The sequence below is a fragment of the Procambarus clarkii genome, chromosome 3 (assembly GCF_040958095.1).
Source record: "Procambarus clarkii isolate CNS0578487 chromosome 3, FALCON_Pclarkii_2.0, whole genome shotgun sequence".
Taxonomy (NCBI): domain Eukaryota; kingdom Metazoa; phylum Arthropoda; class Malacostraca; order Decapoda; family Cambaridae; genus Procambarus; species Procambarus clarkii.
The window spans coordinates 37136506-37280684 of record NC_091152.1 but is presented as its reverse complement, the minus strand read 5'-3'; the positions used below and the strand labels follow the sequence as shown (position 1 = coordinate 37280684).

The 144179-nt window shown below is 44.9% G+C and overlaps 1 pseudogene; it reads left to right on the top strand.

The window, feature by feature from the left end:
- Nucleotides 1-73268: 73268 nt before the first annotated feature.
- On the top strand, nucleotides 73269-94328 carry LOC138368219 (NADH dehydrogenase [ubiquinone] 1 alpha subcomplex subunit 11-like; annotated as a pseudogene).
- The last annotated feature ends 49851 nt before the right edge of the window (nucleotides 94329-144179 follow it).

Below are 144179 nucleotides of genomic sequence, written 5' to 3'. Positions count from 1 at the left end.
TTCTCGCCCCTTACCGTAACTCTTTGGGTCCTTCCTGTTAGGTAGTTCCTTATCCTTGCTAGGACCTTTCCCCCCACCCCTGCCTGCCTCTCGAGCTTGAACAGCAGTCTCATGTGTGGTACTGTATCAAAGGCTTTTTGGCAGTCCAGAAATATGCTGTCTGCCCAACCATCTCTGTCCTGTCTTATCCTCGTTATTTTATCATAGAATTCCAGAAGGTTTGTTAGGCACGATTTCCCTGTCCAGAACCCATTTTGATGTTTGTTCACAAACCTAATGTTCTCCAGGTGTGCAACCAGTCGTAGCCTAATTATTCTTTCCAGTATTTTACAGGGATGCTTGTCAGTGATACAGGTCTATAGTTAAGTGCCTCCTCCCTATCACCTTTCTTGAAGATCGGCACGACATTTGCCTTCTTCCAGCAACTGGGCAATTCTCCTGACATAAGTGACTCATTAAAGATCATTGCCAGAGGCACGCTGAGGGCCTGTGCTGCTTCTTTTAGTATCCACGGTGATACTTTGTCTGGTCCAACTGCTTTAGTTGCATCTAGAGTTGTCAACTGTTTCATTACCTCCTCTGCTGTCACCTCTATATCTGATAGTCATTCATCTAGGGTAACCCCTTCCAACAATGGGAGCTGCTCAGGCTCGGTAGTGAATACTCCATGGAAACTGGCATTCAGTGCCTCGCAGATTTCCTTGTCACTTTCAGTATATGCCCCCTCTGTCTTCCTTAGTCTTGTCACGTGGTAGTTCACCGACATTTTTCTTCTTATATGACTGTGTAGTAACTTAGGTTGTTTTTTCGCTTTGATTGCAATATCGTTCTCATAGTCCCTTTCCGATGTTCGTCTTATGTTAATGTAATCGTTCCTAGCTCTGTTGTATCTGATCCTGTTGTCCTCTGTTCTTTGTCTTCTGTACTTCCTCCACTCCCGCCTGCTGGCCATTTTTGCTTCCTGACACTGTCTATTAAACCATGGGTTATTATATTCCTTCTTATTTTTTCCCTTTACTGTTGGTATAAATCTCTCTTCGGCCTCCTGGCATTTCTGTATGACTAGGTCCATCATATCTTGGACTGTTTTTCCTCTAATTTCTTCCTCCCACTGCACTTCACCCAGATAGTCCCTTATCCTCTTATAGTCCCCTTTCCTGTAGTCAACTCTCCTTTCCCAGATCTCTTGTCCCATGGTCATAAGTTTGAATTCCATCATGTAGTCAAAGACTAAGACACAATGGTCACTGGCCCCTAGAGGTATTTCATGCTCTAAATTCTCGATATCTTCTACGTTCTGGCAGAAAATCAGGTCTAATAGGCTCGGTGCATCTCCTCCTCTTTCCCTTGTGTCTTCCTTCACATGTTGTGTTAGGAAATTCCTGTCTATATCATGTACTAAATTTGTTCCCCACGTTTCATCCCCTCCATGGGGATTCCTTGATTCCCAATTTATCTCTCCATGATTTAGGTCCCCCATGATCAGCAGCTTCGCTCTCATTATGTGGGCTAGTGTTGCTGCCTTCTGCAGTTCATCTATACATCCTTTGTTGTTGTCATCATACTCCTGCCTGGGTCTTCTACTGTTTGGTGGGGGATTGTAGATTACCAAGATCACAATCTTCCTCCCATCTACTGTCAGAGTTCCATGTATGAAGCTTGTGCACTCATTGGTAACTCGATTTCCCAGGTCTTCAAACTTCCATTTCCGCTTTATTAGGAGTGCTACTCCCCCTCCCTGTCTCTGTGTCCTCTCTTTTCGTATCACCTGGTACCCTTCAGGAAAGATTGCATCTGAGATCATGTCATTAATTTTAGTTTCCACAATTGCAACTATGTCAGGATCTGCTTCACTCACTCTTTCTTTTATCTCTTCTGCTTTATTAGATACCCCATCAGCATTGGTGTACCAAACCTTGAGATTCTTCATGGAAACTCTAGTACCAGAGTTCTCCCTTTCTCTGGGGGTCTGGGGGGTGTCTGGGGGGTGACTGGGGGCAGGGGGGATCTGGGGGATCTGGGGGATCTGGGGGGTGTCTGGGGGATGACTGGGGGCAGGGAGGATCCGGGGGATGTCCGGGGGGATCCGGGGGGGGTCTGGGGGGTGTATGGGGGGTGAAAGAGGTCAGGAGGGGGGCTGGGCTTCTAGGAAGGTAGGTAGGAGGGTCTGGGGTAGGGCCTGGGTAGGTAGGTCTGGAGTAGGAAGGGCATACTGGGTCTGAAGATTAGGGAGGGCATAGAGGGGTTGGGAGATAGCGTAAGGTTGGTAGTCAGATAGAGGTTGAGAGGTTGGGAGGGGGAAGGATAGAGGGGGTGGGGGGAACCTTCCCCCCCCCCCCTCGCAAGGGTGGGGGGTCACATAGAAGGAGAGGGGATGAGGAGGGGTGAGGGCTGGGTAGGTTTTGGGTGTTGAGGGGATGAGGGTTTGATGGGTTCTTGGGGTCGAGGGGATGAGGGCTGGGTGGGTTTTGGGGGTTGAGGGGATGAGGGCTGGACGGGTTTTGGGAGTTGAGGTGATGAGGGGGTCCTTGGAATGTGGGATGAATTTGACTGCAGTGGGGTCAGAGGGGTCAAGGGATGTGTTGGGGAGATAAGTAGGGGCTGCTGATTTGGGGAAGGAGTGACCTGAGAAGCAGGTGTGAGCTGGTTAGCATGGGGTGGATTAGCACTGGGGTGTGTAGCTACGCTCAAATGGGAAGAGTTGTATTGTTGTTTGCTTGCTCTGTGGGCTATCTGCTTCTCCTTCGTCATGAATTTGTCAATATATACGTTGTACGTGTGTATGTGTGTGTGTGTGTGTGTGTGTGTGTGTGTGTGTGTAGGGGAGAGGATGCCTAGGGAAACTGGGGGTGGGAGGGGGCAGAGATGAAGGAAGAATTTTTTTTTTTAATTTTGCCCCGAGGGGTGAGTTTATTGGGCAGCGCCACTCATCTTGTGAGTGGACACACCGCCATAGCAGTAGGTACAACACTCTCCAATAGGAAGAAAACCCACTGGGTTGTTCATCCTGTCACTTGTACCCAGACACAGCTGAGACTTCCTTAACTGTCTCAAGTGAACAGCTCCTCAAACAAGAAGATTAACATCTATCAACCCTTAAAAGCTTACGTTATCTTGCGGGTGCAAAATGGGGAAATCTTTTAAGAACAGCATCAATATATGACAAATAGTGTTTTACTAACTCAAACAATGTGGGGTTTATTATTCTACACATATTTCTGATATCTCTCAGGTGTTCACATTCACGTAGATAGTGGTCAAGGTGGAGTCCGTCACTCTCACCACAGATTCTGCAACTTCGCTGATCAACTGTTGTTTCCATTCCATATCTCCAAGGATATTTGTATCCAAGACGGATTCTTGCTATTACTGATTCCCTCCCTCGTCCTCCTCCTCTTCGGCCATAACGATTGGGATTGCCAGTTGCAACCATGTTGTACCATCGTATAGATTCACTGGTTTGTGCTTCTATCCTCCTTTCCTCAGTTACCTTGTCACGGTGATGTTGCCTGACAATACCTCTAATTTGTAGTAGAGTCTTGGGTATGAAGTATTCAATATGGTCTCCTTCAGCGCCTTCAACAGCCAGCACATCTGCTCGTTCATTCCCACATATTCCAACATGGGAGGGGATCCACAGAAACTTGATGACTCTTCCCTGATTGGTAAGTACTCTCACAGCTCTCTTAATTTCAGCGACTATTGCAAGATTTTCTGCCCGATTTTTACTTAGGCTTTGCAGTGCTGCTTTTGAATCGGTGCAAATCACTGCACCATTCACCAAATCACTGTGTTCCGTTCAAGAAACCTTAACGCCATAACAATGGCAGTTAGCTCTGCTTGCGTTGAAGAGGCATAGTTCTCAATACGTGCTTTTTCTTCATTTCTGCGTTGGAAAGTATTATCCTTGATTACCGTGTATGCTGCACCAGCCCTGCCATTGACAGGATTAGATGACCCGTCAGTGTAGATTTGTTCATCTCCGGCTTCTTTATAAATTTCCTCGAGATACTTGTGCCTCATTTCTTGTGGTATTATGTTGGATTTTTTCGTTGCCATTTCATTGATGATGATCTTGCATGAGTCATCCTCCCAGGGAGGTAACCTCTCTACAGGCAGGAGCTCACGGGCTTGCTCAAGCAGGTGAAGCTCTTTGAGGTAGCAGACTGATCTGTGATGCCATTTTTTGCTTCTCCTGTTTCCCTCTGAAAGTAGCACAGAGCTCAGTTTTTTCTTAGCAATATCATTGTAATAGGGATCTCTGGCTATCCTAATTACAAGCTTAGCATTCAGCTCCTGAATTCTGCTTTTAACACTGGGAAGGGACAACTCCTCTCGTAGATTAGACGTTTTGGCAGTCCTTGGAACTCCAAGAGTGATTGTCATGGCTTCATTTTGAATGCTTTCAAGCCTTTTTATATCGCTTTGGGAGTAGGTGCACAGAACTGGTGCGGCATAGTCTATGACGGAGCGCACATAGGCTGTGTACATCATTTTAAGCACGGCAATAGAGGCTCCATGTCCATTCCAGGTCATAGCTTTCAGTGCCCTGAGTCGACTTTTGCATGTTCCTATGAGTTGATTGAGCTCCTCTTTCTTTCCCTTGTTAGAGCCGACAGTGACGCCAAGGTACCGATAGTGGTCAACCCATTCAAGTGTTACACCATTAATTTGCAGTTCTTCATTTGCTCTCCGCTTGCGATGGGAGTATGCCTTCGTCTTGTTTGTGGAGAGAGTGAAACCGAGCTCAATACATTTCCTTCCAAGGAGTTCAATGGACTGTTCAATTTTTCCCAAGGTGGGAGCTTGTATTAGGACATCATCTGCATATCCCACTTGTTGTGTTCCTTCCGGAAAATCAATATTTGCAATGGCGTTCATAAGTACATTGAATAGTGTAGGGCTTAAGACTCCGCCTTGGGGGGTCCCGAGTTCCATATTCATTGTTCTGGAGACTGCTCCATTGAAGCAAACCTTGGCTTTCCTTCCTGTGAGGTAGTCTTCAACCCATTTCATGAGTCTCCCCTTGACACCCATGTATGCAAGCTCGTCCAGGATCGCAATCCCCTGTGCTTTGTCAAAGGCTCCTTTGATGTCAACAAATACAGAGTACCTAGCCGTGTCATTAGCCAAGTAATTGACTATACAATTTGGTGTGCTCCGTCCTTTAACAAATCCATTGACCCCCTCCCCTAACCTGCCTATTTTGTGCAACAGTCGGTTTAGGATGATCCTTTCTAGCATCTTGCAAGTGCATGACACGAAACTGATAGGTCTGTAATTACCAGGGTCATTAGGCTTCGGTATGGGAACAATTATGGAAGAGAGAGAGGAAGGAGAGGGGGAGAGAGAGAGCGGAGGGAGAGCGTGAGAGAGTTAGAGAGAGGAGGAGAGAGGGAGATCTGGGAAGAAGGAGAGAGAGAGAGAGAGAGAGAGAGAGAGAGAGAGAGAGAGAGAGAGAGAGAGAGAGAGAGAGAGAGAGAGAGAGAGAGAGAGAGAGAGAGAGAGAGAGAGAGAGAGAGAGAGAGAGAGAGAGAGAGAGAGAGAGAGAGAGAGAGAGAGAGAGAGAGAGAGAGAGAGAGAGAGAGAGAGAGAGAGAGAGAGAGAGAGAGAGAGAGAGAGAGAGAGAGAGAGAGAGAGAGAGAGAGAGAGAGAGAGAGAGAGAGAGAGAGAGAGAGAGAGAGAGAGAGAGAGAGAGAGAGAGAGAGAGAGAGAGAGAGAGAGAGAGAGAGAGAGAGAGAGAGAGAGAGAGAGAGAGAGAGAGAGAGAGAGAGAGAGAGAGAGAGAGAGAGAGAGAGAGAGAGAGAGAGAGAGAGAGAGAGAGAGAGAGAGAGAGGTAGAGAGAGAGAGAGAGAGAGAGGTAGAGAGAGGTAAAGAGGGGTAGAGAGGGGTAGAGAGGGGTAGAGAGGGGGGAGGGGGTGAGAGAGAGAGAGAGAGAGAGAGAGAGCGGGTGCGAGTGAGTGTATTGTGTGGTGTGGTGTGTGGGGAGAGTGTGTGTATTGGGGATGCGTGGGTAACTGGGGGGTGGGAGGGGGCAGAGATGGTCACTTCTGGTCAGGTGTGTATGTGTGCGTGTATTTGTGGTCAGTCGTGGGGGGGAGTGGGAGTGGGGGGAGTGTATTGGGTTAGTGCGATGGGGGGTTAGAGAGGGGGTGGAGTATGAGTGAGGTCTTATCCTCTTTCCACAAAGGTGTTAATCCTTTCTACCCTGACTGAACGTTTGTGTGTGTGTGTGTTTTTGCGTGTGTGCATGCATACGTACGTGTGCATGTGTGCGTGCGTGTGTTACGAGGGTCCTCAACCTCTGTGTCAACTGTGTTGACACTGTGTTGAAGTGTCAACCTCTACCCAAAATGAGCCCCTTTGAGATTTTATATATATATATGATATACTGAACAAGAATTTGATAATATTTTACCTCACTCTGTACACCTGAATAATTGACTAGAGAGGGGTACCTACCAGTCAGCCTCCCGCTCGCCCAACTAGATGAATAAGGACAATGTCTGGATGACGAGGTGATCCGTCGTCGCCTCCCACGTGGTGATTCACTAAGTTCCAGTATATTAGTGATGGCGGTTCTTCTCTATCTAACACAAAGCTCTGGAGTCAGTCACTGTATCATTGTGTCTATTGTATTACAGTTCACTAATGTACTGTACCACTGATCACTGGAGTCCAATATGTAAACAAAGCCTCGTGGCCTTCCCACATGGCTTGTCTGGTGAATGATCACTGTTTAACACAAAGTTCTAGTGATGACATAGTATTTTTCTTTCCTATGCGCAGCGGTTATTCACTTTGTGATACCCCTAGATCTGTGATCTGTCACTGTAGCCTTAATTATCCCAAAAATATTGTTGTTTATCGTAGAGCGTGACCCTCCCTTGACAGCTGACTCGACTTGAATCCAGTCCAGTCGAGTCAGACTTGTGTGGAAGACGGTGCCCGCAGCTATAGTGGTGAACGTAATCTTCATTGAGGATTTGTCGGTGTTGCAGAACTCTAGGTTGAATACAGACAGGTTTGGATTTCCGTCCTCGATATTGTCCACGATATTATGTTGAGGTCGGTCACACACATTTCCGTCGGGGTGTGTGTTGAGATGGCCTCATGGAGGCCACCTCACCAAACTCCAACGACAGCACTGCTCAGCCAAAGTCGCAGGCAAAGAAAAAACGGAAAACCTAGAGGTCTACACTAACCCCACCAGCTCCATAACTGGTATAGCCAACCCTCCAGGCTGAAAACCATCATGAAGACCCCCATCCATCGCCAGATCTCTAGTATCAGCTATTGATACAGATAATGGCTCCAAAGAGCCTCCACTTACGGGCTCACCATAACCCGTGCTACTGGAACTTATTGTTCTGAGTAGCTGAATCTGAAACAACAACAACATAGACACAATAGCCAGCTGTTCTTAACTTGCACTATAACCACCGAGGAAAATAGTGTGCTCCATTCTTCAGTGTGTCTGTTCTTGCTTCAAAACGAAGAGTGACTCTTCAGTGACACAGTCTGAAGATTTCCAACGCGGCCAGAACAAGAGATGTCCCCAGGAAAACCCTCCTCAAGATATAAACAAATTTACCTCTCTTGTAATGCCCTATAATCTCAAATTCGTTAAGCTGCCAGAGTTGACCAGCACACCAGTAATTTACATGCCAAAGAAGCCTCTCATGATAAAAACAACATAAGAACAAGGTAACTGCCGAAGGCCTATTGGCCCATACAAGGAAGTTCCTATCTATAACCACCCAATCCCACTCATAGACATGTCCAACCCACGCTTGAAACAATTGAGGGACCCCACCTCCACCACGTTACTCGGTAATTGGTTCCACAAATCAACAACCCTGTTACCGAACCAGTATTTACCCAAGTCTTTCCTAAATCTAAACATATCCAATTTATACCCATTGTTTCGTGTTCTGTCTTGTGTTGATATTTTTAATACCCTATTAATATCCCCCTTGTTATGTCCAATCATCCACTTGTAAACCTCTATCATGTCACCCCTAACTCTTCGCCTTTCCAGTGAATGCAACTTAAGCTTTGTTAATCTTTCTTCATATGAAAGATTTCTAATTTGAGGAATTAACTTAGTCATCCTACGTTGGACACGTTCAAGTGAATTTATATCCATTCTATAATACGGCGATCGAAACTGAACTGCATAATCTAAATGGGGCCTAACCAAAGCAAGATGTAGCTTAAGAACCACACCAGGTGTCTTGTTACTAACGCTTCGATTATTAAATCCCAGTCTCCTATTCGCCTTATTAAGAACATTCATGCATTGATCCTTTTGTTTTAAATTCTTACTAATCATAACTCCCAGATCCCTTTCGCAATCCGACTTTGCAATCTCAACACCATCTAGCTCGTATCTTGTAACTCTATCATCATTACCTAGCCTCAGAACTTTACATTTATCAGCATTAAACTGCATTTGCCAATCCTTTGACCATTTCAAAACCCTATCTAGATCAACTTGAAGTGATAGTGAGTCCTCCTCCGAATTAATTTCCCTACCGATTTTCGTATCATCGGCAAATTTGTAAATGTTGCTACTCAAACCTGAATCTAAATCATTTATATATATGATATAAACAGCAGAGGACCCAGGAGAGAGCCCTGAGGTACTCCATTAACAACATTATCCCACTCTGACTTAACCCCATTTATACTAACTCTCTGTTTCCTTTGGAATAGCCATGCCCTATTCCAACTTAATATAGCACCCCCAATACCATGAGCTTCTATTTTTTTTAATTAGTCTTTCATGTGGCACTGTATCAAAAGCTTTGCTAAAGTCAAGGTACACAACATCACAATCCTTACCACTATCAACTGCCACAACTATGCTGGAATAAAAAGTTAGCAAATTTGTTAAACATTAACGGCCATTTGTAAAACCATGTTGCGACTCATTTATTAATTTATGTTTTTCAAGATGGAGACGAATTGTATTTGCAATTATTGATTCGAGTAACTTTCCCACAATAGACGTTAGGCTAATTGGCCGATAGTTTGACGCAAGTGATCTATCTCCTTTCTTAAAAATTGGTACCACATTAGCTACCTTCCATGACTCTGGCACTCTGCCTGACTCTATTGTTTTATTAAATATGGTAGACAGCGGCTCGGAAAGCTCCTCTTTGCATTCCTTAAGCACCCTGGCAAACACTTCATCCGGCCCTGGGGATTTGTTTGGTTTTAGTTTTTCTAATTGTTTAATTACATCCTCCCTGGTAACTGCTAAACTAGTCAACCTGTCCTCATCCCCACCCACATAGACTTGTTCGGCTGAAGGCATATTGTTAAGTTCTTCTTTAGTAAATACAGATATAAAATATTTGTTAAAAATACTACTCATCTCCTTGTCATTATCCGTTATTTGACCTGTCTCAGATTTTAATGGACCTATTTTTTCCCTAGTCTTTGTTCGATATAACTGAAAAAAACCTTTAGGATTTGACTTTGCTTGCTCTGCTATGCGAACTTCATAGTTTCTTTTTGCTTTCCTAATCTCTTTTTTAACATTTCTAACCAGTTGTATGAATTCCTGTTCTAAACTGACTTCCCCATTCATAATCCTTTGTACCAAGCTCTTTTTTTACCTATAAGGTTCTTTAAATTATTTGTTATCCACTTTGGGTCATTAGTATTCGATCTATTCAATTTGTATGGTATACTACGTTCCTGTGCTTTGTTTAGAATATTCTTAAATAAGTTGTATATTAAACCCACATCGAAATCCCCTTTTACGTCACTGATCGCTGGGTTCATGTCTCGCTCCAAGACCGGCCCACACCCAATACTTTCCAATCTATTTACATAAGAACAAAGGTAACTGCAGGAGGCCTATTCGCCCATACGAGGCAGCTCCTATCTATAACCACCCAATCCCAATCATATACTTGTCCAACCCGTGCTTGAAACAATCGAGGGACCCCACATCCACCACGTTACGCGGCAATTGGTTCCACAAATCAACAAACCTGTTACTGAACCAGAATTTACCCAAGTCTGTCCTAAATCTAAACTTATCCAATTTATACCCATTGTTTCGTGTTCTGTCTTGTGTTGATATTTTTAATACCCTTATCCCCCCTGTTATATCCATTCATCCCATCATTCATTCATAATTCTATCCTCGTATTTGACCCAAAAAATTTCTTAGGCTATTAAAATCAGCTTTTCGAAAATCTGGCACTTTAACAGAATTTTCTCCTACAGGTCTATTCCATTCTATGCTAAATCTGATTACTTTGTGATCACTGTTCCCTAGCTCACTCCCTATTTCGATGTCATCAATTTGTGTTTCCCTGTTAGTTAACACTAAATCTAAAATATTATTTTCCCGCGTTGGTTCCTTAATGTGTTGCGTAAGAAAGCAATCGTCAATTAATTCTAGAAAATCTTCTGTTTCACTATTCCCTGTTTTGTTCACCCAGTTTATTCCACTAAAATTAAAGTCAACCATGACATAAATACTGTTAGATCTAGATATTTCATCCCATAGATGCTTTGCTTCCATTCTGTCTAAATTTGGTGGCCTATATGTAACTCCTATTATAATATTATTTGCTTTTTCGTTTAATTCTATCCAAATAGTTTCTGTGTGTGGCTCAGTTTTGATTCCCTCTTTGAGACTACATTTCAAATTGTCCCTAACATATATGGCTACTCCCCCTCCTCGTCTAATATATCTATCTGTGTGAAATAGTTTAAATCCATTTATTTGATATTCATCTAATAGTTCTCTATTTTCTACATTCATCCACGTTTCGGTAAGTGCAATAATATCTATTTTTTTTGTGTGAATTATTATTTTGAGGCCCTTTCTCTTTCCCTGACATTTTGCCTATTTGTTTCTCCAACAAACACATACTTTTATTACCTCCTTCCTCCCTATAAATTCCCATACTACTATCTACTAATAGTTTAAACCCAAACAAACACCTCTAACCACTGGTTCCAACGAGTTCGCAACAGCAACAACCCCAGCTCTCGATAGATGCACCCCATCACGAGCATACATTTCATTTCATCTAAATACCTCACCTGAAAATCTCCCTCAACCAAAATTTGCTTAGGTACTTCCTTTACTTTGTTCGCACCTTGATCAACAGGTCGGACATCGTTGCCTAGTCTTTCGAGCGAACTGCAGACTCTGTACAGCGCTCTTCCTACATGGCGAATGGGTTGGAATTCTTCATTACATTTGTAGGCGGCTTTGTCAGAGTCTTTTCAAGACCCCTGTCCTCTACGACATTCCAAGATTTTCTATTGCTGCTCTCCTCATTTGTTTCCCTTTGATGTTGTTTCGTCTGTCTTAGCTCCTTCATCTGTCGTAGTTCCTCCCGCAGAGAATCAATCTCTGCCCTCAGAGCTCCCTCTCTAGCACAAGTTCACTCACTAGAACTTACATTTTCAAGTGTAAAGAAGGAAATGTATATGTTTTTCTCTCAAAATGATCGGTAATACGTTTATTGCTTGTGATGTGTGTCTGTGTATGTATTATCTCGATGTACTGAACGGGGTGAGAAAAATAGCTTGAGCTACCTCATCCTTTTGTGTATTTTACCTCAATAAACTTTCAATTTCAAATAGAAATTTCAATTTTCAGTATTAGGACAATTGGAGCTCAAATGAACACACTCTCTCACTGACAATGATGTCAACCCTAATTCTTCACCTTTCTGGAGAAGGTAAATTATGCTTTGTCACTCTTGGACTGGAAGGTTTCTAATTTGCGCTATTAACTTTGTCATCCTACGACGGACGTGTTCCAGGTATATATCCATTCGATCAAAATGGGGCCTAACAAGATATAGCAGATAACAAGATAAGAAGAATAACACCAGGCGTTTTATTACTAACGCTTCGAGAAATAATCCCAGTGTCCGATATGCTTTATTTCCAACATTTATACATTGATTTTTTTGGTATAAACTCTTACTAATCATAACTACCGGATCCGACTTAGCAATCTCAACATTTAGCTCGTATCCTGTAACTGTCATTATTACTTAGCCTCTAAAAATTACATTTGTCAGCATTAAATTACATACCATTTCAAAATGGTAAGTTTAATCTATCCTACCTAAGATATTTCTTAGCCCATTAAAATAGATTTTTCAGAAATGTGGCATCTTAACACAATTGTCTTTTTCAATATTCCATTCAAAACTTCAAGGTCTAGATGTTCGAAATAAGTAAAATAAATCCTAGCGTTATGTTAGTCTGCATCATGATCTAGTTAAATTCCATTTAGATTATGCATCAAGTTTGGCCGCCATACTATGGAATACACTTAAATTAACTAGAACGCATCCTACGTAGAATGACAAAGTTAATAACAAGTATAGTGTTGGGATTACAGCTAAATAACTAATAATTAGATTATTAAAGTACTATTTAATTTCTCCATACTATTTAATAGTAAAATATAGTATGAAACAACTTTTTGTAATTGTAATTACGCACTTACAAAGTGCGTAATATTGTAACTTGACGCTGACAAGTCAAGTTTGGCTGACTTACCGGCCACGTTATTGACCAAAACAATAACGTTTGGTCATCAGTCACGTGATGACCAAACCACACACAAGAAATTGAAGAAAAACAACGTTTCGGTCCGGAGCATTATCAAGCCGTGTGGTTTGAGAATGGTGAATATTTTTAAATCTATGCGTAATATATTTATATCAGATCAAGAAATTTAAATAATATCTAGAGTTATTCATAGTTAGAGAACCCATCCCACATGTGGTATGGAAATATCCCACAAAAGCTGTAAAATGGTGGGAAAACCCGGAACTTAGGGCACGACAAATGAATGAAAAGTAATGAGAGGTTTATATCAAACACCATCAGCAGCATTTCTTTGGCTACAATGTCATCACACAAGCCATTTCGAATATTTATATTATGTTCTTGTATGGTGTTCAGATTGTATGGCTCATTAGAAGGTGAGATATAAGTCTCATCCTAATCACTCACTTAGACCTTGATGTACTTCACTTTCGCACTCAGGAGAATGCGAAAGACTTTCTTTAAATTCCTTACATAAATTTCACAGTGTGGATTTGATCACATTAATAAAATAGGATTTAAAGAGGACAATATAGTTTTTATTTTAAATACACTCAAGAACACAGCACAGAGCATTACATAAATAAATAATGTAGTTTTTATTTAATTACATTTTTGGGGGGGGGCTACATTTCAATTTTGTTTTAATTTTTATCAAAAATTAATGTTTGTAGGTATGGTAAACTACATTACATCAAACTACACACAAAATTACTACAAACTAGGTAAACTACATTACATTGTATTGTAGTTTTACAATATTTAATTACAACAACCTCGTATTACCTCCATTATTCAGCCTCGTCAAAATACAATTAAAATGTCACCAAACACACGAGAAAATTTAAATTTAACATAAAGTATTGCCACTTCATTTCTTAAGCGTCGAGCAAACCAATGAGGACAAATTTGAAGCTATTGACGAAGAGAAGGGTAAAGTTCCTTCTGAAGCATAAAAGGAAGGCATTTGCTCTAAGTTTGAAAATTCATTACTTACATTACAAAATTCATTATGTGATAGATAATGACAGATAAGTTACCGACGGATAACTTATGATAGACGGAATGCTGATATAAGAGGATACAGCAGAGCTAACGTCGCAATCCCTGTCTCCTGAGAATAAAGGACGCTGCTTTGCGAAAACGATCTTACTCGTTTTCTGTTATCCTAGATTCGTAGAGAGAGAATATTCCTGTAATGAGTAATCATCGCTCTCTGTGTCCGAAGCAGAAGTGACGCCGCTGAATGATGACGATCTCTCACTGAGACTTAACTGAACTCTGACATCTTGCAGTATTGAAGCAAGAGAAGGTTCCTATGTTGAGTTATTATCGCCTTTCGTTTCAGAAGCAGTGGTGACGCCGCTGGACTCTGACAACGATCTCACACTTAAATTTAATTGTTCACTTATGGGCTCCACTCGTGGGGCAAGAGAATGTTCTTGTGTTGCACGATTTTCGTTCCCTGTTTGTGACGTAGGAGTGGTGACACTGGAGATCGACAAACTGCTTTCACTGTACACAGTAAGGTCTTGTACTGGGCTCGGAAGGATAGGAGGTCTCTGCGGTCCACGGTTTCTTGGTCCTTCCATGTAAAAGGATGAGTCACTGGAGTACGACGAAAGGTTAACAATGTCGTGATTCAAATGCTGGACAATACGATCAGCATTTCTCGGTGTTGTCGGGATAAAATGCCTTTGACCGTGATGATCATAGTGAATATCCGGAGTTCGAACAGTTGAACACTGCTTCTTACTTCCTCCACAACAGCCAAAACACTCAAGAACGGAACAGTTCACCATCTTGCTCAGCGGACAGAACAGTACTGCACGTCATGCAAGGTGGAGTCATTTATAAACCTGGGAGCAGGAAAAGTGTAGATGAGGTGACGCGCTCAGTCACCTTCAAGATCGAAAAAGCTTAACTTATAATCTCTTCTTGGGATGCATGATTGAGGTGTACAAGTGGATGAATGGGCAAAATAAAGTGAGAATTAATAAAGTATTAAATATATCAACATAGAATATAACAAAAAAACATTGATATAAGTTGTTTTGATGTTTGATGTTTTAGTATACATTTAGGAGAGTCCAGGGAAAATATTATTTTGGTAAATGGGTTATAAATTTGTAAAACAAATTACCAGGTAACATAACAGCGCATAACACATAAGAACTTTTTGTTCCCCGTAGCTGAATCTTAAACAACAACATAGACACAATAGCCAGCTTTTCTTCACTTGCACTGTAACCACCGAGGAAGATGGTGTGCTCCATTCTTCAGTGTGTCTGTTCTTGCTTCAAAACGAAGAGTAACTTTTCAGCGACACAGTCAGGAGATGTCCCACGCGGCCAGAACAAGAGATCTCCCCAGGAAAACCCACCTAAAGATAGAAACAAATTTACCTCTCTTGTAATGCCCTATAATCTCAAATGCGCTAAGCTGCCAGAGCTGACCAGCGCACCAGTAATTTACGTGCCAAAGAAGCAAGTTCAAAAGAAGGTTCTTCAGCTATATCTTGCTCTGGTTAGGCCCCATTTAGATTATGCAGTTCAGATTTGGTCGCCGTACTATAGAATGGATATAAATTCACTTGAACGTGTACAGCATAGGATCTACCTTGAGGTTATCTTGAGATGATTTCGGGGCTTTAGTGTCCCCGCGGCCCGGTCCTCGACCAGGCCTCCACCCCCAGGAAGCAGCCCGTGACAGCTGACTAACACCCAGGTACCTATTTTACTGCTAGGTAACAGGAGCATAGGGTGAAAGAAATGACTAAGTTAAGACAGGATGACTAAGTTAATTCCCCAAATTAGAAATCTTTCATATGAAGAAAGATTAACAAAGCTTAAATTGCATTCACTGGAAAGGCGAAGAGTTAGGGGTGACATGATAGAGGTTTACAAGTCGATGAATGGACATAACAAAGGAGATAATAATAGGGTTGTTACGAACCCGGACCCAGCGTCCGAGCCTGGAGCAGTGACAAACACGCCATCTGTGGGTCAGCTCCCGAAACCCCCGCCAAACGAACGACGACACCTAGTGAGGACAGCGTGTACTGGCCTCGAGGACCAGTTTCCAGTCTGGTTCAGCGCTCAACACCGCCGCTCCTGACCTCTGGTGAGGTGGTGCTCCGACGACAGCGCCATCTATGGACTGGATACGTCAGGTGTTTGCGCCCGCCACCGTAAGTGAGGAGTATTAGTGTCCCGGTTATTAATGACGTGTCTGCTTACAGAGCCAACCTGGGACCACTGTGTTGAAGGTGTAGTCAGTCTACCCGAGGCAGCCAGTCTCCATACAGTGAAGTTTGCTGCAGCTGTCGTGACGTCGTCCCCCCGGAAGAACACTGTGGTGTGTTAAGCCTGCCAGTGGAGTGGCAGTGGAAGGATTTACCCGGGACCGACGGTTGGAGACGATAATCCACTGGGGTATTGAGGACAGGAGGGTGATTGGTGATATCACACGAGACTCCTGTCTAGGGCGTACCCCTTTTATCGTTCGTGGAGTGGCCGTACCAGCCTTGGTGGCTCAGTACCTGCCAGCAGACCTGCTGGACGTGTGGTTGACGGCCTCCACGACGGTGCCCCCAGTGGACCTGTGTTGTGGCTGACCTGTGGCCAGGGTAGACTCGGCGTTCTCAGAGGACACGTCTTGAGGCCACGAAGAAAGCACCGCGGACTCAGCACCTAGCTTCGAGGATCCATAGTCTCCAGCAGAAGACTACAGTGTTGATCCCCTTTGTAAAGTGTTAATACCCCTCCCCCTTGTGTACGTTTTACTTTTATATATTTAAATGGTGATGGTTATATTATATTATATTAAGTTCTTACCTTTCTTTCCCTACTCCCTTTAAGTTACTTGCGTCACGGATCACATCCCTTGATAGCCTCTACTGGCTTGGGGCCGGATATATATCTTCCTCTAACTACATCAGAGTAAGAACCCCGTTGTGTCCCGAGAGGGCCGTAACAAGGGTATTAAAAATATCAACACAAGACAGAACGCAAAACAAGGGTATAAATTGGATAAGTTTAGATTTAGGAAAGACTTGGGTAAATACTGATTCAGTAACAGGGATGTTGATTTGTGGAACTAATTACCGCGTAACGTGGTGGAGGTGGGATCCCTCGATTGTTTCAAGCGTGGGTTGGACAAGTATATGAGTGGGATTGGGTGGTTATAGATAGGAGCTTCCTCGTATGGGCCAATAGGCCTTCTGCAGTTACCTTTGTTCTTATGTTCTTAACTGCATAATCTAAATGGGGCCTAACCAGAGCAACATATAGCTAAAGAACCACAATAGGTGTCTTGTTACTAACGCTGCGATTAATAAATCCGAGTGTCCGATTTGCCTTATTACGAGCGTTTATGCATTGATCCTTTTGTTTTAAATTCTTGCTAATCATAACTCCCAGATCCCTTTCGCAATCCGACTTCGCAATCTCAACACCATCTAGCTCGTATCTTGTAACTCTATCATCATTACCTAGCCTCAGAACTTTACATTTATCAGCATTAAACTGCATTTGCCAATCCTTTGACCATTTCAAAACCCTATCTAGATCAACTTGAAGTGATAGTGAGTCCTCCTCCGAATTAATTTCCCTACCGATTTTCGTATCATTGGCAAATTTGCAAATGTTGCTACTCAAACCTGAATCTAAATCATTTATATATATTATAAACAACAGAGGACCCAGGACAGTGCCCTGAGGTACTCCACTAACAACATTATCCCACTCTGACTTAACCCCATATATACTAACTCTCTGTTTCCTTTGGAATATCCATGCCCTAATTCAACTTAATATAGCACCCCTAATACCATGAGCTTCTATTTTTTTTAATTAGTCTTTCATGTGGCACTGTATCAAAAGCTTTGCTAAAGTCAAGTTACACAACATCACAATCCTTACCACTATCAACTGCCTCAACTATGCTGGAATAAAAAGTTAGCAAAGTTGTTAAACATGAACGGCCATTTGTAAAACCATGTTGCGACTCATTTATTAATTTATGTTTTTCAAGATGGAGACGAATTGTATTTGCAATTATTGATTCAAGTAACTTTCCCACAATAGACGTTAGGCTAATTGGCCGATAGTTTGACGCAAGTGATCTATCTCCTTTCTTAAAAATTGGTACCACATTAGCTACCTTCCATGATTGTCCATCAAACAAAGGCAAGAAAAAGTTGTTTTTATCTATGATATCCTATTTGCTTTATTACATAAATTTATTTATTGATTTTCAGGCTTAAGAATCACCCCTAATCAAGAACCGTACATCGTTCTCACATCCAGACTTATACATTATTATTATTTCAGTAATATCCTTGTGGATTCTATTTTATAAATTTATTACATAAATTTATTTATTGATTTTCAGGCTTAAGAATCACCCCTAATCAAGAACCGTACATCGTTCTCACATCCAGACTTATACATTATTATTATTTCAGTAATATAACCCAGATTATCAGATTATTACTGTATCAGATTATCAGATTATTATCAGTAAATCAGATTATTACTTATTATATTACTGAAATAATAATAATGTATAAGTCTGGATGTGAGAACGATGTACGGTTCTTGATTAGGGGTGATTCTTAAGCCTGAAAATCAATAAATAAATTTATGTAATAAAGCAAATAGGTCATCCGTCCGGGTGCATCCCAGACGCTGCCTTAATCGACTGAGCTACGATTTGATCAAATTTGAGTTCCAATTGAGTCAATAATATATCGGACATTTAGTGACAAGGGTCATCTCAAATCTCAAATGTAATGTGAAAAAAAATATTCTAAATTGTCTTTAATTTCGCCTTTATTCAAATACAAATTTTGACACAATAAATATAAAATAAACATGAAATTTCTTGCTAACGCCATTGCACGTTTTAATTGTTGCAAACGTGATAGCAGAATCCACAAGGATTACTTGATTACAAATCCACAAGAACCATGACAAGGGTTCGATCATGCGTCCGGGAGCATCCCAGACGCTGCCTTAATCGACTGTGCTACGATTTGATCAAATTTGAGTTCCAAATCTGAGCAGATTTGGAACTTTATCTTGTTATGCTTCTGACAGGAAAGTATACATGTTATGTACACTTACAGTATACTTTCATATCACAAGTATACATGTACTTTCAGTATACATAATGTATAATCATTAAAGTATACATAATGAGAAACTGTTCATAAGTTTCTCATTATACTGTTCAGTATACATAATCGACTGTGCCACATGGTAGTTCCACAACCATGCCCATGCCAGCTTCGTGTCGATTTAGGCGCGTCTAGGATCCTCTCGGACGTAGGTTCGAACCCTCATCACGGCCCTTAGGATATTAGGATTTCTGTATATAACGAAATGTATACTTCCACTATTCCTAATGAGATACTTCTCCATTTTGAGAACGTTGTGACAGTCCCAGCAATTAATGCTTTATCAAATATTACTTTATGGGAGACGGAACTTTGGAAGGAGAGACAAAGGTCCTTCAGAGAGCAGCAGGAGTTAGTCTCTCTGCTTCTGACAAGTTGATGTGCACTGTATGTGTCTCGCGGGCAGCAGGAGTTAGTCTCTCGGCTTCTGACAAGTTGATGTGCACTGCATGTGTCTCGCGGGCAGCAGGAGTTAGTCTCTCTGCTTCTGACAAGTTGATGTGCACTGTATGTGTCTCGCGGGCAGCTTGCGAGATTGCCTGGAGTGGAAGCTGTTGAATATATGTTGGAGATGAAGGAAATAATTTTACAAAAGGCTGTGTTGATGAGAACATCTCCTGGCAGATAGCGTTGACAAAATACACGACGATGGGAAGGGCGGTGAAAAAAAAGATTACACTCAAAATGGTAAGACCCAAAATTGCCAAACTGATATCCATCTTTCTGACTATCAATATGTTGTATACGGAGACCAACAAGTGTGTAATGAGCTCTAACTCAAACAGCGGATTATAAAGGCTGCGTGAATCAGATGTACACCTGACTTGCAGGCGATGAGTTACAATAAAGTGACTGAAGAATGTTAACCAGAGCAACGGGCTGGAAAGAACTTTCTCTATGTTAACCAGCATTACACACTTGTTGGTCTCCGTATACAACATACTGATAGTCAGAAAGTTAACCAGCACATCTCTCGCCAACACATCACGAGGCGCAGTGTGGTCACAATGCGACCCAAACGTCTTAAGGTCAGAGCTACTCCACTTGACGGTCATGCTATCGGAAGAAGCAATACTTTAAAGGTCCTGAAGGACGTAACCGGCCTCAAACCCGCTGACATTAGTCAGGAAGGTGAAGATATCGTGCTCTACTTTTCATGTGAAGAGGAGCTAGAAAAACTCCTCACTAACGATGCCTTTCTTCGCAAAGAGCACTACCTACATCCTCACTTCCCACGTCAGTTCCTGGCCGGAAGAACTGTCTTTACCAGCAGGACCAGCCGGTGGATCGCTGAGCGACCTCAACATCATATCATAAACAATATCGAGGACGAAAATCCAAACCTGTCGGTATTCAACCTAGAGTTCTGCAACACCGACAAAACATCAATGAAGATTACGATCACCACCATAGCTGCGGCCACCCAGGCTGCCACACAAGGATTCTACTGCTTCGGCCTAAAAATACCACCCTACCAAATAAAAAAGGAACGATACCATGAGATCCAGCAGTGCTTTAAGTGCTACGAGCTCTCCCACCCGACCAACAAGTGTCAGCACCCTGTCCAGAAATGCAGCCTGTGTGCACTGGACCATCACTACTCCATATGCAAGGCAACAGTCCATCACTGATTGTTCTGTGATGGCAATCACCCCGCAATTTCCTACCGCTGCCCCCGCAGACAGGAAATCATCAAGGCCCAGGTTGAAGCCAAAAGAAACAACTCGTCTACCACCTCGACCAGAGCCCCAAGCGTTCAACCCACCACCTTAGCTCTCACTAGTCGACCAGATGACTTTCCGGTCCTACCAACATGTGGCTCCTCCCAGCAGGCGACACAGCCTTCTCATTGGGGACCCAAGGTCCCACAGGCTCCTTCACAGCCCCCTGCATCACGTGCAGGCATTATCCCTGGTCTTCTTAAACTAGCGGAAAGGCTTACAGGACCAGACAACCAGCGCTTTGTCAGTGAACTAAACGCATTATATAAATAGACAATGGCCGGGCCCCCATCACTGCCTCCTCTACCACTCCGGAGACTACCACCAGGACGACCAGGTGGTCAACTTCAACACCGACTCTAGAACCGCCCATGACCCGGGCGACACAAACAGAGGTAATTCCTTCTCCAGCTCCCAACACTCCTACCATCACTATCTCAGCAGCCGCGCTGTCTACAAACGATAACAGCACCACCAGCGCTCCTGAAATAGCTACAAACACCAATCAACGACACCTAAGCCTACTTAAGGCTGCGAGGCGAAAGACAAAAACGCCCACTACGGAGGTTACGGACTCCTCAGACGAGGAAATCATAGTAGGAGCTCCACCGCCGCATCACAAATACGATACCTACACGGTTCAAGACTTCCTCATGGAGGCCACGTCACCAAACTAACGACAGCACGGCTCAGCCAAAGTCGCAGGCAAAGAAAAAACGGAAAACCTAGAGGTCTACACTAACCCCACCAGCTCCATAACTGGTATAGCCAACCCTCCAGGCTGAAAACCATCATGAAGACCCCCATCCATCGCCACATCTCTAGTATCAGCCACTGATACAGATAATGGCTCCAAAGAGCCTCCACTTACGGGCTCACCATAGCCCGTGCTACTGGAACTTATCGTTCTGAGTAGCGAATCTTAAACAACGTTGACCAGATTACGGGCTCACCATAGCCCATGCTACTGGAACTTATCGTTCTGAGTAGCGAATCTTAAACAACGTTGACCAGATTACGGGCTCACCATAGCCCATGCTACTGGAACTTATCGCTCTGAGTAGCGAATCTTAAACAACAACAACAACAGTTGACCAGATGCTGGTAAATTTGTTTCCATTCTAAGGTTCTCTCTACGCGTCCATATAGGTGCTCCCAGCATTGTTCTCAGAGCATCATTTTGAGACGCTTCCAGTTTCTCCCATTGGTTATCACTGAGGGGCAGGGGCAGCATAGTCCATAGGGGCAGCACTCTCTAAGACTGGTCAGAGAGTGCAAAGCTGAGTTTCTGGCTTTACAGCGTTGCCGAAGATATTCAATTTCTTGAGTGAATTTCAAATGGTTGTCTATTATGACTCCTAGGCATTGAAAAGAAGTAACCCATTCAATTTCTTGTCCTTGTATTGCGAGTCTGATGTCTTGAGTTCTCATTTTAACGGCCATAGCTTTTGTTTTATTGCTGTTTATTTTCACTGCTATGCGTTCTGCTTCCCTACTGCTCTTGGCATTTTTGTGCATGGTTTCTTGCACCTTTGCCATTGATGATGAACACAAAGTCGTCTGCATAGTTAAGAAGTTTGGCTTTTGGTAGCTTGAGCTTCATGAATTGTTCCATGAGACAGTTGAAGAGGAAGGGGCTTAGTATTCCTCCCTGCGGAGTTCCATTTTCCAGCCTCTTTGAGGTCGATGTTTTTCCTTGGAATTTGACTTTAGCTTCTCGGTTAAGCAGGCTTCCTTTGGCAAAGGCAAGCGTGTCCTTTGATTTCCTTATCCACTAGGCCGGACAGTGTAGCTGGGTCTTTAGGTTTTAAAATGGGAACTATAATTGCACTGTTCTAAGAGAGTGGTCGGGTTTTTGTCACCCCATACTCTGTTGATGAGATTCAAGAAGGCTTCTTCACCCTTTTCTCCTAGCTTGGCTTGCATGTTGTAAGTGATTTTGTCCTCACCTGGAGCTGCATTTTTAGTTATCTTTGTAGCATTTTTGAGTTATTTCAGATTGAAAGGTTGGTCTAGTTCGTCAGGTACGGCTAAAGCATCATCTATTTTTTTCCATCTTGCTGCATGAAGTCTTTGTTGGTGAGTCAGAGTTGCTTGAGGAAGTTGAGTGGAACTGACTCTTGAAGCAAATAGATTTCCTAGCCTTTCTGCTTCTTGCTCTGGATGAACATGGTGCGGCGAAGCAGGAGGCGATTTTCCTTTGGCCTTGTTGATCTGCCTCCAGATGTCGCCCAAAGATGTATGCTGATTTAGCTTGGCACACCACTCGAGCCATTTTTCTTCTGTGATTTTTGCTGTTTCTTCGTGCACATGATCTCGGACAGCTCTAAGAAGTCCTAGATTAGCCTCGGTTCTATCTCTTTTGAAATTCTTTCGTGCACGATTTAGTCTGTTATGTAGCTCTTTGATCCTATCACAGTAATACCAATGGTCCTTAAGTTGTTGGGTAATTGTTTTCCTCTTGGGGATGGCGTGATTTTCTGCTCTATGTATTGCATTTACTAAATCTTTTTCCATTTCTTCGGTGTTGTCAGGAGGAGTGTAGTTTTGGTGCCAAGTTTCGAGAGCTTCCTGAAACTTCGTCCAATCTGCCTTGATAAAGTCCCATCCGGGCTCGGGAGCTGGAGGTCTAGGAGATAGTGCTATATTAATAACTGTTCTTGTAGCAAAGTGGCCACTGGTCAGAACATGATCAACTGGCCAATGACACAACTCATAAATACTGGTGGAAACAAACGTGAGATCCAGCTTTCCCCCACCAGTGTGGGTTGGTTCCGTCGAATTAAGCAGACTGATTTCTGGTACTTCATCCAAAAGATGTTCAATATGTCTTCCGTTGGCGTCGGTTCTTGGTGAATCAAGTAGTAGTTCACTATGAGCGTTGAAGTCGCCAGAGATGATAGTAGGTGTAGTGATTGCTATTTCAAAGATTGTTGAGAGATCCATGTCATGTTGGCTCTCTGGCTCTTGTATACATTGAAGATGGACAGCGTTGAGTTCGTCATAGTGAGCTTAACTCCCATAATTTCGACGTTCTCGCCACAGTTGGGCAGGTCTGTGATTGCCGTGGCATTGATATTATTTCTTACTAGAATTGAAATGCCTCTGGTTCCGCCTTGTGAGATAGGGTAGTGGAATCTTTGATATCCTGGGATATTGATATATCTGCCAGTCCTGGTGAGTGTTTCTTGAAGTAGAACAATATAATGCTATCCTTGAGAAGCACTGCTCTGAGTGTTTGTGCTTTGCTTTTGAATCCTTGAATATTCCATTGTATAATTTTGAGATTGTCCATTTTCCGCAATAGTGGAATCATTGAGTCCATGGTTTTTACAGTACTGGTTTTCCCGACGGTTTGCGTCTTCTTGGCTGGAGTGGAGACTTTCTTCTTGGTGGGTGAGGAGACTCTTGGTTGGGTTGAGGTGTCTTTGCTGCTTCCAGCTACTGGGGCATTTGATGATGTAGGGATCATCATTTCTGCTTGGGAGGTCTTGGAGGCAACGGCAGGTATGTTCGTTTTGCTGCCTTGATCTATTCTGTTGCTGTTTCTTAGTGGAGTAGTTCTTCTTTGTTTCCTCCAGTTGTTGAAGGCCCTGTCCTTGCTCAGACTAGAAGGATTTGGTGCGTCAGACTGTTGCTGATCTTCATTTATTCGGACTTGCCGAGGGGTGTACCACTGGCTTTTTACCGAGGGTCTGGTCGATTGGGGTCTAGAAGTTGTTACTTTGGGTTGCTGGGTTGATCCGAAAGCTAGTATTCTTTTTACCCTTTCTGGACATCGTTTGTTCCAGGCGTGATGTGTATCCCCGCAGTTCGGGCATTTTGCTTTCGTTTGTTTGCCTTCTTTATGCAGATTCTTGCATATGTCGGTATTGTGGAGCTCGCTACATACACCACATCGTTCCGGGCCTCTGCAGCCATCTTTGTGGTGGCCGAAGCGCTGACATCTGTAACAGCGCATGGTTTCTGGGTTGTACAGTCTCAGCCTGAATTGACCGTAGATCCCAACACTCAGAGTGTTGATGCGAGGTCCTTTTATTGTTACAAGAACCTGTCTTGTTCCTATATTGTTGTGCTTGCATCTTTCCGCCGTTGTGACATTTGGGCATTTTAGGAGTCTGTTTGCATGGACTTCGACCAGGAAATTTTGAACTATCATTTTGGTGATTTTTTCTTCTGGTTTCAGTTCCACTAGGTGTTCTGTGTTCCTGAGGTTTGTGATTAATATCCGGATTAGCTGTGGATATGTTATATCTACCTCTAATGTCGGGCTTGGCTCTAAGATCTGATCCTGGATTATTCTTTTCCAGTGCGGCAATGTTAGCATAAGTGGGACCATCCACTGGTTTTTTGGTTTTGAATATGGTCCTTGGCATTGGTCTGGGTGCTGCTCTTGAGTTCTGGTTGGCTTCTAGTTTGGTTTCTTTGGACGTTTCTTCGGTTCTTCTTCGTTCGTTTGCCTTTCCGTTGCCTACAAGTTGCCACAGTGCTTCGTTTAGGGTTGGATCGTCTTCAGCAATTTTCCTTCCTCTTGCTACTAGATCACTGTGTCCTTCTGACGTTAATAATTCAAGAAGGATGGTTAGGAAAGTCATATCCTGGGGAGACATGGTTACACTGTACTAAAAGAGTAACTGAAGGAGTGACTGTAACTGTGTACTGCTGTTAATCTTAATCTGTTCACCCTATCTCTGGCACAAAACGTTCTGTCTAAATACCTCACCTGGGAATCTCCCACAACCAAAATTCGCTTCGATTCTCCCTTTTTCTTTCGAGCAGTTTGAGGGACCTGCGCTTCAATGCTCCTCGTTACTTTGTCTTTGCCTCATCGCTAAACAACAGGTTCACCACAGCACTCGTCCTCTAATACGTCAAATGCGTTAAAAGTCCTTAGGTGTAGGCTATTAGTTGTCGGTTTTGCCAAGGTCTTCTTAAGACCCCTGTCTTTCACAACTTGCCAAGACGAGGTCTTCTTAATACTGGTCCCGTCAGTCCTTCTTAATGAGGTCCAGTCAACACTGGCCTCCTCCTTCGTTTCCTCCCGAAGTTTCAGCAGTCGTACCTCCTCCCGCAGGGAATCCATCTCTGCTCTCAGAGCTCCAACCAGACTCACCAAATCCTTCACTAATCCTTCCATTATTGCAATAATATAACTCCTATTATAATATTATTTGATTTTTCGTTTAATTCTAGCCAAATAGTTTCTGTGTTTTGATTCCCTCTTTGAGACTACATATCAAATTTTCCCTAACATATATAACTACTCCCCCTCCTCGTCTAATATATCTATCTGTGTGAAATAGTTTAAATCCATTTATCTGATATTCAGCTAATAGTTCTCTATTTTCTACATTCATCCACGTTTCGGTAAGTGCAATAATATCTATTTTTTCTGTGCATACAAGAGCATTTAATTCGTTAATTTTATTTCTTAGACTTCTACTGTTAGTGTAATATACCCTAAGTGAATTGTTATTTTGAGGCCCTTTTCTTTCCCTGATCATTTTGCCAATTCCTTTCTCCCACAAACACATACTTTTATTACCTCCTTCCTCCAAATCAATTCCCATACCTCTATCTACTAACAATTTAAACCCAAACAAACACCTCTAACCACTTCTTCCAACGAGTTCGCAACAGCAACAACCCCAGCTCTCGAAAGATGCACCCCATCACGAGCATACATTTCATTTCTTCCATAGAAGTGTTCCCAGTTGTCTATGAAAGAAATTGCATTTGATTTGCAATATCTTTCCAGCCGGCAATTGACACCAAGTGCCCTCGACATCCATTCATTTCCCACTCCCTTTCTTGGAAGAATGCCACATATGATCGGGATTCCTCCCTTGCTCTTAACTAATTCAATGGCTGTCCTAAATCTCTGTATTAGTCCCTCACTCCTAACTCGCCCAACATCATTACCCCCTGCACTAATACAAATAATGGGTTTGTTCCCATTTCCCGTCATAATATCATTCATGTTTCCAACAATATCACCAATTCCAGCTCCCGGATAGCAAACCCTTAATCTGTTCACCCTATCTCTGGCACAAAACGTTCTGTCTAAATACCTCACCTGGGAATCTCCCACAACCAAAATTCGCTTCGATTCTCCCTTTTTCTTTCGAGCAGTTTGAGGGACCTGCGCTTCAATGCTCCTCGTTACTTTGTCTTTGCCTCCTCGCTGAACAACAGGTTCACCACAGCACTCGTCCTCTAATACATCAAATGCGTTAAAAGTCCTTAGGTGTAGGCTATTAGTTGTCGGTTTTGCCAAGGTCTTCTTAAGACCCCTGTCTTTCACAACTTGCCAAGACGAGGTCTTCTTAATACTGGTCCCGTCAGTCCTTCTTAATGAGGTCCAGTCAACACTGGCCTCCTCCTTCGTTTCCTCCCGAAGTCTCAGCAGTCGTACCTCCTCCCGCAGGGAATCCATCTCTGCTCTCAGAGCTCCAACCAGACTCACCAAATCCTTCACTAATCCTTCCATTATTGCAATAATATAACTCCTATTATAATATTATTTGCTTTTTTGTTTAATTCTAGCCAAATAGTTTCTGTGTTTTGATTCCCTCTTTGAGACTACATATCAAATTTTCCCTAACATATATGGCTACTTCCCCTCCTCGTCTAATATATCTATCTGTGTGAAATAGTTTAAATCCATTTATCTGATATTCAGCTAATAGTTCTCTATTTTCTACATTCATCCACGTTTCGGTAAGTGCAATAATATCTATTTTTTCTGTGCATACAAGAGCATTTAATTCGTTAATTTTATTTCTTAGACTTCTACTGTTCGTGTAATATATCCTAAGTGAATTGTTATTTTGAGGCCCTTTTCTTTCCCTGATCATTTTGCCAATTCTTTTCTCCCACGAACACATACTTTTATTACCTTCTTCCTCCAAATCAATTCCCATACCACTATCTACTAACAGTTTAAACCCAAACAAACACCTCTAACCACTGGTTCCAACGAGTTCGCAACAGCAACAACCCCAGCCCTCGATAGATGCACCCCATCACGAGCATACATTTCATTTCTTCCATAGAATTGTTCACAGTTCCAGCCGGCAATTGACACCAAGTGCCCTCGACATCCATTCATTTCCCACTCCCTTTCTTGGAAGAATGTCACATATGATCGGGATTCCTCCCTTGCTCCTAACTAATTCAATGGCTGTCCTGAATCTCTGTATTAGTTCCTAACTCCTAACTCGCCTAACATCATTACCCCCTGCACTAATACAAATAATGGGTTTGTTCCCATTTCCCGTCATAATATCATTCATGTTTCCAACAATATCACCAATTCCAGTTCCCGGATAGCAAACCCTTAATCTGTTCCCACTATCTCTGGCACAAAACGTTCTGTCTAAATACCTCACCTGGGAATCTCCCACAACCAAAATTCGCTTCAGTACCTCCTTAACTTTCTTAGCAGCCTGAGGGGCCGGCGCTCCGCCGCTCCTCGCTGATTTCCTCGCTGCAGGCGCACCACAGCACTCGTCCTCCAACACGGCAAATGAATTTGCTGTCCTTAGGGCGTCTGTAGGCGGCCTTGTCAAGGTCTTCTTAAGACCCCTGTCCTTCACGACTCTCCACGATGAGGTCCCGTCAACACCATAATAATGGTGTTGACGGGACATTAATAACATCATCCCGTTATTACCTTTCTGGCTGTAGAACACCTAGCTCGCTCCTCGTGCGTCGACTAGGCGTGACCCTAGAATTTCCAGGGAAAGTGGCCAAAGGGGATGGCCAAGGCATGTGGCCACCACGTGGCCCTAAGGGGGGGTGGCCACGGGTAGCGCGGGACGTCACAGACCCCACCCGAGCTGAGCTGGCGCACTGGGGTGGCACGGCCTGGGGCGGGCGGCGCTGGGGTGGCCTGGGTGGCCTGGCGCGCGGATGGCCTGGAGGGTGGCCCCCTCGGGCGGCAGGCCAAGGTGGCCGGCGCATGGGTGGCGCGCACATGGGGCTTGCCTCTGGCTGGCTGGCTGGCATCCACAGGCATACAGAATGGGGATGAGAGAACCATCAAACACCCCCATCAAAACAGAGCATGCCTCGCTCATACACTGGAGTGACAATGGCCGGCGGCGTCAACACATGGCGGACCCAACAAGGTGGAATTCAAAGTCCAACAGGGGCCTGTAATATCACCACAATTACACTGCCCATATTCCACCAATTGTCCATTGTCCATTAACACTAGACAGGATACTCAGACCCAATGTGAGGGATCAATCTTATACACCATGAGGCCTGCCAGCTGCCTCATGGGTGAACACTGTAACTATCTCTTAGTTTGTTACTGTTCCTACCGTACTCATCGGCCCCAATTTCACGCAAATTGGGCCTTGACTCAACCCAGGATGGCAGGAATGCCATGCACGATGAGTAATCAGGATGACACAGCAATTAACAGGGGTGGGGGTGGCAGGCTGCCACCCCCATCACATTCGGCTTCACCCTGAGGCGTCCTGTGACGTCACAAGGAGGGGGAGGCCTAGGACTGGTGCGATGTCGCACATGGTAGGGGGGGGGGGGGCGAGACGTTCACCCATCTGTCCTTTCCCCCCCCCCCCCCCCCACCTAACGGTTTGAGAGTCAAGTACCTACTCACACCACGTCACTCTCAACTCTTATCCAATTTCCCAGAAACAGGAAAAATTCTGTAGCTCCCTCTACAGAGTAATCACAGACTTCTGGCTAGTCTTAAATGATAGTCCATAACATTAATGTTATGTTAATGTAATGTAAGAATTAATTGACGATTGCTTTCTTACGCAACACATAAAGGAACCAACACGGGAAAATAATATTTTAGATTTAGTGTTAACTAACAGGGAAACACAAATTAATGACATCGAAATACGGAGTGAGCTAGGGAACAGTGATCACAAAGAAATCAGATTTAGCATAGAATGGAATAGACCTGTAGGAGAAAATTCTGTTAAAGTGCCAGATTTTCGAAAAGCTGATTTTAATAGCCTAAGAAATTCTTTGGGTCAAATTGATTGGAAAGTCTTGGGTATGGGGTGGGGGCCGGTCTTGGAGCGAGACATGAACCCAGCGATAGGTGACGTAAATGGGGATTTCGATGTGAATTCAATATATAACTTATTTAAGAATATTCTAAACAAAGCACAGGAACGTAGTATACCATACAAATTGAATAGGTCGAATACTAATGACCCAAAGTAGATAACAAATAATTTAAAGAACCTTATAGGTAAAAAGAGAGCTTGGTACAAAAGGATTAAGAATGGGGAAGTCAGGTTAGAACAGGAATTCGTACAACTGGTTAGAAATGTTAAAAAAGAGATTAGGAAAGCAAAAAGAAACTATGAAGTTCGCATAGCAGAGCAAGCAAAGTCAAATCCTAAAGGTTTTTTTCAGTTATATCGAACTAAGACTAGGGAAAGGATAGGTCCATTAAAATCTGAGACAGGTCAAATAACGGATAATGACAAGGAGATGAGTAGTATTTTTAATAAATATTTTGTATCTGTATTTACTAAAGAGGAACTTAACAATATGCCTTCAGCCGAACAAGTCTATGTGGGTTGGGACGAGGACAGGTTGACGAGTTTAGCAGTTACCAGGGAGGATGTTCTTAAACAAATAGTAAAACTCAAACCAAACAAATCCCCAGGGCCGGATGAAGTGTTTGCTAGGGTGCTTAAAGAATGCAAAGAGGAGCTTTGTGACCCACTGTCAACCATATTTAATAAATCAATAGTCAGGCAGAGTGCTAGAGTTTTGGAAAGTTGCTAATGTGATACCAGTTTTTAAGAAAGGAGATAGATCACATGCGTCTACCTATCGACCAATTAGCCTATCGTCTATTGTGGGAAAATTACTCGAATCTATAATAGCAAATAAAAATTCGTCTTCATCTTGAAAAACATAAATTAATAATTGAGTCGCAACATGGTTTTATAAATGGCCGTTCATGTTTAACAAATTTGTTATCTTTTTATTCTAGCATTGTTGAGGCAGTTGATAGTGGTAAGGATTGCGATGTTGTGTACCTTGACTTAAGCAAAGCTTTTGATACAGTGCCACATGAAAGACTGATTAAAAAGTTAGAGTCTCATGGTATTGGGGGTGCTATATTAAGCTGGATTAGGGTATGGCTATACCAAAGGAAACAGAGAGTTAGTATAAATGGAGTCAAGTCAGAGTGGGAAAATGTTGTAAGTGGGGTGCCTCAGGGCTCTGTCCTGGGACCTCTGTTGTTTATAATATATATATAAATGATTTAGATTCAGGTTTGAGTAGCAACATTTGCAAATTTGCCGATGATACGAAAATCGGTAGGGAAATTAATTTGGAGGAGGACTCACTATCACTTCAAGTTGATCTAGATAGGGTTTTGAAATGGTCAAAGGATTGGCAGATGCAGTTTAATGCTGATAAATGTAAAGATCTGAGGTTAGGTAATGATGATAGGGTTACAAGATACGAGCTAGATGGTGTTGAGATTGCGAAGTCGAATTGCGAAAGGGATCTGGGAGTTATGATTAGCAAGAATTTAAAACAAAAGGATCAATGCATAAATGTTCGTAATAAGGCAAATCGGACACTTGAATTTATTAATCGCAGCGTTAGTAACAAGACACCTGGTGTGGTTCTCAAGCTATATCTTGCTCTAGTTAGGCCCCATTTAGATTATGCAGTTCAGTTTTGGTCGCCATATTATAGAATGGATATAAATTCACTTGAACATGTCCAGCATAGGATGACTAAGTTAATTCCCCAAATTAGAAATCTTTCATATGAAGAAAGATTAACAAAGCTTAAGTTGCATTCACTGGAAAGGCGAAGAGTTAGGGGTGACATGATAGAGGTTTACAAGTTGGTGAATGGACATAACAAAGGGGATATTAATAGGGTATTAAAAGTATCAACACAAGACAGAACACGAAACAATGGGTATAAAATGGATAAGTTCAGATTTAGGAAAGACTTGGGTAAATACTGGTTCAGTAACAGGGTTGTTGATTTGTGGGACCAATTGCCGCGTAACATTGTGCAGGTGGGGTCCCTCGATTGTTTCAAGCATGGGTTGGACATGTATATGAGTGGGATTGGGTGGTTATAAATAGGAGCTGCCTCGTATGGGCCAATAGGCCTTCTGCAGTTGCCTTTGTTCTTATGTTCTTGTAAGTCAGACATTCGCAGTGAGAGGGTGTGTTAGCCGGAGCTCCTGAGTGTAGTTATATTATCATAACAACATGGAAGTTGTGGTGAAGGAACTGATGAGTCTGGTTGGGGCTCTGTGGACAGAGTTGGACTCTCTACGGGAGGAACATAAGAACAAGGGCAACGGCAGAAGGCCTATTGGCCCATACAAGGCAGCTCCTATTTATAACCACCCAATCCCACTCATATATTTGTCCAACCCATGCTTGAAACAATCGAGGGACCCCACCTCCACAATGTTACGCGGCAGTTGGTTCCACAAATCAACAACCCTGTTACTGAACCAGTATTTACCCAAGTGTTTCCTAAATCTAAACTTATCCAATTTATACCCATTGTTTCGTGTTCTGTCTTGTGTTGATACTTTTAATACCCTATTAGTATTACCTATTAGTGTTGTTATATTATATGTTGTTATATACCTATTAGTGTTGTTATATTATCATAGCAATATGGAAGTTGTAGTGAAGGACCTGGTGACTCTAGTGGGAGCCCTGAGGGCAGAGCTGGACTCTCTGCGGGAGAAGGTGCGTCAGCTGAGAGAACAACGAGAAGTAACGAAGGAGGAGACCAGTAGTAAAGGGACCTCGTCTTGGAGAGTTGTGAAAGACATGGGCCTTAAGAAGACTTTTATAAAGCCGCCTTCAAACGCCATAGCAACTTCTAATTCATTTGACGTTTTGGAGGACGAGTGCTGTGGTGAGACTGCGGATAGCGCAAAAGGGAAAGAAACGAAGAGCAAGGAAGCGCAGGCCCCTCAGCGAGTAAAGGAAGTACCTAAGCAAACTTTAGTTGTACATAAGAACATAAGAACAAAGGTAACTGCAGAAGGCCTATTGGCCCATACGAGGCAGCTCCTATTCTATAACCACCCAATCCCACTCATATACTTGTCCAACCCGTGCTTGAAACAATCGAGGGACCCCACCTCCACAATGTTACGCGGCAATTGGTTCCACAAATCAACAACCCTGTTACTGAACCAGTATTTACCCAAGTCTTTCCTAAATCTAAACTTATCCAATTTATATCCATTGTTTCGTGTTCTGTCCTGTGTTGATACTTTTAATACCCTATTAATATCCCCCCGGTTATGTCCATTCATCCACTTGTAAACCTCTATCATGTCACCCCTAACTCTTCGCCTTTCCAGTGAATGCAACTTAAGCTTTGTTAATCTTTCTTCATATGAAAGATTTCTAATTTGGGGAATTAACTTAGTCATCCTACGCTGGACACGTTCAAGTGAATTTATATCCATTCTATAATATGGCGACCAAAACTGAACTGCATAATCTAAATGGGGCCTAACTAGAGCAAGATATAGCTTGAGAACCACACCAGGTGTCTTGTTACTAACGCTGCGTTTAATAAATCCAAGTGTCCGATTTGCCTTATTACGAACATTTATGCATTGATCCTTTTGTTTTAAATTCTTACTAATCATAACTCCCAGATCCCTTTCGCAATCCGACTTCGCAATCACAACACCATCTAGCTCGTATCTTGTAACTCTATCATCATTACCTAACCTCAGAACTTTACATTTATCAGCATTAAACTGCATCTGCCAATCCTTTGACCATTTCAAAACCCTATCTAGATCAACTTGAAGTGATAGTGAGTCCTCCTCCGAATTAATTTCCCTACCGATTTTCGTATCATCGGCAAATTTGCAAATGTTGCTACTCAAACCTGAATCTAAATCATTTATATATATTATAAACAACAGAGGTCCCAGGACAGAGCCTTGAGGCACTCCACTTACAACATTTTCCCACTCTGACTTGATTCCATTTATACTAACTCTCTGTTTCCTTTGGTATAGCCATGCCCTAATCCAGCTTAATATAGCACCCCCAATACCATGAGACTCTATTTTTTTAATCAGTCTTTCATGTGGCACTGTATCAAAAGCTTTGCTAAAGTCAAGGTATACAACATCGCAATCCTTACCACTATCAACTGCCTCAACAATGCTAGAATAAAAAGATAACAAATTTGTTAAACATGAACGGCCATTTATAAAACCATGTTGCGACTCAATTATTAATTTATGTTTTTCAAGATGAAGACGAATTTTATTTGCTATTATAGATTCGAGTAACTTTCCCACAATAGACGTTAGGCTAATTGGTCGATAGTTAGACGCAAGTGATCTATCTCCTTTCTTAAAAACTGGTATCACATTAGCAACTTTCCAAAACTCTGGCACTCTGCCTGACTCTATTGATTTATTAAATATGGTTGACAGTGGGTCACAAAGCTCCTCTTTGCATTCTTTAAGCACCCTAGCAAACACTTCATCCGGCCCTGGGGATTTGTTTGGTTTGAGTTTTACTATTTGTTTAAGAACATCCTCCCTGGTAACTGCTAAACTCGTCAACCTGTCCTCGTCCCCACCCACATAGACTTGTTCGGCTGAAGGCATATTGTTAAGTTCCTCTTTAGTAAATACAGATACAAAATATTTATTAAAAATACTACTCATCTCTTCATCACTATCTGTTATTTGACCTGTCTCAGTTTTTAATGGACCTATCCTTTCCCTAGTCTTAGTACGATATAACTGAAAAAACCCTTTAGGATTTGTCTTTGCTTGCCCTGCTATGCGAACTTCATAGTTTCTTTTTGCTTTCCTTATCTCTTTTTTAACATTTCTAACCAGTTGTACGAATTCCTGTTCTAAAGTGACCTCCCCATTTTTAATCCTTTTGTACCAAGCTCTCTTTTTACCTATAAGGTTCTTCAAATTCTTTGTTATCCACTTTGGGTCATTAGTATACGATCTATTCAATTTGTATGGTATACTACGTTCCTGTGCTTTGTTTAGAATATTCTTAAATAAGTTATATATTGAATCCACATCGAAATCCCCATTTAAGTCACCTATCGCTGGGTTCATGTCTCGCTCCAAGACCGGCCCACACCCCATACCCAAGCCTTTCCAATCAATTTGACCCAAAAAATTTCTTAGGCTATTAAAATCAGCTTTTCGAAAATCTGGCACTTTAACAGAATTTTCTCCTACTGGTCTATTCCATTCTATGCTAAATCTGATTTCTTTGTGATCACTGCTCCCTAGCTCACTCCCTATTTCGATGTCATTAATTTGCGTTTCCCTGTTAGTTAACACTAAATCTAAAATATTATTTTCCCGTGTTGGTTCCTTAATGTGTTGCGTAAGAAAGCAATCGTCAATTAATTCTAGAAAATCTTCTGCTTCACTATTCCCTGTTTTGTTCAACCAGTTTATTCCGCTAAAATTAAAGTCACCCATGACATAAATACTGTTAGATCTAGATGCTCTAGATATTTCATCCCATAGATGCTTTGCTTCCATTCTGTCTAAATTTGGTGGCCTATATATTACTCCTATTATAATATTATTAGCTTTTTCGTTTAATTCAATCCAAATAGTTTCTGTGTGTGGCTCTGTTTTGATTCCCTCTTTGAGACTACATTTCAAATTATCCCTAACATATATGGCTACTCCACCTCCTCGTCTAATATATCTATCTGTGTGAAATAGTTTAAATCCAAAATATTTGATATTCAGCTAATAGTTCTCTATTTTCTACATTCATCCACATTGTGGGAGATTCCCAGATAAGGAATTTGGATAGAACGTTTTGTGCTAGAGATAGGGGGAACAGGTTAAGGGTTTGCTATCCCGGAGCTGGCATTGGTGATATTATAAACAACATGAATGATATTATGGCTGGAAATGGGAACAATCCCATTATTTGCATTAGCGTGGGAGGAAATGATGTTGGTCGAGTTAGGAGTGAGGAACTGATTCAGAGGTATAAAACAGCCATAGAATTAGTTAGGAGCAAGGGAGGAATCCCGATCATATGTGGCATTCTTCCAAGAAAGGGAGTGGGAAATGAATGGATATCGAGGGCACTCGGTGTCAATTGCCGGCTGGAAAGATATTGCAAATCAAATGCAATATCTTTCATAGACAACTGGGAACACTTCTATGGAAGAAATGAAATGTATACTCGTGATGGGGTGCATCTATCGAGAGCTGGGGTTGTTGCTGTTGCGAATTCGTTGGAAGAAGTGGTTAGAGGTGTTTGTTTGGGTTTAAACTGTTGGTAGATAGAGGTATGGGAATTGATTTGGAGGAAGGAGGTAATAAAAGTATGTGTTTGTGGGAGAAAGGAATTGGCAAAATGATCAGGGAAAGAGAAGGGCCTCAAAATAACAATTCACTTAGGGTATATTACACTAACAGTAGAAGTCTAAGAAATAAAATTAACGAATTAAATGCTCTTGTCTGCACAGAAAAAATAGATATTATTGCACTTACCGAAACGTGGATGAATGTAGAAAATAGAGAACTATTAGCTGAATATCAAATAAATGGCTTTAAACTATTTCACACAGATAGATATATTAGACGAGGAGGTGGAGTAGCCATATATGTTAGGGACAATTTGAAATGTAGTCTCAAAGAGGGAATCACAACTGAGCCACACACAGAATCTATTTGGATAGAATTATACGAAAAAGCAAATAATATTATAATAGGAGTTATATATAGGCTACCAAATTTAGACAGAATGGAAGCAAAGCACCTATGGGATGAAATATCTAGAGCATCTAGATCTAACAGTATTTATGTCATGGGTGACTTTACTTTTAGCGGAATAAACTGGGTGAACAAAACAGGGAATAGTGAAGCAGAAGATTTTCTAGAATTAATTGACGATTGTTTTTTTACGCAACACATTAAGGAACCAACACGGGATAATAATATTTTAGATTTAGTGTTAACTAACAGGGAAACACAAATTAATGAAATCGAAATAGGGAGTGAGCTAGGGAACAGTGACCACAAAGAAATCAGATTTAGCATAGAATGGAATAGACCAGTAGGAGAAAATTCTGTTAAAGTGCCAGATTTTCGAAAAGCTGATTTTAATAGCCTAAGAATTTTTTTGGGTCAAATTGATTGGAAATCTTGGGTATGGGGTGTGGGCCGGTCTTGGAGCGAGACATGAACCCAGCGATAGGTGACTTAAATGGGGATTTCGATGTGGATTCAATATATAACTTTTATAAGAAAATTCTAAACATATCACAGGAACGTAGTATACCATACAAATTGAATAGATCGAATACTAATGACCCAAAGTGGATAACAAAGAATTTGAAGAACCTTATAGGTAAAAAGAGAGCTTGGTACAAAAGGATTAAAAATGGGGAAGTCAGTTTAGAACAGGAATTCGTACAACTGGTTAGAAATGTTAAAAAAGAGATTAGGAAATCAAAAAGAAACTATGAAGTTCGAATAGCAGGGCAAGCAAAGACAAATCCCAAAGGGTTTTTTCAGTTGTATCGTACTAAGACTAGGGAAAGGATAGGTCCATTAAAAACTGAGACAGGTCAAATAACAGATAGTGATGAAGAGATGAGTAGTATTTTTAATAAATATTTTGTATCTGTATTTACTAAAGAGGAACTTAACAATGCGCCTTCAGCCGAATAAGTCTATGTGGGTGGGGACGAGGACAGGTTGACGAGTTTAGCAGTTACCAGGGAGGATGTTCTTAAACAAATAGTAAAACTCAAACCAAACAAATCCCCAGGGCCGGATGAAGTGTTTGCCAGGGTGCTTAAGGAATGCAAAGAGGAGCTTTGTGACCCACTGTCAACCATATTTAATAAATCAATAGAGTCAGGCAGAATGCCAGAGTTTTGGAAAGTTGCTAACGTGATACCAGTTTTTAAGAAAGGAGATAGATCACTTGCGTCTAACTATCGACCAATTAGCCTAACGTCTATTGTGGGAAAGTTACTCGAATCTATAATAGCAAATAAAATTCGTCTTCATCTTGAAAAACATAAATTAATAATTGAGTCGCAACATGGTTTTATAAATGGCCGTTCATGTTTAACAAACTTGTTATCTTTTTATTCTAGCATAGTTGAGGCAGTTGATAGTGGTAAGGATTGTGATGTTGTGTACCTTGACTTTAACAAAGCTTTTGATACAGTGCCACACGAAAGACTGATTAAAAAGATAGTCTCATGGTATTGGGGGTGCTATATTAAGCTGGATTAGAGCATGGCTATACCAAAGGAAACAGAGAGTTAGTATAAATGGAATCAAGTCAGAGTGGGAAAATGTTGTAAGTGGAGTGCCTCAAGGCTCTGTCTTGGGACCTCTGTTGTTTATAATATATATAAATGATTTAGATTCAGGTTTGAATAGCAACATTTGCAAATTTGCCGATGATACGAAAATCGGTAGGGAAATTAATTCGTAGGAGGACTCACTATCACTTCAAGTTGATCTAGATAGGGTTTTGAAATGGTCAAAGGATTGGCAGATGCAGTTTAATGCTGATAAATGTAAAGTTCTGAGGTTAGGTAATGATGATAGAGTTACAAGATACGAGCTAGATGGTGTTGAGATTGCGAAGTCGGATTGCGAAAGGGATCTGGGAGTTTTGATTAGTAGGAATTTAAAACAAAAGGATCAATGCATAAATGTTCGTAATAAGGCAAATCGGACACTTGGATTTATTAATCGCAGCGTTAGTAACAAGACACCTGGTATGGTTCTCAAGCTATATCTTGCTCTATTTAGGCCCCATTTAGATTGTGCAGTTCAGTTTTGGTCGCCATATTATAGAATGGATATAAATTCACTTGAACGTGTCCAGCGTAGGATGACTAAGTTAATTCCCCAAATTAGAAATCTTTCATATGAAGAAAGATTAACAAAGCTTAAGTTGCATTCACTGGAAATGCGAAGAGTTAGGGGTGACATGATAGAGGTTTACAAGTGGGTGAATTACGTCACTTTTACGTCACCCAGCGATAGGTGACGTAAAAGGGGATATTGATGTGGATTCAAAATATAACTTATTTAAGAATATGCTAAGCAAAGCACAGGAACGTAGTATACCATACAAATTGGATAGATGGAATACTAATGACCAAAAGTGGACAACAAAGTATTTGAAGAACCTTATAGGTAAAAAGAGAGCGTGGTACAAAAGGATTAAGAATGGGGGAAGTCAGTTTAGATCAGGAATTCGTACAACCGGTTACAAATGTTAAAAAAGAGATAAGGAAAGCGAAAAGAAACTATGAAGTTCGCATTGCAGGGCAAGCTAAGACAAATCCTATAGGGTTTTTTCAGTTATATCGAACTAAGACTAGGGAAAGGAGAGGTCCATTAAAAACTGAGACAGGTCAAATAACAGATAGTGATGAAGAGATGAGTAGTATTTTTAATAAATATTTTGTATCTGTATTTACTAAAGAGGAACTTAACAATATGCCTTCAGCCGAATAAGTCTATGTGGGTGGGGACGAGGACAGGTTGACGAGTTTAGCAGTTACCAGGGAGGATGTTCTTAAACAAATAGTAAAACTCAAACCAAACAAATCCCCAGGGCCGGATGAAGTGTTTGCCAGGGTGCTTAAGGAATGCAAAGAGGAGCTTTGTGACCCACTGTCAACCATATTTAATAAATCAATAGAGTCAGGCAGAGTGCCAGAGTTTTGGAAAGTTGCTAACGTGATACCAGTTTTTAAGAAAGGAGATAGATCACTTGCGTCTAACTATCGAACAATTAGCCTAACGTCTATTGTGGGAAAGTTACTCGAATCTATAATAGCAAATAAAATTCGTCTTCATCTTGAAAAACATAAATTAATAATTGAGTCGCAACATGGTTTTATAAATGGCCGTTCATGTTTAACAAACTTGTTATCTTTTTATTCTAGCATAGTTGAGGCAGTTGATAGTGGTAAGGATTGTGATGTTGTGTACCTTGACTTTAACAAAGCTTTTGATACAGTGCCACATGAAAGACTGATTAAAAAGATAGAGTCTCATGGTATTGGGGGTGCTATATTAAGCTGGATTAGGGCATGGCTATACCAAAGGAAACAGAGAGTTAGTATAAATGGAATCAAGTCAGAGTGGGAAAATGTTGTAAGTGGAGTGCCTCAAGGCTCTGTCTTGGGACCTCTGTTGTTTATAATATATATAAATGATTTAGATTCAGGTTTGAGTAGCAACATTTGCAAATTTGCCGATGATACGAAAATCGGTAGGGAAATTAATTTGGAGGAGGACTCACTATCACTTCAAGTTGATCTAGATAGGGTTTTGAAATGGTCAAAGGATTGGCAGATGCAGTTTAATGCTGATAAATGTAAAGTTCTGAGGTTAGGTAATGATGATAGAGTTACAAGATACGAGCTAGATGGTGTTGAGATTGCGAAGTCGGATTGCGAAAGGGATCTGGGAGTTATGATAAGTAGGAATTTAAAACAAAAGGATCAATGCATAAATGTTCGTAATAAGGCAAATCGGACACTTGGATTTATTAATCGCAGCGTTAGTAACAAGACACCTGGTATGGTTCTCAAGCTATATCTTGCTCTAGTTAGGCCCCATTTAGATTGTGCAGTTCAGTTTTGGTCGCCATATTATAGAATGGATATAAATTCACTTGAACGTGTCCAGCATAGGATGACTAAGTTAATTCCCCAAATTAGAAATCTTTCATATGAAGAAAGATTAACAAAGCTTAAGAGTCATTCACTGGAAAGGCGAAGAGTTAGGGGTGACATGATAGTGGTTTACAAGTGGGTGAATTACGTCACTTTTACGTCACCCAGCGATAGGTGACGTAAAAGGGGATATTGATGTGGATTCAAAATATAACTTATTTAAGAATATGCTAAGCAAAGCACAGGAACGTAGTATACCATACAAATTGGATAGATGGAATACTAATGACCCAAAGTGGACAACAAAGTATTTGAAGAACCTTATAGGTAAAAAGAGAGCGTGGTACAAAAGGATTAAGAATGGGGAAGTCAGTTTAGATCAGGAATTCGTACAACCGGTTACAAATGTTAAAAAAGAGATAAGGAAAGCGAAAAGAAACTATGAAGTTCCCATAGCAGGGCAAGCTAAGACAAATCCTAAAGGTTTTTTTCAGTTATATTGAACTAAGACTAGGGAAAGGAGAGGTCCATTAAAAACTGAGACAGGTCAAATAACGGATAATGACGAGGAGATGAGTAGTATTTTTAATAAATATTTTATGTTTGTATTTACTAAAGAGGAACTTTACAATATGCCTTCAGCCGAACAACTCTATGTGGGTGGGGCGAGGACAGGTTGACTAGTTTAACAGTTACCAGGGAGGATGTAATTAAACAAATAGTAAAACTCAAACCAAACAAATTCCCAGGGCCGGATGAAGTGTTTGCCAGGGTGCTTAAAGAATGCAAAGAGGAGCTTTCCGAGCCACTGTCTACCATAATTAATAAATCAATAGAGCTAGGTAGAGTGCCAGAGTCATGGAAGGTAGCTAATGTGGTACCAATTTTTAAGAAAGGAGATAGATCACTTGCGTCAAACTATCGGCCAATTAGCCTAACGTCTGTTGTGGGAAAGTTACTTGAATCGATAATTGCAAATACAATTCGTCTTCATCTTGAAAAACATAAATTAATAAATGTGTCGCAACATGGTTTTACAAATGGCCTTTCATGTTTAACAAATTTGCTATCTTTTTATTCCAGCATAGTTGAGGCAGTTGATAGTGGTAAGGATTGTGATGTTGTGTACCTTGACTTTAGCAAAGCTTTTGATACAGTGCCACATGAAAGACTGATTAAAAAAATAGAGGCTCATGGTATTGGAGGTGCTATATTAATTTGGGTTAGGGCATGGCTATTCCAAAGGAAACAAAGAGTTAGTATAAATGGGGGTTAAGTCAGAGTGGGATAATGTTGTTAGTGGAGTGCCTTAAGGCCCTGTCCTGGGACCTCTGTTGTTTATAATATATATAAATGATTTAGATTCAGGTTTGAGTAGCAACATCTTCAAATTTGCAGATGATACAAAAATCGGTAGGGAAATTAACACGGAAGAAGACTCATTATCACTTCAAGTTGATTTAAATAGAGTTTTGAAATGGTCAAAAGATTGGCAGATGCAGTTTAATGCTGATAAATGTAAAGTTCTGAGGTTAGGTAATGATGATAGAGTTACAAGATACGAGCTAGATGGTGTTGAGATTGGGAAAGGGATCTGGGAGTTATGATTAGTAAGAATTTAAAACAAAAGGGTCAAGGCATGAATGTTCGTAATAAGGCAAATAGGACACTGGGTTTTATTAATCGAAGCGTTAGTAACAAGACACCTGGTGTTGTTCTTCAGCTATATCATGCTCTGGTTAGGCCCCATTTAGATTATGCAGTTCAGTTTTGATCGCCGTACTATAGAATGGATATAAATTTACATGAACGTATCCAGCGTAGGATGACTAAGTTAATTCCCCAAATTAGAAATCTTTTATCTGAAGAAAGATTAGCAAAGCTTAAGTTGCATTCACTGGAAAGGCAAAGAGTTAGGGGTGACATGATAGAGGTTTACAAGTGGATGAATGGACACAACAAAAGATATATTAATAGGGTATTTTAAGTATCAACACACGACAGAACACGAAACAATAGGTATAAATAAGATAAATTTAGATTTAGGAAAGACCTGGGTAAATACTGGTTCGGTAACAGGGTTGTTGTTTTGTGGAACCAATTACCGCGTAACGTGGTGGAGGTGGGGTCCTTTTATTGTTTCAAGCGTGGGTTGGACATGTTTATGATGTTGTTGTTGTTTAAGATTTGCTACTCAGAACAATAATTTCCAGTAGCACGGGCTATGGTGAGCCCGTAAGTGGAGGCTCTTTGGAGCCATTATCTGTATCAGTGGCTGATACTAGAGATCTGGCGATGGATAGGGGTCTTCATGATGGTTCTCAGCCTGGGGGAGCTGGCTATACCAGTTATGGAGCTGGTGGGATTAGTGTGGACCTCTAGGTTTTCCGGTTTTTCTTTGCCTGCGACTTTGGCTGAGCAGTGCTGTCGTTATAGTTTGGTGACGTGGCCTCCATTAGGAAGTCTTCAACCGTGTAGGTGTCGTATTTGTGATGCGGCGGTGGAGCTCCTACTATGATTTCCTCGTCTGAGGAGTCTGTAACCTCCGTAGTGGGCGTTTTTGTCTTTCGCCTGTTATGATCCCAGGTAGCTGAAAAACGAGTCTCCCCTTTGACAATTATTCTATCAAGCCTGACCTGACTAGGAGGTCGGAAATACAGACATGAAGATTCATATGTAAAAATAATTGGGTAAATTTTACACGGAGTTTAAGATTATGGGCAGTGAATAAGAAAACAGATAAATGACTGGTTAGGAGATGTGGATAATTTGCTGGAGGCGTGAGGCTCGCTTCTGGAGGGCTTTGACCTCACTTGAGCGCCAAACATCGCAGGGGAAAGCCGCGCTCCATCTGAGCTCCCGTCAGAAAGGAACCCCTAGTGATATATCTCCAAGAGAAGAGAAGTGTGCAGACGTGCCAGCTGTGGAATTGAGCTGAGAACGTTGTGGTCTCAAGTCCTGGACGGCGAGGAGTGTTTATTAAGCCGCCCAGAGACATTATTGTGGGCTGTGGGAGTGCCCTGACCAGCCTCAGTCAGAGGGAGGAGCGCCCTCGACCAGACAATCTGTGGTAAGCACGATTTAAGCCGGTTCATAGTGACTGCTTGTAGTTGGTCGTGTGCCCTGCGACAGTAGCAATGTTTATTGATAAGTTAGACATGTTTTGATAAGGCAGAAGGCCTAAAATAAGAGAGTGGAGAGGGAGAAACAGCTGGAGGGACGAGCAGCGCGTCCTCTCCTGTCGACCGCCTGAAGCCAACTGACGGAGCCCAGCTCCTGGCGGCGGAGGACCCTACCAGAGAGAGTGAGGTGGAGCATGGACCCGCCCAAAATGGGGAAGTCCATTCTCACAGTATGTAGAGAGCAGATAGATGTTGGAGAGTGTTATGACCCTGGGTTCCTCAGTGGAAACCAGAGGTCAAAAATGAGCTAAATAAACTGCCTTATAGTAGGGAAACGCATCACGAGGTGCATTTGTTTGTATCTTCCCTGCCAGACATAAGACTATTCTTGTTTCTCAAAGAGCATTTAAGACTGAGCTTGGGGTTGATTATTAAATAATAAAATAGGCACCAACTATGTTTACTAATACTTTCTAATCATTTGTAAAGTAAACCTGAGTAAACTTGGGATAGGAATGCTGTACGATTAGTTGAGTAGTCTGCTGGCAGCGGGTGAACTGGGGAAGAAGACTGGAGACGGTCGCTCTTCTCTGCTGGCTGGCTGTGGTGAAAGGAACCTCCTCCCTTTCCTCTCGTTTCTTTATTTCTGTGTCTTTGATACCCAGCTAAGTATACTGTGTAGTGTTCTCATTGTCTGGCATAGGCGTGTTCTAATGTGTAGAATATTATACCGTGCATGAATTAGGTGTTCCTAGTGTTTGTATTATTAGTTATTCTAAAAGGGGTCCAAGTGGAACCACGTGGTCTCCCTACCCTAAGCTGACTCAAGCTTCTAGCTCTTCACTAGTAGTACTTTACCCTAGCTTGTTCTCAGTGTAAACCTTGTATCCTGCTTAAGTGGACCAAGGCTTTTAACGTAAGATTGTGTGGTAAAGTAAATATTATTGTTATTGGTGTGAATGTATATGGGGGGTTGTTAAGGGGTTAATAAATAAGTAAGTTAGTAAAGGAGTATCCATTTTTCCTGTGTAGGAGATCTATGATTAACCTCTAAGCTGACTATTGCTGCAATAAGCCACTACAAGTTTATTTCTATATATTTCTATATATTTCTATATAGTGGGGGCCGGGCCTTTGAGATCTCCCATATTTGATAACCCTTAATGCTAACTACTACCCCTACATCCATGTTATTCTAGATCCCCCATAGTACAGACACCCCCTTATATAACAGAGGCAAACATATTGTGTGATTATTTTTGTTTATGTGTTTAAGGGGAAACATTTTTATTGGAGTGTCGATGGGTTGCAGGTTTGTCTTTAGGGAAGAAGTTGCTGAGAACTTCGAAGCCAGCACAGAGGGAGTAGTTGATGAAACTCCAAGGTAGTGGAGGAGAGGACCTCGAGCTGTGAGGAGAAGCAGTGAAGAGGAGTGTCACGTGCTTCTGTATAGGTGGTGAAGCACCATAGTTGTTCGAGGAAACTTCATGGTGTAGCAGCCAGGAGAGCTGTGGAGGACCCTAGCAGAAGGGTGAAGCACCGTAGTTGCTCAAAGAAACTTCATGGTAGCAGCCTGGAGGAGCTGCAGAGGATCCTGGTAGTTAAACCCGGAAGAACCTGAAGAGATCAGGGTAGTGAACTTCCAGATATGGAAGGGAAGTTCTAAGTGATTACTTGTAGGGAAGTGATAGAGTGTTTGGTTGTCATTAGCTTGCAAGACGCAGTGAAAGGTGAGTGATTGTTTGCCGTTCTTGTGCCGAGGAGTGTCTATACTGAAGCGTAGAGTTACAGTCGTAGGCTGGATTACCTACAGATGCATGTGTTCTAGGACTGATGGGATGATCGATGGATCTTTGTTGTGTATCAAGGAACATTTATACTGATATATATGTTATTGCATTCATACGCTGATTTTCCTTGAACATGTTTATGGATATATATATTCTCTTGCTGATAGTGCAACATTGTATTATAAGACTTGATCTACTTGAGAAGATTGATAGTATGAGGTGGTGAATCAGAAGATAGGATACCACTTGATAAGCTGATGATAAGAGTTCTGATGGTGTTGGAGAGCAACCTGATTGTAATAGTATAGAGTATAGGATTCATTATTATTATATGTGAGTATGTATTGTGTATGTGCTTTGTCCAGTAAATGTATTCCAATTTGCTGGTGTTTGCCCTTGTCCTAGTGAGGCTTCCCAGGAAATAGTAAAGAGAGAGAGAGAAAGAAAGAACCAAGAACCACTGCTGTGGACAGGGTAGGACGGAAAACTAGTAAGTCAAAGGGGATTGAGGAGATCATATCACATAAGGAGAGAGTGGGGAGTCACAGCGGCTCGATTGGGTGTGCAAGTGACAACGAGGCTAAGTGTTGGAGCCGCATCCCCTAAACGTGTGACGTTGAGCCCCTCTCCAAGAGCCAGAAGCGCCTAGTGTGGTCTCCTAGTGAAGTATAAGCACTCTACCGAGTTGTGGGTTGGGTTGTCCAGAAAGAAGGATCGACAACGACAACACCACCAACCCACACTACAATACCTCGCAACCTTAGGTAGGCTTAGGTGTCGTTGATTAGTGGTTGTAGCTATTTCAGGAACGCTGGTGGTGCTGTTATCGTTTGTAGACGGCTGAGATAGTGATGGTAGGAGTGTTGGGAGCTGGAGAAGGAATTTCCTCTGTTTGTGTAGCCCCGGGTCATAGGCGGTTCTGGAGTCGGTGTTGAAGTTGACTGCATGGTCGTCCTGGTGGTAGTCTCCGGAGTGGTAGAGGAGGCAGTGAGATTTACGCTAGTGGCTATGATGGGGGCCAGTCCATTGTCTATGTATAATGCGTTTAGTTCACTGACAAAGCGCTGGTTGTCTAGTCCTGCTAGCCTTTCCGCTAGTCTAATAAGACCAGGGATAATGCCTGCACGTGATGCAGGCATTATCTGTGAAGGAGCCTGTGGGACCTTGGGTCCCCAATGAGAAGGCTGTGTCGCCTGCTGGGAGGAGCCACATGTTGGTAAGACTGGAAAGTCTTCTGGTCGATTAGTGAGAGCTAAGGTGGTGGGTTGAAAGCTTGGGGCTCTGGTCGAGGAGGTAGAAGGGTTGTTTCTCTTGGCTTCAACCTGGGCCTTGATGCTTTCCTGTCTGCGGGGGCAGCGGTAGGAAATTGCAGGGTGATTGCCATCACAGAACAAGCAGCGATGGACTGTTGCCTTGCATATGGAGTAGTGATGGTCCAGTGCGCACAGGCTGCACCTCTAGACAGGGTGCTGACACTTATTGGTCGGGTGGGAGAGCTCGTAGCACTTAAAGCACTGCTGGATCTCGTGGTATCGTTCCTTTTTCATTTGGTGGGGTGGAATTTTTAAGCCGAAGCAGTAGAATCCTTGTGTGGCACCCTGGGTGGCCGCAGCTATGGTGGTGAACGTAATCTTCATTGATGTTTTGTCGGTGTTGCAGAACTCTAGTTTGAATACAGCCAGGTTTGGATTTTCGTCCTCAAAATTGTCCTTGATATGATGTTGAGGTCGGTCAGCGATCCACTGGCTGTTTATGTTTATGTTTATGAGTGGGATTGGGTGGTTATAGATAGGAACTGCCTCGTATGGGCCAATAGACCTTCTGAGGTTACCTTTATTCTTATGTTCTTATACAGGCCACCAAACTTTAACAGGATGGAAGCAAAGCACCTATGGGATGAAATATCTAGAGCATCTAGGTCTAGCAGTATTTGCGTCATGAGTGACTTAAATTTCAGTGGAATAAATTGGTCTAACAGAACAGGGAATAATGAAGCGGAAGATTTTCTAGAATTAATTGACGATTGCTTTCTTATCTAACACATTAAGGAACCAACGCGGGAAAATAACACTTTAGATTTAGTGTTAACTAACAGGGAAACACAAATTAATCATATCGAAATAGGGATTGAGCTAGGGAACAGTGATCACAAAGAAATCAGATTTAGCATAGAATGGAATAGACCTGTAAGAGAAAATTCTGTTAAAGTGTCAGGTTTTCGAAAAGCTGATTTCAATAGCCTAAGAAATTTTTTGGATCAAATAGATTGAAAGTCTTGGGCATGGGGGATGGGCCGGTCTTGGAGCGAGACAGGAACCCAGCGACAGGTGACATAAAAGGGGATTTCGATGTGGATTCAAAATATATCTTATTAAAGAATATTCTAAACAAAGCACAGGAACGTAGTATACCATACAAATTGAATAAATCAAATACTAATGACCTTATAGGTAAAAAGAGAGCTTGGTACAAAAGGATTAAGAATGGGGGAGTCAGGTTAGAACAGGAATTCATGCAACTGACTAGAAATGTTAAAAAAGAGATAAGGAAAGGAAAAGGAAACTATGAAGTTCGCATAGCAGGACAAGCGAAGACCAATCGTAAAGGGTTTTTTTCAGTTATATCGAACTAAGACTAGGAAAAGGATAGGTCCATTAAAAACTGAGACAGGTCAAATAACGGATAATGACGAGATGAGTAGTATTTTTAACCCAACTTATACTAACTCTCTGGTTTTCTTTGGAATAACCATCCCCTAATCCAACTTAATATAACACCCCCAATACCATGGGCCTCTATCTTTTTCATCAGTCTTTCATGTGGCATTGTATCAAAAGCTTTGCTAAAGCTTTTCAGTGTTGTTATATTATCATAGCAATATGGAAGTTGTAGTGAAGGACCTGGTGACTCTAGTGGGAGCCCTGAGGACAGAGTTGGACTCTCTGCGGGAGGAGGTGCGTCAGCTGAAAGAACAACGAGAAGTAACGATGGAGGAGACAAGTAGTAAAGGGACCTCGTCTTGGAGAGTTGCGAAAGACAGGGGCCTTAAGAAGACTTTGATAAAGCCGCCTTCAAACGCCATAGCAACTTCTAATTCATTTGACGTTTTGGAGGACGAGTGCTGTGGAGAGACTGTGGATCGCGCAAAAGGGAAAGCAACGAAGAGAAAGGAAGCGCAGGCCCCTCAGAAAGTAAAGGAAGTACCTAAGCAAACATTAGTTGTGGGAGATTCCCAGATAAGGTATTTGGATAGAACGTTTTGTGCTAGAGATAGGGGGAACAGGTTAAGGGTTTGCTATCCCGGAGCTGGCATTGGTGATATTATAAACATGAATGATATTATGGCTGGTAATGGGAACAATCCCATTATTTGCATTAGCGTGGGAGGAAATGATGTTGGTCGAGTTAGGAGTGAGGAACTGATTCAGAGGTATAAAACAGCCATAGAGTTAGTTAGGAGCAAGGGAGGAATCCTGATCATATGTGGCATTCTTCCAAGAAAGGGAGTGGGAAATGAATGGATATCGAGGGCACTTGGTGTCAATTGCCGGCTGGAAAGATATTGCAAATCAAATGCAATATCTTTCATAGACAACTGGGAACACTTCTATGGAAGAAATGAAATGTATGCTCGTGATGGGGTGCATCTATCGAGAGCTGGGGTTGTTGCTGTTGCGAACTCGTTAGAAGAAGTGGTTAGAGGTGTTTGTTTGGGTTTAAACTGTTAGTAGATAGAGGTATGGGAATTGATTTGGAGGAAGGAGGTAATAAAAGTATGTGTTTGTGGGAGAAAGGAATTGGCAAAACGATCAGGGAAAGAGAAGGTCCGCAAAATAACAATTCACTTAGGGTATATTACACTAACAGTAGAAGTCTAAGAAATAAAATTAACGAATTAAATGCTCTTGTCTGCACAGAAAAAATAGATATTATTGCACTTACCGAAACGTGGATGAATGTAGAAAATAGAGAACTATTAGCTGAATATCAAATATATGGATTTAAACTATTTCACACAGATAGATATATTAGACGAGGAGGTGGAGTAGCCATATATGTTAGGGACAATTTGAAATGTAGTCTCAAAGAGGGAATCAAAACAGAGCCACACACAGAAACTATTTGGATTGAATTAAACGAAAAAGCTAATAATATTATAATAGGAGTAATATATAGGCCACCAAATTTAGACAGAATGGAAGCAAAGCATCTATGGGATGAAATATCTAGAGCATCTAGATCTAACAGTATTTATGTCATGGGTGACTTTAATTTTAGCGGAATAAACTGGTTGAACAAAACAGGGAATAGTGAAGCAGAAGATTTTCTAGAATTAATTGACGATTGCTTTCTTACGCAACACATTAAGGAACCAACACGGGAAAATAATATTTTAGATTTAGTGTTAACTAACAGGGAAACGCAAATTAATGACATCGAAATAGGGAGTGAGCTAGGGAGCAGTGATCACAAAGAAATCAGATTTAGCATAGAATGGAATAGACCAGTAGGAGAAAATTCTGTTAAAGTGCCAGATTTTCGAAAAGCTGATTTTAATAGCCTAAGAAATTTTTTGGGTCAAATTGATTGGAAAGGCTTGGGTATGGGGTGTGGGCCGGTCTTGGAGCGAGACATGAACCCAGCGATAGGTGACTTAAATGGGGATTTCGATGTGGATTCAATATATAACTTATTTAAGAATATTCTAAACAAAGCACAGGAACGTAGTATACCATACAAATTGAATAGATCGTATACTAATGACCCAAAGTGGATAACAAAGAATTTGAAGAACCTTATAGGTAAAAAGAGAGCTTGGTACAAAAGGATTAAAAATGGGGAGGTCACTTTAAAACAGGAATTCGTACAACTGGTTAGAAATGTTAAAAAAGAGATAAGGAAAGCAAAAAGAAACTATGAAGTTCGCATAGCAGGGCAAGCAAAGACAAATCCTAAAGGGTTTTTTCAGTTATATCGTACTAAGACTAGGGAAAGGATAGGTCCATTAAAAACTGAGACAGGTCAAATAACAGATAGTGATGAAGAGATGAGTAGTATTTTTAATAAATATTTTGTATCTGTATTTACTAAAGAGGAACTTAACAATATGCCTTCAGCCGAACAAGTCTATGTGGGTGGGGACGAGGACAGGTTGACGAGTTTAGCAGTTACCAGGGAGGATGTTCTTAAACAAATAGTAAAACTCAAACCAAACAAATCCCCAGGGCCGGATGAAGTGTTTGCCAGGGTGCTTAAAGAATGCAAAGAGGAGCTTTGTGACCCACTGTCAACCATATTTAATAAATCAATAGAGACAGGCAGAGTGCCAGAGTTTTGGAAAGTTGCTAATGTGATACCAGTTTTTAAGAAAGGAGATAGATCACTTGCGTCTAACTATCGACCAATTAGCCTCACGTCTATTGTGGGAAAGTTACTCGAATCTATAATAGCAAATAAAATTCGTCTTCATCTTGAAAAACATAAATTAATAATTGAGTCGCAACATGGTTTTATAAATGGCCGTTCATGTTTAACAAATTTGTTATCTTTTTATTCTAGCATTGTTGAGGCAGTTGATAGTGGTAAGGATTGCGATGTTGTATACCTTGACTTTAGCAAAGCTTTTGATACAGTGCCACATGAAAGACTGATTAAAAAGATAGAGTCTCATGGTATTGGGGGTGCTATATTAAGCTGGATTAGGGCATGGCTATACCAAAGGAAACAGAGAGTTAGTATAAATGGAATCAAGTCAGAGTGGGAAAATGTTGTAAGTGGAGTGCCTCAAGGCTCTGTCCTGGGACCTCTGTTGTTTATAATATATATAAATGATTTAGATTCAGGTTTGAGTAGCAACATTTGCAAATTTCCCGATGATACGAAAATCGGTAGGGAAATTAATTCGGAGGAGGACTCACTATCACTTCAAGTTGATCTAGATAGGGTTTTGAAATGGTCAAAGGATTGGCAGATGCAGTTTAATGCTGATAAATGTAAAGTTCTGAGGTTAGGTAATGATGATAGAGTTACAAGATACGAGCTAGATGGTGTTGTGATTGCGAAGTCGGATTGCGAAAGGGATCTGGAAGTTATGATTAGTAAGAATTTAAAACAAAAGGATCAATGCATAAATGTTCGTAATAAGGCAAATCGGACACTTGGATTTATTAATCGCAGCGTTAGTAACAAGACACCTGGTGTGGTAAGATTCATATGAAAGATTTCTAATTTGGGGAATTAACTTAGTCATCCTACGCTGGACACGTTCAAGTGAATTTATATCCATTCTATAATATGGCGACCAAAACTGAACTGCATAATCTAAATGGGGCCTAACTAGAGCAAGATATAGCTTGAGAACCACACCAGGTGTCTTGTTACTAACGCTGCGATTAATAAATCCAAGTGTCCGATTTGCCTTATTACGAACATTTATGCATTGATCCTTTTGTTTTAAATTCTTACTAATCATAACTCCCAGATCCCTTTCGCAATCCGACTTCGCAATCACAACACCATCTAGCTCGTATCTTGTAACTCTATCATCATTACCTAACCTCAGAACTTTACATTTATCAGCATTAAACTGCATCTGCCAATCCTTTGACCATTTCAAAACCCTATCTAGATCAACTTGAAGTGATAGTGAGTCCTCCTCCGAATTAATTTCCCTACCGATTTTCGTATCATCGGCAAATTTGCAAATGTTGCTACTCAAACCTGAATCTAAATCATTTATATATATTATAAACAACAGAGGTCCCAGGACAGAGCCTTGAGGCACTCCACTTACAACATTTTCCCACTCTGACTTGATTCCATTTATACTAACTCTCTGTTTCCTTTGGTATAGCCATGCCCTAATCCAGCTTAATATAGCACCCCCAATACCATGAGACTCTATTTTTTTAATCAGTCTTTCATGTGGCACTGTATCAAAAGCTTTGCTAAAGTCAAGGTATACAACATCGCAATCCTTACCCCTATCAACTGCCTCAACAATGCTAGAATAAAAAGATAACAAATTTGTTAAACATGAACGGCCATTTATAAAACCATGTTGCGACTCAATTATTAATTTATGTTTTTCAAGATGAAGACGAATTTTATTTGCTATTATAGATTCGAGTAACTTTCCCACAATAGACGTGAGGCTAATTGGTCGATAGTTAGACGCAAGTGATCTATCTCCTTTCTTAAAAACTGGTATCACATTAGCAACTTTCCAAAACTCTGGCACTCTGCCTGTCTCTATTGATTTATTAAATATGGTTGACAGTGGGTCACAAAGCTCCTCTTTGCATTCTTTAAGCACCCTGGCAAACACTTCATCCGGCCCTGGGGATTTGTTTGGTTTGAGTTTTACTATTTGTTTAAGAACATCCTCCCTGGTAACTGCTAAACTCGTCAACCTGTCCTCGTCCCCACCCACATAGACTTGTTCGGCTGAAGGCATATTGTTAAGTTCCTCTTTAGTAAATACAGATACAAAATATTTATTAAAAATACTACTCATCTCTTCATCACTATCTGTTATTTGACCTGTCTCAGTTTTTAATGGACCTATCCTTTCCCTAGTCTTGGTACGATATAACTGAAAAAACCCTTTAGGATTTGTCTTTGCTTGCCCTGCTATGCGAACTTCATAGTTTCTTTTTGCTTTCCTTATCTCTTTTTTAACATTTCTAACCAGTTGTACGAATTCCTGTTCTAAAGTGACCTCCCCATTTTTAATCCTTTTGTACCAAGCTCTCTTTTTACCTATAAGGTTCTTCAAATTCTTTGTTATCCACTTTGGGTCATTAGTATTCGATCTATTCAATTTGTATGGTATACTACGTTCCTGTGCTTTGTTTAGAATATTCTTAAATAAGTAATATATTGAATCCACATCGAAATCCCCATTTAAGTCACCTATCGCTGGGTTCATGTCTCGCTCCAAGATCGGCCCCCACCCCATACCCAAGACTTTCCAATCAATTTGACCCAAAAAATTTCTTAGGCTATTAAAATCAGCTTTTCGAAAATCTGGCACTTTAACAGAATTTTCTCCTACTGGTCTATTCCATTCTATGCTAAATCTGATTTCTTTGTGATCACTGCTCCCTAGCTCACTCCCTATTTCGATGTCATTAATTTGCGTTTCCCTGTTAGTTAACACTAAATCTAAAATATTATTTTCCCGTGTTGGTTCCTTAATGTGTTGCGCAAGAAAGCAATCGTCAATTAATTCTAGAAAATCTTCTGCTTCACTATTCCCTGTTTTGTTCAACCAGTTTATTCCGCTAAAATTAAAGTCACCCATGACATAAATACTGTTAGATCTAGATGCTCTAGATATTTCATCCCATAGATGCTTTGGGATACCATGAGCTTCTATTTTTTTAATTAGTCTTTCATGTGGCACTGTATCAAAAGCTTAGCTAAAGTCAAGGTACACAACATCACAATCCTTACCACTATCAACTGCCTCAACTATGCTGGAATAAAAAGTTAGCAAATTTGTTAAACATGAACGGCCATTTGTAAAACCATGTTGCGACTCATTTATTAATTTATGTTTTTCAAAATGGAGACGAATTGTATTTGCAATTATTGATTCAAGTAACTTTCCCACAATAGACGTTAGGCTAATTGGCCGATAGTTTGACGCAAGTGATCTATCCCCTTTCTTAAAAATTGGTACCACATTAGCTACCTTCCATGACTCTGGCACTCTGCCTGACTCTATTGATTTATTAAATATGAACATAAGAACATAAGAACAAAGGTAACTGCAGAAGGCCTATTGGCCCATTCGAGGCAGCTCCTATTCTATAACCACCCAATCCCACTCATATACTTGTCCAACCCGCGCTTGAAACAATCGAGGGACCCCACCTCCACCACGTTACGCGGCAATTGGTTCCACAAATCAACAACCCTGTTACTGAACCAGTATTTACCCAAGTCTTTCCTAAATCTAAACTTATCCAATTTATACCCATTATTTCGTGTTCTGTCCTGTGTTGATATTTTTAATACCCTATTAATATCCCCCTTGTTATGTCCATTCACCCACTTGTAAACCTCTATCATGTCGCCCCTAACTCTTCGCCTTTCCAGTGAATGCAACTTAAGCTTTGTTAATCTTTCTTCATATGAAAGATTTCTAATTTGGGGAATTAACTTAGTCATCCTACGCTGGACACGTTCAAGTGAATTTATATCCATTCTATAATATGGCGACCAAAACTGAACTGCATAATCTAAATGGGGCCTAACTAGAGCAAGATATAGCTTGAGAACCACACCAGGTGTCTTGTTACTAACGCTGCGATTAATAAATCCAAGTGTCCGATTTGCCTTATTACGAACATTTATGCATTGATCCTTTTGTTTTAAATTCTTACTAATCATAACTCCCAGATCCCTTTCGCAATCCGACTTCGCAATCACAACACCATCTAGCTCGTATCTTGTAACTCTATCATCATTACCTAACCTCAGAACTTTACATTTATCAGCATTAAACTGCATCTGCCAATCATAAGAACATAAGAACAAAGGTAACTGCAGAAGGCCTATTGGCCCATACGAGGCAGCTCCTATTCTATAACCACCCAATCCCACTCATATACTTGTCCAACCCGTGCTTGAAACAATCGAGGGACCCCACCTCCACAATGTTATGCGGCAATTGGTTCCACAAATCAACAACCCTGTTACTGAACCAGTATTTACCCAAGTCTTTCCTAAATCTAAACTTATCCAATTTATATCCATTGTTTCGTGTTCTGTCCTGTGTTGATACTTTTAATACCCTATTAATATCCCCCCGGTTATGTCCATTCATCCACTTGTAAACCTCTATCATGTCACCCCTAACTCTTCGCCTTTCCAGTGAATGCAACTTAAGCTTTGTTAATCTTTCTTCATATGAAAGATTTCTAATTTGGGGAATTAACTTAGTCATCCTACGCTGGACACGTTCAAGTGAATTTATATCCATTCTATAATATGGCGACCAAAACTGAACTGCATAATCTAAATGGGGCCTAACTAGAGCAAGATATAGCTTGAGAACCACACCAGGTGTCTTGTTACTAACGCTGCGATTAATAAATCCAAGTGTCCGATTTGCCTTATTACGAACATTTATGCATTGATCCTTTTGTTTTAAATTCTTACTAATCATAACTCCCAGATCCCTTTCGCAATCCGACTTCGCAATCACAACACCATCTAGCTCGTATCTTGTCTGCCAATCCTTTGACCATTTCAAAACCTGCATCTGCCAATCCTTAACCATTTCATTTCATTATGGTAGACAGTGGCTCCGAAAGCTCCTCTTTGCATTCTTTAAGCACCCTGGCAAACACTTCATCCGGCCCTGGGGATTTGTTTGGTTTTAGTTTTTCTAATTGTTTAATTACATCCTCCCTGGTAACTGCTAAACTAGTCAACCTGTCCTCATCCCCACCCACATAGACTTGTTCGGCTGAAGGCATATTGTTAAGTTCCTCTTTAGTAAATACAGATACAAAATATTTATTAAAAATACTACTCATCTCCTTGTCATTATCCGTTATTTGACCTGTCTCAGATTTTAATGGACCTATCCTTTCCCTAGTCTTAGTTCGATATAACTGAAAAAAACCTTTAGGATTTGACTTTGCTTGCTCTGCTATGCGAACTTCATAGTTTCTTTTTGCTTTCCTAATCTCTTTTTTAACATTTCTAACCAGTTGTACGAATTCCTGTTCTAACCTGACTTCCCCATTCTTAATCCTTTTGTACCAAGCTCTCTTTTTACCTATAAGGTTCTTTAAATTATTTGTTATCCACTTTGGGTCATTAGTATTCGACCTATTCAATTTGTATGGTATACTACGTTCCTGTGCTTTGTTTAGAATATTCTTAAATAAGTTATATATTGAATTCACATCGAAATCCCCATTTACGTCACCTATCGCTGGGTTCATGTCTCGCTCCAAGACCGGCCCCCACCCCATACCCAAAACTTTCCAATCAATTTGACCCAAAGAATTTCTTAGGCTATTAAAATCAGCTTTTCGAAAATCTGGCACTTTAACAGAATTTTCTCCTAAAGGTCTATTCCATTCTATGCTAAATCTGATTTCTTTGTGATCACTGTTCCCTCGCTCACTCCCTATTTCGATGTCATTAATTTGTGTTTCCCTGTTAGTTAACACTAAATCTAAAATATTATTTTCCCGTGTTGGTTCTTTAATGTGTTGCGTAAGAAAGCAATCGTCAATTATTTCTAGAAAATCTTCTGCTTCACTATTCCCTGTTTTGTTCAACCAGTTTATTCCACTAAAATTAAAGTCACCCATGACGTAAATACTGTTAGATCTAGATGCCCTAGATATTTCATCCCACAGATGCTTTGCTTCCATTCTGTCTAAATTTGGAGGCCTATATATAACTCCTATTATAATATTATTTGCTTTTTCGTATAATTCTATCCAAATAGTTTCTGTGTGTGGCTCAGTTTTGATTCCCTCTTTGAGACTACATTTCAAATTGTCCCTAACATATATGGCTACTCCCCCTCCTCGTCTAATATATCTATCTGTGTGAAATAGTTTAAATCCATTTATTTGATATTCAGCTATTAGTTCTCTATTTTCTACATTCATCCACGTTTCGGTAAGTGCAATAATATCTATTTTTTTCTGTGCATACAAGAGCATTTAATTCGTTAATTTTATTTCTTAGACTTCTACTGTTAGTGTAATATACCCAAAGTGAATTGTTATTTTGAGGCCCTTTTCTTTCCTTGATCATTTTGCCAATTCCTTTCTCCCACAAACACATACTTTTATTACCTCCTTCCTCCAAATCAATTCCCATACCTCTATCTACTAACAGTTTAAATCCAAACAAACACCTGTAACCACTTCTTCCAACGAGTTCGCAACAGCAACAACCCCAGCTCTCGATAGATGCACTCCATCACGAGCATACATTTCATTTCTTCCATAGAAGTGTTCCCAGTTGTCTATGAAAGATATTGCATTTGATTTGCAATATCTTTCCAGCCGGCAATTGACACCAAGTGCCCTTGACATCCATTCATTTCCCACTCCCTTTCTTGGAAGAATGCCACATATGATCGGGATTCCTCCCTTGCTCCTAACTAACTCAATGGCTGTCCTGAATCTCTGTATTAGTTCCTCACTCCTAACTCGTCCAACATCATTACCCCCTGCACTAATACAAATAATGGGTTTGTTCCAATTTCCTGTCATAATATCATTCATGTTTCCAACAATATCACCAATTCCAGCTCCTGGGTAGCAAACCCTTAATCTGTTCCCCCTATCTCTGGCACAAAACGTTCTGTCTAAATACCTCACCTGGGAATCTCCCACAACCAAAATTCGCTTCGATTCTCCCTTTTCCTTTCGAGCAGTTTGAGGGACCTGCACTTTAATGCTCCTCGTTACTTTGTCTTTGCCACCTCGTTGAACAACAGGTTCAGCACAGCACTCGTCCTCTAATACGTCAAATGCATTAAAAGTCCTGAGGTGTAGGCTATTAGTTGTCGGTTTTGCCAAGGTCTTCTTAAGACCCCTGTCTTTCACAACTTGCCAAGACGAGGACTTCTTAATACTGGTCCCGTCAGTCCTTCTTAATGAGGTCCCGTCAATACTGGCCTCCTCCTTCGTTTCCTCCCGAAGTCCCAGCCGTCGCACCTCCTCCCGCAGGGAATCCATCTCTGCTCTCAGAGCTCCAACCATACTCACCAAATCCCTCACCAATCCCTCCATTATTGCAATAATAATGTTATTAGAATCGGAGCTCCAGCTAACACAACCTCTCACTCATATAAGAACATAAGAACAAAGGCAACTGCAGAAGGCCTATTGGCCCATACGAGGCAGCTACTATTCTATAACCACCCAATCCCACTCATATACTTGTCCAACCCGCGCTTGAAACAATCGAACAACCCTGTTACTGAACCAGTATTTACCCAAGTCTTTCCTAAATCTAAACTTATCCAATTTATACCCATTGTTTTGTGTTCTGTCTTGTGTTGATATTTTTATTACCCTATTAATATCCCCCCTGTTATGTCCATTCATCCACTTGTAAACCTCTATCATGTCACCCCTAACTCTTCGCCTTTCCAGTGAATGCAACTTAAGCTTTGTTAATCTTTCTTCATATGAAAGATTTCTAATTTGGGGAATTAACTTAGTCATCCTACGTTGGACACGTTCAAGTGAATTTATATCCATTCTATAATACGGCGACCAAAACTGAACTGCATAATCTAAATGGGGCCTAACCAGAGCAAGATATAGCTTAAGAACCACACCAGGTGTCTTGTTACTAACCCTTCGATAAATAAATCCCAGTGTCCTATTCGCCTTATTACGAACATTCATGCATTGATCCTTTTGTTTTGAATTCTTACTAATCATAACTCCCAGATCCCTTTCGCAATCCGACTTCGCAATCTCAACACCATCTTGCTCGAATCTTGTCTCGTATCTATCATCATTATCTTGTCTCGATGATGCTCGTATCTATCATCATTACCTAGCCTCAGAACTCTACATTTATCAGCATTAAACTGCATTTGCCAATCCTTTGACCATTTCAAAACCCTATTTAGATCAACTTGAAGTGATAGTGAGTCCTCCTCCGAATTAATTTCTCTACCGATTTTCGTATCATTGGCAAATTTGCAAATGTTGCTACTCAAACCTGAATCTAAATCATTTATATATATTATAAACAACAGAGGGCCCAGGACAGAGCCCTGAGGTACTCCACTAACAACATTATCCCACTCTGACTTAACCCCATTTATACTAACTCTGTTTCCTTTGGAATAGCCATGCCCTAATCCAAGTTAATATAGCACCCCCCAATACCATGAGCTTCTATTTTTTAATTAGTCTTTCATGTGGCACTGTATCAAAAGCTTTGCTAAAAACAAGGTACACAACATCACAATCCTTACCACTATCAACTGCCTCAACTATGCTGGAATAAAAAGTTAGCAAATTTGTTAAATATGAACGGCCATTTGTAAAACCATGTTGCGACTCATTTATTAATTTATGTTTTTCAAGATGGAGACGAATTGTATTTGCAATTATTGATTCAAGTAACTTTCCCACAATAGACGTTAGGCTAATTGGCCGATAGTTTGACGCAAGTGATCTATCTCCTTTCTTAAAAATTGGTTCCACATTAGCTACCTTCCATGACTCTGGCACTCTGCCTGACTATTGATTTATTAAATATGGTAGACAGTGGCTCTGAAAGATCCTCTTTGCATTCTTTAAGCACCCTGGCAAACACTTCATCCGTCCCTGGGGATTTGTTTGGTTTTAGTTTTTCTAATTGTTTAATTACATCCTCCCTGGTAACTGCTAAACTAGTCAACCTGTCCTCATCCCCACCCACATAGACTTGTTCGGCTGAAGGCATATTGTTAAGTTCTTCTTTAGTAAATACAGATATAAAATATTTGTTAAAAATACTACTCATCTCCTTGTCATTATCCGTTATTTGACCTGTCTCAGATTTTAATGGACCTATCCTTTCCCTAGTCTTAGTTCGATATAACTGAAAAAACCCTTTAGGATTTGACTTTGCTTGCTCTGCTATGCGAACTTCATAGTTTCTTTTTGCTTTCCTAATCTCTTTTTTAACATTTCTAACCAGTTGTATGAATTCCTGTTCTAACCTGACTTCCCCATTCTTAATCCTTTTGTACCAAGCTCTCTTTTTACCTATAAGGTTCTTTAAATTATTTGTTATCCACTTTGGGTCATTAGTATTTGACCTATTCAATTTGTATGGTATACTACGTTCCTGTGCTTTGTTTAGAATATTCTTAAATAAGTTATATATTAAATCCACATCGAAATCCCCTTTTACGTCACCTATCGCTGGGTTCATGTCTCGCTCTAAGACCGGCTCACACCCCATACCCAAGACTTTCCAATCTATTTGACCCAAAAAATTTCTTAGGCTATTAAAATCAGCTTTTCGAAAATCTGGCACTTTAACAGAATTTTCTCCTACAGGTCTATTCCATTCTATGCTAAATCTGATTACTTTGTGATCACTGTTCCCTAGCTCACTCCCTATTTTGATGTCATTAATTTGTGTTTCCCTGTTAGTTAACACTAAATCTAAAATATTATTTTCCCGCGTTGGTTCCTTAATGTGTTGCGTAAGAAAGCAATCGTCAATTACTTCTAGAAAATCTTCTGCTTCACTATTCCCTGTTGTGTTCACCCAGTTTATTCCACTAATATTAAAGTCACCCATGACATAAATACTGTTAGATCTAGATGCTCTAGATATTTCATTCCATAGATGCTTTGCTTCCATTCTGTCTAAATTTGGTGGCCTATATATAACTCCTATTATAATATTATTTGCTTTTTCGTTTAATTCTATCCAAATAGTTTCTGTGTGTGGCTCAGTTTTGATTCCCTCTTTGAGACTACATTTCAAATTGTCACTAACATATATGGCTACTCCCCCTCCTCGTCTAATATATCTATCTGTGTGAAATAGTTTAAATCCATTTATTTGATATTCAGCTAATAGTTCTCTATCTTCTACATTCATCTACGTTTCGGTAAGTGCAATAATATCTATTTTTTCTGTGCATACAAGAGCATTTAATTAGTTAATTTTATTTCTTAGACTTCTACTGTTAGTGTAATATACCCTAAGTGAATTGTTATTTTGAGGCCCTTTTCTTTCCTTGATCATTTCGCCAATTCCTTTCTCCCACAAACACATACTTTTATTACCTCCTTCCTCCAAATCAATTCCCATACCTCTATCTACTAACAGTTTAAACCCAAACAAACACCTCTAACCACTTCTTCCAACGAGTTCGCAACAGCAACAACCCCAGCTCTCGAAAGATGCACCCCATCACGAGCATACATTTCATTTCTTCCATAGAAGTGTTCCCAGTTGTCTATGAAAGAAATTGCATTTGATTTGCAATATCTTTCCAGCCGGCAATTGACACCAAGTGCCCTCGACATCCTTTCATTTCCCACTCCCTTTCTTGGAAGAATGCCACATATGATCGGGATTCCTCCCTTGCTCCTAACTAATTCAATGGCTGTCATAAATCTCTGTATAGGACCAATGGGTCCTATTACATCTGTCCAGGGAGAGTTTCAGAGCAGGATTTGCATTTAAGAACAGGGTTTTGTAAATGTAGTTGACACAAAAGAATTTGTGGAGTGAGATTATTTTTAGCATGTTTAGGGAGTTAAACAAGGGGGCTGAGTGTTGTCTGAAAGCAAAATTTTTTATTATTCTGATAGCAGATTTTTGCTGGATGATGATGGACTTGAGGTGGTTTGCAGTGGTTGAACCCCATGCACAGATACCATAATTAAGATAGGGATAGATTAGTGCATAATATAGAGAGATGAGAGCAGAGTTAAGTACATAATATCTGATTTTGGAGAGTATACCAACTGTTTTAGAGACTTTCTTAGTTATGTGTTGTATGTGGGTACTGAATAGGCCGAGAAACTTTCCATCATTTTTATTGCTAATGTTTACATTGTCTATCTGAAGCTGAATTGCATTTGTAGATTTGCTTCCAAATAAGATGTAGTAGGTCTTTTCTATGTTAAGTGTTAGTTTGTTGGTTGACATCCATAAGTGAACTTTTTTTAGTTCATTATTAACAACATTATTTAGTGTATGTGGGTTGGGGTTTGAGTAGATGAGGGTAGTATCATCAGCAAACAAAATAGGTTTCAGAATGTTAGAGACATTAGGCAGATCATTGATGTATAAGAAATAGGAGAGGTCCCAAAATGCTGCCCTGTGGCACTCCAACGGTTATTGGTAGAGTGAGAGAGGTTATATTATTGATGGCTACACATTGGTGTCTATCACTAAGATAGGATTGGATATAGTCCAGTGTATGGCCTCGGATTCCATAATGATGGAGTTTACGTAAGAAGTAATTGTGATTAACAGTATCAAAGGCCTTTCTCAAGTCAATGAAGAGTCCAATCGGAAACTCATTTTTGTCAAGGGCTGAGTAAATTATATCAAGGAGACTAATAATTGCATCGTTGGTACTCTTTTGGGAGCGGAAGCCAAAATGACAGGGGCTAAGAATGTCGAATTTTACGAGGTAGGAGTAGAGCTGTTTGTAGATAATTTTTTCAAATATTTTTGATAGTATGGGAAGGTTTGATATTGGTCTATAGTTGTTTATGTCTGCCGGATTACCTCCTTTATGCACTGGCGTTACTCTTGCTTTTTTAAGGATATCAGGGAAGGTATGACACTCAAGGGATTTGTTGAACAGCAGAGCTATAGGTGGCGCAAGGGCGTGGGAGGCGCTCTTGTATACAATGGATGGTGTATACAAGAGTTGTTACATTCCAGTTGTTACACTGGAATACGACCCCCACGAAGAATCGTTTTTACAACCAAGTACCCATTTTACTGTTGAGTTAAACAGAGGCTACAGTTAAGGATTTGCGCCCAGTAAATCCTCCTCCGTCAGGATACGAACCCATGACAAAGCGCTCACCCATAGGTGAGCTCAACTACCGCTCAACTACCACCCATAGGACACGTATGGGGTCCACTACCGCCCACAGGGTGGTATTGGATCCTTTACCGACCACAGAATAGGTATGGGGTCCACTACCGCCCACAGAATAGGTATGGCGTCCACTATCACCCACAGGATAGGTATGGGGTCCACTATCACCCACAGGAAGGGTATGAGGTCTACTACCGCCCACAGGATAGGTATGGGATCCACTACCGCCCACAGGATAGGTATGGGGTCCATTACCGCCCACAGGATAGGTATGGGGTCCACTACCACCCACAGGATAGGTATGGGGTCCATTATCACCCACAGGATGGGTATGGGGTCCACTACCGCCCACAGGTTATGTATGAGGGGGGCCACTACTACACATATTATGGGTATTGGGTCACTATACCACCCACAGGATGGGCATGGGGTCCAGTACCGCCCAAAATATTGGTATGGGGTGCACTACCGCCCACAGGATGGGTGTGGCCGGTCAACTACCACCCACAGGATGGGTGTGGCCGGTCAACTACCACCCACAGGATAAGTATGGGGTCCACTACCACCCACAAGATGGGTATGGGGTACACTACCACCCACAGGATGGGTATGGGGTCCACTACCACTCACTAGATGGAAATGGAGTCGACTAGCACCCACAAGGTGGGTATGGGGTCCACTAGCACCCACAAGATGGGTATGGGGTCCACTACCACCTACAGGATGGGTATGGGGGGCCACTTCCACCCACAGGATAGGTATGGGGTCCACTACCACCCACTAGATGGACATGGAGTCCACTAGCACCCACAACATGGGTATGGGGTCCACTAGCACCCACAAGATGGGTATGGGGTCCACTACCACCTACAGGATGGGTATGGGGGCCACTTCCACCCACAGGATGGGTATGGGGTCCACTACCACCCACTAGATGGGTATGGGGTTCACTACCACCCACAGGATGGGTATAGCGTCCACTACCACCCACAAGATGGGTATGGGGTCCACTAGCACCCACAAGATGGGTATGGGGTCCACTACTTCCCACTAGATGGGTATGGGGTCCACTACCACCCACAAGATGGGTATGGGGTCCACTAGCACCCACAAGATGGGTATGGGGTCAACTACAGCTCAAGGATAGATATAAATTCCACTACTTCCCACGGAGTGTTGGTGTTAGGAGTGGTAGTGGTGTTGGGAGTGGTAGTGGTGTTGGGAGTGGTGGTGGTGGTGTTCGGAGTGGTTGGGAGTTGCAAGTAGAATGTTGAATTTCAAGAAAGAACAAGTATATACTATGCCTAAAGCACTAATACGCACAGCGCTTTGGGCAAGATCTGGAAAAACCTTAACAACTAAGATTTAAGACTAATTGAGATCAACAGCATGAACTGAACTGACATATGTTGACATTTAGGAGATAAGGTAAGTTATAATTCAATTTCTTTCTTTATTATGCACCCCATACCCATCCCGTGGGCGGTGGTGTAAAGGATTACAAAGGCACATAATCGGTTCAGGAACTGAACCCTCTAGTTCGTTTAGCTAAGCAAATAACAATCTTTTGACGCTAGTTACACAATTTTTAACGTTATATATACATGTCCACATACTCATACATACATGTACATATATATATACATATATACACATACATATTCAATCACCTACACAAATACACACATCAATAATCTTTTGTATCACAAGTGATTCAACAAGAGGCTCACAACAGTCACTATACGAGGCACTTTACATCTATGGTGAGTCACACAGTTACTAGTCTTGCTCCACACCCACCCAAGTGGGCGGCAGCTTTACAGTCATGTGCTCCACACCCACCCAACTGGGCGGCAGCTTTACAGTCATGTGCTCTACACCCACCAAACTGGGCGGCAGCTTTACAGCCATGTGCTCCAAACCCATCCAACTGGGCGGCAGCTTTACAGTCATGTGCTCCACACCCACCCAACTGGGCGGCAGCTTTACAGTCATGTGTGTCTGTAAAGTGCTTGAACGCATTGTCCTTAACCGACTCATGTATCGTATACAGGGGCACCTGTCACCTCAACTGTTTAGAGTTATGCCTGGGCTCAGTACACAACACTGTTTTGCTGAATACTTCGCTCATATTGAAGCTTCCCCTCAGGCAGTCTTCATTGACCTAGCTGCAGCTTTTGATACAGCAAACAGGGAAATCATACTAGAACAGCTTGCTGAGCTGGGAATATGATGATGATCATATACAATTAAGGTAGCATTGAAACTTTATAGGAAATTGTTAAGTCCAAAATATATCTTGATTCTAATACTTGAGATATTGTTTCAATAAACGTTTGAAAACAAAGTTTATATCTGTATTTAAAATATAAAACATTTTGCGTTTATCAACGCATCTCTCTGAATTACAATTTTTTTCTGAATTGTGAAGCCTGTATTGCCCGCCTGGCAAGACACTGATGCATTGGAAGTTTTCATGTGTCCGGACACCGGCGATGGTGTGGTATTGGCTATTTATTTAACCATGTCTTGGCTTTCATTTAAGATATATTTTCCTTGAAATGTAGTCACATTATCGTCTACATCTTTGTTTATGCTGACATATAGACCTTTGATGTTACTTTGCACATATGCAAATGAATTACACAATTAATTCACTTGTTTGCAGGCCTTCACACTCCCTGAGATAGCCATCACGTAACTGTAAAAAGGCATATATCTTCACTTTCACTTCAGTTATATTTATGCTAAAGTATTAACATGCAGCTCATATTTCTGTCTTTATTATGACATAGAAAACTTCGTTTATTACAATATTTAGATTAAATTAACATTGATCTTCGAAAGATCATAGTTCCCATGGACAGGGAGAGCGTCGGCCAAGAAACCTTGTTTGATATATGAATATCTTTCCTGTCTAATAAAATATAATCCCTGTGATGGATTCACAAAAACTTTTATCTCTGCATTTCTGATAACACATACAAATATAAGTTTTATTTGTGAATTTCTATTAATTAAGCAATATATCAGAGAGCGTGTAGGGTTCGGTGTTCTATGAACGAAAAGGACATGAGTAGTTTAAGTAGCGAACGCATACAAACGAATAACGTTAGTATCTGTATAACAAAATTATTGTCTTGTGGAGTTGATTTAACTTACAGACACATTTTTATAAATAAATATTAAATGTTTTTTGCCTATTTATGAAAGATATTATTACAAATACCCAGTCTACTTGTTAATATCATTAATTAAATTTGCGACAATTTGAGCAAAGAAGTGCGACGACTGGATTACTGTGTACAGGAGGCTGATATGGGAGCAAACACTCTCCAGGCGACCATATATCTTGGATAAGTCGCTCCACAATTTTGTCGCTTGGACCGTCGACTTCCTATGGCGTTACCTGCTACATATTTACTTCGAATTTCGATATGAAATTACATTATTTTAGAATGAAACTAGGTTTGATCGTGTTCTACGTGTAGCACCAACATTACAGTAAGTAAATATACCATATTTCTTCATTACTTACGCAATGCTAGGAAGATTTGGGTAATTCTACGGACCGCCTGTGGGCGGTAGTGGACCCCATACCCATCTTGTGGGCGGTAGTGGACCCCATACCCATCATGTGGGCGGTAGTGCACCCCATACCCTTCTTGTGGGCGGTAGTGCACCCCATACCCATCTTGTGGGCGGTATAGTGGACCCCATACCAATCTTGTGGGCGGTAGTGGAGCCCATACCCATCTTGTGGGCGGTAATGGACCCCATACCCATCTTGTGGGCGGTAGTGGACCCCATACCCATCTTGTGGGTGGTAGTGGACCCCATACTTATCCTGTGGGTGGTAGTGGACCCCATACCCATCTTGTGGGTGGTAGTGGACCCCATACCCATCTTGTGGGTGGTAGTGGACCCCAAACTTATCCTGTGGGTGGTAGGGGACCACATACCCATCCTGTGGGTGCTAGTGGATCCCATACCCATCTAGTGGGTGGTAGTGGACCCCATACCCATCCTGTGGGTGGTAGTGGCCCCCATACCCATCCTGTGGGTGGTGGTGGACCCCATACCCATCTTGCGGGTGGTAGTGGACCCCATACTTATCCTGTGGGTGGTAGTGGACCCCATACCCATCTTGTGGGTGGTGGTGGACCCCATACCCATCTTGCGGGTGCTAGTGGACCCCATACCCATCTTGCGGGTGCTAGTGGACCCCATACCCACCTTGTGGGTGCTAGTGGACTCCATGTCCATCTATACAATACAATACAATACAATACAATTTTATTTAGGTAAGGTACATACATACAATAAATATTTACAAGGATTGTTTAACTTATAGGTATAGCTAGTACATACAATGCCTAAAGCCACTATTACGCAAAGCGTTTCGGGCATGATAAACTTAAATGACAAGCTTAATACTAATTGAGCATAATGAGTAGAATGAAAACAAGAAATGAAAACATAGATGAAAAAGCAGCACAAATACAATTATGTCGACAAACAGCGCTCTTTGAAGAAAAAAACAGACATTGGTTGACAATAGAAGGGTAAGGTAGGTTACAGGGAATTTATTAGGTATAGCTTCGCTTTTAACTTAAACTGGTTGAGAGAGGTACAGTCTTTAACATGGTTGGGAAGGTCATTCCACATTCTGGGCCCCTTGATTTGTAGAGCATTTCTAGTTTGATTAAGTCGTACTCTAGGAATATCAAAACTGTATTTATTTCTGGTGTGGTGCTCATGGGTTCTGTTACAACCTTCTATGAAGCTTTTGAGGTCAGGATTGGCATTACAGTTCAGCGTTTTATATATGTATAATACACATGAGAGAATGTGCAGTGACTTAATATCTAACATATTCAGAGATTTGAGTAGGGGTACCGAGTGATGTCTGGGGCCAGAGTTGCATATTGTCCTAATAGCAGCTTTGTGTTGAGTAATTAGAGGACGTAAGTGATTTTGGGTAGTAGAGCCCCAAGCACAAATACCATAGTTGAGATATGGATAGATGAGGGAGTACTAGAGAGTCACCAGGGCAGGGCGGGGTACATAATATCTGATCTAAGAAAGAATGCCAACAGTTTTTGAAACTTTTTTTATATATTTAGAATGTGTTCCTGGAAATTCAGCTTGTGGTAATGAGAACGCCAAGAAATTTGCCATCTAATTTGTTACAAATTTGGGTATTGTTTATTTTGAGATTTATTTGATTAGAGGATTTATTGCCAAACAGAATATAGAAAGTTCTGTCAATGTTAAGGGTGAGTTTGTTGGCAGTTAACCAAAGATGGACTTTATTTAGCTCAGTATTTACTGTGGCATTTAGAGCAAGGGGGTCAGGACTAGAGTAAATGAAGGTTGTGTTGTCAGCATATAGAATTGGTTTGAGGTGTTGGGAGGCATTTGGAAGGTCATTAAAGTAGATGAGAAAGAGGAGAAGGCCAAGTATGCTGCCCTGAGGAACACCAATGTTGATGGGTAGTGTGGGAGAAATTGAATTATTCACAGAAGCATACTGGAGCCTGTCAGTAAGGTAAGATTTGAGGTATTGCAGGGAGTGTCCTCTGACTCCATATTGATGTAATTTAAGAAGAAGGTTTTGGTGGTTGACAGTGTCAAAAGCCTTACGCAGGTCCACAAATAACCCAACAGTGAACTCATTTTTATCAAGAGCTGCATGAATCAAGTTAATCATACTAATAAGTGCATCGTTATTGCTTTTTTTTGGGTCTGAAGCCATATTGGCAAGAGCTAAGTATATTGTGTTTGGCTAGATAAGAGTAAAGCTGCTTGTAGATTAGTTTTTCAAAAATTTTTGACAAGTTAGGCAGGATTGATATAGGTCTGTAGTTGTTAACATCTGTGAGATCACCATATTTGTGTACAGGGGTCACTCTCGCTTTTTTTAGGATATCTGGAAAGGTTTGGAGTTCAAGTGACTTGTTGAAGAGCAATGCAATAGCAGGGGCTAAAGTTCTGGAGGCTTTTTTTGGTAAATTAAAGTTGGTATCTCCTCAAGGGCACTAGACTTGGTTTTAAGGGAAAGGTTTATCTCATTGACGTCAGTGGAATTAATAGGCTTTAGGTACAGAGACTGTGGATAGTTACCTGTAAGATAGTCCTTAACGTCAATACTGGAAGATGGAATATCATTTGCAAGGGATGACCCAATGGAAGAGAAGAACCTATTGAACTCAATAGCAGAATCAGAGGCTGAAAGCTGACCATCGTTATTGGACAGGAGTGTTGGTTTGTTATTTAAAATCTTCTTTGATCCCAATATTTGTGAAATTGCGCTCCAAGTTTTTTTTAATGTTGCTCTTTATTTGGGTAAATTTATCTACGTAGTATTTAGTTTTGGCTCGTCTAATTATCTTAGATAGCAATAACGAGTAATTCTTTGGAGACAATTCCTAACCTATACTTCTTCTCAAGGTCATGTTTTTTATTAATGGATTTAAGTATTCCCTTTGTAAGCCAGGGATTGTTAAGCCTTTTGGTTGTGACTTGCTATGTAAGCATAGGACAGTGGGTGTTATAAAAGCTAAGAGTTTTTTGAAGAAAAGATTGCACTGCTAGGTTGATGTCCCCTATGTTACCTAACTCGGACTCCCAGTTGACATTATCAGCAGCAGTTATAAAATTGTCTATAGCAGTTTCATTGTGCAGCCTAAAACTTAACTCCCTTGACTCTAGAGGTGGTTTGCTAATGTTAGTTAAGAGAAATGTGGGGTAATGGTCTGTAGTGCTATCGGTGATTATACCTGAAGTAAGCGGAGAGGTTATGTTGGTCCAGATGTGATCTAGAGTCGTAGCAGTACTATCAGTGATTCTAGTAGGTCTAGTGATTAAGGGTATGAGGAAGCAAGAATTCATCCAGTTGAGGAAGCTAACAGCAGTAGAGTGTTCAGGCTCGCAGAGGTCAATGTTAAAGTCCCCTGTGATAATTAGATGGTTTTTGTTCAGTCTGTTATCGAGTATTAGATTTCTAAGGTTTGAGTTGAATTCGGACACATCAGTGTTAGGAATTCTATAGATTGCACCCACAGACAGGACAGACTCGGCACCCTTGACTCTGAAGCTGGCGAAGATATACTCCCCAAAGCAGTCTCTAGTTCTAATTACTTTTAAGCATGATAGTTCTTGGTGGTAGTAAAGAGCAGTTCCACCACCTCTCTGAAATTGACGACAGTTGTGAATTGCCGAGTAGTTAGGCATGTTAAAGAGTTGAGTAGTAACCTCTTTCAACCACGTTTCAGTAAGTATAATAAAAGAGAATTTGTTGTCAATAGTTTCAATCAAGGCACTAACATCATCAAAGTGTTTACCTAGGGATCTAACGTTCAAGTTGATTACAGAGATATTGTGATTATGTGTTAATACATTGTTTACATCATGTGCTGTAAAATATCTGCAATTTAGATCAATAAAGTGATGATTGTCATAGATCGTGGATAAGAGGTTTAGTTCTGGGTCTATACTGGTTTGTATAAAAAGGCTGGTTGCACGAAAACAAGGCAAGAATGACAAATTACAAAATAGAATTATGCTATAAAAGGGGGAAAAATATATAAACAAGACTATACAAAACAAACAAAAGAAAAAATGAGGTAGCTACAAGGGGCTTACAGGTACTCTCAGGTACACTGTAAGTAATAATTTGCATTATTGAGACACAGGCAAAGCCAGGGGTACAGTGGAGTAAGGGAGTATGGCGAGGCTAGGCAACCTAGGTAATAAATGAAATCAAAGAAAAAAGTTGAATAATAAACATAGGCAAATTTAAGCTAAAGATTATTAACTGTAAGTAATTTAGTTATGATCGTATAATTAATAAGACCTAAAGAAATATTAAAGCACTCAGTTAATAAAGTCCAGAAAATGACTAGTAAAAGGTAAAGATAAATGACTAGTAAAAGGTATAAATTGCACTGTATCTATTGCTACCCAATCTCCCTATCTTATGTACCCAATCCGAACATCTTTACCATTGTGATCATTGCTGTCTTCTTATATGTGCTATAAATCTGCTGTACGGTGTCTGTTAATCTTGTTTAAATTACCAATCAAGTTGTCAATGTAATCAACCAGAGCTTTAATATACCAATGTGCTTTAATATACTTACTATTCTCTCTCATCTCATTTTTTTTCTTGCAATGTATCTGTTATCATTTTATTAATTCTGCTAGAATTTACCTAATTAAAATTATCTGTTAGATTAAGGACCTGCTCGAAATGCTGCGCGTACTAGTGGCTTTACAAGATTGTAAATAATATGCTATGTATTCTCTCTAACCCAATGTACCTTCTTGTATATAAATAAATAAAATAAAATAAATAAAATAAAACGTGCATGGAAAAGATATATCACGGGGAGGACATGCCTGGCTTGAAACAAGTCAAGTCCCCGGAGAGGCAGAGAACATGGACACATGTCTCTCCAGTCGTAGCTTATCCTCTCACTGGTTCGGTCAAGCCACCCACCATCTCCAAATTCAGCCACTGGGGAAGTGGTACCCCAAGATGACGTCCGGTAAACTTAGCCGGAGTCCACTCACCCTAGTCACTTCTGGGTGTCGGGGCACAAGGGAAGTCCACCCATGCCCATGTCCAGGGGTGATCATTATCAACCCCTTCCCGTGCTCTTGGACCACATACGATAAATCGAGTACGTCCAGGTTAGGGCTTTTACGGAGCAGATCTCCCAATCTCTGTTGGTCAAGCCCAACCTCTTAAGAACACGGGCACTCTCAATGCTGAACCCGCCTCTCCAATTCAAGGTAATTGAGGAGGCAGAGACTGCATTAGCACCGGTGTAATCCCTGACCCACTGAGGGATCTCGGGGGTGTCATACCGGTCACATTTGCTCTGGTGTGGCCGGGAGAGTGGAAAGCCGTTAGCCGAGACCTGGGTGTTAAGAATTATGGCCTCGTTACTTTTGCAAGCAATGATGTCTGGCATGCAAAAGGTCCCACCATCAGGTATCCGCACCACCCTCACAACCTCATACCCTCGCTGTCTCAAACGACCAGCTACGAACCGGGTGATATCGTCATGACGTACCACCCGTGCTCCATGCGTCCTTGGGCATGCTTGTGAGATGTGCCCAGGGGTGCCAGGTTTCCTGCATGTATCACACATGCCACTGGCACCTGAGCGACCCCTAGTGGCCCTTGACGGCGTGGCCAAAGCGTTACCTCTCACTTGGACAGCATGAGCGAACCCCCCCCCCCCCCCCCCCGCTCAACTGGCGGGTGCCGGCCGAGATCCACCTCAGGCCCGATGGAACCTCGCACGAGGACATCAGTCCAGCACTATTGGCCGTGCGGTTGAGAGAGGTACAGTGTTTAACGTGATTGGGAAGGTCATTCCACATTCTGGGTCCCTTGATTTGTAGAGCATTACTAGTTTGATTAAGTCGTACTCTTGGAATATCAAAACTGTATTTATTTCTGGTATGGTGCTCATGGGTTCTGTTACAACCTTCAATGAAGCTTTTGAGGTCAGGATTGGCATTACAGTTCAGCGTTTTATATATGTATAATACATATGAGAGAATGTGCAGTGACTTAATATCTAACATATTCAGAGATTTGAGTAGGGGTACCGAGTGATGTCGGGCCAAAATAAATAGTAATTAATTTAATACTTTATCATTATAATGATTATATATTATAATTATTCTTTAATATTTTATTGTTATTCATTATAGTCACTCATTATTTATCATTCATTCTAATTCATTATAATTATTGATTACCAATCAAGTTGTCAATGTAATCAACCAAAGCTTTAATATCTACAAATCAAGGGGCCCAGAATGTGGAATGACCTTCCCAACCATGTTAAAGACTGTACCTCTCTCAACCAGTTTAAGATAAAAACGAAGCTATACGTAATAAATTCCCTGTAACCTACCTTACCCTTCTATTGTCAACCAATGTCTGTTTTTTTTAAAGAGCGCTGTTTGTTGACATAATTGTATTTGTGCTGCTTTTTCAGCTATGTTTTCATTTCTTGTTTTCATTCTACTCTTTATGCTCAATTAGTATTAAGCTTGTCATTTAAGTTTTTCATGCCCGAAACGCTTTGCGTAATAGTGGCTTTAGGCATTGTATGTACTAGCTCTACCTATAAGTCAACCAATCTTTGTAAAAATTTCTTGTATGTATGTACCTTACCTAAATAAACATTTTATTTTTTTATTTTTTATTATCATTATATTAGTTATTATTATTATTAAAATAAACAAGTCCCCCACTCTGTGCGCGTTTTCTCCCAACCACAGAAAAAGGGTGCACCGGCTTTTGATATGTGCTTCGAACAAGAAACACAATAATTTCTTAGGTCATATATAATTTGTAGTATTCACTTTTTATCGCTACTTTGCCTTTAGCTGTTCAAAATAAAGTATACATTCCAACTGTTTTTTTAATTATACTGAGTGCTCGACAAGATATTGTATAGTTAACATTTAATTGATATATAAAATACGTACGGGCCGAACCGAGCGGCCCGGAGAACTTCATGTGTTGACTGTCAACATTGTTGTGCTGGAGTCAGCTGGGACGGTGCGTAAACCTCCCGTAATATCTTTTCAGTAAAATAATGGGGTACGCCGACCAACCCGATGGCAAAGATTGCTTCGAGAAGGTATCTGTTGTGGCGCGGTATAGTGGATGTCTTGGTAAGTTGTGACCTAATGTCTTCCTATTGAAATGATGGTAGTCTACAAAGTCTAGGTGTTTAGTATAGTTCAGTTCATGTATTATGCACCCTATACCTATCTTATGGTCGGTAGTGGAAAGGGTTACAGAGGCACATAATGGGCTCAGGGAACCCCACAATTCATTTAGCTAAGAGAGTTACAATCTTGATGAGCTAGTTACAAAATTCAATGCACATCATCAGTGGGCTCGAGATCGACCACAAGTACAGTTTTTAAGTTAAGCAACTGACATGTGAAGAGCTAGTGTCACAATTTACATGTTTGTCCTGCACACCGTCCCCCATCCAGTGGGCAGCGGTGGATAGGTTACAGTTACCACCTACAGTTAGCAAACTGGGAATAATTGGCCAAGATTTCTGGTAGCAGATCATTTTGAATTAAATATTTACACATCGTTGGAACATTTGTTATAGAATTGTCTCTGAATTCGCATATCTTTTGGCATGCCATCACGTAGTGACTGAGGGTTTGCGAATAATTTTTTTTACACAGTTTACGTTTGGTCAGGTCTACATCAGCAGATAATGAGACTTCCCAGAGATACTTGTAACTGAGTAACATCTAGAAGTCTGCTGATTTTATTGGATAAACTATAGATGTGTGATTCCTCTTGCATGATAGTATGATGATAGATGGAATTACTGGTGTCGGTTTCACTTTCTCTCAGATCTAAAAGATTTTGTTGAAGTTCTTGGTGTACTGCTGCTCTCAGGCTGCTTATTGCAAACCAAGGCTATAATGAGGAACCTCGTGTGACAAGCAGCCCCAAGGACGCCTTATTTCATTCTATTAGGCACTTATTTATTTCAGGGCGCCTAACACCTGGGTAGACAGCGCTTCGGATTCATAGTCCTGAGGTTCCAGGTTCGATCCCTGGTGAAGGCGAAAATAAATGGCAAAATGTTTCTTTCACCCTGTTGCCCCTGTTACCTAGCAGTAAATAGGTACCTGGGAGTTAGACAGCTGTTATGGGCTGCTTCCTGGGGGGGGGGTGTAACAAAAAAAAAGAGGCCTGGTCGAGGACTGGGCCGCAGTGACGCTAAGCCCCGAAATTATCTCAAGATAACCTACCTATCTAGTTATGTTCTCTACACTAATGAATCAAAATTCTATTATTGCTAAAAGACTTTCAAGGTAAATGTGGCATCTAGATTGTATAATTAGTACAGTTTGCAAAGACTGATATTTGGAGGATATCTCTTATTATTATTATTGACATCTTTATTGAAAAAATTAATTACAATTTTGCCTAATCTGAGGATTTTGATTGTCTTATTAAAATGAGGATAATGGTGGTATTCGCTGTCACGCAGGACAGAGGGTCATACACAAGACAATAGGTCTAAACTGTAGGCGGAAACACACGTACAGGGGTACCTCGGTTTAAGAGTTTAAGCTCGTAACTGAAGCTAATTTCCCCATAAGAAATAATGGGAAATGAATTAATCCGTTCCTGACTACCCAAAAAACCTCACTTCAAACTAAATTTTATACCTAATTCATCAAAATCTACACTATATAACTATGTTCAAGTTATTACTTACCATTGCTGATGATTGCTGTTGGTGTATGGAAGATGGTGAGGAGGGGGGAGGAGGAGAGGAGTTACTGTTTGGAAGGGGAGTCCCCTTCCATTATAACATCAGGCAGTGAGGACCTCTCAGGGGTGCATTCTTTGGCACGTTTTCCCCTGCATACCACTAGGTCCTGGTTGTGGCTCACTGCTCGATGTTCTCACAACAAATATATCCATGGAAGATTGTTTTTCCCTTCTTCACAAGATGTCTCTGTAGTGAGACATCACATTGTCATTGAAAAGATTAATGCAACGGCCTACTACAGCTTTCTCTGGGTGAGTCTTCTCAATAAAAGTTTGCATCTCTTCCCACATCTGACACCACTTCTTAATGGTTGCAGAGGGGACATTCTGTACTGCCTCATCCTCCTCCACTGGAGAAACATCCTCAGCTGGGTCTTCTTGCTGTTCCTTTTGAAGGGCTTGGAGTTCTTCGGTGGTCAGTTCTTCGTTGTGTTCTTCCACCAACTCCCCTACATCATCGCCATCCAAGTCCAAGCCCATTTGCCGGCCCAGAGTAACAATTTCCTCAACAATAGGCGCATCATTTACAGGCTCAAACCCCCTCAAAGTCTAGTTCTGTCACACATTCAGGCCACAATTTTCTCCAGCCAGATATCAGGGTTCTTTGAGTCACTTCTTGCAAGGCTTTGTCAACGAGTTTTAAAGAACTACAAATGTTAAAATGGTGTTTCCAGAACTCTTTGAGGGTGAGGTTTGTGGCTTCAGTTACTTCAAAACATTTCCGGAAAAGTGCCCTTTCATAAAGTTTCTTAAAATTCGCTATGATTTTCTGGTCCATAGGCTGAATTAGAGGAGTGATGTTAGGAGGAAGGAACTTTACTGCGAGAAAATTACTGTCTGTGCAATAATTCATCTTCCAAGCCTGGAGGATGAGCAGGAGCATTGTCGAGGAGAAGCAGGGCCTTGAGTGGCAAATGTTTCTCCTGCAGATATTTTTCTATGGCAGGGCACACCACTTCATTCACCCACTCCGGAAAAAATCCTAGTCACCCATGCCTTATTATTAGCCCTCCACTTCACACACATTTGGTTTTTCTGCACTTTATACGGTTTGAAAACCCTTGGATTTTCAGAATGATACACGAGCAAGGGTTTAATTTTGAAATCGCCACTTGCATTTGAACACAGCACAAGCGTAAACCTATCTTTCATGGGCTTGTGTCCGGGCAATGATTTTTTCTCCTTGGTAATGTATGTCCTCTTAGGCAGTCTTTTCTAGAACAGTCCTGTTTCATCACAATTAAACACCTGTTGTGGTAGGTATTCCTCAGCCTCTGAAAACTCTTTAAACTCTTCAATAAATCTTTCAACCGCTGGTTTGTCTGAGCTGGCAGCCTCCCCATGCCTCACAACACTATGAATACTACTTCTTTTTCCTAAATTTCTCAAACCATCCCCTGCTTGCCTTAGTCTTTCGTATCTTCACTCGTTCCAGGCGTTTTCTTTACAAGGTCTTCATGCAATACCCTGGCTTTCTCACAAATGATGGCCTCTGAAACACTATCACCTGCTAACTTCTTGTTGTGTATCCAAATTAATAACAACTTTTCCACTTCCTCAAGTATTTGTGGTCTTTGTTTCATGATTGCTGATACTCCTTTTGCCACTTTAGCACTCATAATATCCTTTTTCCTGGCAAGCATAGTGCATATCGTTGACGTGGATTTGTTGTACTGCCTGCGAAGTTCAACAACACGTGCACCATTTTCATGCTTCCGAACGATTTGCTTTTCCTCTATTGTCATCTTCACTTGCGATTTCTCGCCTTGAACCTTACCACTGGCTTTCTTGGGACCCATTGCGAGATATATAATAACAACTTTTATGCTCAAATGGCCAAATATCCTACAAAACACTGTAAATCCTTGTGAAGAATTCAAGCGGGATTGTCACTGGGCGCGAGGCACTGGTAAACTGAGGGGCGCTCGCTGTGCCACCACACGCTAGGTCAGCCCGTAAGTGTATCAAAATGCTCGTATCCCGATGTAAATTTTCCAAGCAAATCCTGCTTGTAACCTGAGAAACTTGTAACCAGGAATGCTCATAATCCTAGGTACCACTGTACAGTATTAGACTTTGGCATCAGTCAGTCTGAACGGAGTTCTTAGGCTTACCGGGGACCACGAGCCAGAACCTGGGGCCAGATTCACGAAGCAGTTACGCACGCACTTATGAACCTGTACACCTTTTCTTAATCTTTGAAAGCTTTGTTTACAACTTTTAAACAGTTAATGAGCTCCGAAGCACCTGGAGGTTGTTTATAACAATAACAACAGATGATTGGGAAGTTTTCATACTTGTAAACTGTTTAATAAATGTAACCAAAGCCGTCAAAGATTGAGGAAAGATGTATACGTTCGTAGTACTTGCGTAACTGCTTCGTGAATCTGGGTCCTGGCCCCCACAGAGAGGCATGAGGAGCAATGGCCTATAGAATTGCACAAGTGATTTGGAGCATTCTATGTCTACCATCGACTGGATCAGGCACCCAGAAAGGTAAGCATCCCAAAACAAACCCCCATTCTAGTTGAGACTATTACTGAAAGTCAAACGAGTGGACAGAACTCCCCAAATAAAAACGAGCAAATGAGCATAACGTCACCATGTGCTGCGCCACCGTCTGCGCAGCTCCCGCCTCCCCGGGAGGGCTAAGAGGGAGCCCCAGACCCGTCACGCCGGCTACCCACACCTTCAGTTCTCATCTGATGTGTGTGAGGCTTGGTTGTGTGACTCTAGCTCTTGATTACTGTGTTCAGTGCTATGCCTTGTGGGTAGTGCTATCTTCAAGGTGGTGTGTGAGCTGGGAGTAATTTCACAGGTGCTTGGGCTGCATGTGCTTAGGGTTGCCTTACCTAAGTGCCCCTGTAAGTACTGCCCTTGGGGCTTGGGACCATCTTCCACAAGTCACCTTGGGGTCTATCTCTGTTTGGTCTTTTGCTGCTCGGTAATTGACCGCCCTGAGTGTGCTGGGTGCTGGGGGGTTTCCTCCTCCCTTGTTTACCTTAGGGTAAGGGGTAGTTTGCACTGAAAGGGGCGAGGGGTACTGCACTACTGTTGTTATCACCAATTATAGCAGCCGGCTCTATTCCGCCTTGGTACATTGTCCTCTTGTGGGGGGGGGGTTCTTTTGTTTTTGTTTTCCTGCCTGGTGTGAGTTGGGTCTGTCCTTGGTTGGTTGCCCCTATCTATACTTAAGATTATATACATATCTGTGTTTCTGGGTGGTATTCCCTGCTAGGCCCCCCGTGAGTGGACATGTCCCGGGGGTTCAGCTTTTTGAGGTTTGATTGGTAGACTTGGGCACCGGTTCGCAGTACCCTGCCTGGGCTTCCCTTAGCGGCTGTCCCAGCTTTTTCTATTGAGGCCGGGGCTTTGGAGGACGAGTCTGCCCCTGGTCCTGGTGTGAAGGTTCCCGGGGTTGGGGAGGGGCTGACTTGCGGGGGCCCTTGGGCCCCCCATTGGACCCCGCCTTTTTCTACCCTCCGAGCGGGGCTTACTGATGCAAGAAGTGTGGTTTTCGTATCCCCCTCTGTGTATGAGTTGGATTTGGTGTCTGCCCCTCCCTGGGTTCACTTCCGTGTCCCTTCGGGTCCGTTGGTTCCGTGTTTCCGGAAGTTTTCGGCTTCCCACATCTTGCCTCATGAGGTGTGGGAGGCCATTGCAGCTTACCTCCAGCGCGACCTGTATTATGCCTCTATAATGGACCCATCTTCATTCAGGTTTGGGACTTCGTCTCCCTACTTGGTTCATTATGAGGTTCTGGAGTCGTCCTGGCTAGTGGACTCCCCTGTACTGTCTTTGTATGCTTTGAGTACTTTCTGTTGTACCTGCACACTTGAGTGGCATGAGGCGTTGATGGTAGTCCAGGTTTACCTGGGGGTGACTTCAAGCACCTCAGTGCGTGTTTGTTCGCCCCTGCCCTTCAGCAGGATGTTGGCAAAGGGCTGGGGCGAATAGTCAGCACGACTTGGCTTGTCGTGCTTTATTTTTTTTTTTTTGCAGGGATATTCCTGCGCGGGCCCTAAGCCTCTGGCTGGCCCACTAAGTGTTACTTGTTTCTGTTTTACTTGGGCGGAGTATGAGTATTTATGACAAGTATGGTCGCTTCAGTAAGATTTTGCCATATGTGTTTAACAACTTCTTCTGCTCTGTTGAATCTAAGTTGAAATCTTTATGGGTTTGTAACTGTGCACTATGCTAGATAATGTTCCAGTGGTCTGTCTGGCATTTCTTCACAGTGCTGACATTTCCTCTCATCTTCCGGAACCTGTAAGCCTATTTCCTATGGGTATCCAAGCCTGATGTGATGTAAGTGTACTTCTGTGGCTCTACTGCTCCCTTTCATCAAACTAAGTATTTCGTAGTTGGTTGAATTCTTGTACCAACCCGCAGATCCTGATGTTGCAACTGCTGTGTTGTGGTCACTGTACATCTTTTGCCTTGCTCTGTTTCTAATTACTCTCTTAATCTGTGATAGACTCTGTGGTATGTAAATGTCTACATTTCTTCTCTTAGTTGCAAGTTTTGCAGCTTTGTCTGCAATGTCATTTCCTATTATTCCCACATGACTTGGCACCCAGTTGGTAAGTAGTTGTCGTGCTGACTATGTGTGACCATCTTTTACTGTCTGGACTCACTATACCAGCGTAGTCGTTCGCTATGGTGAACAAAACATACAGATACTTATATATAACGTCTGTATATAGTGAATAAAAGCAAAAAACAGTATGGTGGGAAGAGAAGGTTGGTGAGTCAGGTGAGGTGAGGTAGGAAGGGAGTGGGCTAGCTGGTGTGTGGTGGTCACTTCTTGCTGCTGTCTGACTCAGCATACCAACTTAGTGATTCCTTATGGTGAACACAAATGTAGATACAGTACTTATATATATAACGTGTTTATATAGTGTAATGACAGCAAAAGGAGTGTTGAGAGAAGCCATTTTGGTGAGGGAGGTAGCAGCATCTGCATGACTTATCATGCTGGGTAAGGGTGGCTACTATGCTCTTTGGGCACTATACCACCTTAGTTGAACAGTTATGGTAAGCAAAACATGTAGATACTTATATATAATGTGTGTACATAGGGTAATAATACCACAAACAGGATCCTTGAAGGAGGAATGTTGGTGCGCCTGGCCTTGAACCAGTGACGATGGGAGGGAGGGAGCGAGCATGAGTTGTTTGTAGGCCAATAAGAACTCCATGACTGATGATACCTAGTAGTATGGCATTGAATTAGTGTAAGAGCTTCAGGGAGCCTCCTGGACTCACCCAGAAAGTGGCGTTTCATTACATTCAATGCTGGTTTTTTACAGGGAGTGGCTGATGTCTGGTAACTTTATTATGTTTTCTGTGGGGAGCCCCGTCGGCTCCCCGGAGCTATCCCAGGCTGATATGCTAATGTCAGACTTTGGCATCAGTCATGTGTATGGAGTTCTTAGGCCTACCGGGGAACACGGCCAGAACCGGGCCCCCTCAGAGAGGTAAGGGGAGCAATGGCCTATAGAAGCCCCCGTGTGGTTGGAAGCATTCTATGTCTGCCATCGACCGGAACAGGCACCCAGAAAGGTAAGCGCCTCAAAACAAACCCCTATTCTGGTTAAAATTGCTACCAAAAGCCGAACTAGTAGATAGAACTCCCCAACCGAAAACAAACTAGTGTGACGTCACACACCGCCGCGCCGCTGTCTGCGCAGCTCCCCCCTCCCCGGGAGGGGGAAGGGGGAGCCCCAGACCCCCACGCCGGCTACCCACACCTCAGTTCTTGAGACTGATGCTATAGGCGATGGTCGTGTGCTCCGGCTCCGGTGTCGCTACTGCACTGTGCTTTGCGTGTGGTGTTGGTTTTGTGGGTGCGAGAGCCAGGAGTTATCTTCAGTTCTCGGGCTGCATGCGCCTAGGGCTGCCTTCCCTAGGTGCCCTGTAAGTACTGCCCTTGGGGCTTGGGGCCACCTTCCACAGGCTCCTCGGGGTCTGCCTCTGCTGGTCCGTTTTACTTTCGGTTTTTCGGCCGCCTGTTGGGCTCTTGGGTGTTCTGTTCTCCCTTGTTACCGGCAGGTAAGAGGCAGTTTACACTGGTAGGGGCGCAGGGTGCTGCTCAGCTTGTATTCCCGACATCGCGGCCGGCTCTGTTCCTTGGGGTTCGCTGTCCTCTTGCGGGGTTTTGTTTTTCTTTGTTTTTGCCTGGTGGGGGGTTCTGTCATTTTATTTAGTTTATGCGGCGCCCTTCCCCGATCGCGAGGCCGTCGGGGTCGATGCCTTTCGGCTAGACTGGTCGAGGTGGGGGTTCCTGTACCTCTTTCCCCCGGTTCGGCTGTTGCTCCAGGTCCTGACTCGCTTAGAGACTTACCACGAGAGAGTTGTCCTTCTGGCCCCTTGGTGGCCGGCCCAGCCTTGGTTTCAGGCGCTGGTTGCTCGGTGTCCGAACCCGAGGGTTTTCCCGCGGCTCCGCCTCTTTCAGCAGATCGGGCCAGTACGTCACGTGGCTGGTTCGATCTTCTCCTCGAGTCTTATGGGTTTTTTGACTGAGTATTTCATCATCTCAATGGTGATCAGGTGGCCTCCTTGTTGGTGTCCCACCTGAGGGCTTCTTCTCGGCGGCAGTATGAAGTTTCCTGGCGGTCCTTCCATTTCTTTTTGCGTCTTCGTCGTGTTAGTTCCTTGTCTGTTCGGGTGGTCTTGTCCTTCCTCTCGTGGTTGTTTCAGGACCGTCATCTTATGCCTAACACTGTCGCCTCATATCGTGCGGCGCTGGCGGAGCCGCTTCAGCTTGCTTTCGGTATCGATGTTACGTCTGCGCCATTCCGCAAGCTGTCTTGTGCGTTGTTTCACCTCCGGCCTGCTCATGCGTCGCCTGAGTCGTCCTGGTCTTTGGACAGAGTGCTCGCTTTCCTTTCGTCTCCTCATTTCGTTGTGGCCCCTTCGGTCCAGGATTGTTTTTCCAAGGCACTTTTCTTGTTGTCTTTGGCCTCTGGGGGTCGGGTAGGGGAGATTCATGCTCTCTTCCGGCACAGGGGTTTCTGCTCTTTTGGACGTGGTGATAATTTTGTTCGTTTGCAGCCGTCTCCTTCTTTACTGGCGAAGAATGAGACTGCTGCGTTCCGGAGAGGTCCATGGGTGGTTGATGCTTGGTTGGTCAGGCCGGGGGTGCATCATGTATTGTGTCTGGTTGCTGCGCTTCGCCGTTATTTGCGCGCCACGGCTTCTGTGTCCGGGGACGTGCTATGGGTTGATCCGGTTTCCCTTCTTCCCTGTTCGCGGGTTCAGGTCTCCCAGCTCGTCCGCAGGGTTATTAAGTCCAGCCAGCCTGCGGTCTATTCCCGTGCCCATGATGTTCGTAAGTTTGCGGCTCTTGCTGCCATCTTTGGGAATATGTCTTGGTCTGATATTCCGGCGCGGGGATTTTGGCGGTCGAACAGGGTCCTGGCTGCTCGTTACCTTGTGAATGTACCTGGGCCCCGTCGGGCCGGTGTTGCTTTGGGTCGGTGGTTGCAGCCAGTTGTCTCAGCTTCGAGTTGAGGAGTGAGCGACAACCGCATCCCGGGTAAGTCCCTCTTTTTCCATCTGTGGGTAGTTAGCTCCGGGGAGCCGACGGGGCTCCCCCCAGAAAACCAGCGTTGAATGTAATGAAACACCATTTTCTGGGCGAGTCCCAGAGGCTCCCCGGCATCCCTCCCTCCCTCCAGTCGGCGTTTTTTCGCGTTTTTGACATCCAGCCTCAAGAACTGATGTGTGGGTAGCCGGCATGGGGGTCTGGGGCTCCCCCTTCCAACTCCCGGGGAGGGGGGAGCTGCGCAGACAGCGGCGCGGCGGTGTGACGTCACACTAGTTTGCTTGTTTTTAGTTGGGGAGTTCTATCTACTAGTTCGGCTTTTGGTAGCAATTTTAACCAGAATAAGGGTTTGTTTTGAGGCGCTTACCTTTCTGGTGCCTGTTCCGGTCGATGGCAGACATAGAATGCTTCCAACCACACGGGGGCTTCTATAGGCCATTGCTCCCCTTGCCTCTCTGAGGGGGCCCGGTTCTGGCCGTGGTCCCCGGTAGGCCTAAGAACTCCATACACATGACTGATGCCAAAGTCTGACATTTGCATATCAGCCTGGGATAGCTCCGGGGAGCCTCCGGGACTCACCCAGAAAATGGCGTTTCATTACATTCAACGCTGGTTTTTTTATTATGCCTACATGGATGAATAATAATTAATAAATTACTGTTGTAAATACATTTAAAAATATGTTGAAAAGGTGTTGCATTATTTTTTGTATTATAGTACAATAGAATATTAATAATATTTGTATTGCAGGGTTGGTATTATCGACTTAAGATGTGCTAATGGTCACAAAACCTCAAGGTTATGTGCCCACACTAACTAAATACATTCAGGTGACTTTCCCTCTTGCGGCTGCAGGGGCAACATTTGCAGCAGTGAAGTGTGTATCAACAAATCTGCGAAACAAAGATGACGGCTTAAATTATTTCCTTGGAGGAAATGCTGCAGGGAGTGTAATTGGAGCTGCCAGTAAGTTTATCTTTTTCTCTAGATAAATACATTATATAATATGATTGGCTGATTTAATATCTAGACATGTACATTTTGTACTTTGTGTTATGTAAATCAGACCACTCGCTAGAAAATGAAGGGACGACGACGTTTTGTTCCATCCTGGACCATTCTCAATCGACTTGAGAATGGTCCAGGACGAACCGAAACGTCGTCGTCCCTTCATTTCCTAGTGTGTGGTCTGGTTAATATATTTCAGCCACTTTGTGACTCATCGCCTGCATTTGTGTTATGTATTTTTTATCACACCATTATTAACTATTAGAACTGTGTGTACAGTCTGTATACACTCTGTACTGTATTTCCCTGCTAAAATGAGATTTTGTTCTGGAGGCTTATGTATCGTGCTTGCCCCGAGTGAACTTGGCATCTAAGTCTCTCTACCCTTCCATGTGATGCAACAAAGTGCCATTCTATATTTTAAGGATTTTCTTTCCTAACTTTTTCCTCTTTAACCCTTAAGCTGCTAAGGGGTCCTGAGGACATTCACACCCCTGTGCGCAAAAAAAAATAAATTCTAAATTTTTTTTTGTCTTCTAAACATGTTAATTTGTGTCCCCAGAGCACAGGAAAAATAATAACAAAAATTCTATTGTACTTACCAATGACATAATTGAGCCAACAAGTTGGCCGATGACGTCACAGAGCGTGAGCGCTCAAGGGTGATGCGTCAAGGAGCCGTCACTCACGGCCACTCAGGATGCCAGAGTTTCCGAGAATTTATTTTCGCGGCATTATTTACAATATTCTTGGCACATTTTACAATAATTTTTTTCGCTAGTATTGTTCCAATTATCACTAGGCGTTGTATTATAATAAAACTGGTATAAACTCACTATGCGCTCACATATTAGTGTCACTAGTATGCCCACCAAAATGGTATAGTTTACAGGAAATATACAAAGTATTTGTTTTTGTTTTTCAATATAAACACTAAAATTAACTTGATATGTACATTTATTTACAAAAGTATTACACATTTAGTAGTCCTGGAGACTGTGATACTGTGCGAAACAGTCTATATGGCACAGAGGGACTGCACATGCTTCACACCATGTCAACACCAATTTACGTTTCTGTGGCCTCATTTTGGTGCTGGAACACACAACACACCGACGCTGGCCTGCTGCACGAGCTCCAGTTGGTGGTAATTTCTTGATTTGGTGTGCCAAAAAGGCCTCCCTGTAAGCGAGCCTGGGTGCATGAGCATGGTTCAATTTTGGGTCTCGAATGGGTCTTTGTATGCCAGGGGTGTCTTTGCCAAACTTACGTAGTTTGGCAAACTTCGTTTCACAACTTGAAAACTAAATGAACGGAAATATGGTTTTCTACCTGTTTTCACAAGATACATGTTGTAACTGTTCAGCATTGTTACGTCAATAAGGTGGAAAATCATTTTCTTCGTCCACTTCACTGTTTTCCGTACTCTCTCTACAGCACCCACCATCATGTCACATTTATCAACTAAACGCATGTTGATGTTGTAGTCCATCACACAATCTGGCTTATATATTACTTGTTTTGTTGTTCTGTTCACCTTGCCACTGTCCACCATTGACCCAGGGTGAATGGTGGTCAGCATGTTCACTTCACGTCTGTCTTTCCACCGCACTGAAAGTATTGCACCACTTTTTCTTACCTCGCAATCACCTACTTGCATAGCAGTGTCAAACACAGGCATTTCCCTTCGTTTTGGCTTTACTGTGCCACACTCCAGTTTTATTATCAAGCAAGAATTTGGTTAGTAAGGGACTGGTATGATAGTTATCTGTGTACAATATATGGCCCTTGTTCAGATATGGTGCAAGCAGTGCCTTCACCACACTACCTGAAGAAGCCATGTTGGTCATTAGCAGAAATGTCTACATTTGTAGCGGAATACAGTATCATGTGTAACACCATTCCTGATTCACAGTCACAGAGCACAAAGAATTTAAATCCAAATCGGTGGCATTTTAAGGGAATATACTGCTTGAAGGCAGCATGTCCTTTGAAAAGCACAAGGGATCCATCAATAAACAGCTTCTAAGCTGGTACATAGTAATCTCGGAACTTTCCAATCAGTTCATTTAGCACGTGCCTCACCCTCTAAAGCCTATCATCCTGTCTCTCGTCTGCATTATTTGCAAAATGAAGGCACCATAGGATCAACAGAAATCTGTCTCGGGACATATATTTCCCAAACAATGGTGTTGGAACAGCATTGTCTTTGCTCAAATAATGTGATATTGTGTGTTTCACACAATGTTTCATCGACATACAAATTTCGAAAAACACATACAGTTCTCACTGTGAACATACAGTTCACCTACAGTTGTCTCTTTCCAACGCTGTAGTCGTGAAAAGTCTGATACCTCCTCACCTTCAATGAGATCAGCCGCAAGTCTGTTCGTTTTGTGAACGATATGTTCCATGAGCGGCTCATCAAAATATGTAGTAAAGAAGTCCATTTCACTCATTTTGTCACCTGTATCAGGGAAAAGATCTGTAATTCCCACATCTCTATTGTCAGAGTCAGGAATTTGTGGAACAAAATCTTCCCCCATCACTCCACACAAATAAACCTGCTGTCTTCAGAGAGCCATTAGCTGCACCACGGCGAGGAATCCGGGGACCAGGAGCTGAAGCAGATCTAGCAACAGTAGGGGCAGGAAGGGTCGATGAGGGAAAAGTATTGGAACATGAGGGGGATTTGTACCTCATTGTCGCCATATTGTTCTATGCGGCGGTGCTTGGCTGGGCGGGCAGCTGATGCGGCGAAACTTGTACTGGCACTAGCAGCCGTGGCAAAACTGTTCTCCGATTCTGCATCACTAAAATCAGAGAATAATTCACCTGTTTCAAACTCGTCGATCATATCATAAACTTGCAATGGAACACATGAACTATGTGCTTGGGGTGCGAAGTGGTGTTGAGTAGTAGCGGGTAACTCATGGCATCCTCACCCTCGTGGCACCAACTTGTTCACCCTCACTGTCCGTGGTTTTTATTTCCTCAGGCTGTGTATAGTCCTCATCTATATCCGAGTTCGTCAATATCAGATTCATCAACGTCTTTAAACAATTCATTGGCTATTTCGTCTTCGGTCAAAGACTGCACGGCGCAGTGCGCTGAGCGAGGTCGGATGCTGGGTCGTGGTGCGCTCCCCATGGTGTCTGGCCACTAACTAAGGCCTGGGAAACAAAGGAGGCCTGCTCTAGATTTTTTTTCCAAGATGGCGTCTGTTTACAATCGCCCCTGGCTACGGTATGGGTGACCCCTGTAAACAGCGGGACATTTGAATCGTGCCTTGCACCCTTTGGCGTATATATACGCCATGCACACGGTGGGACATGTTACTCATGGCGTATATATACGCCATGTGCAGTTTAAGGGTTAATACACACTTATATTTATTATTAACTAAGATATATAAAAGCAGCAGTAGCAATCAACCTTAAGATGCTATTGATCTAAGTTATTATATAACAATTAATGTGAGGTGGTTTTGGTCCATCCCTTCCCCATTTGCTTCTGGCTCCAAAGCGTCTGAGGGCTTCGGAGTCGGGGCGGGATTTAGAGGTTTCTGAAACTTGGGCAGTTTCGGTGGTTGCCCCTTCCAGGGTGGAGACGGAGGCATTCGAGTTCATTCCTCCAGCTGTGGCTCCGGGGCCTGACCAGTGGGCCTGATGTGGAGGTTCCCGGGGTTGGGGAAAAGCTACCTTGGGAGCCCTTGGGGCCCTGTTGTACCCCACATGGGTTTTCCAATCCTCAGAGCAGGGCTTTCTGTTACAAGAAGTGGGGGTTTTCTTTTTCCTCCTCTGCGTACAAGTTGGATTTGGGTTCGGTTCCGTATCCCTGTGGGACCTTCAGTTCCGTCCTTCCGAAGGTTTTCGGCTTCCCGTGTCTTGTCTACCGAGGTGCGGGCAGCCATTGCGGCTTGCCTCCTGCGCGACCCGGATCATGCCTCTATAATGGATCCGTCTTCCTTTTGGTTTGGGTTTTTGTACCCATACTCAGTTCGTTATGAAGTTCCGGAGTCGTCTTGGCTTGCGGACTGCCCATTGTTGGATGCTTGGAGTGCTTTCTGTCGTACTCGCACGCTTGAGTGGTGCAAGGCATTGACGTGGTCCAGGTTTACTTGGGGGGCGAATTTGAGCACCTTAATGCTTGCTTGTTCAGCCCTGCTCTTCTGCGGGATGCTGGCACAATTCAGCTTCACGTGCAGGTTTCCTCCCTGTTGGCTGCGCTTGTGGTCGAGGACTGAGCTTGTGGCTTGTTGGCTTCGGTCTTGCACTTCTTTTCCCTCCTGGAGGTGCCTTTGGATTGGCTTGCGGAGGATGTAGAGGCCCTTGGGGCCGATCCCTGGCCTTGTGCCTTGGTCTCGGCTGGTCATGCGTCGTTTGCGCTGCTGAAGCTGTTTGTTCCAATCTTGCGGAATGAGGTGTCGCGTTTTTTCGCCGTGCATCTCGCGTGTTGGCAGGTTGTGCTCTCCTTATCTTTAGAATCTGCTTGGGCCCTGGCTTTTAGGTTTTCTTCGCCCTTTTGTCCCATGCTGCTTGTGGACTCTGCGGTTGAGCGGTATTTGCAAGCAGCTTCTTCTAGCTGTCGTCCGATGTCCGACTTGTTGGTTCTCCTGGGGTCCTGTTGGGGGGGGGGGAGGGGTTCTTCCCGGAAGAGTTGTGCCAGGGCTCGGGGTTCGGATCGTTGGGGTAGGCCACAGGTGCCAGGTTTGGAGCCGGCGTTGCCTTCGGTTCCATCTACACGTGGAAGATACTGGAGGGCCAGGTCCCAAATCTACACAGTAAAATAACAACGTACTGGAGTGAACGATATGGAAGAAAATGCAAAATAAAACCAGTGAAGAGCAGGGGTGCCATAGGCACAATCAGAGAACACTGTATAAACATCAGAGGTCCATGGTTGTTTAACGTCCTACCAGCGACTATCAGAAATATTGCCGGAAAAACTGTGGATATTTTCAAGAGAAGTGGGCCTGCGGGCTGCTCCAAGCAACAGCCTGGTGGACCAAACTCTCACAAGTCAATAGAGAATAGAATAGAAGGGGAATAGAAGCACTCCCAAAACCCCATCAACCAGGTATCAACCAGGTATCCTCCACCTCTTTGTTAACCTCACCAGTAATAGACTGGAGAATCTCTTCTTCACTCATCACACCATATCCAGGGTCATTAGCATCTCTTTTCAAGCCAATCAACCACATCCCGTCTTTCTAAATTTTTGCCAGCATTTCTGAATATTCCATGGATTTCATCTGTAAATCCTACAAAATTCATTTCTTCATCCTCATTGTTGACCGTACATGTGAGGAATTATTTCCAGTAATTCTTCAAAATCTAATCCTTTACTTTACTCCACACCTTGGCCCAGTTATAGAAGGCTTCCTCGATGGAAGAGTTCTTCAAATTCTTAAGGGTTCTTTTAGCCCTGTTATCCACACAGAGTTCCACATCATCTTCTTAAGGCAAAACCACCAAAACTTCGCTGAACATCTTTTTGGTGTACAACCTCTTCATGACACAGATAACGCCCTGATCCATATGCTGGATGAAAGAGGTTATATTAGGAGGAAGTGCCATACACGTTATCTTGCCATCATGTGAGGTTAACGTGTCAATTCTGGGGTGGGCTGGTGCATTATCAAGCAACAGCAAAGCCTGAACTTTGCTTTGCCTCACTTAGAGTTTCTTAACTTGATCACGAACGTCCTTGCAGAACACATCATGAAACCAAGAAAGAAAGATCGCCTGTGTAAACAATGCATTCTTTCAGTTATAATATTTCACAGGCAGTTTATCCAAGCAATGTTGCAAAGCTCTTGGTTTCTTTGATTTACCAACAATTGCACACGTGATTCTGTCTGTGCCATCGGCATTGGCACATATCATGGCCGACAGCCTGTCCTTTTTAACCTTACGCCCTGACACACAACCCTCACTCCTCATAGCTAGAGTTTTTTCCGGTAAACTCCTCCAATACAGCTCAGTTTCATCAGCATTATAAATTTGATAAGAATATAAATTATTTGACAAAATGTATGTTCTTAAATGATGTTTAAATAGTTCTTCACTGCTTGTATCTGCACTCAAATTTTCCCAAAAAATTTTCCTCTTAATAATATTGTGCCTTGCTTTGAACCTTGCAACCCCACCCATCACTTGCTTGGAAATCCTTTATTTCAAGGCTTGTTGCAAACCTGCTTGCAGCATTTCTTATTTCTGGACCGCGAATTGTCACGCCAGCTGTGCGGTGCTGAGCAAACCACTTGTACACAGCCTCATCCAATTACACGTGCTTTGAATGCTTTAAAATTCTTCTACTGCACCCTCTGCTAGTGCTAGCACCTTCACTCTCACTGGTTGAAATGTATTTTAGGTATTGCCCTTTTTGTTTCCATATATCAGAAACAGAACTAGTGCCTATATTAAAGTCCTTGGCAACACTTGAAGTCAACCAGCCACTTTCACAAAGTTGCATAACATGTTACTTGTCTTTAATTGTTAGGGGAAACCCTCTTCATTTAACACCTCCAGAATGATTGATGCTGCTTCCAGATATAGTCTTGGGCAAAAATGTTCACTGTTACTATGAAAACAAAAAAGTTATTTAACAAATGTTTCACTGATGGTGCAGCACGTTACGTAGGCCGCCAGGCGGAAAAAAATCCCAATATTTAAGGAGCAAACTTAAGCCTGTGCAAATTGCTTTAAGGAATCTTGTATACAGTATTTGTTATAATAGAGTATTATATAATATTTCTTTTGTTTTTAACTGTGATGAATTGTTCTAAAATTATTGGTTATTACTGTATTGTATAGACCCCTCTGCATGCTCCCTTATTCCCCAGGCAGTCCTTCCCAATGCTCCCCTCTCTCCCGACACTACCCACCCACCCCACCCCTCCTACATCACACTCCTCGAGCCACAGCTATATGGGATTAATACGGTACAGCCCGAAGCTTGCCTTTGTGATCCGGAATAATCTCTACTTGTCCGGCTTGTCCAGATTGGGCAACATCGGTAGCAAGTTAACCGGGTCGGATCTTGACTCTCTAACAGTATACGCTGATGTGGCCAAATATCTGCTAGTCCAGGTTCTAAGGACATTTTGGCCAAATAGGGAAATAACTTTATCTGGTCAAGATTTTTGCCGGATTAGTGTATTTTCCGGATCGGCGGGCCCCGGATTATCGAGCTTCTACAGTACTTGAAACAATCCAGCAAATCTCTATGTATTGTGTTAAAAAGTAATTTGTTCTTTAAATCTATAACCCTATTTCCAAGCCAATATATATACATAGATATTTTTAGAATCTAAATTTGTCCAATTTTCTTTTATTTTTTATTTTTAGCATACTGCTCTCTCTGCCCCTTTTCAGCAGTATGAGGGTGTACTCCAGGGTAGTGTTCTGAGCACTACTCTTTTTCTAGTTGCCCTCAACGGTCTTCTTTCCTCTCTTCCTTCTGGTGTCTTCTCTGCTCTCTATGTCGATGATCTTACCCTTTGCTGTCGGGGTGATGATTCCCCTCTCCTTCAACGGCGGCTTCAACTTGCGATTGATGCCGTGTCGTCTTGGGGCCACCGATCATGGCTTAAAGTTCTCTGCGTCTAAGACTTGTGCTATGACTTTTACTCGGAAGCATGTAGTTCTTCGTCCCTCTTTGTCGCTTTATGGTCATCCCATTGTGTACAGGGATTCCGCGAAGCTTTTGGGGTTAGTCTTTGACACTCGTTTGTCTTGGTCAGCCCATATCTCTTACCTCCGAGTTGAATGCTCTAAGGCCCTTAACCTCCTTAAGGTTTTGTCCCATACTTCTTGGGGAGCGGATAGGCGCACGCTCCTCTATTTGCACTCCTCTCTCGTCCTGTCTAAACTCGATTATGGTTGCCCTGCTTACTCTTCTGCTTCTCCTTCTACTATTCGCCGTCTTGATGCTTTGCACCATACTGGGTTCCGTCTCAGCTCTGGTGCCTTTCGTTCGACTCCCGCCCTTAGTTTGTATGTTGACACTGGCTTTCTCTCTTCAGGACCGCCGTGATCGCTACTGTCTTCGCTATCTTGCGCGGTCCTTCCAACATCCTTCCTCTCGCCTCTGTCGTGCATTGACTTTTCCTCCTCCTGTAGCCCCTGTTCCTCTTCATCGTCTCCCACTTTCTGTCCGGTTATCTTGCTTACAGGATTCTCTTTCTGTTCATATTTCTAATGTTTCTCCTCGTATTGTTCCTTCCTTACCTCCGTGGAGAGTCCCCCTTCCCAAGTTTTGTACGTCCTTGACTTGTGTTACTAAAGCCTTTACCCCTCCTACAATTCTGAAAAGCCTCTTCCCTGAGCACTTTTCTTCGCACTCCCACTCTATTTCCATCTTCACCGATGGGTCTAAGTCTGCGGACGGTGTGGGCTACTCTGTTGTTTTTCCTGACCGTACTTATATGTGTCGCCTCCCTTCGGAGGCTAGCGTCTTTACAGCAGAACTTTATGCTATTCTCTATGCTCTTCGTCTCTTGCTTTCTCATTCTCATTCCTCCTTTGTGGTTGTGGTTGACTCTCGTATTGCCCTCATGGCTCTAGATTTCTTTAATCCTGTCCATCCGGTGGTCATCGAGATTCAACATTGGCTGTTTCTTATTTCTAGTAAATTTAAATCAGTAGAGTTTTGCTGGGTTCCCAGCCATATTGGTGTTTCTTTCAATGAGCGTGCGGATGCCGCTCTAAGGAAGCTATCCGTTCTTGTCCCATCTCCCGTAAAGGTATTCCTTATTCCGACTTTTATCCTGTTATTCATTCTTCCATTCTTGCCTGTTGGCAGGGTTGTTGGTCCTCTGTGGTTGGTAACAAGCTGCGTACTCTCAAACGTAGTGTGTCCCTGTGGCCTTCCTCCTGCCACCGTAACCGGCGGTGGGAAACTGCTTTGGCACGGCTGCGGGTTGGTCATACTCGCTTAACCCACGGTCACTTAATGGAGCGCCGCCCTGCTCCTTATTGTCCGAATTGCGTTGTCCTCTTACAGTTGTGCATATCCTTGTTGAATGTCCTGACTTCCAGGACGAGCGTGTGTCTTGCTTTCTGACCGTCCCTCGCGGTCACTTGTCCCTCGATAGAATTCTAGGTGAATCGAATACTTTTGATATCGTTCGCCTTTTTGTTCTCATACTGGCATTCTTGGTGATATTTAGCGCCCTCTGATTATTTCGCACTTTGATGGTGCAACATAGCCTTCCCGGTTTGGTGCCTTCTTTTGATAATTACCTTACCTTTTTTATTTTTAGCACCATATTAATATTTAGTATCCCCCTGCATACATTTTTGATATTTCAGTCATATCACCCCCCCCCTTAAAAACTCTACCTTGTAGAGTATGTAATTAACCTTTTTTTAATCTCTTTGTAATAGAAGTTTCTGATTTCCTAGATTAGTAATTAATTCTATGGAATGGTGTTTTATTATAGTACATAATGAAATTTGACAAGTAGTGTAGACAAATGACACAATGAAGATTGCCCATGGTATGTCAACTGGAAGCTGCACATAGCACTTCCAACAATTCCACTCATGTGGTGGGCAAGTATTTTTTGTGAAGGTATGTGGCAAGGAAGGTTTCTAGGCCACCAAATATGAGATCATCCAGGTCTCTGCTCTATATAACATGTCGGCAAATTCACCCCCTCATACAGGTTACTCTGTCCCACACACGCTGATCCACTTATTGTACTGCTATATCAATCATGTTTTTTCTTTAGCCTTGGTACAGGTTTTGCACTTGGCCACAAGAAGTAGGAGACTTATCTTTTCCTACTATTATTCTACGACAATAGTGGGAAATGTGAGGGTTGATTTGTAGCTAATTGGTGAATTCCCTATAAAAATCATAGTCAATTTGATGAAATTCAGGTTAGCACACACAGATATCTTGGGTCAATGGACAATAGATGCATATAATGTTAGTGCCCACATTTGAATGAGGCAGCTCGCCTAGCACAGGTAGCTCTTTGCGCTACACATTTTAATGGTTCCTTCTTCTTTTAACCAATCGGGGCCCAGGAGAAGGGGTTAGGCTTAGCTCCCATTGGGACCATCGTTTTGGAGTTCACGACATCACCAGGTGTGCCATGAGTCTGTGCAGACTGGCCAAAGGTCAAAACCCCCAGCACCAGATTCAATCCCCCAGACCACTATACCCCTCTTTTTTACTCCTTCACCCAGTTACTCTTAGATGGCTTAAGGGAATAATTTTCTTGTATATTAATCTACTGCTATGAGGTACATACAGTACTTGTGTTAAGCATCATGTTATTGCTTTAACGTGTTAAGAGAGCTAGTATTTTTCAGAACGTTCATTCAGAGTGGGTATACCACTAGGATTTGCCCTTGGTTGTATTGCTGTTCTCTACAAGGATGGAAAGGACCATGGATATCAATTGATCCCGAAATTTGAACACAAGATGGGTGGCATGGACTACAGGAAGTATGACTTTACCTTCACTAAAGACAAGTAACTCTATGGCTGCTGCAATGTAATTGCAAAAATTAATAGTCTTTGGTTAAATTTAGATAAAGCAGCAGTACAGTATTTAACTCCTGAATAAAAGAATTGTGCTTTAGTGTATTTGTTTAGCTGGAACTCTTGATTCAGGTTGATATAATAAATTCTTCACCAGGTGACTGAAAATGTATGTGAAATGTATATTTCATTATTGTAAATAAATATTTATACACTATTTTGTTTAATGATACAGACTCTGGTTATGATATATGGAACCGTTAGATAAATTATTGAGCATGCCATGAGTGTGTGTGATATATATATATATATATATATATATATATATATATATATATATATATATATATATATATATATATATATATATATATATATATAATATATATATATAATATAATATATATAAATAAATATATTACACTAGTAGCCAGAACGCACTTCTCTGCCTACTATGCAAGGCCCAGATTTGCCTAATAGGCCGAGTGATTTTCTTTATTTTTAATAAAATGCTTCCAATTAGTATATTTGAATTATTATTATTGTATTGTATTCAGAACATTAATTATTTACTTAGTTGTGATAGTTTAGGTTAAATTAGGATAGGTTAGGTTAGGTAGGGTTAGGTTCGGTCATTTTAGGTCCGGGTCCAGTTATGACTAGGCCCTGCCCGAGTCCAGCCCTAGCGAAGCCCGGCCCATGTCCAGGTATAGCCAGGCCCTGCCCGACTCCAAGGCCCAGGCGGGCCCGAGTCCAGGCCTAGCGAGACCCAACCCGTATTCAGTTACAGCCAGGCCCTGCGCAAGTCCAGGCCCGAGTCCAGGCCTTGAGAAACGCAGCCAGTGTACAGCTATAGCCAGTCCCTTCCCATGTCCAGGCCCAGCCAGGCCCGAGTCCAGGCCTAGCGAGACCCAGCCCGTGTCCAGGTATAGCCTGGCCCGAGTCCTGCCCGAGTCCAGGCGTAGACAGGCCCGAGTCCAGGCCTAGTGAGACCCAGCCCGTGTCCAGCTATAGCCAGGCCCTGACCAAGTCCAGACCCAGACAGGCTCGAGTCTAGGCCCAGCCAGGACGGAGTCCAGACCTAGAGAGTCCCAGCCCGTGTTCAGGTATAGCCTGGCTCTGCCTAAGTCCAGGCCCAGAAAGGCCCGAGTCCAGCCCTAGCGAGACCCAACCCGTATCCAGCTATAGCCAGGCCTTGCCCGAGTCCAGGCCAAGACAGGCCCAAGTCTAGGCCCAGCCAGGCCCAGCCAGGCCCAGACAGGCCCAGACAGGCCCAAGTCCAGGCCCAGCCAAGCCAGAGTCCAGGCCTAGCGAGACCCGGCCCGTGTTCAGGTATAGCCATAATTTGCCTGAGTCCAGGCCCATCCAGGAAGGGGAAAGTAAATATGTATGTATGGGGGCAAGTGGGGGAGTATGGGGGAAAGTTGGGAAGCATGCAGGAAAGTTGGGGAGAATGGGGAAAAGTCGGGGAGAATGGGGGAGTATGGGGGAAAGTGGAGGAGCGTGGGGGAGTATTGGGGAAAATAGGGGATAGTGGGGGAAAGTGGAGGAATATGGAGGAAAGTGGGAAAGCATGGGGGAAAGTTGGGGAGTATCGGGGATAGTGGGGGAGTATGGGGAAAAGTGGGGGGGGGTATGGGGGAAAGTGGAGAAGTATAGGGGATAGTGGGGGAGTATGAGAGAAAATGGGGGAGCATTTTCAAATTACGTCCTTTTATACCGAAAATATGCTAATTACTGAAAACAGCGATGGGTCATATTTTGCCCAAACCCCTCCTGCAGTTTTCAAAATATCTGAAATGTCGGAAATTTGACTCCTGAGCATTATTTTTTAGCCGAATTCTGACTCTCTGCACCTGTTTTCATTTTCAAATTACGACATTTTATACAGAAAATATGCAAATTACTGAAAAGGGCGATGGGTCATATTTTGATCAAACCCCTCTGCAGTTTTCAAAATATCTAAAATGTCGGAAATTTGCCTCCTGAGCGTGATTTTTGAGTCAAATTCATACTCTCTGCACCTATTTTCATTTTCAAATTACGACATTTTATACAGAAAATATGCAAATTACAGAAAACAGCGATGGGTCATATTTTGCCCAAACCCCCCCTCCCTGGATTTTTTTAATATGTATAATGTCAGAAATTTGACTCCTGAGCGTGATTTTTGGGCAGAATTCTGACTCTCAGCACCTATTTTCATTTTCATATTACGACTTTTTATACCGAAAAGATGCTAATTACCGAAAACGGCGATGGGTCATATTTTGCCCCCCCCCCTGCAGTTTTCAAAATATCTGAAATGTCGGAAATTTGACTCCTGAGCTTTATTTTTGAGCCGAGTTCTGACTCTCTCCACCTATTTTCATTTCAAATTTCGAACTTTTATACCGAAAATATGCTAATTACTTAAAACGGCGATTAATGATATTTTGCCCAAACCCCCCTGCAGTTTTTTTTAATATCTGAAATGTCGGAAATTTTACTCCCGAGCGTGATTTTTGAGCCGAATTCTGACTCTGCACCGATTTTCATTTCCAAATTACGACATTCTATACCGAAAATATGCAGATTACTCAAAACGGCGATGGGTCAAATTTTGCCCAAACCCCCCTGCAGTTTTTTTTAATATCTGAAATGTCGGAAATTTTACTCCTGAGCGTGATTTTTGAGCCGAATTCTGACTCTGTGCACCTATTTGACTCGCAGCAGGCCTCTCCCAAAGCTCAGCCCGAGTCCAGGTATAGCCAGGCCTGAGTCCATGTATAGCCAGGCCCTGCCCGAGTCCAGGCCCAGACAGGCCCGAGACCAGGCCTAGCGAGACCCAGCCGGTGTTCAGCTATAGCCAGTCCCTGGACGAGTCCAGGCCCGAGTCCAGGCCTAGCGAGACCCAGCCCGTGTCCAGTTATAGCCAGGCCCGAGTCCAGGCCTAGCGAGACCCAGCCCGTGTCCAGTTATAGCCAGGCCCGAGTCCAGGCCTAGCGAGACCCAGCCCGTGTCCAGTTATAGCCAGGCCCGAGTCCAGGCCTAGCGAGACCCAGCCCGTGTCCAGTTATAACCAGGCCCGAGTCCTGCCCGAGTCCAGGCTTAGACAGGCCCGAGTCCAGGCCTAGTGAGACCAAGCCCATGTCCAGCTATAGCCAGGCCCTGACCAAGTCCAGACCCAGACAGGCCCGAGTCTAGGCCCAGCCAGGACGAAGTTCAGGCCTAGCACGACCCGGCCCGTGTTCAGGTATAGTCAGGCCCTGCCAGAGTCCAGGCCTAGCGAGACCCAACCCGTATTCAGTTATAGCCAGGCCCTGCCCGAGTCCAGGCCCAGAGAGGCCCAAGTCCAGGCCCAGCCAAGCCAGAGTCCAGGCCTAGTGAGACCCGGCCTGTGTTCAGGTATAGCCATAATTTGCCTGAGTCCAGGCCCATCCAGGAAGGGAAAAGTAAATATGCATGTATGGAGGCAAGTTGGGGAGTATAGGGGAAAGTTGGGAAGCATGCGGGAAAGTTGGGGAGAATGGGGGAAAGTGGGGGAGTATGGCGGAAAATTGAGGAGTATGGGGGAAAATGGAGGAGCATAGTGTTACGGTGCCCTCTCCTATTTCTTTCGTTTTCCCGCTTTAAGAGTCGTATCAGCTCTCCCTACTGATTCTCTGAGGTTCAGGGAGTCTATTGATATATGTGGCGACCAGACCGGCTGCCAGTTAAGGGAGAAAGTTACATTATAAGTTGTAAGTAAGGCGAAATTGGCGCCCTGATATAAAATGAAAGAGTATCCCCTACTGCAGATATGACTTTTGGAAGGGACACTAGCCGATCGCGGATTGGCCGACTTAGGTCGCGGGCGACCAATCAGGGCCCACCGTGACGTCACCGAGTGCACCGGGCGGCGCCAACATCAGAGTTGAGCTGACCTTGGAAGCGAGAGGACGCATCTCGGTCATCTCTCAAGGATTTGAGGCTCTTCAAGCCTTTCTTAGTGGATTAGAGCTGGCTATCGCAGCCCATCTCACGTATTGGAGACCCCGCGCTTCTGGGAAGCAAAAAGGAAGCAAGTTTATTGAGCAAAAGAGTGCCAAACTTGAAAATATTCGGCGGCGACGCTGGACGTTGAGGGCCTGAAAAGGTGAGGCATTGTTGGTCCTCTCCTATGTGACCAAGGAGACTCCGGTGAATCCCGGGAGTCGGAGGGGCTGAGTATTCGGCCTTTTGAGCCCCTAGCAGCTGAGTGCTAGCAAAGCCCCGGCCCACCCCCACGTGACAGAGAACTGGCGACCTTGCCAGGATTCGAACCCCAGTAGCTAAGAACTGGGAACTTCGCCAGGAAGCGGGGATCAAGCTACAGTGTGGCCCAAATTTCAAGACAAGTGTTGCCAGGGTACTAATACAGTGTGGCCAGTCTATTCAGTAGTACTGTTACTCAACCAGCTAAGGGACTGAAACGGTGAAATTAGTGCCTACTAACTTGTTTGTGCTGTCGTGTATGCTCAATGATATAGAGATGGAGGAGGACAAAGTAAAGAAATTTATTGACACAAAGGACGAGAGAATTTTGGAAGAGTGTACCAAGGCCCAGCTCCAACAAGTGGCAAACCACTTTGGGATTAGGTTGAGGACGACTAAGGTAGCGGAGCGAAAGATAGAGATCATGGCACAGCTCACAGCTCGAGAGGAGGCGACGGGAGAGGAGCCGTCCCGAGGAGAGCCGTCGCAAGGTGAACCGTCCCGACTAGAGCCACCCCAAGCGCCTACCAGTGTGGAGGGAATTCACAGTGAACATGGGAGCAGTGGAAGGTCCAGCTGTAGTAAGAGGAGCCTGCGACTGGAAATAATGAAGATGCAACTGGAAGCCCAGCTGCGACGAGAGGAGAGAGAAGCACGGCTGCAGCTGCAACGAGAGGAACGTGCAGCTGAGCTGCAGCGAGAGGAGCATGAGCGAGAAGCACGGCTGCAGCTGCAGTGAGAAGAAGGAGAGAGACAACTGCGACTGGAGGAGATAAAGGCAAAGAAAGAAGTCGAATTGCGTCGCGTTGAACGTGGTCTGCCCTCACTGCCTGCACGGTGGGATGACCTCAAGGTAAGGGAACGTGACTTACCTACGTTCGAACCACAAGAAGCTGAGGCGTTCTTCGAACACTTTGAACGGATAGCAACTCTGAAGGAGTGGCGGGAAGATGATTGGGCTGCTCTGGTCCAGAGCAGGTTGACTGGTGAGGCCCGGGAAGCCTACAACATGCTGGACCTAGAGGAGTGTACTAGTTACGACGCGATTAAGAATGCGGTGCTCCACTCATTCCGGCTGACTCCCGAGATGTACCGGAAGCGGTTCAGAGAGTGTACAAGAGCGTTGGGGAAGTTTTACGCCGAGACCGCCAGGGATATGGAACAGAAATTCCTACGATGGTTGAAGGCGGAAGAAGCGGAGTCGGCGGATGATATCAAACGACTGATAGTGATGGAGAAGTTTATGTCGGTGCTCCATCCTGAGTTGCGAGTAAGGGTGAGAGAAGCAGGAATTAAGGACCTGAAGGCTGCAGCGGATCGAGCCGACATGCTGGAGGAGGCATTACATCTCAGGAGGGAGGGGCCACCCAGACACTCGCCTTACCCCAGGTCGGGAGGGAACCTTAAGAGTTCAGGAGGAGCGAGGACGGGTGGGGACTCTCCCAAGAGTAGTGTGCCCAATGAGATAACCCAGTTCAAGAGCTCAAGGGACGCGGGGAAGAAGCCCCAAGCTGTGAGCAGTGGACCTAGCTCGGGTGCAAGTGCTGCAGTCCCGGACACGACGACAGGGAGTCCAAGGAGGACCCAGGGGACGTCTGCAAGTGGTACCGCCAGAGGGACTGGCGAGTGGCCGCCCAGGGGAGGCAGCCGATGCTTCAACTGTGGTGTGAGAGGACATTATGCCCGCGAGTGTGAGGAGCACCAAAGGAATATAGGACTAATGTTGGAAGAGGAGAGAGTGTTTGTTCACACCTTATATTATAGTGGACCCAACGTGAATGGTTGGGAAATGAAGTTGGGTGAACATCCCTTCGTTTTCGGGGCCAACGTGAAGTTTGGAAAGTCAGACCCAGTGGAGGTTGCCGTTCTTCGAGATACGGGTGCTGACATAAGTATTGGTAACCAGGAGTATTCTCCCTCCCCAAGGAATTTAATGATTCACCTGTGGGAGTGGTGAGGATACACAGTGTGGGGGAGGAATACAGGTTGCCACTTCACGAAGTACAGCTGATTGCCGACTGTGGAGTCAAGAAAGCTATAGTAGCTGTAGCCCCTAAATTACCCCTAGAACATATACAGATGGTGCTGGGTAATGACCTCGGAGGAGGCAGGATACAACCCGATTGGGCCAGGAGTGCCTATGTTTCAAGCAGCGGTACAACCCTGCCAGGTGAGGTATCAGTCGTTCCGGATGGTAGTGAGGAAGCCGACTTCGCCAGGGGAAACATCGCCAGAGACGACGACAACGAGGGCGAGAGTGCAGAGAGGTCGTCGGAGGTCGTGGAAAACCCCGACGAGGACCTCCGACTAAGCCTGATGATGCGTGTGGAGGAGTGGCAAGGAGCAGCTGTACAAACGCCTGGGGCAGTGAAGAGGCTGCAGACCGCACTCCCTCCACACAGAAACGTGAATAAAATAAGCTCAGTGGATGAGCGAATGGCAGTGAGGGGCAGAGTGGAGGAGCCATGACGCAGTGCACCCTATGCCAGCCAGATGAATAGTGGTAGGTGCAAGATGAACCACCGTGGTGAGGTGAGCTACAGGGAGGTGGATTAGCCCAACCACGAACCGAAGAAGACGTCTGCAGGGAAGAGAATCTCATGGAGGAGTGAAAATGTTCGTCGGGAACGAAGGAGCGAATGGTATAGGAAAGGCAATATGAAGAAAGCAGGGAATAGGTACACCCCGGGTAGGCGCCAGCCTAACCAGAGGGGCATTGGGCCATCGCAAAAGCCTAGTGTGGAAGAGGGGAAGCTGCTGGATGGAGTACAGGTGACAAGTGCCACTGTGAGGAGACAACGCACCTATGGGAGAAGAGGAACCGAGAAGAGAGAAGATTGGCAAAGAGGAGCTCATAAGAGGAAACATGGAGTACCTGTAGGACGCAGTGGAAGTGCAAGACTATCTCGGAGTGCACGACGCGGTGGAGGCGCTGCATGCACTGAATCTTACAGTGGTAACGAGCCATTGGAGTACACTCGTAGCCACGGAGAGAGGATTTCTTGTAGGTGTTCAGGGAACACCCATCACACCCGGTCCTATGCGAGGTGGAGATATAATGAGGCAAGTGACTGGCAAGGTGGTACGAGCCACGTCACCAACTGGAGGAGTGACACTTCAGGAACGGAGGGAGGAAGAGTATAGGTTGCCCTCTTGAGTGCTGCTCTTCCGATATGACTCTTATTTTAAGGGGAGGGGTATGTTACGGTGCCCTCTCCTATTTCTCTCGTTTGCCCGCTTTAAGAGTCAAATCAGCTCTTCCTACTGATTCTCTGAGGTTCAGGGAGTCTATTGATATATGTGGCGACCAGACCGGCTGCCAGTTAAGGGAGAAAGTTACATTATAAGTTGTAAGTAAGGCGAAATTGGCGCCCTGATATAAAATGAAAGAGTATCCCCTACTGCAGATATGACGTTTTGAAAAGGACACTAGCCGATCGCGGATTGGCCGACTTAGGTCGCGGGCGACCAATCAGGGCCCGCCGTGACGTCACCGAGTGCACCGGGCGGCGCCAACGTCAGAGTTGACCTGACGTTGGAAGAGAGAGAACGCACCTCGGTCATCTCTCAAGGATTTGAGGCTCTACAAGCCTTTCTTAGTGGATTAGAGCTGGCTATCGCAGCCCATCTCACGTATTGGAGACCCCGCGCTTCTGGGAAGCAAAAAGGAACCAAGTTTATTGAGCAAAAGAGTGCCAAACTTGAAAATATTCGGCGACGACGCTGGGCGGCGACGCTGGACGTTGAGGGCCTGAAAAGGTGTGGTGGGCAAGCCTAGCTGTGACCGGGTCACATCCACTGAGGGTTTTGGAAGGACGCCACCGTTCCTAGGACAAGGAGCAACGCCTTGTGGAAGGGGCGAGTGTGGGAAAATAGTGATTAGCTCAGCGCCCATCGATGAACCAGGATTGGGGTAGCTGAATCTCAGGGATTGGAACGGCGACGACTCGAAGGTTCCACGACACCTGAGGACCTGTGGAACGTTCCTGGATCGTCAAGGATCGACTCAGGAAGCGTGGGAACCTCACACCATCGAGGGACAGGCGTCGTGAGCCAGGATTGTAAGGTAGATCATTTTCCCTCCCATTACCCCTTGTGTGAGTAGGCTAGTTAGGCCACAATGTTTACTTATGTATGTGGCAACAGGACATTAATACTTTAGTAGTAGAATAGGCTGCAAGGCAGCTTGTGTCCAGGACTGTCAGAGGGGACAGTGTGTATGGATGGCAGGACAGTCAAGAAGAGGTGCCGACGTGGTGAAGAGGCCCTCCTGTGAGAGAGTGTGGGACTCCTGTCTTTCTGCCCAGTTGAAGGAGTGTTGGAGGTCGTGGAAGAAGAGGCTGACGATCTCCAGACTTATTATCCATATTTTCATATCCATGTATTACTTGTGATTGTATGTGTGTTCATGTAATTTGCATCAGTAAATTCACACATTTTATCATTGTGCTTAAGTGTGCCTCCATTTATAATATTTCTCTATGAGCATACACGAAGGTTATCATAGTACCACCTAGGGAACACTACGTTCTCTATAGAAGTTCTTATTGCCTGGAGAGTGGTTAAGACAGCACGGACTTATATAAAAGTGTACCCTTCGCCATCCGATCAGTATCAGTGCCTGAATGGTGGCAACTAGTAACGTGGTGGCTAGAGAGAGGTAAAGCCACACAGACCTTCCTGGGAGAGTACCCTGGGCCGACAGTCTAGTAGCAGATCTATGGGAGTAGCAATCTTCTGGCTACAAACAATATATAATTCACCCACTGAACTGCAGTGCTGGGGTGCAGATATAATAACCCAGTTGGCGACCTTGTTAAAAAGAATATAGTGAAGACAGGCGGAAAAGGAGTTCCTGCAACCTTTTTGTCTGGCAGGCAAGACTCAGGGAGGTTATGGTTATAAGGTAAGCCTGAATCTTCCTTCACTCCTCCACGGGTCTAGGCCGGAACTGTTAACAGCAGTTTCCCCGTGTTTGACTGAAGGGCTTCCAGGGTGAATCAGTGGCACCCCCCTTTTGTGGTGGAAGCAAAGACCTGCAGAGGTGGGCATTGTTGGTCCTCTCCTGTGTGACCAAGGAGACTCCGGTGAATCCCGGGAGTCGGAGGGGCTGAGTATTCGGCCTTTTGAGCCCCTAGCAGCTGAATGCTAGCAGAGCCCCGGCCCACCCCCCGTGACAATAGGGGAAAGTGGGGGAGTATGGGGGAAAGTGGGGGAGTATGGGGGAAAGTGGGGGAGTATAGTGGATAGTGAGGGAGTATGGGGGAAAGTGGAGGAATATGGAGGAAAGTGGGGGAGTATGGGGTAAAGTGGGGGAGTATGAGAGAAAATGGGGGAGTATGTGGGAGCATTTTCAAATTACGTCCTTTTATACTGAAAATATGCTAATTACTGAAAACAGCGATGGGTCATATTTTGCCCAAACCCCCCTGCAGTTTTCAAAATATCTGAAATGTCGGAAATTTGACTCCTGAGCATGATTTTTGAGCCGAATTCTGACTTTCTGCACCTATTTGACTCTCAGCAGGCCTCTCCCGAGGCCCAGCCCGAGTCCAGGTATAGCCAGGCCCGAGTCCAGGCCCAGACAGGCCCGAGACCAGGCCTAGCGAGATCCAGCCGGTGTTCAGCTATAGCCAGGCCCTGCCCGAGTCCAGGCCTAGCATGACCCAACCCAGGTCCAGTTATAACTAGGCCATGCCCAGACAGGCCCGAGTCCAGACCTAGCGAGACCCAGCCCATGTCCAGTTATAGCCAGGCACTGCCTGAGTCCAGGCCCAGACAGGCCCAAGTCCAGCCCCAGGCAGGGCGGTGTCCAGGCCTAGGGAGACCCAACAAGGGTCGTGTCCAGGCCCAGACAGGCCCGAGTCTAGGCCTAGGGAGACCCAGCCCGTGTTCAGTTATAGCCAGGCCCTGCCCAAGTCCAGGCCCAGACAGGCCCGAGTCCAGTCCTTGAGAAACGCAGCCCGTGTTCAGCTATAGCCAGTCCCTTCCCGAGTCCAGGCCCAGACAGGCCCGAGTCCACGCCTAGCGAGACCCAGCCCGTGTCCAGTTATAACCAGGCCCGAGTCCTGCCCGAGTCCAGGCTTAGACAGGCCGGAGTCCAGGCCTAGCGAGACCCAACCCGTATTCAGCTATAGCCAGGCCCTGCCCGAGTACAGGCCCAGAGAGGCCCAAGTCAATGTACCAAATAGGCTGTTGTAAGAATTATCCAGAAGGTTCCAGAAGTCGTGTAAGGACCTGACCTCTCAACGCGCATTCCTCTGGGGATTAGCAAGTCTGAGTCACGAAATGGCGGACATCTTTGTTCATAGTTTTGTATAATGAATCATTCTGTAGTACTCAGTATTTTAGAGAAATTAGCCTTTATTCATTTTGTATTAAATGGTATTGTATAATATCACTGGGTACAATATCAAGAGTATTCTAATTATTAGGAGAATGAGTTTAAGTCACCATCAGTGACGTCACTATCCATGACTAGACCTCGGCGCGGAAGAATTTGAGTGACCTGGCGGTCACAGGTCACAACAGTTTCCACATTCAGTAATTCTCAAAGTTCAAATAACCATTTTGGGGATCGGGAATAGCTGTTCCTTAAGAGGCTTGTGTAATTTAACTTCAGTAAAATACTTCAACCAATCTGGATCAATTCAGTGCAACAGAGGTTAATTGTTATAACTTAAGCCTTGCTAGTAACTTGGTAAAACTTAGACTATGCGGAAGGATACAATGCTCTAGTCTGAGGAAGACCAGACGAGGAGAGATTAGTGTGTGATCGATCGAGATCAACTGGGAGAGGTCAACGATCTCACCTCTCCCCCAAGATCAGCACTCCACCCAAGCTGGTCAACGTAGAGGTATAGTTGCTATTGTTATTTATAGGGATAGTCAATTCATTGCCAAGTAGGGAGTGGTAGATTGATAGGGAGTGCTCATCTTTAGATTTTGTTTTAGTTTTTCTTTTAATAAATTAATTAGTTAGTAATTTGCATTTTCATTATTTCCATGTGTTTGTTATATGTATGTGAATTTGTCCTGGTCACATGGTCCCTACGAGGCAGAGTTGAATTGGGCGCCGATTCTAACACCAAATCGGAAGTCATCTTTACCGTTGATTTTTTTAAATAATTCCACACTCAAGTTCCAAGGTCATAAGTTACTAGTGGGGATCAAGCCCCAAGGTTGATTAATTAGCATGATCGATCCAGACCTCGATCATTGCTCAGTGTTACTGGTCTGGTGGTGGTGGCGGAGGCGACTCTAGGGTTTTGCTCAAAGCCTAGGTCACGTCATACGGGTTGTAGAATCCTAAGTCGGTCAATCGTCTTAGGACCACGCGGCGTGGAGTCTGCTTTAGTAAAAGTTTTGGAGTCCCTTGGTAGAGAATAAAGAGTAAGAATACGGGTAGAGGGGGAAAAGGCAGGAAAGATCATTCGAGAACAACCCTTCCCGTGTTACAATGGTGCACAGCGGTGGTTTCAACAATTTTGTTTGAAATTGTTGAAAGGCTCACGCGTCTAGCCATTCGAACACGTGCGTGGATGCTAGGGAGATAGCCGCGGGCCAGGATTAGCAGTGCGCCTGACCACAGTGCGTTTGAGTGGGGATTGGCGAATCTTGGGTTCATGCGGGCTGATATGATTAAGGTTTAGTTAGTAAGATTAGGCGGTTAAGATTTATTGGCTAAGGAGACCGCTCCGAGTTGATTGGACTGGGTACCATACTCGACCCATTGCAATTAATTCAGAGGTGTTGGGAGCCGCCATACTCTCAACAGCAGTTCCTTGTCTGTCTGGGCGGATTTATCTGTGGGACGCCAGGAGATAGTCCAAGGGCGTTATTAGACGACCCAAAACGCTAGGAAAAACGTAAATCCGTGAAGGGTGTTGCGGCCTCCGAGGGATGGACTAGTAACCTACCTAGCAGCGATTCAATAACTAAGTGATCGCACTTAGCACTTAGTGGAGGTTGAGTCGTCTCTAGTCTTAATTGTTGCTGAAAGCTGCGTGTCGCTCTGTTAGAACCTAGATGGTCGAGACCCCTAGGCTAGGTGCGGTACGGCGAGCCAGTACGAGCAATTATAGGATTAAGTCGAGTGTATCTTTGAATTAAGTATACTAAATTTATAAAGTAATTCCGTTTGTTTGCGTTGTTCTAGAGATTAATTTTTGATTCCCCTAAATTCAATCCCCGGTTAAAAAAATTTCCCAAGTGTTTAACATTTTCTTCCATATTAGGCTAAGTGCGTACATTAAGCTTTGCTATTCCCTGTTGTATTAGTCTAAGTCAGAGGCGTTGTTGCTAGAGTGTAGTTAATCCTCTGAACATAAGGACTATAGGTTGGCCGCTATAGTTAGTGAAGGAGTTTAAGGGATAGTAATTTCGTTGTAAATGTTTAATAGAGTTCGGGAAATATTTCTAAGTATTTCGGGATAAGTTTTCGGCTAAGTCAACGTCGGAAAGTCGTTAACTGTAATTAATTTGTATACGTGGGTCACGTGTATGATCTGGGCGTCATTAGGATTCCCCAGTCGATGCGAGTGATATTTGCTAGTTTTTACCAGTAAGACGGTAGGATTGTGTTCTTAGACTTAGAATTCTGTTTTCAGTAGAAACGTAGGTGGAAAATTTTCTAAGTCCAGCTTGGGCTAGAATCGTACATTTTTGGCGAAAATTCGTATTTTCATGTTTCGTGTATATTCTAGGGTCAGTATTACTCTCTAGTGCGCGCAAGGGACGTAATTCTGTTCTTAAGCATTAAACAGTGATAATTACATTTTTGCCGAATTAAGTTATTTTTCGAGAAAATCGTGTTGTATTTTTGTCCGAGTCCAAGTGAGGTGAAAACATCGGATTTTGACAAAAATTCGAATTAATGAGTGTTGAAACCGCCCGATGTGTCAGCATTGTTCTGTATACAACGTCAGTATTAAATAATAACGTATTTATATCTGGGAACGAAAAACCCATTTTTTGCGAATTAAGGGAGTTTTGCGATATTTTGGGTGATAGATTATTTTTGTTCAAGTGCAAGAGTCCAGTAGTTGAGAAGAAACGCAGTTTTTGGGGGAAATTCAAATTTTGGCAAGCAAATATATGTCCTGGGTGTCTATATTAATCGCTAGAGCGGTTTATTAACGTAAAACTAGTTATTTTCCTTCAGAACAAAATTTTGATTTTTCAGCGTTTAAGCGAAAAAGCGCAAGACTTAGTTTTTTTCAGCGCAGCTGGTCCCGCTCCATCAGTCATCAGTGGCCACGCTGCTCATTTCAAGTGCGTTTAGTACTAAAGTACAGTAAATATTCTTTATTAATCCATCACGAGTGCTGTGCGTTAGCTGCGTTATCATTTAAATTGTTTTATATAAATTTGATTCTTTAATTTTTTTTAACGTAAAGGACTTAGGTTTCAGCAATAGAACTGCGGGATATTTCACGGTCAGACACGAGTGCGGGGCAGACACTCATTCATCGAATTCACTTCAGCGATTCTCTCGATAAATCGGTGTATTTCCTATTTTGGGAATTTAGTAGTTTTCTCTTAGAAAAGAGTTGATTTTTTTTTATTTGTGTAAGATCACGGTTGTAGTGAGTCCGGGTCGAGGATGTACTAAAGGCTAGTTACAAGAGACATGGCACACCAGGAATCACAGGAAATGTTTAACCCAGACAGTGACCAGTCAGTGGGGACCAGTGGGAGTGGAAGTGTAGAGGACAGCACCTCTTCCGACACCACGAGGAACCGCTCAGGTAGCTCAGCTGACGTGACAGGTGGGGTCAGTGGAAATGAAGCGACGAGTTCACGGGTTCCGCATGGGACTGGGCAGGCGAGGGTATCTTTCCATCCCAGTAGAGATACGATTATTGACATGAGTGGGGAGTCTTGCGAGGAGTCGTCCCAAGAGTGGGGAGAGTCGTCTTGGGTTCCCCCACAAATAACATCGACGCCATGCCAACAGGGCAGACAGGGAGCTGGACAAGGGGCTTCAGTTAGTACGGAAGGACGTCCCACTTCGGTCAGTAGAGAACACCACCAGCAACCCGTTCAACGGGAACAGGAACAGCCCCACCAACAGGAGGAACTACCCCATATAACACCAATACTACAACACCTAGGTACACCTCATCCGTCACTACAACAACCCCAAACCCACCTCCCATACCAACCCCATCCTCAATTCCCATACCAACCCCATCCTCAATTCCCATACCAACCCTTCCCCCAACCCCAGGCCACTCCATACCCATTCCAATCCCAGGCCACACCATACCCATTCCAACCCCAGGCCACCCCATACACATTCCAACCCCAGGCCACACCATACCCATTCCAACCCCAGGCCACCCCATACACATTCCAACCCCAGGCCACCCCATACCCATTCCAACCCCAGGCCACCCCATACCCATTTCAACCTCAGGCCACCCCATACCCATCCCAATTCCAGGCCACCCCATACCCATTGCAACCTCAGGCCACCCACACCACACCTCAACCCCAACCTCAATCCACACCCCAACCCGAGGCCACCCACACCATACCTCAACCCCAACCTCCATCCACACCCCAACCCGAGGCCACCCAACACCATACCTCAACCCCAACCCAAGGCCACCCACACCGTACCTCAACCCAATTCAACTCTACCTCGTAGGGACCACGTGACCAGGACAAATTCACATACATATAACAAACACATGGAAATAATGAAAATGCAAATTACTAACTAATTAATTTATTAAAAGAAAAAGTAAAACAAAATCTAAAGATGAGCACTCCCTATCAATCTACCACTCCCTACTTGGCAATGAATTGACTATCCCTATAAATAACAATAGCAACTATACCTCTACGTTGACCAGCTTGGGTGGAGTGCTGATCTTGGGGGAGAGGTGAGATCATTGACCTCTCCCAGTTGATCTCGATCACACACTAATCTCTCCTCGTCTGGTCTTCCTCAGACTAGAGCATTGTATCCTTCCGCATAGTCTAAGTTTTACCAAGTTACTAGCAAGGCTTAAGTTATAACAATTAACCTCTGTTGCACTGAATTGATCCAGATTGGTTGAAGTATTTTACTGAAGTTAAATTACACAAGCCTCTTAAGGAACAGCTATTCCCGATCCCCAAAATGGTTATTTGAACTTTGAGAATTACTGAATGTGGAAACTGTTGTGACCTGTGACCGCCAGGTCACTCAAATTCTTCCGTGCCGAGGTCTAGTCATGGATAGTGACGTCACTGATGGTGACTTAAACTCATTCTCCTAATAATTAGAATACTCTTGATATTGTACCCAGTAATATTATACAATACCATTTTAATACAAAATGAATAAAGGCTAATTTCTCTAAAATACTGAGTACTACAGAATGATTCATTATACAAAACTATGAACAAAGATGTCCGCCATTTTGTGACTCAGACTTGCTAATCCCCAGAGGAATGCGCGTTGAGAGGTCAGGCTTTTACACGACTTCTGGAACCTTCTGGATAATTCTTACAACAGCTTATTTTGTTACATCCAGGCCCAGCCAAGCCGGAGTCCAGGCCTAGCGAGACCCGGCCCGTGTTCAGGTATAGCCATAATTTGCCTGAGTCCAGGCCCAGCCAGGAAGGGGAAAGTAAATATGTATGTATGGGGGCAAGTGGGGGAGTATGGGGGAAAGTTGGGAAGCATGCCGGAAAGTTGGGGAGAATGGGGAAAGTGGGGGAGTATGGCGGAAAATTGAGGAGTATGGGGGAAAGTGGAGGAACATAGGGGAAAGTGGGGGAGTATGGGGGTAAGTGGGGAAGTATAGTGGATAGTGGGGGAGTATGGGGGAAAGTGGAGGAATATGGAGGAAAGTGGGGGAGTATGGGGTAAAGTGGGGGAGTATGAGAGAAAATGGGGGAGTATGTGGGAGCATTTTCAAATTACGTCCTTTTATACCGAAAATATGCTAATTACTGAAAACAGCGATAGCTCATATTTTGCCCAAACCCCTCCTGCAGTTTTCAAAATATCTGAAAGGTCGGAAATTTGACTCCTGAGCGTGATTTTTGAGCCGAATTCTGACTCTCTGCACCTATTTGACTCTCAGCAGGCCTCTCCCGAGGCCCAGCCCGAGTCCAGGTATAGCCAGGCCCGAGTCCATGTATAGCCAGGCCCAGCCCGAGTCCAGGTATAGCCAGGCCCGAGTCCATGTATAGCCAGGCCCAGCCCGAGTCCAGGTATAGCCAGGCCCGAGTCCATGTATAGGCAGGCCTGGCCCGAGTCCAGGCCCAGACAGGCCCGAGACCAGGCCTAGAGAGACCCAGCCGGTGTTCAGCTATAGCCAGGCCCTGCCCGAGTCCAGGCCCGAGTCCAGGCCTAGCGAGACCCAACCCGGGTCCAGTTATAACTAGGCCCTGCCCGAGTCCAGGCCCAGACAGGCCCGAGTCCAGACCTAGCGAGACCCAGCCCATGTCCAGTTATAGCCAGGCCAGAGTCCAGGCCTAGCGAGACCCAGCCCATGTCCAGTTATAGCCAGGCCTTGCTCGAGTTTAGGCCCAGACAGGCCCGAGTCCAGGCCTAGCGAGACCCAGCCCGTGTCCAGTTAAAGCCAGCACTGCCTGAGTCCAGGCCAAGACAGGCCCAAGTCCAGCCCCAGGCAGGGCGGTGTCCAGGCCTAGGAAGACCCAACCAGGGTCGAGTCCAGGCCCAGACAGGCCCGAGTCTAGGCCCAGGGAGACCCAGCGCGTGTGCAGTTATAGCCAGGCCTGAGTCCTGCCTGAGTCCAGGCCCAGACAGGCCCAAGTCTAGGCCCAGCCAGGCCCAGCTAAGCCGGAGTCCAGGCCTAGCGAGACCCGGCCCGTGTTCAGGTATAGCCATAATTTGCCTGAGTTCAGGCCCATCCAGGAAGTAGGCAAGTAAATATTTATGTATGGGGGCAAGTGGGGGAGTATGGGGGAAAGTTGGGAAGCATGCGGGATAGTTGGGGAGAATGGGGGAAAGTGGGGGAGTATGGCGGAAAATTGAGGAGTATGGGGGAAAGTGGAGGAACATAGGGGAAAGTGGGGGAGTATGGGGGTAAGTGGGGAAGTATAGTGGATAGTGGGGGAGTATGGGGGAAAGTGGAGGAATATGGAGGAAAGTGGGGGAGTATGGGGTAAAGTGGGGGAGTATGAGAGAAAATGGGGGAGTATGTGGGAGCATTTTCAAATTACGTCCTTTTATACCGAAAATATGCTAATTACTGAAAACAGCGATAGCTCATATTTTGCCCAAACCCCTCCTGCAGTTTTCAAAATATCTGAAAGGTCGGAAATTTGACTCCTGAGCGTGATTTTTGAGCCGAATTCTGCCTCTCTGCACCTATTTGACTCTCAGCAGGCCTCTCCCGAGGCCCAGCCCGAGTCCAGGTATAGCCAGGCCCGAGTCCATGTATAGCCAGGCCCAGCCCGAGTCCAGGTATAGCCAGGCCCGAGTCCATGTATAGCCAGGCCCAGCCCGAGTCCAGGTATAGCCAGGCCCGAGTCCATGTATAGGCAGGCCTGGCCCGAGTCCAGGCCCAGACAGGCCCGAGACCAGGCCTAGAGAGACCCAGCCGGTGTTCAGCTATAGCCAGGCCCTGCCCGAGTCCAGGCCCGAGTCCAGGCCTAGCGAGACCCAACCCGGGTCCAGTTATAACTAGGCCCTGCCCGAGTCCAGGCCCAGACAGGCCCGAGTCCAGACCTAGCGAGACCCAGCCCATGTCCAGTTATAGCCAGGCCAGAGTCCAGGCCTAGCGAGACCCAGCCCATGTCCAGTTATAGCCAGGCCTTGCTCGAGTTTAGGCCCAGACAGGCCCGAGTCCAGGCCTAGCGAGACCCAGCCCGTGTCCAGTTAAAGCCAGCACTGCCTGAGTCCAGGCCAAGACAGGCCCAAGTCCAGCCCCAGGCAGGGCGGTGTCCAGGCCTAGGAAGACCCAACCAGGGTCGAGTCCAGGCCCAGACAGGCCCGAGTCTAGGCCCAGGGAGACCCAGCGCGTGTGCAGTTATAGCCAGGCCCGAGTCCTGCCTGAGTCCAGGCCCAGACAGGCCCAAGTCTAGGCCCAGCCAGGCCCAGCTAAGCCGGAGTCCAGGCCTAGCGAGACCCGGCCCGTGTTCAGGTATAGCCATAATTTGCCTGAGTTCAGGCCCATCCAGGAAGTAGGCAAGTAAATATTTATGTATGGGGGCAAGTGGGGGAGTATGGGGGAAAGTTGGGAAGCATGCGGGATAGTTGGGGAGAATGGGGGAAAGTGGGGGAGTATGGGGGAAAGTTGGGGAGTATGGGGGAAAGTGTGGGAGTATAGGGGACAGTGGGGGAGTATAGTGGAGTATGAGAGAAAATGGGGGAGCATTTTCAAATTACGTCCTTTTGTACCGAAAATATGCTAATTACTGAAAACAGCGATGGGTCATATTTTGACCAAACTCCTCCTGCAGTTTTCCAAATATCGGAAATATCGGAAATTTAACTCCTGAGCTTTATTTTTGAGCCGAATTCTGACTCTGCACCTATTTTCATTTCCAAATTACGAACTTTTATACCGAAAATATGATAATTACTGAAAACAGAGATGGGTCATATTTTTTCCAAACCCCCCTGCAGTTTTCATAAAATATGAAATGTCTGAAATTCGACTGCTGAGCGTGATTTTTGAGCCGTAATCTGACTCTCTGCACCTATTTACATTTTAAAATTACGACCTTTTATACAGAAAATATGCTAATTACTGAAAACGGCGATGGGTCATATTTTGCCCAAACCCCCCCTGCAGTTATCAAAATATCTGAAATGTCGGAAATTTCACTCCTGAGCTTTATTTTTGAGCCGAATTCTGACTCTCTGCACATTTTTTCATTTTCAAATTACGAACTTTTATACCGAAAATATGCAAATTACTGAAAACGGCGATGGGTCATATTTTGCCCAAACCTCCCTGCAGTTTTCACAATATCTGAAATGTACGAAATTTGACCCCAGAGCTTTAGTTTTTAATATATATATTTAATATATGATTTGATGTTGGTATCTTATCCATGAAAAATTCGTATGGGTTATCAATCTTTAGTGCGTTTAATGGCTCACTGAAAACAGAGTCGTACTGCTTCCTCAGTAACTCGCTCATTTCTTTGTTGTCATCGGTGAAAGTTCTATCTCCCTTTCGCAGGGGCCCGATACTAGATGTAGTTTTTTATCTTGAATTTGCATAGGAGAAAAAATATTTCGGATTTCTCTCTATTTCACTGATGGCCTTTTGCTCTCTTTGCCTCTCCTGGGTTTTATATGATTCTTGTAGCTTGCGTTCAAATGTTTCTATTTCACTACCTAACCTTCATCGCCGTTCTTGAGATAGGGTGCGACTCTCAAGTTGTTCCGCGATTCGTTTTCTTCGCCTATATAGGGAACGACGTTCCCGTTCCAATCTGCATCTCTTCCTCTTTTTTCTTAGAGGTATGCGGTTTGAACATATTTCTAGTGCTACTGAGCTTATTTTTTCCAGGCACTGGTTCAGGTTTGCATTTTCTAGCTGTACTTCCCAGTTTATTTCTGTGAAGTCCTGGTTTATTTGCTCCCAGTTTATCTGTTTATTATTGAAGTTGAATTTGCTGACATCTCCACCACCGGGAATCTGGACTGGTTTTGAAGGTCTACTCCCCATGGTTGTCATAACTTCAATTAAGTTGTGATCTGAGTAACAGGTATTTGTAATCATTATGTTCCTGATCAATTCATCATTATTAGTGAAAATGATGTCCAGCATGTTCTCCTTTCTAGTTGGTTCTACTATTTGCTGGTTTAAGGCAAACCTGTCGCACATCCATAGCAGGTCATTTGCATGTGCCTGTTCATTTAGGCTACTTCCAGGTATTCTTTCTGATATTACTGTATTAGCCAGGTGGTTCCATTTCAGGTGCCATAGGTTGAAGTCCCCAAGCAGGATGATGTTCGGAGCTGGATTTGTGAGGTTTTCCAAGCAGTGTTCTATTTTCATTAGTTGGTCTTTAAACTGCTGAGGGTTTGCCTCCGGTGACTTATATACAAGGACAATAACTACATTTAGAATCTCTATTTTGATTATCAGCACTTCCACCATATCATTTGAGGTGTTTGAGTTAGTCAGGACCGTCCCCAGTGCTGGCGTGTGATTAGCGCCGTCCCTCGCGGTCCGTTCGTGACGCCTTAGCTAGTTCCCTAGGGCCTTCTGCCTGTTTGCCTGCCTGGGGTTGCAGGTGCGCCCTCCATGTCGGGACTGGTGTGCTGGTTGCTGTTGCCTTAATGCCCGGGCCGGCGTGTGTTCTGCGCCGTGCCTGTGCGGGCCGCGCCAGGTAGCGCTTCCTCCCAGATGTGCACTAGGGGCACCGGTCTGTCGTGTTCCCTAGGCGTGCCCCTAGGGGCCCTGGTTCGTGCTGCGCCCGGCCGTGCGTGTTTGGCCAGGCTCCCTTCAAGAGGCCTGGCGTCGCCCTCTGCGGCGACGCCACGTGGCCAGGTTTCGGTGGTCCTGTGCCCCTGGGGCCCGGCCCTAGGGGCCCACGCCCGGTAGGCGGCGCCCTCGTGGCTTGGAGCTCGGTGGAGCACTCGTCCCAGGTGTGCCCTTCGCTTCCTTCCTGCCTCCCAGGCGTCTTTCCTGGAGCCCGGTATGCTGTGTCCCCTAGGCTTGCCCCTAGGGGCCATGTTTCGTGCCGCGTTGGTCGTGAGTGCACGGCCAGGCTCCCTACTGTGGACTGGCGTCGCCCTCTGCGGCGATGCCACGTGGCTGGTTTCATTGGTCCTGTGCCCTGGGGCCCGGCCCTAGGAGCCCATGCCCGGTAGGCGGCGCCCACGTGGCTTGGAGCTCGGTGGAGCACTCGCCCCAGGTGTGCCCTTCGCTTCCTTTCTTCCCTCCCAGGCGTTTTTCCTGGAACCCGGTATGATGCGTCTCCTAGGCTTGTCCCTAGGGGCCAGGGTTCGTGACGCTCTCGGTCGTGCATGCCTGGTCGGGCTCCCCGCGAGTGACCTGGCGTCACCCTTGGTGGCGACACCTCCTGGCCGGGTTATTTAGTTGTCTTTGTCCCTAGGGACCGACCCTAGGGGCCCATGCCAATGTCGGCATCACCCACGTGGCATGGCGCTCCTTGGGTTGTGTTCTGCTTCCTTCCTGTCCCTCTCCCTCTCGCCCACGGGCAGGAGACGCCCTTGTGGCGGCGGTGTCCCGGTGGGTAGGCCCAAAGTTTTCTTGCTAAAGGCTTCCTTTGCGTCAGCCGGTGTCGCCCAGCTTGTTCGTCCCAGACGTTTGTCTGGCTGGTGTAGCCCAGCTTGTTCGTCCCAGACATTTGTCTGACTGGTGTAGCCAGACAAGGTAACCTTAAGTTTTGCTGAGTAGGGCAGGGGGCCCCCTGCCTTACCAGCCTGGGATGTAAAAGGCATCCCCAAAGGATCAGGAAGCATCAGATCTGGGACCATAGTAGCGGGGGATGGGGTCCATTGCTTGAGAAATCCTGTGTACACAGTAAAGCAGACTGGAGATGCAGTATAGAGTACTGGCCCACGTGTCGATGAGGCGCGGCGCTGTTCGTGGAGCTTCGTGAGTCGCGGACTGTGTCGGGCATGGAGTGAGGGCGAGACTTCACCTCCCGCGCTATTTATGCCACCCAGACTGGCCGCACCGCGCCTGGCGGAACGCGGTGCGCAATTGTCTCTTCCTTCCCCATCAGAAACTCCACCGCCTTTCGTGCCTAAAGGCAGTGTCCATTTGTGTAAATCGTGTATTTATGCTAATTGTGTATTTTCATATTTGGGGTAGTTATGTATTATACGTATTTGTGCTACATATTTATTTGTGCAAGTTGTGTAATAATTATGAAAGATGTGTAATATTTGTGAAAGTTGTGTATTAATTGCGCATGTTGTGTAATTGCATATGGACGAATTGTTTATTTATACCTTTGTGTATTGATTGTCATTGTGCAAGTTGAGTAATTATATAGCAAGTTTTCTTGTATTAATTGTGCAAAGATGTATAATAATTACACAAATTGTGTAATAATTGTCCATGTTTTATAATAATTTTTGTGCTAATAGTACAATTATGCAAGTTGTGTTTTTAATTTGTTGAAGTGGAACTGTAGTTTTGTGTGCAAATTGTGTATATTGTGTAAGCTCTGTAATCTGAAAAATCTTTTGGTCTGACATAAGTGGTATACAGGGTCCTGACCGATTCCTTACACAAGTTTCTAAAGGCAGTTCTTATGTTGGCTAGTCTAGCATATGCCGCGGATGATATCCTTTTGATTTCGGGCCTCTGGGGACAGGTTCGGTGTGATATCAACCCCCAAATCTTTCTCTCTATTTGACTCTTGCAGGATTTCACCTCGCAGATGATACCTTGTGTTCAGCCTCCTGCTCCCTTCGCCTAATTTAATTTCTTTACACTTTACTGAGTTAAAATTTAGTGTGTGTGTGTGTGTGTGTGTACTCACCTAGTTGTACTCACCTAGTTGTGTCTGCAGGATCGAGCATTGACTCTTGGATCCCGCCTTTCGAGCATCGGTTGTTTACAGCAATGACTCCTGTCCCATTTCCCTATCATATCTGGTTTTAAAATTATGAATAGTATTTGCTTCCACAACCTGTTCCTGAAGTGCATTCCATTTTCCCACTACTCTCACGCTAAAAGAAAACTTCCTAACATCTCTGTGACTCATCTGAGTTTCAAGCTTCCATCCATGTCCCCTCGTTCTGTTACTATTCCGTGTGAACATTTCGTCTATGTCCACTCTGTCAATCCCTCTGAGTATCTTATACGTTCCTATCATGTCCCCCCTCTCCCTTCTTCTTTCTAGTGTCGTAAGGCACAGTTCCCTCAGGCGCTCCTCATACCCCATCCCACGTAGCTCTGGGACGAGTCTCGTTGCAAACCTCTGAACCTTTTCCAGTTTCATTATATGCTTCTTCAGATGGGGACTCCATGATGAGGCGGCATACTCTAAGACTGGCCTTACGTAGGCAGTGTAAGTGTGTGTGTGTGTGTGTGTGTGTGTGTGTGTGTGTGTGTGTGTGTGTGTGTGTGTGTGTGTGTGTGTGTGTGCGTTCTTCCCATGACCCATATTAAGAGATCGTGACGTAAAAGGCTGCGGCATAAACCAAAATGATAAGAATTTAAATTTATATTAAAGAAAACTAAAGTACGTAAACACTTCCAGAAGCAGACTTTAAGTGTATCCTTCAGTGTTTATTGTTCACACAAGTCACTAACGATTTTATGAACAAAATTGTGATGAAGCAAAAAGCAGTAAAAAATGTATATGTGGGTGGACTTGAGAAGAAGATAATTTTCGTTAATAAGGCTAACGAAAAGGAAAATATTTTCCTGATATAGAGTCTTGCCGTTGGCGATAATGATGACTCATGGGGGGAATAAATCTCTCGGTAATGGGAGTCGTTGGTGGCTCCAGACCAGAGGTGAGGGTAGAGAGGCTGACCTGCTTCACTGTTCTGGTCATAGAGCCCAACCGCTCTTATTATACCTTCGTGACCATGTTCATGTTGGTGAACCAGAGTCCTGCCTCGCACACTGTGGTGGCTGTAGGTCCACCTCCCTCTTCCCCTGTCACCTCTCTCCCTGCCCACACTCTCCCTTCACCCCCACCTCTCTCCCTGCCCACACTCTCCCTGCCCACACTCTCCCTTCCCCCGTCACCTCTCTCCCTGCCCACACTCTCCCTGCCCACACTCTCCCTGCCCACACTCTCCCTTCCCTCGTCACCTCTATCCCTGCCCACACTCTCCCTGCCCACATTCTCCCTTCCCCGTCACCTCTCTCCCTGCCCACACTCTCTCTTCTCCCGTTACCTCTCTCCCTGCCCACACTCTCTCTTCCCCCCCACCTCTCTCCCTGCCCACACTCTCCCTTTCCCCGTCACCTCTCTCCCTGCCCACACTCTCCCTTCCCCCTTCACCTCTCCCTACCCACACTCTCCCTTCCCCCGTCACCTCTCTCCCTGCCCACACTCTCCCTTCCCTGTCACCACTCTCCCTGCCCACACTCTCCCTTCCCTGTCACCTCTCTCCCTGCCCACACTCTCCCTTCCCCCGTCACCTCTCTCCCTGCCCACACTCTCCCTTCCCCCGTCACCTCTCTCCCTGCCCACACTCTCCCTTCCCCCGTCACCTCTCTCCCTGCCCACACTCTCCCTTCCCCCGTCACCTCTCTCCCTGCCCAAACTCTCCCTTCCCCCCCACCTCTCTCCCTGCCAACACTCTCCCTTTCCCCGTCACCTCTCTCCCTGCCCACACTCTCCCTTCCCCCGTCACCTCTCCCTGCCCACACTCTCCCTTCCCCCGTCACCTCTCTCCCTGCCCACACTCTCCCTTCCCTGTCACCTCTCTCCCTGCCCACACTCTCCCTTCCCTGTCACCTCTCTCCCTGCCCACACTCTCCCTTCCCCCGTCACCTCTCTCCGTGCCCACACTCTCCCTTCCCCCGTCACCTCTCTCCCTGCCCACACTCTCCCTTCCCCCCGTCACCTCTCTCCCTGCCCACACTCTCCCTTCCCCCCCACCTCTCTCCCTGCCCACACTCTCCCTTTCCCCGTCACCTCTCTCCCTGCCCACACTCTCCCTTCCCCCGTCACCTCTCTCCCTGCCCACACTCTCCCTTCCCCCGTCACCTCTCTCCCTGCCCACACTCTCCCTTCCCTGTTACCTCTCTCCCTGCCCACACTCTCCCTTCCCCCCGTCACCTCTCTCCCTGCCCACACTCTCCCTTCCCTGTCACCTCTCTACCTGCCCACACTCTCCCTTCCCTGTCACCTCTCTCCCTTCCCTGTCACCTCTTTCTCTGCCCACACTCTCCCTTCCCTGTCACCTCTCTCCCTGCCCACACTCTCCCTTCCCTGTCACCTCTTTCCCTGCCCACACTCTCCCTTCCCCCGTCACCTCTCTCCCTGCCCACACTCTCCCTGCCCACACTCTCCCTGCCCACACTCTCCCTTCCCCCGTCACCTCTCTCCCTGCCCACACTCTCCCTGCCCACACTCTCCCTTCCCTGTCACCTCTCTCCCTGCCCACACTCTCCCTTCCCCCGTTACCTCTCTCCCTGCCCACACTCTCCCTTCCCCGTTACCTCTCTCCCTGCCCACACTCTCCCTGCCCACACTCTCCCTGCCCACACTCTCCCTTCCCCGTTACCTCTCTCCCTGCCCACACTCTCCCTGCCCACACTCTCCCTTCCCCCGTCACCTCTCTCCCTGCCCACACTCTCCCTTCCCTGTCACCTCTCTCCCTGCCCACACTCTCCCTTTCCCGTCACCTCTCTCCCTGACCACACTCTCCCTTCCCCCGTCACCTCTCTCCCTGCCCACACTCTCCCTGCCCATACTCTCCCTTCCCCCGTCACCTCTCTCCCTGCCCACACTCTCCCTTCCCACACTTTCCCTTCCCCTGTCACCTCTCTCCCTGCCCACATTCTCCCTTCCTCCGTTACCTCTCTCCCTGCCCACACTCTCCCTGCCCACACTCTCCCTGCCCACACTCTCCCTTACCCCGTCACCTCTCTCCCTGCCCACACTCTCCCTTCCCCCGTCACCTCTCTCCCTGCCCACACTCTCCCTGCCCACACTCTCCCTTCCCTGCCACCTCTCTTCCTGCCCACACTCTCCCTGCTCACACTCTCCCTTCCCCCGTCACCTCTCTCCCTGCCCACACTCTCCCTTCCCCCGTCACCTCTCTCCCTGCCCACACTCTCCCAGCCAACACTCACCCTTCCCTGTCACCTCTCTCCCTGCCAACACTCTCCCTTCCCCCGTCACCTCTCTCCCTGCCCACACTCTCCCTTCCCCCGTCACTTCCCTCTCTGCCCACACTCTCCCTGCCCACACTCTCCCTGCCCACACTCTCCCTGCCCACACTCTCCCTTACCCCGTCACCTCTCTCCCTGCCCACACTCTCCCTTCCCCCGTCACCTCTCTCCCTGCCCACACTCTCCCTGCCCACACTCTCCCTGCCCACACTCTCCCTTCCCTGCCACCTCTCTTCCTGCCCACACTCTCCCTGCTCACACTCTCCCTTCCCCCGTCACCTCTCTCCCTGCCCACACTCTCCCTTCCCCCGTCACCTCTCTCCCTGCCCACACTCTCCCTGCCAACACTCACCCTTCCCTGTCACCTCTCTCCCTGCCCACACTCTCCCTTCCCCCGTCACCTCTCTCCCTGCCCACACTCTCCCTTCCCCCGTAACTTCTCTCTCTGCCCACACTCTCCCTTCCCCGTCACCTCTCTCCCTGCCCACACTCTCCCTTCCCTGTCACCTCTCTCCCTGCCCACACTCTCCCTGCCCACACTCTCCCTTCCCCCGTCACCTCTCTCCCTGCCCACACTCTCCCTTCAAACGTCATCTCTCTCCCTGCCCACACTCTCCCTTCCCCCGTCACCTCTCTCCCTGCCCACACTCTCCCTTCCCCCGTCACCTCTCTCCCTGCCCACACTCTCCCTTCCCACACTTTCCCTTCCCCTGTCATCTCTCTCCCTGCCCACATTCTCCCTTCCTCCGTCACCTCTCTCCCTGCCCACACTCTCCCTGCCCACACTCTCCCTTCCCCCGTCACCTCTCTCCCTGCCCACACTCTCCCTTCAAACGTCATCTCTCTCCCTGCCCACACTCTCCCTTCCCCCGTCACCTCTCTCCCTGCCCACACTCTCCCTTCCCCCGTCACCTCTCTCCCTTCCCACACTCTCCCTTCCCACACTCTCCCTTCCGACACTTTCCCTTCCCCTGTCATCTCTCTCCCTGCCCACATTCTCTCTTCCCCCGTCATCTGTCTCCCTGCCCACACTCTCCCTGCCCACACTCACCCTTCCCTGTCACCTCTCTCCCTGCCCACACTCTCCCTACCCACACTCTCCCTTCCCCCGTCACCTCTCTCCCTGCCCATACTCTCCCTGCCCATACTCTCCCTGCCCACACTCTCCCAGCCCACACTCTCCCTGCCCACATTCTCCATTCCCCCGTCACCTCTCTCCCTACCCACACTCTCCCTGCCCACACTCTCCCTTCCCCTGTCACCTCTCTCCCTGCCCACACTCTCCCTGTCCACACTCTCCCTGCCCACACTCTCCCTACCCACACTCTCCCTTCCCCCGTCACCTCTCTCCCTGCCCACACTCTCCATTCCCCCGTCACCTCTCTCCCTGCTCACACTCTCCCTGCCCACACTCTCCCTTCCCTGTCACCTCTCTTCCTGCCCACACTCTCCCATCCTCCGTCACCTCTCTCCCTGCCCACACTCTCCCTTACCCCGTCACCTCTCTCCCTGCCACACTCTCCCTTCCCGTGTCACCTACCTCCCTGCCCACACTCTCCCTTCCCTGTCACCTCTCTCCCTGCCCACACTCTCCCTTCCCCGGTCACCTCTCTCCCTGCCCACACTCTCCCTTCCCTGTAACCTCTCTCCCTGCCAACACTCTCCTTGCCCACACTCTCCCTTCCCCCGTCACCTCTCTCCCTGCCCACACTCTCCCTTCCCTGTCACCTCTCTCCCTGCCCACACTCTCCCTTCCGCCGACACCTCTCTCCCTGTCCACACTCTCCCTGCCCACACTTTCCCTTCCCCCGTCACCTCTCTCCCTGCCCTCACTCTCCCTTCCCTGTCACCTCTCTCCCTGCCCACACTCTCCCTTCCCTGTCACCTCTCTCCCTGCCCACACTCTCCCTGCCCACTCTCTCCCCTTCCTGTCATCTCTCTCCCTGCCCACACTCTCCCTGCCCACACTCTCCCTGCCCACACTCTCCCTTCCCCCGTCACCTCTCTCCCTGCCCACACTCTCCCTTCCGTGTCACCTCTCTCCCTGCCCACACTCTCCCTTCCCTGTCACCTCTCTCCCTGCCCACATTCTCCCTGCCCACACTCTCCCTGCCCATACTCTCCCTTCCCTGTCACCTCTCTCCCTGCCCACACTCTCCCTACCCACACTCTCCCTACCCACACTCTCCCTTCCCCCGTCACCTCTCTCCCTGCCCACACTCTCCCTTCAAACGTCATCTCTCTCCCTGCCCACACTCTCCCTTCCCCCGTCACCTCTCTCCCTGCCCACACTCTCCCTTCCCCCGTCACCTCTCTCCCTTCCCACACTCTCCCTTCCCACACTCTCCCTTCCGACACTTTCCCTTCCCCTGTCATCTCTCTCCCTGCCCACATTCTCTCTTCCCCCGTCATCTGTCTCCCTGCCCACACTCTCCCTGCCCACACTCACCCTTCCCTGTCACCTCTCTCCCTGCCCACACTCTCCCTACCCACACTCTCCCTTCCCCCGTCACCTCTCTCCCTGCCCATACTCTCCCTGCCCATACTCTCCCTGCCCACACTCTCCCAGCCCACACTCTCCCTGCCCACATTCTCCATTCCCCCGTCACCTCTCTCCCTACCCACACTCTCCCTGCCCACACTCTCCCTTCCCCTGTCACCTCTCTCCCTGCCCACACTCTCCCTGTCCACACTCTCCCTGCCCACACTCTCCCTACCCACACTCTCCCTTCCCCCGTCACCTCTCTCCCTGCCCACACTCTCCATTCCCCCGTCACCTCTCTCCCTGCTCACACTCTCCCTGCCCACACTCTCCCTTCCCTGTCACCTCTCTTCCTGCCCACACTCTCCCATCCTCCGTCACCTCTCTCCCTGCCCACACTCTCCCTTACCCCGTCACCTCTCTCCCTGCCACACTCTCCCTTCCCGTGTCACCTACCTCCCTGCCCACACTCTCCCTTCCCTGTCACCTCTCTCCCTGCCCACACTCTCCCTTCCCCGGTCACCTCTCTCCCTGCCCACACTCTCCCTTCCCTGTAACCTCTCTCCCTGCCAACACTCTCCTTGCCCACACTCTCCCTTCCCCCGTCACCTCTCTCCCTGCCCACACTCTCCCTTCCCTGTCACCTCTCTCCCTGCCCACACTCTCCCTTCCGCCGACACCTCTCTCCCTGTCCACACTCTCCCTGCCCACACTTTCCCTTCCCCCGTCACCTCTCTCCCTGCCCTCACTCTCCCTTCCCTGTCACCTCTCTCCCTGCCCACACTCTCCCTTCCCTGTCACCTCTCTCCCTGCCCCCACTCTCCCTGCCCACACTCTCCCCTTCCTGTCATCTCTCTCCCTGCCCACACTCTCCCTGCCCACACTCTCCCTGCCCACACTCTCCCTTCCCCCGTCACCTCTCTCCCTGCCCACACTCTCCCTTCCGTGTCACCTCTCTCCCTGCCCACACTCTCCCTTCCCTGTCACCTCTCTCCCTGCCCACATTCTCCCTGCCCACACTCTCCCTGCCCATACTCTCCCTTCCCTGTCACCTCTCTCCCTGCCCACACTCTCCCTACCCACACTCTCCCTACCCACACTCTCCCTTCCCTGTCACCTCTCTCCCTGCCCATACTCTCCCTGCCCACACTCTCCCTTCCCTGTCACCTCTCTCCCTGCCCACACTCTCCCTGCCCACACTCTCTCTTCCCCCGTCACCTCTCTCCCTGCCCACACTCTCCCTTCTCTGTCACCTCTCTCCCTGCCCACACTCTCCCTTCCCTGTCACCTCTCTCCCTGCCCACATTCTCCCTGCCCACACTCTCCCTGCCCATACTCTCCCTTCCCAGTCACCTCTCTCCCTGCCCACACTCTCCCTTCCCACACTCTCCCTTCCCTGTCACCTCTCTCCCTGCCAACACTCTACCTGCCCACACTCTCCCTGCCCACACTCTCCCTTCCCTGTCACTTCTCTCCCTGTCCACACTCTCCCTGCCCACACTCTCCCTTCCCTGTCACCTCTCTCCCTGCCCACACTCTCCCTGCTTACACTCTCCCTTCCCCGTCACCTCTCTCCCTGCCCACACTCTCCCTGCCCACACTCTCCCTGCTTACACTCTCCCTTCCCCGTCACCTCTCTCCCTGCCCACACTCTCCCTGCCCACACTCTCCCTTCAAACGTCATCTCTCTCCCTGCCCACACTCTCCCTTCCCACACTCTCCCTTCCCACACTTTCCCTTCCCCTGTCATCTCTCTCCCTGCCCACATTCTCTCTTCCCCCGTCACCTGTCTCCCTGCCCACACTCTCCCTGCCCACACTCACCCTTCCCTGTCACCTCTCTCCCTGCCCACACTCTCCCTACCCACACTCTCCCTTCCCCGTCACCTCTCTCCCTGCCCATACTCTCCCTGCCCATACTCTCCCTGCCCACACTCTCCCTGCCCACACTCTCCATTCCCCCGTCACCTCTCTCCCTACCCACACTCTCCCTGCCCACACTCTCCCTTCCCCTGTCACCTCTCTCCCTGCCCACACTCTCCCTGCCCACACTGTCCCTGCCCACACTCTCCCTACCCACACTCTCCCTTCCCCCGTCACCTCTCTCCCTGCCCACACTCTCCATTCCCCCGTCACCTCTCTCCCTGCTCACACTCTCCCTGCCCACACTCTCCCTTCCCTGTCACCTCTCTTCCTGCCCACACTCTCCCATCCTCCGTCACCTCTCTCCCTGCCCACACTCTCCCTTACCCCGTCACCTCTCTCCCTGCCACACTCTCCCTTCCCGTGTCACCTACCTCCCTGCCCACACTCTCCCTTCCCTGTCACCTCTCTCCCTGCCCACACTCTCCCTTCCCCGGTCACCTCTCTCCCTGCCCACACTCTCCCTTCCCTGTAACCTCTCTCCCTGCCAACACTCTCCTTGCCCACACTCTCCCTTCCCCCGTCACCTCTCTCCCTGCCCACACTCTCCCTTCCCTGTCACCTCTCTCCCTGCCCACACTCTCCCTTCCGCCGACACCTCTCTCCCTGTCCACACTCTCCCTGCCCACACTTTCCCTTCCCCCGTCACCTCTCTCCCTGCCCTCACTCTCCCTTCCCTGTCACCTCTCTCCCTGCCCACACTCTCCCTTCCCTGTCACCTCTCTCCCTGCCCACACTCTCCCTGCCCACACTCTCCCCTCCCTGTCATCTCTCTCCCTGCCCACACTCTCCCTGCCCACACTCTCCCTGCCCACACTCTCCCTTCCCCCGTCACCTCTCTCCCTGCCCACACTCTCCCTTCCGTGTCACCTCTCTCCCTGCCCACACTCTCCCTTCCCTGTCACCTCTCTCCCTGCCCACATTCTCCCTGCCCACACTCTCCCTGCCCATACTCTCCCTTCCCTGTCACCTCTCTCCCTGCCCACACTCTCCCTACCCACACTCTCCCTACCCACACTCTCCCTTCCCTGTCACCTCTCTCCCTGCCCATACTCTCCCTGCCCACACTCTCCCTTCCCTGTCACCTCTCTCCCTGCCCACACTCTCCCTGCCCACACTCTCTCTTCCCCCGTCACCTCTCTCCCTGCCCACACTCTCCCTTCCCTGTAACCTCTCTCCCTGCCAACACTCTCCTTGCCCACACTCTCCCTTCCCCCGTCACCTCTCTCCCTGCCCACACTCTCCCTTCCCTGTCACCTCTCTCCCTGCCCACACTCTCCCTTCCGCCGACACCTCTCTCCCTGTCCACACTCTCCCTGCCCACACTTTCCCTTCCCCCGTCACCTCTCTCCCTGCCCTCACTCTCCCTTCCCTGTCACCTCTCTCCCTGCCCACACTCTCCCTTCCCTGTCACCTCTCTCCCTGCCCACACTCTCCCTGCCCACACTCTCCCCTTCCTGTCATCTCTCTCCCTGCCCACACTCTCCCTGCCCACACTCTCCCTGCCCACACTCTCCCTTCCCCCGTCACCTCTCTCCCTGCCCACACTCTCCCTTCCGTGTCACCTCTCTCCCTGCCCACACTCTCCCTTCCCTGTCACCTCTCTCCCTGCCCACATTCTCCCTGCCCACACTCTCCCTGCCCATACTCTCCCTTCCCTGTCACCTCTCTCCCTGCCCACACTCTCCCTACCCACACTCTCCCTACCCACACTCTCCCTTCCCCCGTCACCTCTCTCCCTGCCCACACTCTCCCTTCAAACGTCATCTCTCTCCCTGCCCACACTCTCCCTTCCCCCGTCACCTCTCTCCCTGCCCACACTCTCCCTTCCCCCGTCACCTCTCTCCCTTCCCACACTCTCCCTTCCCACACTCTCCCTTCCGACACTTTCCCTTCCCCTGTCATCTCTCTCCCTGCCCACATTCTCTCTTCCCCCGTCATCTGTCTCCCTGCCCACACTCTCCCTGCCCACACTCACCCTTCCCTGTCACCTCTCTCCCTGCCCACACTCTCCCTACCCACACTCTCCCTTCCCCCGTCACCTCTCTCCCTGCCCATACTCTCCCTGCCCATACTCTCCCTGCCCACACTCTCCCAGCCCACACTCTCCCTGCCCACATTCTCCATTCCCCCGTCACCTCTCTCCCTACCCACACTCTCCCTGCCCACACTCTCCCTTCCCCTGTCACCTCTCTCCCTGCCCACACTCTCCCTGTCCACACTCTCCCTGCCCACACTCTCCCTACCCACACTCTCCCTTCCCCCGTCACCTCTCTCCCTGCCCACACTCTCCATTCCCCCGTCACCTCTCTCCCTGCTCACACTCTCCCTGCCCACACTCTCCCTTCCCTGTCACCTCTCTTCCTGCCCACACTCTCCCATCCTCCGTCACCTCTCTCCCTGCCCACACTCTCCCTTACCCCGTCACCTCTCTCCCTGCCACACTCTCCCTTCCCGTGTCACCTACCTCCCTGCCCACACTCTCCCTTCCCTGTCACCTCTCTCCCTGCCCACACTCTCCCTTCCCCGGTCACCTCTCTCCCTGCCCACACTCTCCCTTCCCTGTAACCTCTCTCCCTGCCAACACTCTCCTTGCCCACACTCTCCCTTCCCCCGTCACCTCTCTCCCTGCCCACACTCTCCCTTCCCTGTCACCTCTCTCCCTGCCCACACTCTCCCTTCCGCCGACACCTCTCTCCCTGTCCACACTCTCCCTGCCCACACTTTCCCTTCCCCCGTCACCTCTCTCCCTGCCCTCACTCTCCCTTCCCTGTCACCTCTCTCCCTGCCCACACTCTCCCTTCCCTGTCACCTCTCTCCCTGCCCCCACTCTCCCTGCCCACACTCTCCCCTTCCTGTCATCTCTCTCCCTGCCCACACTCTCCCTGCCCACACTCTCCCTGCCCACACTCTCCCTTCCCCCGTCACCTCTCTCCCTGCCCACACTCTCCCTTCCGTGTCACCTCTCTCCCTGCCCACACTCTCCCTTCCCTGTCACCTCTCTCCCTGCCCACATTCTCCCTGCCCACACTCTCCCTGCCCATACTCTCCCTTCCCTGTCACCTCTCTCCCTGCCCACACTCTCCCTACCCACACTCTCCCTACCCACACTCTCCCTTCCCTGTCACCTCTCTCCCTGCCCATACTCTCCCTGCCCACACTCTCCCTTCCCTGTCACCTCTCTCCCTGCCCACACTCTCCCTGCCCACACTCTCTCTTCCCCCGTCACCTCTCTCCCTGCCCACACTCTCCCTTCTCTGTCACCTCTCTCCCTGCCCACACTCTCCCTTCCCTGTCACCTCTCTCCCTGCCCACATTCTCCCTGCCCACACTCTCCCTGCCCATACTCTCCCTTCCCAGTCACCTCTCTCCCTGCCCACACTCTCCCTTCCCACACTCTCCCTTCCCTGTCACCTCTCTCCCTGCCAACACTCTACCTGCCCACACTCTCCCTGCCCACACTCTCCCTTCCCTGTCACTTCTCTCCCTGTCCACACTCTCCCTGCCCACACTCTCCCTTCCCTGTCACCTCTCTCCCTGCCCACACTCTCCCTGCTTACACTCTCCCTTCCCCGTCACCTCTCTCCCTGCCCACACTCTCCCTGCCCACACTCTCCCTGCTTACACTCTCCCTTCCCCGTCACCTCTCTCCCTGCCCACACTCTCCCTGCCCACACTCTCCCTTCAAACGTCATCTCTCTCCCTGCCCACACTCTCCCTTCCCACACTCTCCCTTCCCACACTTTCCCTTCCCCTGTCATCTCTCTCCCTGCCCACATTCTCTCTTCCCCCGTCACCTGTCTCCCTGCCCACACTCTCCCTGCCCACACTCACCCTTCCCTGTCACCTCTCTCCCTGCCCACACTCTCCCTACCCACACTCTCCCTTCCCCGTCACCTCTCTCCCTGCCCATACTCTCCCTGCCCATACTCTCCCTGCCCACACTCTCCCTGCCCACACTCTCCATTCCCCCGTCACCTCTCTCCCTACCCACACTCTCCCTGCCCACACTCTCCCTTCCCCTGTCACCTCTCTCCCTGCCCACACTCTCCCTGCCCACACTGTCCCTGCCCACACTCTCCCTACCCACACTCTCCCTTCCCCCGTCACCTCTCTCCCTGCCCACACTCTCCATTCCCCCGTCACCTCTCTCCCTGCTCACACTCTCCCTGCCCACACTCTCCCTTCCCTGTCACCTCTCTTCCTGCCCACACTCTCCCATCCTCCGTCACCTCTCTCCCTGCCCACACTCTCCCTTACCCCGTCACCTCTCTCCCTGCCACACTCTCCCTTCCCGTGTCACCTACCTCCCTGCCCACACTCTCCCTTCCCTGTCACCTCTCTCCCTGCCCACACTCTCCCTTCCCCGGTCACCTCTCTCCCTGCCCACACTCTCCCTTCCCTGTAACCTCTCTCCCTGCCAACACTCTCCTTGCCCACACTCTCCCTTCCCCCGTCACCTCTCTCCCTGCCCACACTCTCCCTTCCCTGTCACCTCTCTCCCTGCCCACACTCTCCCTTCCGCCGACACCTCTCTCCCTGTCCACACTCTCCCTGCCCACACTTTCCCTTCCCCCGTCACCTCTCTCCCTGCCCTCACTCTCCCTTCCCTGTCACCTCTCTCCCTGCCCACACTCTCCCTTCCCTGTCACCTCTCTCCCTGCCCACACTCTCCCTGCCCACACTCTCCCCTCCCTGTCATCTCTCTCCCTGCCCACACTCTCCCTGCCCACACTCTCCCTGCCCACACTCTCCCTTCCCCCGTCACCTCTCTCCCTGCCCACACTCTCCCTTCCGTGTCACCTCTCTCCCTGCCCACACTCTCCCTTCCCTGTCACCTCTCTCCCTGCCCACATTCTCCCTGCCCACACTCTCCCTGCCCATACTCTCCCTTCCCTGTCACCTCTCTCCCTGCCCACACTCTCCCTACCCACACTCTCCCTACCCACACTCTCCCTTCCCTGTCACCTCTCTCCCTGCCCATACTCTCCCTGCCCACACTCTCCCTTCCCTGTCACCTCTCTCCCTGCCCACACTCTCCCTGCCCACACTCTCTCTTCCCCCGTCACCTCTCTCCCTGCCCACACTCTCCCTTCTCTGTCACCTCTCTCCCTGCCCACACTCTCCCTTCCCTGTCACCTCTCTCCCTGCCCACATTCTCCCTGCCCACACTCTCCCTGCCCATACTCTCCCTTCCCAGTCACCTCTCTCCCTGCCCACACTCTCCCTTCCCACACTCTCCCTTCCCTGTCACCTCTCTCCCTGCCAACACTCTACCTGCCCACACTCTCCCTGCCCACACTCTCCCTTCCCTGTCACTTCTCTCCCTGTCCACACTCTCCCTGCCCACACTCTCCCTTCCCTGTCACCTCTCTCCCTGCCCACACTCTCCCTGCTTACACTCTCCCTTCCCCGTCACCTCTCTCCCTGCCCACACTCTCCCTGCCCACACTCTCCCTGCTTACACTCTCCCTTCCCCGTCACCTCTCTCCCTGCCCACACTCTCCCTGCCCACACTCTCCCTTCAAACGTCATCTCTCTCCCTGCCCACACTCTCCCTTCCCACACTCTCCCTTCCCACACTTTCCCTTCCCCTGTCATCTCTCTCCCTGCCCACATTCTCTCTTCCCCCGTCACCTGTCTCCCTGCCCACACTCTCCCTGCCCACACTCACCCTTCCCTGTCACCTCTCTCCCTGCCCACACTCTCCCTACCCACACTCTCCCTTCCCCGTCACCTCTCTCCCTGCCCATACTCTCCCTGCCCATACTCTCCCTGCCCACACTCTCCCTGCCCACACTCTCCATTCCCCCGTCACCTCTCTCCCTACCCACACTCTCCCTGCCCACACTCTCCCTTCCCCTGTCACCTCTCTCCCTGCCCACACTCTCCCTGCCCACACTGTCCCTGCCCAAACTCTCCCTACCCACACTCTCCCTTCCCCCGTCACCTCTCTCCCTGCCCACACTCTCCATTCCCCCGTCACCTCTCTCCCTGCTCACACTCTCCCTGCCCACACTCTCCCTTCCCTGTCACCTCTCTTCCTGCCCACACTCTCCCATCCTCGGTCACCTCTCTCCCTGCCCACACTCTCCCTTACCCCGTCACCTCTCTCCCTGCCCACACTCTCCCTTCCCGTGTCACCTACCTCCCTGCCCACACTCTCCCTTCCCTGTCACCTCTCTCCCTGCCCACACTCTCCCTTCCCCTGTCACCTCTCTCCGTGCCCACACTCTCCCTTCCCTGTAACCTCTCTCCCTGCCAACACTCTCCTTGCCCACACTCTCCCTTCCCCCGTCACCTCTCTCCCTGCCCACACTCTCCCTTCCCTGTCACCTCTCTCCCTGCCCACACTCTCCCTTCCGCCGACACCTCTCTCCCTGCCCACACTCTCCCTGCCCACACTCTCCCTTCCCCCGTCACCTCTCTCCCTGCCCTCACTCTCCCTTCCCTGTCACCTCTCTCCCTGCCCACACTCTCCCTTCCCTGTCACCTCTCTCCCTGCCCACACTCTCCCTTCCCTGTCACCTCTCTCCCTGCCCACATTCTCCCTGCCCACACTCTCCCTGCCCATACTCTCCCTTCCCTGTCACCTCTCTCCCTGCCCACACTCTCCCTACCCACACTCTCCCTACCCACACTCTCCCTTCCCTGTCACCTCTCTCCCTGCCCATACTCTCCCTGCCCACACTCTCCCTTCCCTGTCACCTCTCTCCCTGCCCACACTCTCCCTGCCCACACTCTCTCTTCCCCCGTCACCTCTCTCCCTGCCCACACTCTCCCTTCTCTGTCACCTCTCTCCCTGCCCACACTCTCCCTTCCCTGTCACCTCTCTCCCTGCCCACACTCTACCTGCCCACACTCTCCCTGCCCACACTCTCCCTTCCCTGTCACTTCTCTCCTTGTCCACACTCTCCCTGCCCACACTCTCCCTTCCCTGCCCACACTCTCCCTGCTTACACTCTCCCTTCCCCGTCACCTCTCTCCCTGCCCACACTCTCCCTGCCCACACTCTCCCTTCCCCCGTCACCTCTCTCCCTGCCCACACTCTCCCTTCCCCCGTTACCTCTCTCCCTGCCCACACTCTCCCTTCCCCCGTCACCTCTCTCCCTGCCCACACTCTCCCTTCCCTGTCACCTCTCTCCCTGCCCACACTCTCCCTTCCCCCGTCACCTCTCTCCCTGCCCACACTCTCCCTTCCCTGTCACCTCTCTCCCTGCCCACATTCTCCCTGCCCACACTCTCCCTGCCCATACTCTCCCTTCCCTGTCACCTCTCTCCCTGCCCACACTCTCCCTACCCACACTCTCCCTACCCACACTCTCCCTTCCCTGTCACCTCTCTCCCTGCCCATACTCTCCCTGCCCACACTCTCCCTTCCCTGTCACCTCTCTCCCTGCCCACACTCTCCCTGCCCACACTCTCCCTTCCCCCGTCACCTCTCTCCCTGCCCACACTCTCCCTTCTCTGTCACCTCTCTCCCTGCCCACACTCTCCGTTCCCTGTCACCTCTCTCCCTGCCCACATTCTCCCTGCCCACACTCTCCCTGCCCATACTCTCCCTTCCCAGTCACCTCTCTCCCTGCCCACACTCTCCCTACCCACACTCTCCCTTCCCTGTCACCTCTCTCCCTGCCCACACTCTCCCTGCCCACACTCTCCCTTCCCTGTCACCTCTCTCCCTGCCCACACTCTCCCTTCCCCGTCACCTCTCTCCCTGCCCACACTCTCCCTTCCCCCGTCACCTCTCTCCCTGCCCACACTCTCCCTTCCCCCGTTACCTCTCTCCCTGCCCACACTCTCCCTTCCCCCGTCACCTCTCTCCCTGCCCACACTCTAGTAGTGTAAACCGGGCCATAGAGCGGCAATTTTCATTTTTTCCCCTGCCGGTCTATGGCCCCTGGGTTTTAGGAACTTTTTTCCCTATGCCTGTCTATGACCCCTGGGTTTTACGAACTTTTTTTCCCTATGCCGGTCTATGGCCCCTGGGTTTTAGGAACTTTTTTTCCCTATGCCGGTCTATGGCCCCTGGGTTTTAGGAACTTTTTTTCCCTATGCCGGTCTATGGCCCCTGGGTTTTAGGAACTTTTTTTCCCTATGCCGGTCTATGGCCCCTGGGTTTTACGAACTTTTTTTCCCTATGCCGGTTGATGGCCCCTAGGTTTTCTCTGATTTGTTTGCACCATGCCGGTCTGTGGCCCGTGTATTTTTCGTTACCCCAGTGACCCATGCACGGGCATTGGTAATGGTCAATGACGTCACCAGCTGTCCGCTCAGTGACCATGCACAGGCACGTTGAAGGGGATTAAAATGCCGGTCTATGGCCCCTGGGTTTTCTCAGATTTTTTCTCTATGCCGCTCTATGGCCCCTGGGTTTTCTCGAATTTTTTCATCATGCCGGTCTATGGCCCCTGGGTTTTCTCGAATTTTTTCACCATGCCGGTCAATGGCCCCAGGGTTTTCTCGAATTTTCTTTCACAGCCGGTCTTTGGCCCCATGTTTTTTCGTTACCCCGCTGACCCATGCACGGGCATTGCTAATGGTCGATGACGTCATCAACTTACCTGGGGATTAAAAGGCCGGCTCCTGGCCCCATCATATTTCGCTACCTCAGCGACCACGCACAGGCATTGCTAATAGTCACCCCGTATTCTTCTTCCCTGGATAAGTCCGTTTTCTGTTAAAGTATGTTTATTCCCATTTTTAATGTTTATAGCAAAGGGGGATTCAAATGCTGCCTTCTGTCAAGCCTAATGCGCAATGGCGTTAATCATTATAAGCTCGTTTTTCTCAACAAGGTATTGCCGTACTGTTTCCCATTGTCTAAGATCATTTTATAGCTAAGATTACATAATAATAACATAAGAAATGAGTTCAAACCCTGTTACAGAACCAGTATTTACCCAGGTCTTTTTCCTAAATCTAAAACTTATTCCAATTTATGTCCATTGTTTCATGTTCTGTCTAGTGTTGATAATTTTAAGTCTATTAATATTCCCCCTTTATCATGTCCATTCATTCACAGCTCTATCATGTCACCTCTATTTCTTAGCCTTTCTAGAGAATGTAATTTAAGCTTTGTCAATCTTTCTTCAGAGATTGCTTATTGAGCATAGGGCAAAATAAAAATGAAAACTTACTATCTTTCATTTGTATGAAAACAGTCCCCTGCCAGGCGTGGTGACTTCAATGCAACTTCAGTACAAATCCAATATTACTGTATAAACTAACAGTCCCCTGCCAGGCATGGTGACTTCTGACGTCATCATCCTTAATGCGGTGCGAGGCGCCAACGGACTAAATGCGGATCCCAGGAGGTTCACACATAAGTGTGAACTCTTAATCTGGCTTAATACCTCAACTGTACTCTGTGGTTCATCAGAGTTGATATTCAGCTACAATGGCTCGTATTTTCGCTCATTGCTCATATTTTCTGATATTCATAAACCCGATCAAACCATCCTAACCTAACCTAACCTAACTTATTATATATAACAAACAAATACATGCTACAGACCAGTTATTGTTGTTGTTTAGTGACATCACAAAAAGCGACCTCGGATATAGGGATAAGGTATTGATGGCCATTAGCATATATGTGTCAAGGTATTACAGCACCTGACTGGTCAACTATGTATGACATCACCAGACAACCAATGCGACCTTTGGCGTCCTACCTGTATATGTGCTGTATTTGATGTTATTATTATTCAAAAATGACTAGACTAACCATCCCCACCTAACCTAATCAGAGGTTTAAGAATATACATTTTAATTATCCACAACTGTAATCATTATTCGGTGATAAGTGCAAAAGTATAACAGCAACCCAAATGTCATACCGCAATTTTTTGTAGAATCGTACATCTGGCATCATTGTAGGTGAGCTGAACATAAGAATAAAGTTAACTGCAGAAGTCCTACTGGCCCATACGAGGCTCCTATATATCTCTACCCAATCTCATTCATATTCATGTCCACCCTATGCTTAAAACAGCCAAGGGATCCACTTAAGGTATTAGTTTACAATAATAGTTTTAATAAATAGCTGTCATTCTAGTTTTATACACAACAGCAATTATGAAACCCTATAGCTAGATATCGTACTGTAATCCACAAGTTGCTACCACACATCTGGCAGCACAGCGGATTATTAGCTGTGTTGATAGGCTAGTCAACTGTCCTCATATCCATCAAATAGTTATCCAAATGTCGCACCTCAATTCATCCATCTAGCAACTTAGCTGGATGCTAGTCACTATATTCATACCCTAATCATTTCTACACCTCAAAAATAAAAATCCTAGTTTCTAAACCAACACTCGCAAATACATGCATGCATACCTACACATACTCCAAAACCCATACATTCAAAGAGATTAGCCTAGTTTTTTGCCACCTTTTTCCCCATTAATCAGATGTGATTTATGCCATACACGGAAAATACAGCAGTTACACGCTAAATATGCCATTTATGCACAAAATATATTATTTACACTCAAAATATACCATCACACAAAAATATGACATTTACATACGAAATATGTCAGCTGCACACAAAAATATACCATTTGCACAATATTGCATGTACACTCAGAGTATGACATTTACACAAAGTATGGTATTTGCACAAATATATCAAAATGCTTATGCATTTAGACAATCAAAAATGCGCTTTCACTAAAATTCCACAATTGCACATACATAATTTTCACAAAATACTCATACATTGTCTCATAAACCAAAATACGCTTACACCATTAAGGTCTATTTTTTCAGATTAAAGAGCTTACACAAAATACACAATTTGCAAACAAAAATACAGTTGCAACAGTTCCACTTCAACAAATTAAAAACACAACTTGCATAAATGAACTATTAGCACAAAAATTATTATAAAACATGGACAATTATTACACAATTTGTGTAATTATTGTACATCTTTGCACAATTAATACAAGAAAACTTGCTATATAATTTCTCGACTTGCGCAATGACAATCAATAAACAAAGGTATAAATAAACAATTCGTCCATATGCAATTTCACATCATGCGCAATTAATACACAACTTTCACATATATTACACATCTTTCATAATTATTACACAACTTGCACAAATACATATCTAGCACAAGTACGTACAATACATAACTACCCCAGATATGAAAATACACAACTAGCATAAATACACGATTTACACAAATACAATTGCGACATTTACACAAATTGCTCAAAAATAAAATCAATACACAACTGAACAATACATAACTAGCACATATTCATTAAATACACAACTAGAAAATTTCCACAAATACATATACAATTAATACATACGACTTGCACAAAACAATACACAATTTATAGAAATATAATCAATACATAATTGCAATAATCATACAACTTATGCAAAATACATAATCTGCACAATTAATACACAAGTATATTAATTGTGCAATATATGTACAAATACAAGCACAGCCAACTGGGTCAAACAATACACAATTTGCATGATATTTTTCTAAGTATATTTGGGACATTAATTACAATATTCTTAGTTTAACCAACTCCCCAAAAGTCAGAATTTCACATATAAAAAAGGTACATATGACTTCCGATGAGCTCAATATAAGACACATTCATTTTCCATTAATATTTCAACATTATTAGTGCTAAACTATTCATCTAACATATGTCCATTGTTTTTAATGTCTTATTTATACCTTCCTTGTCACATCCTCTCCAATCAGGCCGCCCATATATATTTATGCAAACCATCTAACAGACTTATTTGTTCTAGCCTTAGTTATGTTAGGGCAGGTAGGGTTAGGTGAAGTCAATATTTTCTATGATAATTTTAAGCAAATTTGCTATATTTTATCAAAAATGCATCCTATTAAAACCTAAATTCATCCAAATCTATGAAAAAAAGTATACTTATACTACACAAATTTGACTAAATTTGACCTAGCAAAAGCTAAACTAACTAAATATGAGCATCCCATATCCTCACATACAAGCCTATGCCACCTCTGTCCATACATTACATGAGTTGGCCATATAGCTCGAACCCCAAATAGGAAAATTTACACTATTTCATAAACATGCTAGTTCATGACCCCTAAGATATTATAAATATGTCCTTCCCTACACGACCTCATCTAACCTGACCTAGCATATCCAAACCTAGATTTGGCTAAAGTCGGCGAAATTTAAGCTATCCCACATAAATTCGACCTAATTTAAGACAATTCCCACCAAATATCCCCAAATGTTGTGTATCACAACACTGCCAAAGCCCATTTTTACCTACATTTTCTCCTATTCCATCCTACCCTATGCAACCTTATCTAACCTAACCTAGCATCTCCAAACCTAGATTTGGTTAAAGTTGATGAAATTTAAGCTATTCCCACCTAAATTTGACCTAATTTAAGATAATTCCCACCAAATATATCCAAATGTTCTGTATCATAGCATTGCCAAAGCCCATTTTTTTTTTTACCTTCATTTTCTCCTTTTCCATCCTACCCTACGCAACCTTACCTAACCTATCCTAGCATATTCAAACCTAGATTTGGTTAAAGTTGGCGAAATTTAAGTTATCCCATATAAATTTGACCTAATTTAAGACAATTTACACCAAATATACCCAAAAATGTTTTGGAACATAGCACGGCCAAAGCTCATTTTAGCTGAGTTTTCACCTATTCCAACTTGCCCTAGACAACCCTACCCACCCTCTCCTGGCATATACAAAGTCAGATTTGATTATAGTTGGCAAAATTTATGCCTTTCCCACCTAAATTTAACCTAATTTAAGCCAATTTCCACCGAATATACCCAAATGTTTTGTATCTTAGCATGGCCAAAGTTCATTTCACCAAAGTTTTCACCTATTCCATTTTACCTTACACAGCCTTACCTAACCTAACCTGGCATATCCCAAGCTAGATTTGAATAAAGTTCGTGAAATTTATGCTTACTCACCTAAATTCAACCTAATTTAAGACAATTTCTACCCAATATACCCAAAATGTTTTGTTACATAGCTCAGCCAAAGACCATTTTAGCCAAGTTTTCACATATTCCAACCTACCCTACATAGCCTTACCTAACCCTGACCTAGCAGATTTGATTAAAGTTGGGGAAATTTAAGCTATCGCCACCAAATTGGAGACAATTTCCACCAAATATGCCTAAATGTTTTGTATCATAGCACAGCCAAAACCAATTTTACCCACATTTTCACCCATTCCATCTAAATCTGGACCCAACCTCTGATGCGACATATACTCAGAGAAGTGATGTTTTTTGGATATGAACTTAAATGCCCGTGCCTAACCTGCAAGTCTTGGAGCTTTGTTGAATATTTTATCTATTTTTTTTCGGAAACTGAAGTTTTGGATATGAACCTATCCGCACTGTGCCTAACCTGCTAGGTTCCTTGTTGAACATTGTAACCATATTCATAGAAAAGTGATGTTTTGGATATGGACCTAACAGCCCCACTCCTTTAAAACTTGGAACTGTGTTCAATATTGTAGATATAGTGTTGGGTATGTGTTTTGTTTTTAAACATCAACCCAACCGTCCTGGACCTAACCTCCCTTCATCTAACTTCAAATGTATCGTAAATATGGAAGGAACGTGTTGTTTGTGCATCAGCCCAACCGTCCTTGACCTAACCTCCATTTATCAAACTTCAAATTTATCATAAATATGGGAGGACCGTGTTATTTGTGCATCAACCCAGCCGTCCTGGGCCTAACCTCCCTTTATCTAACTTCAAATTTATTGTATTTATGGGAAGAAGGTGATGTTTATGCATCAACCCAACCTCCCTGGACCTAGCCTCTCATACACGAATCTTGGTTCAATATTGCATCATACTCGTACCATATTTTTTTTTCACATAATTCAACCATCCTCAACCTAACCTCTATTACCTGGGGGAGGGAGGTTAATGGAAAATATGATAATAATGGGAATTTTCTCCACATCAGTTCAACTTAACCATCCTTAACCTGACCTTAGTTAGAAAGGGATATAACTCACCAAAACTATTTAATTACCATTTACCCAATTTTCCTTATCCTAACCTACAGCTAGAGGGTTTAGACCCCCCTTTACCTCGAAATTATAGTATAGGGTTACATTAGGGAATGTTAGGTTTATATGTGAAAATATATTCCTACCTTAAATATATAGTATAATTTCGAGGTAAAGGGGGGTCTAAACCCTCTAGCTGTAGGTTAGGATAAGGAAAATTGGGTAAATGGTAATTAAATAGTTTTGGTGAGTTATATTCCTTTCTAACTAAGGTCAGGTTAAGGATGGTTAAGTTGAACTGATGTGGAGAAAATTCCCATTATTATCATATTTTCCATTAACCTCCCTCCCCCAGGTAATAGAGGTTAGGTTGAGGATGGTTGAATTATGTGAAAAAAAAAATATGGTACGAGTATGATGCAATATTGAACCAAGATTCGTGTATGAGAGGCTAGGTCCAGGGAGGTTGGGTTGATGCATAAACATCACCTTCTTCCCATAAATACAATAAATTTGAAGTTAGATAAAGGGAGGTTAGGCCCAGGACGGCTGGGTTGATGCACAAATAACACGGTCCTCCCATATTTATGATAAATTTGAAGTTTGATAAATGGAGGTTAGGTCAAGGACGGTTGGGCTGATGCACAAAAAACACGTTCCTTCCATATTTACGATACATTTGAAGTTAGATGAAGGGAGGTTAGGTCCAGGACGGTTGGGTTGATGTGTAAAAACAAAACACATACCCAACACTATATCTACAATATTGAACACAGTTCCAAGTTTTAAAGGAGAGGGGCTGTTAGGTCCATATCCAAAACATCACTTTTCTATGAATATGGTTACAATGTTCAACAAGGAACCTAGCAGGTTAGGCACAGTGCGGATAGGTTCATATCCAAAACTTCAGTTTTCGAAGAAAAATAGATAAAATATTCAACAAAGCTCCAAGACTTGCAGGTTAGGCACGGGCATTTAGGTTCATATCCAAAAAACATCACTTCTCTGAGTATATGTCGCATCAGAGGTTGGGTCCAGATTTAGATGGAATGGGTGAAAATGTGGGTAAAATTGGTTTTGGCTGTGCTATGATACACAACATTTAGGCATATTTGGTGGAAATTGTCTCCAATTTGGTGGCGATAGCTTAAATTTCCCCAACTTTAATCAAATCTGCTAGGTCAGGGTTAGGTAAGGCTATGTAGGGTAGGTTGGAATATGTGAAAACTTGGCTAAAATGGTCTTTGGCTGAGCTATGTAACAAAACATTTTGGGTATATTGGGTAGAAATTGTCTTAAATTAGGTTGAATTTAGTTGAGTAAGCATAAATTTCACGAACTTTATTCAAATCTAGCTTGGGATATGCCAGGTTAGGTTAGGTAAGGCTGTGTAAGGTAAAATGGAATAGGTGAAATCTTTGGTGAAATAAACTTTGGCCATGCTAAGATACAAAACATTTGGGTACATTCGGTGGCAATTGGCTTAAATTAGGTTAAATTTAGGTGGGAAAGGCATAAATTTTGCCAACTATAATCAAATCTGACTTTGGATATGCCAGGAGAGGGTGGGTAGGGTTGTCTAGGGCAAGTTGTAATAGGTGAAAACTCAGCTAAAATGAGCTTTGGCCGTGCTATGTTCCAAAACATTTTTGGGTATATTTGGTGTAAATTGTCTTAAATTAGGTCAAATGTATATGGGATAACTTAAATTTCGCCAACTTTAACCAAATCTAGGTTTGAATATGCTAGGATAGGTTAGGTAAGGTTGCGTAGGGTAGGATGGAAAAGGAGAAAATGAAGGTAAAAAAATATGGGCTTTGGCAATGCTATGATACAGAACATTTGGATATATTTAGTGGGAATTATCTTAAATTAGGTCAAATTTAGGTGGGAATAGCTTGAATTTCATAAACTTTAACCAAATCTAGGTTTGGATATGCTAGGTTAGGTTAGGTAAGGTTGCATAGGGTAAGATGGAATAGGAGAAAATGTAGGTAAAAATGGGCTTTGGCAGTGCACAACATTTGGGGATATTTGGTGGGAATTGTCCTAAATTAGGTTGAATTTATGTGGGATAGCTTAAATTTCGCCGACTTTAGCCAAATCTAGGTTTGGATATGCTAGGTCAGGTTAGATGAGGTCGTGTAGGGAAGGACATATTTATAATATCTTAGGGGGTCATGAACTAGCATGTTTATGAAATAGTGTAAATATTCCTATTTGGGGTTCGAGCTATATGGCCAACTCATGTAATGTATGGACAGAGGTGGCATAGGCTTGTATGTGAGGATATGGGATGCTCATATTTAGTTAGTTTAGCTTTTGCTAGGTCAAATTTAGTCAAATTTGTGTAGTATAAGTATACTTTTTTTGATAGATTTGGATGAATTTAGGTTTTAATAGGATGCATTTTTGATAAGATATAGCAAATTTGCTTAAAATTATCATAGAAAATATTGACTTCCCCTAACCCTACCTGCCCTAACATAACTAAGGCTAGAACAAATAAGTCTGTTAGATGGTTTGCATAAATATATATGGGCGGCCTGATTGGAGAGGATGTGACAAGGAAGGTATTAATAAGACATTAAAAACAATGGACATATGTTAGATGAATAGTTTAGCACAAATAATGTTGAAATATTAATGGAAAATGAATGTGTTTTATATTGAGTTCATCGGAAGTCATATGTACCTTTTTTATATGTGAAATTCTGACTTTTGGGGAGTTGGTTAAACTAAGAATATTGTAATTAATGTCCTAAATATACTTAGAAAAATATCATGCAAATTGTGTATTGTTTGACCCAGTTGGCTGTGTTTGTATTTGTACATATATTGCACAATTAATATACTTGTGTATTAATTGTGCAGATTATGTATTTTGCATAAGTTGTATGATTATTGCAATTATGTATTGAATATATTTCTATAAATTGTGTATTGTTTTGTGCAAGTTGTATGTATTAATTGTATATGTATTTGTGGAAATTTTCTAGTTGTGTATTTAATGAATATGTGCTAGTTATGTATTTTCAGTTGTGTATTGATTTTATTTTTGAGCAATTTGTGTAAATGTCGCAATTGTATTTGTGTAAATCGTGTATTTATGCTAGTTGTGTATTTTCATATCTGGGGTAGTTATGTATTGTACGTACTTGTGCTAGATATGTATTTGTGCAAGTTGTGTAATAATTATGAAAGATGTGTAATATATGTGAAAGTTGTGTATTAATTGCGCATGATGTGTAATTGCATATGGACGAAATGTTTATTTATACTTTTGTTTATTGATTGTCATTGCGCAAGTCGAGAAATTATATAGCAAGTTTTCTTGTATTAATTGTGCAAAGATGTACAATAATTACACAAATTGTGTAATAATTGTCTATGTTTTATAATAATTTTTGTGCTAATAGTGCATTTATGCAAGTTGTGTTTTTAATTTGTTGAAGTGGAACTGGTGCAACTGTATTTTTGTGTGCAAATTGTGTATTTTGTGTAAGCTCTGTAATCTGAAAAAATAGACCTTAATGGTGTAAGCGTATTTTGGTTTATGAGACAATGTATGAGTATTTTGTGAAAATTATGTATGTGGAATTGTGTAATTTTTGATTGTCTAAATGCATAAGCATTTTGATATATTTGTGCAAATACCATACTTTGTGTAAATGTCATACTCTGAGTGTACATGCAATATTGTGTAAATGGTATATTTTTGTGTGCAGCTGACATATTTTGTATGTAAATGTCATATTTTTGTGTGATGGTATATTTTGAGTGTAAATAATATATTTTGTGCATAAATGGCATATTTGGCGTGTAACTGCTGTATTTTCCGTGTATGGCATAAATCACATCTGATTAATGGGGAAATGGTGGCAAAAAACTAGGCTATTCTCTATGAATGTATGGGTTGTGGAGTATGTGTAGGTATGCATGCATGTATTTGCGCGTGTTGGTTTAGAAACTAGGATTTTTTATTTTTGAGGTGTAGAAATGATTAGGCTATTAATATAGTGACTAGCATCCAGCTAAGTTGCTAGATGGATGAATTGAGGTGCGACATTTGGATAGCTATTTGATGGATGTGAGGACAGTTGACTAGCCTATCAACACAGCTAATAATCCGCTGTGCTGCCAGATGTGTGGTAGCAACTTGTGGATTATAGTAGAATATCTAGCTATAGGGTTTCATAATTGCTGTTGTGTATAAAACTAGAATGACAGCTATTTATTAAAATTATTATTGTAAACTAATACCTTATGTGGATCCCTTGGCTGTTTTAAGCATAGGGTGGACATGAATATGAATGAGATTGGGTAGAGATATATAGGAGCCTCGTATGGGCCAGTAGGACTTCTGCAGTTAACTTTATTCTTATGTTCAGCTCACCTACAATGATGCCAGATGTACGATTCTACAAAAAATTGCGGTATGACATTTGGGTTGCTGTTATACTTTTGCACTTATCACCGAATAATGATTACAGTTGTGGATAATTAAAATGTATATTCTTAAACCTCTGATTAGGTTAGGTGGGGATGGTTAGTCTAGTCATTTTTGAATAATAATAACATCAAATACAGCACATATACAGGTAGGACGCCAAAGGTCGCATTGGTTATCTGGTGACGTCATACATAGTTGACCAGTCAGGTGCTGTAATACCTTGACACATATATGCTAATGGCCATCAATACCTTATCCCTATATCCGAGGTCGCTTTTTGTGATGTCACTAAACAACAACAATAACTGGTCTGTAGCATGTATTTGTTTGTTATATATAATAAGTTAGGTTAGGTTAGGTTAGGATGGTTTGATCGGGTTTATGAATATCAGAAAATATGAGCAATGAGCGAAAATACGAGCCATTGTAGCTGAATATCAACTCTGATGAACCACAGAGTACAGTTGAGGTATTAAGCCAGATTAAGAGTTCACACTTATGTGTGAACCTCCTGGGATCCGCATTTAGTCCGTTGGCGCCTCGCACCGAATTAGGGATGATGACGTCAGAAGTCACCATGCATGGCAGGGGACTGTTAGTTTAGAACGTAGACGACATCGAAAATTTGGAGCATATATTACGTCTAGGGGCCAGCGACCATTGTGTCCTAGTTTTGACTATATGATGGAATTCAAACTTGTGACCATGAGACAAGAGATCTGGGAAAGGAGTGTTGACTAGAGGAAAGGACTACAGGAGGATAAGGGACTCTCTGGGAGAAGTGCAGTGGGAGGAAGAAATTAGAGAAAAAACAGTCCAAGATATGATAGACCTAGTCATATGGAAATGCAAGGAGGCCGAAGAGAGATTTATACTAACAGTAAAGGAAAAAGTAAGAGGGAATATAATAACTCATGGTTTAATAGACAGTGTCAGGAAGCAAAAATGAGAAGCAGGAGGGAGTGGAGGAAGTACAGAAGACAAAGAACAGAGGACAACAGGATTAGATGTAACAGAGCTAGGAATGATTACATTAACATAAGAAGAGTTTTGGAAATAAATTATGAGAACGATATTGCAGTCAACGCGAAAACGGATCCAAAATTACTACATAGTCATATAAGAAGGAAAATGTCGGTAAACAACCAAGTGACAAGACTAAGGAAAACAGAAGGGGC